General features: G+C 36.5%; 2 protein-coding genes across 7 annotated transcripts in view; both read left to right on the forward strand.

Moving 5' to 3' along the window:
- Nucleotides 1-11,752: 11,752 nt before the first annotated feature.
- MROH9 (maestro heat like repeat family member 9) lies at nt 11,753-113,264 on the forward strand. 5 transcript variants are annotated; one of them, XM_007480760.3, is made up of 21 exons: nt 11,753-12,422; nt 16,662-16,708; nt 20,040-20,119; nt 33,819-33,954; nt 35,256-35,342; nt 39,456-39,560; nt 41,423-41,558; nt 43,237-43,349; nt 51,976-52,125; nt 53,657-53,811; nt 59,274-59,439; nt 60,862-61,007; nt 63,769-63,906; nt 65,862-65,982; nt 67,013-67,150; nt 70,361-70,537; nt 78,128-78,280; nt 78,992-79,108; nt 80,547-80,649; nt 83,371-83,433; nt 96,870-97,589. In XM_007480760.3, the coding sequence occupies exons 1-21, from the start codon at nt 12,413-12,415 to the stop codon at nt 97,154-97,156; spliced, it is 2,628 nt and encodes an 875-aa protein (XP_007480822.1). In that variant the 5' UTR covers nt 11,753-12,412; the 3' UTR covers nt 97,157-97,589. The 5 variants fall into 5 exon arrangements, with proteins under 5 accessions (XP_007480822.1, XP_007480824.1, XP_007480825.1 ...); XM_007480762.3 differs by lacking the exon at nt 96,870-97,589 and adding an exon at nt 109,156-113,264 and having other exon boundaries at nt 11,755-12,422; XM_007480761.3 differs by lacking the exon at nt 11,753-12,422 and adding an exon at nt 28,484-28,633 and having other exon boundaries at nt 96,870-97,590.
- Nucleotides 113,265-126,721: 13,457 nt separating this feature from the next.
- Nucleotides 126,722-144,179, forward strand: part of LOC100020065 (flavin-containing monooxygenase 5-like) — an 18,178-nt gene continuing 720 nt past the window's right edge. The window contains exons 1-8 of one of the 2 annotated variants that reach the window (XM_056815519.1): nt 126,722-126,853; nt 130,573-130,761; nt 131,934-132,096; nt 135,578-135,720; nt 136,125-136,324; nt 140,067-140,422; nt 140,664-140,736; nt 142,848-142,871. In XM_056815519.1, the coding sequence (XP_056671497.1) occupies nt 126,722-126,853; nt 130,573-130,761; nt 131,934-132,096; nt 135,578-135,720; nt 136,125-136,324; nt 140,067-140,422; nt 140,664-140,736; nt 142,848-142,871 (1,280 nt within the window). Of the gene's footprint in view, nt 126,854-130,572; nt 130,762-131,933; nt 132,097-135,577; nt 135,721-136,124; nt 136,325-140,066; nt 140,423-140,663; nt 140,737-142,847; nt 142,872-144,170 lie in introns of both variants that reach the window. The other variant, XM_001372667.3, reaches the window with a different exon arrangement.

The raw sequence follows: 144,179 nt of genomic DNA on the forward strand, positions 1-144,179 counted from the left end.
CTTACCTCTCATTTCGTATTCAACCTCTTAGCAGAGGTAGAATACTTTCCCCCATATTTGACTTTCCATTTTCCATTGCCATGACTGTGCCAAGTCATTCTCCAGTATCTACAATGCACTCCCTCCTCACCTCTACTTTTCAGAGATAGTTTCCATCAAAACACAGCCCATTTCAGAGCCCTTGCCCCTCTCTCCCAGTTGTTAGGTCTTTTTCCATTTTGTAATTACTTTGTATTATCTTATATTTACTTTGTAATTATCACTTAACTCCATCACTTTGTCTCTATTTCCACATGACAACATTCTAGTACAGTTTTCTGTTGCCACTTTCCTGATCTATACAGTATCTATATAAAAAGTCTACATAAGGTGCAGATAGGTAACACAGTGGATAAAACCCCAACCCTTGGTTCAAATCTGGCCTCAGACACTTCCCAGGCGAGTCACTTAACCTCAAATGCCCAACCTTTACTGCTCTTCTGAGAGCTAATTCCATGTATCAATTCTAAGACTGAAGTTGTTTAAGGCTATGTAGTAGCCTTTCCCATTTCTACTCTCTTCCCTCTCCAATTCATCCTTCAAATACTTCACTAAGAGCATATTCTTTTTTTATCCAAAAATTATATCATGCCACTCCTGTACTCAAGAATCTTCTGGGACTCTGTTATTTCCCTAATAAAGTACAAACTCATCCGCCTGGTATTTATGACCTTCTATGATCTGATGCCACCATCTATTTCCCGTCTTATCTCATATTTCTATATCATAGCCCCAGTGAATAGCTGATTCCAGAATACATGCTACACTTTTATACTTTCTTGCCTTTGCTCACCATTATGCCTAAAACAGTCTTCCTTCCCATCTTCAAGTACTCTTTAGAATCATCTTGAATATCATCTCCTCCAGGAAGCCTTCCTCTATATTCAGGACTGGTAATGACTTTCTTCTTTTGATCTTACATAGAACACATATAATATTATTTATTTCTTATCCCTCACCTCTGTCCATTAGAGTGTTATGATTATTTTTACCTACCTTTGAATCTCTGGAAAGACCTATACATTCATTGGATTCATTAATTAATTTCATCATTGTAGAGAGCTCCTAATAAGAAAATCCCCCCCAACAATACAAGTTGTTTTTTTTGTCAGCAACTTATAGCTTTAGTTATTGGGGGCCTTGAAAGTCTCTGCCTGCCTGTCCATAGTCACACAGGCAGGATGTGTCCAAGGCAGGATATGAATCCAGATGTTACTTAAAAGTGAAACATCTGTCTCCCTGCCTCAAGTTGTTCTCCCTCACCAATATATTTTACACCCTAGTACCAAAGGAATTTTTTAAAAGTTCACGTTGGGTCATGTCACTCCTCTGGTCAGTGAGCACAAAGGGCTGATTTCTCTACAGTCAAATACAACCTACTTTGGTTTTAAAATCTAGACTTACTCCTTTTATACTCTCCATTGTTAAGACGGTCTTTCTACTCATATTTGCCTGTATTTGGAGACATGAAGAAAATAATTCATGCACATACTTATGACCTTAATACTGCATGATGCCAGCTTTACATAGATTGCTACTGTTCAGTTGTTTTCAATCATGTCCAACCCTTTGTAGTTTGACACTTCTTTCTCTGGCTCATTTTATAGACAAGGAAACTGATGAAAAAAGGGGTAAGACACTTATGTGGAGTTGCACAGCTAGTTAGTGTCTGAGGTCAGATTTGAACTCAGGAAGAAGAGTGGGTACAATGTATAGGTTCAGTACAATACTCATAAAATCTTAGAGTTGGGAGGAATCTATTTTTTATTATTTTTCTGTTATTCATGTTTATTTTTCCTACTTGCATGTAACATTTTTTGACATTTTTGACATTCATTTTGTAACATTTTGAGTTCTCCATTCTCTCTCTGATTCGTCTTCCCTGTGCCCCATGCACCCCCCAAATTCTCTGTCTGTCTGTCTGTCTATCTGTCTATCTCTTTCTCTCTCTCTCTCTCTCTCTCTCTCTCTCTCTCTCTCTCTCTCTCTCTCTCTCTCTCTTGCCCCTCTATGAGACAGTAAGCAACTTGCTATTCATTATACTTGTGCTGTCACATGAAACATATTTTCATATTCATCCTGTTGTGGAAGAAGACACATAAAAACAAAACATGAAGAAAATAAAGAAAAAAATGGTCTGCTTCTGTCTGCATTCAAAAGTTATCAGTTCTTTCTCTGGAAGTGGATAGCATTTTTTATCATAAACCCTTTGGGATTGTCTTAGATCATTGTATTGCTGAGAATAGGTATGTCCTTCACAGAAGTTTATCATGCATTATTGTTGTTGCTGTGTATAGTTTTCTCCTGGTTCTTTTTTACTTCACTCTACATCTTTTCCTGTAGGTCTTTGTAGGTTTCTCCGAAATCTTCCTACTCATTATTTTTATAGCACAATAGTATTCCATTACAATCACATACTACAGTTTGTTCAACCATTCTCCCAGTTGATGGCCTACCCCTACATTTCCAATTCTCTGCTACCACAAAAAGAATTGCCATAAGTATTTTTGTACAAATATATCCTTTTCCATATTTTTATCTCTGTGGGATATAGTAGTAGCACTGCTGGTTCAAAGAATATGCAAAGTTTTAAATCCTTTTGGGCATAATTCCAAATTGCTCTCCAGAATGGTTGTATCCGTTCACAACACCAACAGCACATTGGTGACTCCATTTCCCCACAATCCCTGAGTTGGAAGGAATTCAAGCCAACTCATTTCCCTTTTCTTGTATCCATCTTTTCAACATCTGGTGTCAGTATGATAGGGAAGAAAATGACCACAAAGACTTAGAGGCAGGAGAGAGTATAGCAGACATTACACAATGGTCCTCATTAAAGACTATTCTGGGAGGTCAATAATTACTGTCCTAATCTGTAGTGGTACCTGACAAAGGCTCGGGCAAGGCTAGCTGAATGCATCATTGGCCCTTCAACCTACAACCTACAACCCAACCTACAGGTTACTATATCCAGGGCATTTAAAGGAAGCAGCCAGAATGAACTAGGTTGGGCTATCTTGAACAAATAAAGAAGGAGGCTATAACAATTCTGAGATACTTACAGAGGCTGTTCATGAGGATGGAGTGTAAGAAGAGTCGAGTTAATCTTATAAGCATGGCAGGGAAGCTGTGGTTATATTCACTGTGGGTATCCCTGAGGTCTCATGAATCTCTACTTGGCCACTAGGTAGGAGAAGGTAATGTGCTTTCTCAAGGGCATTTATGTATTTGCAAAGATCATGGGAGTCTGATACACTGATAAGGAGTCTTGATTCTGCCTGAATTCTTCAAGGATTAAGGAATTCATCCATCCAGAAAGCTAGTTATAATTGAACAATTCTTATTGTGAGAAAATTCCCCCTTATATTTATTTTTAAACACTTTGTGCCTTAATAACAACTCTAAGACAGAATGGTAAGAGCTAAGAAAGTGGGGTTAATTGACTTGCCCAGGGTCACACAGTTAGTAATATATGAGGCCAGATTTGAACCCAGCTCTTCCCAACTCCAGGCCCAGCACTATTCACTGTTCCACTTAGCTGCTTGAGACTTTCCCTTTTGTTTAGCCAAAATTTACTACTCCCAAAAAATGACCACCAACTGGCTTTTTCTTGAAGACTTCTAGGGAGGGGCAGCCCAGTAGTTTCCAAAGGAATTGATTCCATTTGGGGGTAGCTTATTTGGAAGTTTTGTCTTACATTGATCAGAAAAATAATTTCTTTGCAAGTGCTACATGTTAGCCCTAAGTTTTTGTTCAGGGTTGAGTAGAACAAGTCACATCCTGTGATCCAGTGACACTGATATCTTTTGTTCCTCACATAAGATGCTTTACCTCCCAACACTATTTTCACTGGTTGTCCTCCATGCCTGAAATTATTTCCCTTCTCATCTCCACCTCCTGGATTCCATGGCTTCCTTCAAGTTCCTAGAATTCAACTTAAAACTTCCTTATTCTCCTTACTTTCAGTGGCTTCCCTTTCAGGTTATCTGGAATCTATCCCCTATCTTGTTTATACTTAGTTCATTATATGTTGTCTTCTTAATTAGATTGTGAGCTCCTTGAGAATAAGGAATATCTTTTGTCTTTCTATTTCAATAACTTTGCACTATCCCTGACAAATAGTAGGTGCTGGATACATTTTTATGATGGACTAACAAAAAATATTATGCCACACAAATATCTATGGGTGTATCATTCTCTTGATCCCTTAAACAAGCAGTCTTGATGTTTATTCCATTCTATCCTCTCCTATCCTATCCTCTCCTCTCCCATCCTATCATTTCTCATTATATCCCTTCCCACTCCATCCCATCCTTTTCTGTCTCATTCTCTCTAAAACCTTTTCTCCCTCCTTCCCTCATATATTGACCACTTGGGAAGTTTTGGTAGGTGTTTTATTCAGATGACTGAAAGAAAAGCTAGACCATATCATACAAGGGATCATAATAAAGTCCTCTGCTTGATTGCTAGGCTCCAGAGGGCAGAATACAATATGAGATGACAAAATTCTATTAAACCTGTCATCACAGAGGGTTTATCACTGGGAAGAAGATTGCATATGGGGACCTCATATCACAACTGTTAGAGGCAGTCCAGTTACCAAAGGAAGTAGTAGTCATCCATTGTAAGGGTCACTCCTTTGGTAAAGCCAAATATTCCAGGGGACAATAGAGCAGATGTAACTGCAAAATTTGATGCAAGGTGTGGCTATATATATATATATATATATATATATATATATATATATACTAAACTTCTCTCTAGTTGAAGAGCATGATATTAAACAAGCTTACAATGAAAGAGAGGTTCAGCTGTGGAAACAACAACTGGGGGCCAGACTTGTGCATGGAATTTGGATATCTGAAGCAGAAAAACCCATCTTGCGCAAAACAATAACAACCATCTTTGTAATGTCATATACTCAAAAGGGCATTATGGCACTCTTGCTCTGTTAGATTCCATCTTGTGACAAGGAAACCACTTTAAAAGACTGATATATATTAATTTAAGGTCGCCAAGGAATTCAGCTATGTAATTCCTAAATGAAAACTCAAGTCAGCAGTCAACCTTTTATGGAGTTTAATTACAGACAGGAGGAAGAAAGGTATTAGAGATAGAGAGAGGGAGGGAGAGAGAAAGGGGAGAGAAGGGAATAGGGCTTAAATACCCCTTCTGTTTAGGCTGGGCCAAAAGGCCCAAGCCCTTAGATAGCTGGGGCAAAGAAAGGAGATCAGTCCCTATTACTCAAGTGACCAAAATGGAGAAACAGTCTCAGGGGCCTCCACCTCCAGCTTCCTTCAGAGCCGACTCTCAAAGCACCACCTCTCCAACCCCTTTATCTTTAAGGAAACCATCCAAGTTCCCTCCCCTCAGTTCTCACATCTACCAATCACTGTCCATGTCTTCCCTGTGCCAATCGTGGCTCTAGCTTAACCCAGGACCACCCAGAGGTCTACCCCTTTGCATATGTCTGTTGAAGGTCATATTCTCAATAATTAAATCTTGATTCTTTGCTGCAGCCCTTCCTAAATCCTGTTAGGACTGAGTGGGGTGGAAATTGTATTTTCCAAGACCTGGTTCTGTCATTCCAAGTATCTCTATTGTATCAATTCTAAAATCAATCATGACTCAAAGAAATTCCTGTTCTATGCTTAAGCATAGGTCAAAGCCCTTTCCATTGTTCAGCAAAAGGTTTCTGTCCTAAAGTAATCTTAAGAAGGGAGGAGGAGGAACCTCCCATGCCAATGGGGTTCACATTCCAATAGAGTTCCCACTATCAATAGGAAATTTTTCAAGTATGAAATTTCCCAATGGTGAAATTTCCAACATTTATAAGTCTAAGAAATTTTAAGGTTTACAATCTGGAGATTTTGGACCACACTGGGGATATCAACATATACAATTAGAGTATGCCAAGCATGCACTCTTTGCAAGAAGTTCAACCAAGGGAATTTCAGAAGCAAGCCCTTAGGGTGTAGACCTTTAGCTTTCACACCCTTTGAATGCTTGCAAATCAATTTTATTAACATGCCCAGTGATAAAGGATACAAATGTGCCCTAGTAATAGTAGACAGGCTGACCAGATGGCCTGAAGTCTTTCCAGCCAAGAAAAATAACACAGCCTTTATAGTAAAGTCCCTTTTAAAAGAAATAATCCCCAGATTTGGTATACCAGACAACATAGATTTGGGCTGCAGAAGCCATTTTTCTTCTAAAATTCTACAAGAAATATATCAAAATTTGGGAATAAAAGGGAGTTTACACAATGTCTATCACCCCTGAAGTGCTGGCCAAGTGGAACGGCTAAATATAGAGGTTAAAACTGCAGTGGGGAAACTGTGTGCACAAAATCATCTCAAGTGGACAGAAGTTCTCCCATTTGTATTATTCCATCTAAGAACAATATCTCAGGGAGATTTGCATATATCTCCTTATGAAATGTTCTATGGCCAGTCTCTTTGGCAAGGAAGAACAACCAAATCAGCTTATGAATTGATGCTAGGGGGTGAATGTCAACTACACACCTAATTTGCAAACCCTCCAAAACAGACTAAAGGAATTACATGAACTTGGCTTAGTTCTACAAAGGGTACTGCTGGACTTTTTGCTTCATAGCAAAAGCCCCGGGGATATGGTATGTAAAGAACTTTAGCAGAAAAGTAATAACAGATCAAAAATGGAATGGACCACATCAAGTAATATGTACAACCCCATCAGCAATAAAAATCTCAGGGAAAGATTCCTGGTATCATGTGTTAAATGTAAAATCTCACTCTCCCATGACCAATTTACAAATAACAAGCTCAGAAACAAATCAAGACTCAAAACATGATGAAATAGATTAAGGTGATGCTGATAATTAACTTACAAATAAAGGTTAACTTGGAAATCAATAAAGAGGACTGAAAAAAGAAAAACTAATACTTTCTCTCTAAAATGCAAACTATCACACACACTCAAAATATGAAAAGCAGAAAAATGCCACACTCCCACACACTCTCATTCACTCGATTGAACACAAAAAATCTTATACTCACACACAAGTTCTGGTGCAGGACAGGAGATAAGAAAATGATCAGATGCATCTTCAGACAAGATGTAAGATGACAGTAAGTTTGCATGAACAGAGGAAAAAAATCAACAAGAAGATTCAGGAAATGAAGAGAAGAAACCTTTAAACATCAAAGAGAACTGAATGAACTAAAATGGACAGCCAAAAGGAAAACTTTATGTATAAACAATCAGGAAGAAATATGCATCATGGGACCAGTCACATAAGATGGTGGCGCCATGAACACATTAACTTCACAATAGGAACATACATCCAACATGTACACAACTTCAAGAAAGAAAATTGATCACTTCAGTCAACATGTAGACACGGATGTCTTGCAACATTGAGTAAGTATGTACATGCACTCACTACATACCTAGAACATGAACACAACACAAACTGACTTGGGAATCCTGTCGTAAATAAGCAGGATTCGTGAAATAAAAATGAAAAAAACTATAAATAAAGTTCTTGCAAGGGCTCAAACAGATAGAAAGGACCAAAAGACCTTTCTGTCTGTCTGACACCAAAAGCAGAACTCTTGTATATATGTAATATATGTGCATGTAATATGTAATTTTTGTACAGTAAAAATTACATGTACATAATATAAATTACATGTACCATAGTCTATTAACATCAAATAGATTTAGTAATAAAGATAGTACTAACAAGATAAGAAAACGCAAGGATTAGGGACAGAAAGTCAAGGAAATAGGGAAGTTCACAGACATTCAGTGAGTGAGATGGAGGAAAAGAACAAGGAATAAGGATAAGACATAGAAAGTAAAATAATAAATCTTGAATTACCTAAAATAGAAGATATGCTAAAAGACAAAAATAGTATAAGGTCTTGTAAAGTGATCATTGTTCAAAAGTAACAGTAGAAAATTGTTGCCAAGTGGCATAAGTTAATTGTTACAAATTGTTCTGAGACAATGTTTGGCCAAAATTTTGCTCAAATGTTCGAATTCCATGTAAACCCCTGAATTCATCTTCCCTAAACCCAACTTTCCAAGAAAACCTGTCTTAGACTAGGGTTAGTTAAGTTAGAGTAGGAAGTGGGTTTAAAAATATAAGATTTTTTTCTTTGGGGGGGAGGGATAAATACAATAGATAGTAAAAATTAGAATTAAGAAGTTTAATATTGAGTTACTTGTTTAATCTCAGTGCATTCTTTGTCTAAGAATGCATGAAGACAAGAAGTAGGATTTGTAAGAATTGAAGAGAGATCCTGAAATAGAATCTTGCAGTCTGATGGAGAAACTGGCCTGGGAGCAGGGAAGAGGAGCTGAGGATTCTGGGAGAACTGGAGCTGAGAGAATTCGGAACCAACTGACTGGGACTTCCAGCCTTGGAAGAAACCTGAGAGAAGCATTTCCTGAGTCAGAGAGGGAAATATCTGAGCCAGGAGAACAAAGAACCTGATTTTCATTTTGTTGAGTTCCTGTTTCCAACTAGAAATCACCCACAATCTCCTTTCAATGGTCTCCTGCTATTTCAAGAATGAGAGGGGTTTCATTTGGACTCTGGACAAAGCCAACCTACCCTTTCCATTGGGTCTCCCTCCTTGTTTCCCTTGGATAAATTCATAGAAATATTTACTTTGTTAGTATAGTATAAGAATATGAGAAACAAAGGTATTGGGCAAGGCTGGAAGCACAGAAGCCTATGGCTCAGGACCTGTGAATACCAACTACCTCAAACATAGTTATTAGGGCCTACCCTATCCCATTTTCCTACTGCCTTGTCCCTTCAACCCTTTTTGTTCCCCAAGTCCTAAAATAAATTTTCAGTTTATGTCTGTCAGAGGTTGGTTAGAGATTTCTTGATAAGATAGAGGATGGGGTGTAAGGAACAAGATCAAAGGTGAAATTTTATTTCATCTGTGACAAGCAAAGGTCCAGCTTGTCACTGGGGTTATGGAGAAGGGTCCAACAACAAAGACCCTTACCCTTGAAAGGACTGTCTGGGATTCAACATCTCTCCCAGCAGTTGAGCCCACATTTCACGGTTCAAGGATACAGTTTGTGGTATATCCTTGGGCAGAGGGGTAGAATCTGTCTCTCCCTGAATAAGCCATAGCTCTAAGGTCAGCTAACCTTGAGGAAAGGAGAGACATAATCATTTATCTCAGATCTTCAGTCTCTTCCATATCCCTTTTCTTTCACATCTCCCTTCAGCCTCTCTCTGGAGAAACACATCTATCCAGTGGGGTAAAACCTTTCACCCCTCTCCATTAGTAAGAGAGGAGATCTCTCTCTTCCATTTGCTGTTCCAGCATCCCAGGAGATTCTTAAATCTATTTGAAATACTTCCTGACATGTAATGTCATGGAATATGTCTATTTGTGGGCTGTTAGCCCCGGCCTCTTGTTTTCCATTTTCCTTAAAGAGAATTTGACTACATAGCCAAAATATTTCCCTGAAAGCTCTTGTGTCTGAGCTAAGAGACATTCCCAATTTCTCCTCTCACAACTCTCATCAACCCCAAAGAAGAGAACATAAAACAAATATCTACAGTTTTGGTCCCTTTATCCTATTGTAAATATTTACTTAGCAAAAACCAGGCAAATTTTTCTTTGGTTTTAAAAAAGGGCTTGTCTTATTAATAAAAATATTAAGAATAAACAAAAATAAAACATAATGAAAACACTATATATGCTGGTGGCATTTTCTGAGACAGAGCTAACACCCATCTTCTTTCTCATGGTCTATAGGACAGGCAAAGACAGGGTCTTGGTTTCACTGATATATCATCTCTAGGATTTGAAAGGCAACGCTACATGGTGGATAGGTCACAGGATTTGGAGTAAGGAATATTTGAGTTCAAACTCTATCTTGCACACTTACTAGAATTATGACTCTGAACAAGTCATTTATCCTCTCTGCCTATGTTTCCTCATCCATAAAATGAGGGGGTTTGATCTTATGGCTTCAAAGATCCCTTCTATCTTGAATTCTATTATCCTACAATAATAGGTGGAATTGTAAGGACAACAGAATTTTTCTACTTTAACCTAATCTTTAGTTACCCTCAAACTTTCTGCTTTAGAGCCCAGAAAAAGAAAGAGAATATTAAAGGAGAAAATAACAAGTCTTTTGGGAGAGTCAATATCCACTGATGATATTTGAGGTGAATCACTTTTATTTCCCTCAGATGTAACCTTAAATTCTAATCACTGGTTCTAATAGGTGAGCTTTTACTTCATCTTTCCAGGAACCAAGCTTTCATGGCCCTTCCCAGACAGGTGCCTCTCCATTCTGTCCCTACTTTATTAGCTCTCCTTTATGCACAGTCTTCTCTCATTAGAATGTAAGCTCCTTGAGGTCAAGAACCATTTCGCTTGCTTATATTTGTGTCCCCAGAACTTAACATCATTTCCTGGCATATAGTAAGTGCTCAATAAATGCCTTTTTCTCTAGTTATATCTTGGATAGAGCACCTGGCAGCGAGTCAGGAAGACCTGAGTTCAAAAGAACTGAAGAAGAAAATGGCAAAACATTCCAGTATCTTTGCCAGGGAAATTCCAAATGAGGTCATGAAGAGTCAAACACAAATGACACAACTGAACAACAGCTTACTATCCTTCGATAAACAGATTACAAATGTCCAAATTACAAATGCAGACCTCAAAGTATGCTAGAGAATTAAATGAGTGAATTGTATTGGAATGGGAGCATTATCAAAAATAAAACTGTTGTCCTTAATCAGATGGGTTTAATGATGCCATAAAATATTTAACAAAACATTCTAATGGCTGTCATCATGCTGAATAGTCAATGCCTTTAAAATATATGAAATGAAACCTCTCACACTATGGAGAAAAAGCAGAAGAAACCAAAGCCCTTCTGGCAACTGGATGTAGGGTGTATCATCCCCAACATCCCATCTGCTTCTGGAATTGTCCTAAAGATGCTTGATATCCTTCAGTTGACAAATGAGAATCATGTCCTGACACTTTTATTCAATCAAAAAAAGCAATAATTTTATCTACCTGTGCAATACTATAGTGAACATTTAAGTCAAAAGAATAATAATCAAAAATATTTTTAAAGTGGAAGCTCAGGCTATTTAGCTTGCCCAAGGTCATGGAAATGAAAGGTAAAATTTCCACTTAATTTAATTCCAGAGCTAGGGCTCTTTCCTCGCCATCTTGCTACAATAGCAGCATAATGACTTGCCCCAGGACTGTTTTATCTGAACTCTATCAAATATAAAATGGAAAGATGAGAATAGACATTACAACTGACATTTATAGTGTTTTATTAAAAATAGCTGAATATTTATTCTCTCTTGGTTGAGACAGGCTTGAAGAGGGATTTCTTTGAGTACTTTTTATTTGGAACTCATACATAAACTCTATGCTTGAATCATATTTCTAGGTTTTAAGTGCACTAGTGTTGATTTCAACAATCTATTTAAAAAGTTTATTTTTAGTGACATCTAGTGACTCTGTGTAGCAATGCAATGAAAGTTGGGATCTGGTTTTAAGTAAGCTTCCCTAGCTCAAAATGTTGTATGTACCTTGAAAATTCACATTTTTTTCCAAAATAAAATTACTTTAAGAAATTCAAATGATTTCACACAATTAACTTTGTTGGCAAATTAGGGATAATATTTGTTTTCCTTTTTGTTTTGCTAATATGTTGTGAGGCACTTTGGGAGAGAAGTGCATTATTTCCTTTCTGCTTAACATTACCCAAATATAACTGTGTGTTGTTTGGGAGTGGGGAATAGGGAAGATTTTGATATCCCCTTCTGAAGAGGCAGAGAGAATCAGGGCAGTGTAAGGAAGATAATGATACATATTTTGTGTTTAAACCTTGCTGTGTTAGATTTGAGGAGATGATTTAATTTGCTAATTGTTCAAAAGGTAAAAAAAAAACCTAGAATCTGGGATTCTGGGTTAGAATCACCCCTAAAAGCTAGCTTGCTATAATGAACCATAGATATGCAAAGCTATCCATAAACTTGTGTGTTTTGGCTTTTCCTATGTCCAAAGATTCCCAGAAACTCTGAATAACTTCCAGTGTTGAAGATTCCCTGAAAAGCTCAAGAACCAGGCAGTCCTCCTTCAAGTGTCAATGACAGCTGAGCCTCAAGTATATCACTTAGGTCATGCATGCACTGTATTATGTATTATGTACTGTATTATGGGAGGTCGGTTACAGGTCTTTCAGAATGGAATTCTTGGCTAGGTGGTTGCCATGACAACTGACAACAGTCTTGGGGGTGTTGTTTTGATTGATTCAAGGTTCAGAGAAGTTGGTTGCAAGGAAGACATTGACTTGCTCCTCACTCTTTTGCCTATTAGTCATGGATAATAGTAAGTGATATCTTTCCCCACTATACAAAACATCAGTCATACCCTTTCCCAGATAGTAATATCCTCATTCTTCTTCTGAGACCTTATTGACTTCTTCATCCTCATTCATTTGTCCCCAAGAAAGGAAAGTCTTGGAAAAAGAGCTATACTGTATGGTCAATACTTGTAGGACTAGGAAGACTGTAAATTATCTAGCTAATTTATCTGAACCAAAAAACTATTGAGCATTTAGTATGTGCAAGGTCCTATAACAAGAGTTGGAGATACATCAACAATAATGAGAAACAGTATATGCTTTTCATTTATAGATGAGGAAAATGAAATCTAAAGAAAGTGACCAACTCAAGGTTGCCCAAGATTAACGGAAAGTGTTAATGAACTCTGATGCTAAATCCATTGTACCAAAGGGAATAAAAGTACAGTGATCTACCTCATAGTGGATCCAGGACAATTGCTGGGCTTGACAACCAGCAGGACCTTCATCTAAATTGTAGACTAACTAAGAGGGAGAGAGCAAAAGAAAAAGAAAAAAAAGAGGGAAAGGGGAAAAGGGAAGGGGTGGGGGAGAGACGAAAAAGGAAAGGTATCCCCTGAAGCAAATGTGTTGGTGTTTGATATAGGACAAAAATAATAAGCCAATGGACCTTAAAGAAACTCACTGAATTCTGTGGAAAGATGGGCAGGTGGAAAGAATACTGTGTCACTGACAAAGACCACATTCCTCTATACAACATTTTATGATGGAGAAAGGGAAGCAATTCTAGGCACACAGCAGGAATAAGTTATCAGCAAGTCTACAAGAACCAGAAGCTCTTCCATTGGTTACTCTTACCTTATTGGTTTGGCAAGTTATTTTTGAAAGATGAGAGTAGGTTCTATAACAGGAAATCTAGGGTGATTTATCTAGTTATATATATATATATATATATATATATATATATATATATATTATATTTCTGGCCACATTGAAAGGTGTCCTTAGAGTCTACCTATTGGGGTTGGGGTTAGAGTTTGAGAAGTAGCCTCTAATTTCTGTACTTCCCAGAAGACCAAGATTCTCTGAGAGAAGACTCGCTTATTTTAGCTCAGTATTAGGTAAGGCATTTGTGGGTGAGGAACCAGGCATTTGGTCTCATTAAGATGAGAAGGAACAGTTCCTTCTACTGAGAATTGATAGCTCTTGTCTGAGAGTGTAGTTCTGAGGACTTCTCTCTTTCTATTCCACCAGGATATCTGGGAAAAATAAGTGCCCTTATTAAAAAAGGAAAAGTGGGAAAATGTACTCCTACTTCACCTTAACAAAATACGATTGCCATTTGTAACATTACACTGACTATGTGGCAATCAAAAGCATCTAGTGCCGTCAGTGCCACTTAGTGTCATCTTTTCCAAATAATAAAAACAATTACTACCTTTTGAAAACTGAAGAAAAACTATTAATACCTAACATTTATGTAGCCCTTTAAGGTTTACAAAGCATATCACAATTATTTAATTTGATCCTCATTAACAACTCAAGGTAGCTGCTATTATTATATCTACATGTTACAGATGAAGAATGAGGCTGAGCAGATTTATGTGATTTGTACAAGCTGGATTTGAATTCATATCTTTCTGACTATATCAAGGATGCTATCTACTGTGGCACCTGACTTTCTCTAGATACTACCAAGGACAAAAGTGTACATTAATTTAAGACTTTGAGCATTTGACAAAGTGCTTTTCTCACAGTAACCCTCAGAGATAGGTATATATGAAGTATTTATTTATATGTTTCTATGTGTGTGTGTTTAAATAGTCCAGAATATGGAGCCCTTCCTTCAACATATATTGTTATAACTATACATTTTGAGAAGCATTATAGCATAATATGGAGAGAACCTGCCTTAGGGTTAGGAAGGCTTGGGTGTAGTCCCTCCTTGCTTCTGACCCATACTTGCTAGATGAGCTTGAATACTGAACCTCTTATTTGTGAGTAAAGATAACCTTTACTCTGTAAAAACTATAAATTATGTCATTTCATCTGTGCTGGTCAAGGAAGATCCTCCCCCCAAAAAATGTAGGTCTACTCAAATGAGAAAAGAGACTTTTAAGTTGACAGTATAAAAGGTGAAACTCAAAATCCTCAAATTTGGAATTGTGAGAGACTACTACCACCAAGAGGAGGGCAGCTGGTAGCACAGTGGGTAGATAGATGCCCCTGGGTTCAGGAAGACATCTTCCTGAGTTTGAATCTGGCCTCAGACCCTTAATAGCTTTGTGTGTGACCCTGGGCAAATCACTCAATCATTTTTGCCTTGGTTTCATCATCTATAAAATGAGCTGAGAATCTTTGCTAAGAAAACCCCAAATGGAATCCTGAGAATTCAACTGAAATGAATGAATAAGAACCACCAAGAGGGAGGCATCCCTAAGTTATGATCAAAGGACTAGGTTCTTCTATAATCATAATTCAATGGAGATGGAAATATGTGTCCCCCTTCACCCACAAAAATGGATACTTCAAACAAACTATTAACAGAAGTTTGTTGTTTTATAAATATGTCTAAACTTAAGCAGTATTGCCAAACAAAAAATTATAAATTAACAGCCAACCATTAAAGGCAAAAAATCTGGTATAATCCCATGTCTTTATGATAGCACCCTAACCAGCATTTCAGTCTAGTTGAATTTAGAGAACTTTATAGAATATCCCTTTCTGGTTCTATTTTTGATGTGAACTGGTGATTTAGCAGATCTTGCAATGCCTGGGAATTAGGAAGAACTGAGTTCATATCCAGCCTCAGACACTTATTGGTTGTTTGCCTCAGTTTCTTCAACTGCAAAATGAGCTGGAGAAGAAAATGACAAATCATTCATACTTATTTCCTGCCTTCTTTTACTTAACTTTAGGTTGGAAGTTCTTACTAGGGCACAGATTTATAGTTCTGGAGCTTTGGATCTTAAATAATTTTAAGATGAAATAATACCCTTCCAGATGGATTCTGTCATCTGATAGTGGATTAGACATTGCACTAAATGCAAGGGACAGAAAAGATAGCCATGAAACAATATATCTCCAAAGGGCTTACTTTCTTTCCAAGGAATCAATATAAATGTACATAGGTATATATATATATATTTTATATGAAGGAGGTAGAGGGTTCAGAAAGGGCCTCATAAAGGTAGCTCCAGAACTGAAAATCAAAGATTGTTATATGTTCAGGAAGTGGAGGTGTCATAAGAGATCTTATGCCAGGCATGGGGATCAGCCAGTGCAAAATCATGAAGGTAGGAAATAAAATTACCATCCTGTATGAGAAAGAATAAGAAGGCCAGCTAGGCTGATCAATAAAGAGTGGGAAGAAAAGGAATATTGTATAATTGACCTCAAAAAGGTAGATTGAGGCCAGTTTGGGAAATCAGCTTATATTTAATTCTAGAAGTAGTAGGTGGCAAACTAGAATGGATTGAGAAAGGAGGGGCAAACCACGTTTTAGGAAAATGACATGGCAGTTTTATGGGTGATGGAGTCGCACTGGAGTGGTGCTGTGAGAGACTTAGAGCAAGGAGAACAATTTAAGAACCAGTTTCAGTAATTGAAGTAAGAAGTGATAATAGCATTAACTGGGGTGTGGTGGATATGAGGGTTATTACAAGATCTAACAAATATGGGATGCTGGTAAATGAGCAGTAGAGGATAACAATGTCTGCTTCTGGCTTTTCATAGCTAATCAAACAAAAGATTTCACCTTTCTATCTTCACTAGTTTTCTCTTGATGCTTTTCCCAAATTTGTCAGAAGCCAAAAGAGAAATAAAATTGTGTTGAAGCATTTTGGTCTTAAAAGAGGAAAAAACTGAATTGTTTTCCCCTTCCCCACCACAATCAGAAAGGATGGGTTTTCTCTCCTCAAAGAAGAGAAAAACCTATCCCCTTCCTAAATAGCATTCTAGATGTTAATCATATTAGATGGCACTTGTATTATAATACAATCCTCTAAGGATTGAAATCATTTATCCAAATCCCCCAAGAAAAGCCTCTATGTTAAAAAAAAACTGACTCAAATGCAAACTCCTTTTTACTAAAAGTTCTTTATCTCTTTCCAACATTATTTTTAGAGAAGTCATTAGTAATAAAGAGAACTTAACAGAACTTTTAAAATGCGATTTACTATAACTTTGTACTAAGCTTTTGTTACTCTCAGTGATCCAGACTCTTCCAACTTTAACTAAATTTCCTCTCTTTCTCTTCTCTTTAGTTAGTCATCTCCAATCCTTACAGGCCAGTGTGAAATGGCGTCACCTGGTAAGTAAAATTTTGTGGAACAATGTATTGTTTGAAGTGCAAGGAATGGGGTTTGGGGTGTTGGTAGTGTCCTCTGCTCTTACCTCTTCCCAGCCACCCAAAGCAAGTACTTCCTCCCTCTCCTATCTCTGGTAATTGGGGTGGGGTGGGGGGAAGAATGCATGGGGGCTCATAGACAGCTTGAATTTCAATTTGGGCACTTGAACTTGAGAACCTTTGCCATGACTGGTCCAGTCCCAGCCTTTGTGTCCTAGAGTTGTTACTAAGACAAAAGATAAAGTTTAAAAAAGGGGGGGAGTAGAATGGAACTTGCTCTTCTCTTAGAATTTGGCTCCTATAATCAGTACTTAATATCTTAATCATTTATAAAGATATAGATATAAATGTAGACATAGACACAGATCGAGATGATAGAGAGATAGAGATAAGAAAAATAAATGTATTTTGGTTCTATAGTCTGCCTCTTCCCTCTCTTCAAGGAAACTACTAAACCTCTTCTTACATCTTTGACAATGACCTTGACCAACACTTGCTTACATTAACTCCCCCGTATGCAAAGAATGAGGAGAACTGGAAGATAAGAAATACTGAACCAAGACTTAAGTCTGAAAGTGTTGGCTGGCATTGCACCTCATTCTTTTCTCTTATGGCCCTTGATTCCTTGGCTATTAACAGAAGATGTAGGAAGTAATTTCTGCCAGTATATTTTTAAGCTCCACCAGATAATTTTTTTGTTCACCTTAGGAGTCATTGAGTGATATGAAAAGTGCCCAATTGGGAATCAAATGGCCAAAGTTCAAATTCTGGTACTCTAGTACAAACCACCAAAACTCTTCCTTCCAGAATTAGCAATGATTTCTTTTTTTTTATCTGGAAATTTTTATTTAATTAATTTAGAATATTTTCTATGGTTATAAGATTCATGTTCTTTCCCTCCCTTGCCCCACTTCCCTCCCATAGCTGAGGTGCAATTCCACTGGATTTTACGCCATTGATCAAGACCTATTTCCATATTATTGCTATTTAGCAATGGTTTCTTAACTGCAAAAGCTGATGATCTTTTCTAATTCCTAATTCTTCTTAAATTCTCTGAAGTATTTGAAACTATTGACTCTCTTCTCTTCCTGGATGATTTCTCCTCTCTGAATTTTTGTGATGCTACTTTCCAGTGTCTTCTATTTATCTGATTTCTCTTTCTCTTGTCTCCTTTGTTAGATTATTAGCTTTATCGTTTTCCCAATTGCAGATGTGCCCAGACCGTCTGTGTTCTTCCTTTTGGTAATCGTAACAATTCTCATAGGGTTGCTTATTATCTCTAAAGATGACCCTTAGGTCTATATGACCAATGTTAATGTCTTTTCCTTATCTCTAAACCCTCATCCCAAGTTGCCTTTGGGAAATCTCCCACTGCACGTACCATTGAGAACTCAAATTCAGTATGTGTAAAACTGGATAGTGTATTTCCCACCTACATACTTATCCACCCCTCTTCTGAACTTTCCTGTTTTTGTTGAGGATACCACCATCCTGTTAGTCATCTATATTGCAAACTCAGTGCTCCCTCTTCCTCACCCAACACATTAGATCATTTAACAAGTCTCCTCACTTCTGTTTCTCAGTATCTCCTCTCTGTTCCCTTCTTTTGACTCACAGGACCATCACCCTAGTTCATGTCCTTATCCTCTCTCAGCTGGACAATTGAAATTAACCTCCTAGTTGTCCCATTGCCTCAGATCTCTCCCCTCTCCAATTCATCCTCCACAAAGCTGTCAAAGAGATATTCCTATTCTGACCATGTCACTCTTCTACTCAATAGGCTTTAGTGGTTCTACATTGCCCCTAGGAACAAATGAATTTTTCCACTTGTCATTCAAAGTCCTTTACAACCCAGCACCAGCCTAACTTTCTAGTCTCATTACATATTATTCCCTTTTATATCCTATATAATCCATGCAAACTGGCCTTCTTGAGGATGCTCAAATAAGACTTTCTCCCACCTCTGAGCTTTTTTTTTATCTCTCACAACCTGTTGCCAAATATCCTTCCTCTTTACTTCTGTCTCTTGGAATCTCTACAAATCTCAATTCAAGTGCCATTTCCAATGTGAAACATTTTTCTATCACCCTATCCCTAAAAATACATTTTATCTTATTTATACTTAAATGTCTATAGGTTCTTCTTCCCCACTACTCACCATAAAATTGAAGCCTTCTTGAAGACTGAGGCTTTCTAATTTTTGTTTTTGTATCTCCAGTGTCTGACAAAGCAGGTGTTTGATAAACATTTGTGCACGGATTGAACAAAGCAGGTCCGTAATGAATATCTACTGCATTTGAGTGAATTCAAAGTAACAGATTTGTTGCCTAGAAAATACTGCATCCTTTTGTCTCTCTTGTGTCAATCCAAATTTAGCACTTTATTATTTACTGAATTTTATTATTCTCTATTTCACATGTGCACATCTTGCTACCTCAACAAGATTTTAAATTCCTTGAGGGAGAGATGGTATTTTTTTTGGTGTCCTCTAGCACCAGAATCCCAGTAGCTTTAACTGATACCTATTAACTACACCATCTTATAATTTTTTAGCTGGAAAGTTTTTGCCAATGAGGCTGGAATTTTACTTGCTTTACATTCAAGTTTTCTTTCATATTAGATAGAGTTTTCCTCCAGGCGTCAGGAAAATGTGGATTCGAAGTCCAGCTAGCTGTAGACCCTTCCTTGTCATATCTTTGGGTTTCCCATCTATAAAATAAGGGAAATAATTGTAACTGAAATGTCCATTGTACTTTAAAATTTGAATCTCATTTCAATCTCTCAATAATGCTATAATAATGAATTGTATTTTTGATTATACCAACTTCATTGAGACTGACAGAGATAAAGGGACTTATCTAGACTCACACAGGCATTAATCATGAGAGGTAGGGTTTGAAGTCAGTTCTTCATGATTCACAAGTTCAATACCATCCAATTTATACTATACTGGATTGTATATAGGACATTCGATTACTTATTTCCCAAGGATTTCTGAGGGAAATGCCTTGGAAACATTAAATTGTATATGGGTATCAGTTATTTTAACAACAATACATCTACAAAGTTGTTTATACCTATTAACACACAATAACCCTAAGACATATATGCTATAGGTACTATTAGGATTTCTGTTTTACAGATCAGCAAACTGTCTCATAGAGGTAAAATGACCTGTCTCTAGTCACCCTGTATGTAAGGATGCTCTCTCAGCAGCCTCGAAGCAAGAAGAAATAGTGCATCTTTGTGTGATAACTGATGTTGTTATTTAATTTGACTTTTCTTCAACTTGCAGGAAAATGTGAATGCTGATTTGTGGGACACTTTCTGTAAGCTGCTGAGTAATCAGGCTATAATCATGGCCATCAATTCCAGGTATGTGATGACTTTTCATTTCATACTAGGCATAAAAACAAATTTTCTCCTCTGGACCCTCACATATGGTGATTATTCATTGGCTACATCCGTTGTTCTAGCACTTGAAGGAGAAAAGAGAGAAGAATACAGATCAGAGGCATGGTGATAAATGTTTAACAATCTATTCCTCAAAAATTTTTATACAACACATAATTTGAAATTTGATCTGTGGCTCTAATATCACCCTCACTTTCTTAATTCTAGGCAATCAACAAAAACAATAGCCCTAATTTCTGGTTTGCCCATTTCCAAGTTATAAATGTCCACACTGGATATTTAACAATTGCTTGGTTTGAGTTGGTTGTAGTTTACTCTTGATACCACATCTCCAAACATTTTTTTAAATGTCTGACTGTGCAACTCTTTATGTATGATGCGGTGATCATATTTATTTATGTAAGGAAAGAATTGTGATGGGATCTGTTAAAAAAAAAGCCCTAGAGTTCTTTGTTAGCTGAAAACCAGAGTATCAGAGTATGATTTAACCATCTGATGTGGCAACCAGAATGAATGAAGTGACATTATTATGAATTATTGAAAGAAAAAGGATATGACAAAAATTATACTCTCATGATCATACCACATTTGGGATTATATTCAATTCTTGATATTGTACTTGAGATTGAAAAATTGGAGGAAATACAGAGAAAGGGAACCATCATGTTAAGAAGATTCAGAACTATCTAGAGAAGTAACTTAAGGACCTAGAAATATTTAGTCTGGAATAAAGAAGATTTAAAAGGGATGTGATGAGGGAAATGGGCAAAGACAAGAAATGAAATACAGAGAAGGAAAAGCTCAAGAACACATGGAACCTTGATCCATCAGGGAGGGAGGGAGGGAAGGAGGGAGAGAGAGAGAGAGAGAGAGAGAGAGAGAGAGAGAGAGAGAGAGAGAGAGAGAGAGAGAGAGAGAGAGAGAGAGAGAGAGAGAGAGAGAGAGAGAGAGAATTCAGAGAGAGAAAGAATTCAGAGAGAGAAAGAATTCCATGGAAGCTTGAGAGAGAAGACAGTTGGATCCCAGCTGGCTGGACTTCTTTCCTCTGCTTAGGGTTGGTTTGAGGACAGACCACTTCATCTTCTCTTCTTTAGAGAGGAACCAACTTGCCATCTGTGAAGCAAACTTCATCAAGTTGCTTAGTGAAGAGAACAGGAAGTGAAAGAGGTGCTCTGAAACAGCTCCCTTCCTTCAAACTGCTTCCCAGTGTAACATCTTTTGATTTCCCTTAATATCTCTCATTAAATTCCCTCTCTAGTACAATTTGGCACCCCAGGAAAAGCCTGTACCCACCCTGGGCTACTGGATTGAAAAATTAGATCAGGAAAAGATGAGAAGAAGTAACAAGAAAATGATGCTACAGATAATATTCTGGGCATCAGTGTTGGCAATAATAGTTTGCTATTGGATATATAATATAATATATAATACATTGACAGGAGTTATGCTGGAAACTATGGGTTTTATAGCCAACTTCACTGCATTCATTACAACAATGCCTTTCTCTAATAACATGGTTGCGTGGCAAATAGTCACACAAATTCATGTATTCACAATGACAGCTATTCAAACATTTGCTTACATCAGGAATGTCTTCAAATTACTAACACCTAAGCAATCAGCTCAAATCTTAGTATTGGATGATAAGTTTGAGCAATTAGTCCAAAAGAAGTGCTCTGAATACCTAGAAAAACAGGAAAAAGGACAGGTCAAAGAAGAGAAAGGGAAAAAGACAAAAATAGTTGCAGATGCAGGGAATAATGACAAAGATAAGAAAGCAAAAGACCAAGTCAAGAATGAGGCAGAGAGAAAGGATAAGAATGACATAAAAATGCAGAAGATTCTTCCATTAAGAGATATTGCAAAAATTACAGATAACTCTGGTGTCCATTCAAAAATGAATAAATTGTTTTCAACCCAGGACTTGGACTCCATCAAATGGAGGTTTCCAAAATTTCTTTCAAAGCCCTAAAGAGTTTTAAAGGAACTGAAAAGAGCATTTTAGATTTTTGAGTGCAATTTTGAAGACACAGACTTTCTTATGTCCGAAGTTTTTAGCCTTCATGAACACAGGCAGTTTGTAGATAAGACTAGACAAGATTCATCCCTGGCAAGTTGGCCTACTATAGAAGAAAGGGAGGATTTTGACTTTGCAAACCCATCAAGCTTAGCATATCTTAGGAAATGCAGAGATCTCCTTCAGGCTATCAAGTTGTTCTATACTAAGCCCAATGCTTGAAGCAAATTTGACAAGATGAATCAGGAAAAAGACAAACATCCAGCCACATTTATTGACAGATTAGCTGAAACCATTGACTCCATAATGGGTCTGAACCAAGATTCCCAAGTATCAGTGGCTCATGTGAGGAGACAATTTCTGAGGCACTGCAACTCACATTTGAAAAACTTTTTCAGAAATTTTTTTTCCTAAGTATGATAGCATTACAATTACTGAACTCAGAACTCAGAGACACTGGAACATATTTACATGACAACCTAAGGAGCAAGAATGGGAAAAGCAGGAGTTAAAGTAAAAATTACACAACACTGAGGAATCTCTGAAGCAAAAAGAGATTGAAGAATTTAAAAATCTGCAATTGAATCATAATCTAGACCCTTATACCAGCAACAGAGAGGTCAAAAAGAGAATAAGAAGTGCTTTTTATGCCAAAAAGTAGGCCACATAGTGAAAGACTGTTATTTAAAGAGGAAATATGAACAAAATAACAAAAATAACAAGAATTAGGGAAGAACTAACTATAGCTCTAACACAAACAGGTGCTATGATCATTGCACATTAAGGAGCTCAGAAACTCTGGATCCTAAGAGTATGAAATCAGCTATTGAATCAGTAGCTAAACCTAGGTACTCTGATGTTGTGGCAAAGGTAAGGTATTCATCATGAAGCCAGGATGTTAAATAATTGAAATAAGAATGGGCATGGGAGAAAGGAATGGCAGAGTGTGAAACTTAATAAGGGACTTACAGGATTGAAACCTAAAGATAAAATGGAGAAGAAATTACATGGATGGTACCTAAGAATGAATTTATGTGGTCTGTGAGAATTTCTGATGCAGGATCAAATCAAAACATTAATGAAAAGCAGAGGCAAGTTAAGGATATAAGACAAGAGATCAAAAATATGATAGCAGAGTTGACAAAAGATATTGGAGATGCATACAGAAGGAGCATAGTAACCAGTCAAGAGAATAGATTGGGTTCAGGAATTGAAAAAGAGAGAAAGAAAATTTATAAAAACCCATATCAACAAAATCATAGGTTGATGGCAGAAACAAAGATACAAAATTTCAATTCCCTGCACCAAGACAATCATATGAATGCACAGACTAAGGTTACTATTGCACATATATCTTTTAAAACTACATACAATGTTAATAATCTCACAGACATGGATAAATCCCCACTTGGACCAATTAGAAATTCAAAAAGCTGTTTGGTGAAGACTTCCTTAGGAAAAAGATCTAACTTGAATACAGAAGCTGAAATTTTTCACCCTATACAAAACAATATGGAAAATTAAAATCTAAAGGGTTATAGAGCTAAAACTACAGTTGATATTGATAACCACATTCAAAATATTGAAAAGGTAACAACAGTTAGATTTGAAAACAGAAATGGAATGCAGGGCACAACAACTGTCATGATGGCCAAGGGTTCAAGAAACTTCTATGAAGCTAACATTCTGAATGGAGGGGGGAGGCCTGACCAAGTTACAGAATATGTACAAAAAGATGACTATAGTTTAGATTCATATTCCAAGGAAGAGAAAGACACTACAGACTCAAGTGGTAATAAATATCAGGCAGGAAATTAATTAAACTAAGGAATTTTAATTGATTCAACCATACAGTCAGCTAATGATAAAGGTGCAGTGCACAGTGACAGTTTGACAATCAGTTCTTTAACAACAGATAAACCTGAACCATATATGTGGATTAAGGTGGGGGAAAAGCAATACAAAGCTCCCATGGATACTGGTGCTTCAAAGTCAGTCCTAAAGTCATTCCCAGGAGATACCACCATAGGGGGTATGGTTTCAGTGGCAGGAGCTACTGGGAAATACAGCAAGTCCCAGAGCTCAAAAGCACAATGGTTAAGCTAAGTCCTCTCACCACTGAACATACATTTCTCCTAATTCCTGAATGTCCAGATAACCTTTTAGGATGGGATATTTTATGTAAAATCAGTGCAACCCTGCAATGTGAACAATCTGGGAATATATACCTTACCCAAACATTTCTTAAAGAATTATCCATTGCTATATCTGGAGAAATTGGAGGAAAAACCTGAACAGATACAAACTTTAACATTGCTGTATGACATACCTGATCACATACCTGATGACATACCACAAGGGTTTTTTGCTAAACATCAAAATCATGTGGGTAGAATAAAATCTGCTACACCAGTAAAGATAGAAGTCGGGGATGGTGTACCTCCTAAGATACCTCAATACAAACTTAGCAAAAGAAGCTATTGAAGGCATAATATCAATTATTAACAGCTTGCTAGAGCGAGGCATTTTAAGACTTACAGTGTCTGAATTTAATAGTCCAATTCTAGCTAATAAGAAAAACAAGTTAAATGCAGATGGGATGTACTCCTGGAGATTTGTAGAGGATCTTAGGGCAGTAAATAACGTTATAAAAAAGACTTATACAGTGACACCTTCTCCAAATGATATCATCACACAGATTCCATCAAATTCTTGGTGGTACACGGTGATAGATCTGAGCAATGTATACTTCACCATACCATTGCACAGTGACTCCCAAAACATTTTTGCTTACCAATGGGGACAAAATCAGCTCTGCTGGACAAGGCTTGTCCAGGGCTATTGTGAATCAGCTTCTATATTCTGTGAACTACTTCAGAGTGTAAGGGTAAAATTAGGGTTGTGACTGAATATATTATATTAGTGATTGCCAGGGATTTAAATTCAATCCCAATAAAATACTCAAGTCAGTTTGGGATTTTATGGTGGTTTAATTATAATAGAAGGAAGAAATTAAGAAGGAGAAGAGAGAAAGGGTATAAGATTTTCTCTGGCCTAGCCTAAACCAAGGGAAGTTCAGAGGCCTCAGCCAAGGGGTCTTCTCAGAAGATTAAATGTAGCTTGGCTTCCAGCCATGAGGCCTCTTCTGAGATGAGGGTCCTCCTCAGAGGATAGTGCTTTCAGAAGGTCAAGAAAAAGAGGAATAAGCCTTGTTTTACTCACCAAGGTTACTCAGGGAAGCCACTTCACCTAAATCATGCTACAAAGCTTCTCCCAATAACCTCACCACCAAGCCACAAAATGCCAAACACCACCAAGAGCTCCCAATGCTGCTGAGAGAGCAATCACAGGAAGTGACACAAAATATATAGGCAGTTCTTTACAACACTTCCTGGGTCTCACATGTACTAATGGTGGCTTAAGCTTGGCTTAGGACAGCCCAGAGGGTGAGTCAGTTGTTTCTGATTTGTCACTCGCTAACACATATTGGTCATAGGCCATCCTCCTCTATAGTTAATCCTTAAGTGGGGGTGTATACATTCCTTGGTTGCTAAAATTCTAAAGACTAAGCAGGGTGGAGTAAATCTAAAATTCACAAAAGAGATCTAACAACTATCAGTTTCAAGCACAGCAAGTTGATGCACTTAGTGGACGATTTACTTTTGGCATCACCAGATCCAACAATGTGCTTAGAAGACTCAAAAAAAGTAGTGATAGAGCTTTATAAGAGAGGACACAAGGTCTCTAAGAAGAAGATTCAGTGGGTACTCCCAAAAGTAGAATATCTTGGATTTATCCTAGAAGAGGGCACCAGCAAAATTTTAAGCAAAAGGATAGCTGATATACAGAAGTTGGGCATACCTAGAACTAAGAAACAACTCAGAGCATTCCTAGGTGTTGCTGGTTTCTCAAGAAAGTATATCATAGGGTATTCCCATATTTTAAAGTGCTTAACTGACTTGACAAAGAATGGGATTAAATAACCATTACAACTAACTAAGGAACATCTTCATGCTTTGTCAAAGTTGAAACAAGACATTTTAACAGCTCCAGCTTTAGGGATACAAAACTACAAGAAGGAGTTCCACTTGAATGTACATGAAGCTAAGTGCATCGCGTCAGGGGTATTAGCACAATATTTTAGGTTGAATTTAAGACCCGTAGCATTTTACAGGTCTATCCTTTACATGGTTGCACAGGGAATGGGACATTACCTGAGAAGCATTGTTGCAACTGCTCTCATGGTAAAGAAAGTAAATGATATTGTACTGGGGTGCAAGCTACAAGTGTATTCTGCACACCAAATTGAAAAACTCTTATGGTCACAGAATACGCATGCTTTCACAAATGCCAGGCTGTCGCAGTATGGGATCATTTTGCTGGGAAATGAAAACAACTATTCATACATGTGCACTGTTAAATCCAGCTACTCTGATTCCAGATTTGCCATTGGGTAGAGAAGTACTGCATGATTGTAACTAAGTGGTAGAAACGATGTATAAGCCTAGAGAAGATCTCAAAGACACACCTCTTAGTGATCCTGACATGGCGTTATACACTGATGAATCCTCATATATCTATAGAGGACACAGGGTCACAGGGGCAGTAAATAATGATAAAATATGTATAGTAGTAAATAATGATAAAAACACTTGGCATGCATCATTACCAAATCATGTCAGCACCCAGGGCACTGAGTTAAAAGCTTTGTTCCGAGCCCTGGAGTTGGCAAAAGACAAAAGAGCAAATATTTTCACTGATCCTCTTACATTTTTTCTGAGATTCATTCAATGACTTTTATTTGGAAGAACAGAGGTTTTATAACAACTGGAAAACCAATTGCATATAGTGAACTTATCCATCATCTGATAGAGACTTTCAACTTGCCAAAAGAGTTAGCCATAATACAGTGAAAAATCACATACTTATGGCAAGGACAGGATATCCCTAGGAAACCAAAGAGCAGATATAACAGCTAAATATTCAGTAAGATTTGGTCCCTACAATGTTCTGAATCTTTCCCTGGTGGAAAACCATGATCTTACCAAAGCTTACCATGGGGATGAGGTTCAGTCATGGAAAAAGCATCTAGGGGATAGAATAGTTAAAGGCATCTAGGTAGCTCAAAGTGGGAAACCAATTCTCCCCAGAAAATTATACCAATATCTGTGTAATGTGATTCATTCCAAAGGTCATTATGGAGTGCAATCCATTCTAGATGTGGTACAAAGATTCTGGACAGCTCCAGGGATATCAACAAATGCTATTAGAGTCAGGCATGTGACATATGTAGGAAATTTAATCAAGATCATTTTAAGAACATAGCATTGGGAGGCAGACCTCTAAGATATATGCCTTTCCAGTGTTGTGAATCTTAAAAATTCTCAGACCCTACTTCAGAGCACTTGGTTAAGACCTTTCCCCATTTTAAACAATGAAGGGACTTAGTCAGGAATGTGAAAACTCTACTCCACCCATACTTAAGCATACTTTAGGGGAAGATAAAGTTGTAAACTCTTTACTGAACAATGAAAAAGTACTTAACTCATACTTATAGTGAAGCAAAAACCTTAAGCTAAGTCTATTTTTAGAAAGGTGCTAAGTACCTATGAAGGACAGGCAACTTGCAATCTTACAAGGGACAAGCTTAACAAATGAGGTGTGAGGTTTTAGTCTACTCAGGTGTGAATTACTCAAAAGTTTAGTCTACTCAGGTGTGAATTAAGAATGGTCAGTCCTGTGAAAACGTCTACTGTGATTGGTAGATGTGAGAACTTAGGGGAGGTGACATAGGAGAAAATTCTCTTTAAAAGGAGGTCATAAGCTGAGAGCAAGGGGGACTCTTTTGGAGAACTCTCTCTGAGAAACTCTCTCTGTGAGGAAGAGCAGCTTGCCAAAGCTGATGGAAGGGTTCAATGGCTGAACTTAGTTGAGTTGAGGAGCTGAACTGGTGAGTCTCTCTGAACACTAGAATTTTGCTTGGAAAGATCTTGTGTTGAGTGATTAAAGACTGACTGATCCCTCTCTTAAGATTCAGGCCTAGGCCATGTTGCCTAAGGCCCTTCATACTTATTCCTCTCTTATTCTCTCTCACTTTCATTAATTCCTTAATTTGTATTAATTAAAATCTCTATAAAACCCAGCTGACTTGGGTATATTTCATATTTAGGAAATTTTCCCTAGCAACCACTTTATTTTTGATTTAACTCAAGACGCTGTCTTGAAACCATATTTTTGTGGACACAGTTTAAGGTAACCACTCTTTTATATGTAACAGTTTATGCTAAACACTATTTTAATTGTTACAGTGTCTGCAAATTGACTACATAAACATGCCTAATGATAAAGGATTCAAACATGCACTGGCTATTGTGGATAGATTGACGAGATGGGTTGAGGCATATCCAGCTCGAATGAACAGTACAGCCACAGTAGTGGCTGAAAGAAATAATTCCCAGGTATGGCATTCCTGATACCATAGACTTGGATTGAGGGACTCATATCACATCTCAGATCCTGCAAGAATAAGAACTTGGGTACAAAAAGCAGTCTACACAATGTATATAGACCCCAGAGTTCAGGCCAAGTTGAACAAATGAACAAAGAATTGAAAACATCCATAGGAAAACTCTGTTCCAAAATACACTTGAAATGGACAGACGTTATTCCTTTAGCTTTGTTTCAGCTGAGAACAAGACCCAGAGGTGACTTGCACATATCCCCATTCAAGATGTTATATGGTCAACCTTTATGACATGGTAGAACAGCAAGATCATCATATGTATCCATGCTAAAAGGAGAATGCCAACTCCATTCCTATTTAGTAGAAATACAAAATAGATTGGAGGAATTAAGAAGGCTAGGATTATTTGTACAAAGGGTACCATTGGATTTTTCACTACATGATATAAAACCAGGAGATAAAGTATATGTGAAGAATTTTAATAGAGAGACATCAATGGAACCGAGATGAGTAAGCCCTCTAGACGTGATTATGATTACTCCTACATCCATCAAAATGTCTGGGAAAGATCCATGGTATCATGGCTCACATGTAAAACAACACTATTCCCATAATTTTACCAGCAAAGAGCAAGAAGTAACATCCTAAAGAAAATGCAAAAGAAAAAAATCTCAAGTATTGCCAATAGTCCTAACAATATGTTAAAAATTGTCCCTATAAATATGGAAATCAATACATGAGAGTAAAAGAAGAATAACAAAATGAAAGCACTGCACACACACAACAACGACAACAGTACAAATGAGAGACATGAGAGTAAAAGATAAAACAGAATGTAATGGGAAAAAAATGAAATAGTCCCAAATATGAAGGAAAATAGCTCCAAAAAGAACAGATCTCTGCTAATAACAATAATAATAATAATAATACTGAAATAAGATTAATTAACAAAGAAAACATATCTGCAAAACACACTACATCGTGTATGATTCTATCTATATAAACAAGAAAATAGAAACCAAAGTAAAGAAAATTCTATCTCCAAGAATAATTCAAAAGTCAAAATAATCTCCCAATATAAACATCTCAAAGAAATTAAATCTCCATGAAATAAAACCCCATGATAATTAAACATCAAATGATAAAAGACAATAGCACATTTTAAAGTATAAGACATATTTTAATATCTAATTAGAACATATTACATACACCCACACATGAAGATTATCACATGGAAAAACATACATCCACTCATGAAGAATAAAACAATAGAAGATTGACAGGCACACATGAAGAATTCAAACTTACTTCCATGCATATGCAAACAAGAAAAAAATCAGTCTTACACACAGGCAAAAACTATCTTACACACATGTATGTTCCTGTACGTTAAAGAACATGGGACTTCAATCAAGGTGAGATGGCAGACAACATGTATAACCTGAACAGATGAAAAACCCAAAACATGTATGTTTCCTACAATCAACACCAAGGACACAGAAAGACTTTGAAATCTAGGACTGATGGTGAAAGGGCCACATAAGAATTCATCATACCTGTTAACTTCACACATAGGTACATGCATATACAATCATATATAAACACAACATGAAGAAATCTCATGGATGGGGTAAATATGTAACATCTCATAATTAGAACACACAAAAAAATTCATGCTGATATAATTTTGAGTTTCTGTAAAAACTCAAAGAAAAAAATTTCTTATCTGAATGACTTTTGAACAGAACTCACATGCAAATGTATCATAATGTACATATGTAAAATTTGTATAGACAGAACCATGTACATTTGTAAAATACTAATGGATTAACATACTAACAATATGATTTTAAGCTACTAACATTTTCTAACAGCTAACACACAGGGCAAGATTAGGGAATCTGAGATTCAAGATAGATCAGGGACTGATTAATATTGTATTTATGATGAGTTAAGCTACATATTTATTTTAGGAATTGATATTGTTTATGAAAGGTTTACTTAGAACAGGTTATGGTTCATGGAGATAGGAAAGTTTACTTTGTTGCTAAACATTGTTTAAATTGTTGCATTGGTTATTGTTGTTCAAAACCATATTTCTGTATTGCATTTGTATTTCATTACCTATCCCATTTTCCTACAATTCCAAATCTTAGGATAGGGTTAAATTAGAATAGTAAATATAGATTGAGATTTCTTATTTTGGGGGTTGTGGCATAATTAGAATAGGCTAGTATATTTTCATAGGATAGATAGTTAGAATGGATTAAGATATAATTTAGGTAAGTATGATAAATAGGGTACAAAATTTGTGGTTGAAATTTGTGCCACAAAACAGAAATGGTAAGTTGTGATGAGGGAAATGGGCAAAGACAAGAAATGAAATGCAAAGCAGGAAAAGCTCAAGAACACATGGAACCTTGACCCATTAGGGGAAGGGGGGGGGGAGAGAAAGAGAGCTGGAGAGAGACAGAGAGACAGAGAGAGACAGAGAGACAGACAGAGAGAGAGAGAGACAGACAGACAGAGACAGAGACAGAGAGAGACAGAGACAGAGACAGAGAGCCAGAGACAGAGCCAGAGAGCCAGAGACAGAGACAGAGAGAGAGACAGAGAGACAGAGAGAGACAGAGAGACAGAGAGACAGAGAGACAGAGAGACAGAGAGAGAGAATTCCATGAAAGCTTAAGAGAGAAGACAGTTGGACTCCAGCTGCCTGGACTTCTTTCTTCTGCTTGGGGTTGGTTTGAAGACAGACCACTTCATCTTCTCTCTAGCCATTACCTTTCTACCTCTCATTTGAACTGAAGGAAAAGAATAGTCTTGCCCAGAAAAGACAACAGCAGTTTACTGCTATTTTCCATCAGAGGAAGAAATTTTTTCTTTTGAAGAGACTTACACTCAAATTCTTCAACAAGTAATAAATTAGAATTAGGGAAACCCTTTCCCTCTCTCCCAGTTTATCCCCCTTATCTCCTTCCCCAAAGAGAAATAAATAGATATTTTAAACTAAAGAAAACTTTAAGAAAAGAAAAGAAGGTTGTTGTATTTAGAGAGGAACTGATTTACCATCTGTGAAGCAAACTTCATCAAGTTGATTAGTGAAGAGAACAGGAAGTGAAGGAGGTGCTCTGAAACAGCTTCCTTCCTTCAAACTGCTTCCCGGTGTAACATCTTTTGATTTCCCTTAATATCTATCACTAAATTCCCTCTCTAGTACAGGGGATATAGTCTATCTTCAAATATTTAAAGGGTGGTTATATAAAAGAGGGAGTATTTTTAGTTTGGTTCCAGAGATAATAATTAGAACCAATGAGTGGAAGCCATAGGAGACAGATTCTTATTTAATGTAAGAAAGAAACCCACCAAAGATTAGAGCTATATTAAAATTAAATGGACTACCTCAGCAGGTAAAGAGTTCCCTAACCCCTAACCCTAAAAAGAGGAAAAATCCCTATGACATTTGCAAGCAAATGTCATAGATCTCCTACTCAGAAATGTCAGAGAAGAGATTCAAAATTGAGTTGAGGAAGTTTGAACTACATGATCTTTAAAGATCCTTCTAACTTTTTGGATTCCAAGTCTATGATCAAAATAATTGCAGTTTGGAGGCAGCTGGGTAGTTCAGAGGTTTGAGAACCAGGTCTAGAGATGGGAGGTCCTAGGTTCAAATCTGGCCTCAGACACTTCTCAGCTGTGTGACCCTGGACAAGTCAATTAATCCCCATTGCCTAGCCCTTACCACTCTTCTGTCTTGGAATCAATACTGTGTACAATACACAGTATTGATTCCAAGATGGAAGCTAAGGGTTTAAAAATAAAAATAATAATCACAATTTTAAAAGAAATTACATTCATTTTAATTTTTTTTAAAAATCACATCCACATTATTCCAATCTAAATTCTTTTGGGTCCAAACTAGTTTTCTGAGTCCTGAGTTTATGGACTCATACTGATTTATTTGAAGCTCATAGTGCATGAATGGTCAAACAGCAACTTAGACACAAATTAGATTTTTCTGAGTGTATAAAGATTCTGAAATGAGTACAAAGGGGGAAATGCCATCACAAATTATATTAAAGTAATGATTTAAAAAGAGGAAAAATCCTATTTTTATAATACAGTACAACTTCAGAGGTAAATGAATAGCACAAACTGTCAATTCTATTCAATAAAATCAATGGGGTAGACAAGTTTCAAAAATAAAACAAAAAACATTGATCATATTTGCTTGTTAAAGATGGATGAATTCTGTCTTTTCTTGGTCTGGTTTGTTCCATCTGTGCTATGGTATTTTGGTTAGAAAAAAAAAATGTGCTACACTGAACTGTAAATACCTTCCAAAGTACCATGTGTAGATAGGCAGGTTATCTTCAGCTCAGAGACAAACTCCCTAATCCCACTCCTAATACTAAAGGTTTTCTGAGGCTACTTCAGCAGATAGAACCAACTGGGGAAAAAACACAGAAAGGTTTGGAAAAGTTTTCAGAGAGAGAAAACGTGTAGGTCAAAATGGGAGAAGCAAAGAAATTGTGCAAAACCAAAGGTGTTTAAAGCATCTTTGCTGCAGGGAACTGACCTCAAAAGTTGGCAATCCAAGCATGAGGTGGCTTCCTGCCCAAAGCTTTCTTCCTTCATGTCCATCTTTCCCCCCTGCTTCCCACTGTCTCTGAAAGAATACTCAAGCACTTGCTTAAAAATAAATACCTCGAGGAAGGTGAGGTAATCTCAATCATTCACATATTTATGTGACATTTTTCCATCAGTCTTCTCTACTTTTATTACCTCGCAGAGACTAGTTACATTAATTAACTAAATTAAAAGCAATTTTGTTTTTGTTGTGTATTGTAGAGGATTTGTTTTTGTTTTTGCTTTTTTGAGACTAGGTCTTCTCTTGCTTAGGCTAGAAGAGAAGCAGTCATTCATAGGTCTGATCAAAATATTGGGTGCTTTAATCTGCTCTGTTTTTCTGACTTGGGCTGGTTTGCCTCTCTGTAGACTACCGGATGGCCCTCTGCTCCTTGAAATGATTTTAGTGAACAGGTTATCCCTTTTCTTCTTATTCAAAGAAGTCTCCCAATTCAAGCCAAGACCCTACCTCATAAATGAGTTTGTCCTGATCTCTAGCCGGCCATACTAAAAAGGTTTAAAATGACCAGATGATGCATTTCTCTTCCCAGCTACATGGATCCCTTAGAGCAATTTGAAATCCAACTGCAGACAATAGAGGAATGCTTTCGAAATGTGTTCTCCATGCCTAATTTAAGCAAACTACTAGAAAGGCAAAAGAATTCAGATGACCAAGAGGACATAGAGGTAGCATTTTATATTATTCATTCATTGTAGGTATTGTGTAAAGAAAAGTAGACGGGGGGTCAGAGAAACAGGTTATGCTACCATTTCTGCCACAATTTCAGTGACTTTGGGCAAGTCATCTAATCCTCTGAGCCTTGTAGTCCTCATTTGTATAAGGATGGGAGGGAGGGAGGGATGGAAGAGAGGGATGCTGAATGGAGATGATTATTCAGGTCCTTTCTAACTCCAAAGTCCCAGAAACCACAAAGACCACATTCAATCCTTTCATCAGATGCAGTTCTACTCCCCTCACTAGAAATCATTATCTTGGTGGTCACCTTCTTCTTGGGGCTGAGAAGACATATAGCTTCTATTCTCATATATGGCTTAGACAAGGATTGATGGTCACCAAGTGTGCCACTCTGAGGCCTCAGTTAGAGAGGGGGACAGGTCCATTAGTCAGTTCTACATGACAAGGTTACAAGGTGCTGAAATTTATGGAGCTTCTGGGTTAAAATTATATATCAAATAAGAATCACATTAATATAAATTGTAATCCATTAATATCAATAATTGATCAATTTATATCAATATCAATCAATTACTATTAATAGTATGTAACATTATTAATATATAATAATAAATTATATAATCATATATCAAGGCAGCTAGGTGGTATACTGAATAGTGCTGTAAGTCTGGAATCAGAAAGATTTGGTCTCAGTTTTCACATCTATAAAATGAGGTGGTTGGATTATATGACTTTTAAAATTCCTTCCACTTCTAAAAATATTATTCAATGTGTCCACAATCCCCACTGAGAGATTGGGAAAGAGGGGAACATTGGAAAGGAGTGTGGGTGGCTAGGAGAGAGTTTAGTGGTGATGTGGGTGACAGGGGCAACAGGCTAATTAATTTAAAAAGACTTTTTAAGAAGTACAGAGATGGGAGGTCATGGGTTCAAATCTGGCCTCAGACTGTGAGAGTGGTAAGTCATTTAACCCCAATAGCCTAGCCCTTACCACTCTTCTGCCTTGGAGTCAATACACAGTATTGACTCCAAGATGGAAGGTAAGGGTTTATTTTTTAAGAAAAGAAGTACAGAGCAAGAGCAGGAAAGGGTGAGAGAAGAGAGTTCTGTGGTTCTTTTATTTATTCATTATCAATATTCAGTCTTGAAGCATCATATTGGTGTCTGCATCTCATAGACATTTTCATCCCTGAATCCCAACTGCTACCCAAATTATGATTAATACAAACTCATTCATAGTGTGATTTTGCCCAAGACCAGCTCATAATTCTGCTTTCCTTTTTTCTTTTAGCACCTATACAAAAGTATTTTATGCATCTTTGAGGACACACTTCGGATCTTGGTAGCTAAAGACCTTTACAAGCTACAGATCTTACGGGTAAAGTAGGCAACCCTAAAGAGGGTGATTTCTTTATAGTTCTTAAAAAGAACAGAAATTTGACGTTTATAATTCTGTCACATGTCTAGGAATACAGACATGATTCTGTTGTTGCCCTTGTCTCCCTATTCCTTTTAACTCTCTGGTGGTAACCCTCATCAGCTCTTGAATTAGACAGCAAATCATTAAATAAATGAGGTTTCACCTCTTCTATAGGAATGAAAGGGAAGCCATGGTTTTCTGTTCCAACTCTGGCAAATTCTGATCTAGATGATGTTGAATTAATCATCAAACTTCTGAGGGCTCTTGGTAACTTTCTAAAACTTTAATATAAAAAGGGGGAGTAGCCTGCATTGGGAAAGGGTTTCCTCACCTTGGAGTTCCCTACCCAGACCCAAGATAATCATAGATTCAGTCCCTAATCCTATCTCTATAGAAAGATAAAAAGAAACAGCAAAACAAAAATGATAATAATGTCACTGATCCTTCAAGTAGAATAACAATCCCATTACTGATTATTGATACTGGAGCTAACAGACTTTTACTGTGTATATATAAACTTGTTTTGAGGAGCAGGGAGAAGGAAAATGTCATAATTTAATTTACAGTATCTTCAAATTCTTATAGTAAAGAATTCCTTTATAATAGGACTCATTATTGTTCAGTTGTAAGTCCCTCGAGGGTGGGAATTGCTCTTTTTTATCTTGTGCCTAGCAAAGTATCTTACTCACAATTATGTGTGTAAGTAATAAATATTAGTTGAATTGAATAGGGTTGAATAATAAATCATTTCTTATCAATTATTTTGTGCTTTACAAAGGAGGAACTTTCATCATTTAAGGATAGACCTGTGAGGGAGGTAGGCTAAGTATTGTTAGCCCCATTTAACAGATAAAGAAATTGAAGTCTGTAAAGAGGCAAAGGGACTTGCCCAAGGTCATACAGCTCATAAGTATCTGAGCTAGGACTGGAATCTAGGTGTTTAGATTTCATGTGACAAGTTCTTTTTCGTTTTTGTTTTTAAACCCTTTTTATGTATCAGTTCTAAGGCAGTAAGGCAATTGGGTTAAGCAATATTTCCATAGTCACATAGCTTAGAAATGTCTGAGATCAGATTTGAACCTCTGTCCTCCTGACACCAAGCCTGGCATTCTGTCCACTGAGATAATTAGTTGCCCCCATACTTACCATTTAAAAACCTTATTCTTTCATTCCAAACTTGTGACCTGGAACTCAAGAAGACCCCAGTTCTAATCCATCTTCAAACACTTACTTGCTGTGTGACTTTGGGCAAGTCACTTAACTTCTGCCTCAGTTTCCTCATTTTAAAAATATGGATAATAATAAAGAGCTGGTTTTGCTGTGAGGATAAAATGAAATGTATATTCAAAGTGCTTCACCAACCTTAAAATGTCATGTATACACATACATATACTAGCTGTAATCATTATTGAAATGAGAGCTCTCATACGTTTAATCATCACAATAAATGGGATAAATTCAAATAAACTTTTGGGGGGATCTCAAGGTTACTTTCTTGTCATAAGGATCATCTTTAGGAGTATTTCTTAAGCTACCACTGGGAGGCAAGGAGTAGAAATTGATGTGAGTTCAACTGAATGAAAGGTTAAGGAGAACCATTTATCTTGAAAAAAGAGGAGAAGCCACTTTGAAGTGAATTGTCTACTTTTCCCTCCAATGACAGAAATGTGATAATCAGCATTTTTGTCTTTGTATTCTACAATCTAGCAGACTGCCTAGCATATTGTAACTGATCATTAAATGTAAGTTGTTAGATTACGTAATCATTGAAGAGTACTGAAGTCAAGGTTGGTTAGTGGTATAATATTAGGTCATGAAGGACTGGTTGGGGTATATAAAGTCCTCAGAAACAGCAATTTTTGTTTCATTTTGTCTGTGAGTCAATAAAGTTACCTGTACCTGACCCACTAACATGGTGTCTTAAAAGTGGTAAGCACTCCAGTCAAGTCGAGTCGATCACATTAAGCGAGTACTGTGTCCCAGGTACTGGGCTAACCTCTGAGAATACAAAGAGGAGGAAAGTCAGCACCTACCTTCAAGGAGTACACAATATAATCAGGGAACCGATGTTTAAATAACTACGTAAGAAAGGATAACTTGGAGAAATCTCAGGCACTAATATCATGAGGAACTAGGAAATTATTCATGTGAGAATTGGGTTTTTAATTCAGACTAGAAGGAAACTAAAGAGTCCTGAAGATGGAGATGAGGAAAAAGAGAATATCATGCATGGGGAACAGCCAGTGAAAAGGCACAGAGTCTAGAGATGCGGTGTCCTACTAGAAGAACTGCAAAGAAGTCAGTGTCATTAGATTGTAGAATAGGTAGTAGGGAGTAAAATATAATGGGTACTAGTTGGACAGATAGAAAGATGCCAGGATGAACAGGGTTTTAAAAGCTAAAGACAGATAAAAACAGCTCTAAATAATTGGAAAGATTTTTTTTTTTTACTCATGGGTAGGTCATGCCAATATAATATAAATGACAAATGACCTGAATCAATTAAGTTATTCAGTGACATACCAATCACACCTCCAAAGAATTACTTTATAGAGCTAGAAAAAATAATAACAAAATTCATCTGGGGGCAGGGTGGATAGAGCAGCAGACCTGCAATCAGGAGGACTGGATATAAATCTGGCCTCAGACACCTTCTGCTGTGTGATTCTAGACAAGTCTCTTAACCTTGTTTACCTATTTAGCCCTTGCCCTTTTGTCTTAGAGTTGTTAGTATGGCAGAAAGTTAGGGTTTAAAAAATTCATCTGGAGGAAAAAAAGGTCAAGACTTTCAAGGAAATCATTTTAAAAAATATGAAGGAAAAGGCCCTAGCAGTACCAGATCTTAAACTATATTACAAAGCAATAATCATCAAAACAATTTTAACCATATAAGAAATACTGATCATTGGAATAGATTAGATGAATATCATACAGAAGCAAATAAACACAGTAGCCCAGCAGTTGATGATAAGCCCAAAGATAGCAATTATTATAGTAAAAACTTAGTATTTGACAAAAATACATAGGACAGCTGGAAATTAGCCTGGAAGAAACAAGGCATAGACAGTGTCTACCAAGATGAGTCCAAAGTGAATACATGAGTCTGACATAAATGGTGATATCATAAGCAAATTATTGCAGGTAATAAGGAGCCACAGGCATTTACTAATGTGGGTGGTCATGAGTGATCTGATTGACAGCATAAAGGTAATTGAATTCATGGAATCTAACAAGTTAAAGCAGACAAAATTTGAGTTCAACTGGCAGCATAGCAGAAATCACAGGAATCTGATGGAAATTGCTATGAAATTGATGAAATGTGAAAATTAGAGATCTAAAGGAGAACACTTCTGAAAATTAGAATTGATCATAGATCTTGGAACAGTAAAACTACATGGATGGATCTAGATATTAACACAATGGAAAAAGCATTGGCTTTCAAGTCAGAGGTCACAGTCTTCCTTTATTCTTTACTCCCAATGAGAGAAACCACTTAATCTAGGGGCAACTAAATAATGGTGTACTGAGTGTGGTACTTAGAGCCAGGAAGACTTCTATTTGATTCTTTCCTTCAGACATTCCTAGCTGTATAATGCTGGGTAAGTCACAACTTCTTTCTGAATCAGTGTCCTTATCTGTAAAGATAATAATAGCACCTACCTTCCAGGGTTGTAGTCATGATCAAATGAGAGAATATATGTAAAATTTTAAACCTTAAAGCACTATATAAATGCTATTATTGTTATATATATATATAAATAAAATATTATTCATAATATTGATATTAGTTATTAGTATGACAACTTCTCAGGACTTTAGTTTCTTCATCTGTAAAATCACAAGGGATGGTGGAGGGGTGTTGAACTAGATAGCCTCTGAAGTCATGTATTTTGAACCATAATCAATCACTATGGCCTTAAATTAAACTTTCTCATTTAATGATGAAGAAATGAGGATCACAGAGATTAAGTGATTTGCTTAGGGTTACCCCATGTGTAGAGCTGGGAGTTCATCCTATGTCCAATTCTTGGTCCAGTGTTCATTCCTTTACCTCCTTTATGCTCCCAACAGGAAATGATAATATGGATGAATGCAAATAACCGTTACTTGCAAGAACGAGTCATGACCATCATAAGCAAGGTCATAAAGTTTTCAAGAAGAAAAATTCAGGGATATGTAAGTCAAAAGAGATAACTTTAATACCTAAAAGTCCATATTTATGTAGTGCTTGCCTTCTCCCCTACCCCAATCCTTTTGCTCATTTTCTTAATAGAGAGAAGTATGTTTGAAAACATTTTTGCTGGTGATATGAACCATTAGGAAAGGAATCTTTAAGCCTCAAATTGTTTTTTAGCACTTAGTGTTCCCAAAGGAGTAGTTTGGATACATCCATGCATAATAGTAAATGCCTCAATGATGGGTGTGTCTCAATAAACTAGTTCTTCTACAAAACTCAGATTTCTTTTGTATATGGATGACTGTTCTTAGAATGGATACTTGGTCCTCTTCTGTCTGTGGTTAATTTGTAAAAAGGATGTTTGGAACTTAGAACTTTGACAACAGCATGATACATAAGTGGTTCCCATTTGGGGTTCCCAGGTCTCCAATTTGCAATGACAATCCACAAATTTGCACTAAAAATTACTTAATGGTGCCTTAACCAGCAAATAATTGCAGAATATTGTGAGCAGGACTTTAAATTACCATGGGGCGTTACAATACATTTTTGTTATTATTAAAAGAGGTTTCTGGAAGAACCAATGCTGAAAATTATTGTTATACATGCGGGGTTAGGTTCCCACCAAAAGCATTTGCCTAGTTAAATAGGACTCTCCTCCTACACTGTAACTTAAGTCTGATTTTGAGGGACTCATTGGCCTGAGATGATAACCATCGTGTATATATCATTGCTTCTATGAGGAAAATTTTGTGATGAAGTGAGAAGCCTTATGAGAACCTGGAACATTTCACTTCAGGCCCTCACCTCTACATTGGCCCTACACCAGAGAATGGAACATGGTGCCTTAAGGAACCCATTCCTTCTTGGCGACTTAGGAAAAGGCCACATATAGGCAATTTATAGGCTGACCATTTCTATACATAGAATCAGCATGTCAACTGATTATAAGTTGGGACAATGTGTATACATCCCTCTCACCATCTTTTTTAAGGAGGACCACATTTGTAGCATGTGATATGAGCTCTGCCTATAATTGAATGAGCCATTGGGACCTTTCTTTTTTTTCCCCATTGGAAGGAACCTCAGAAGCTGTTTTGGCCAAACCCTAGCTAAAAAATTCCTTCTGAAAAATTCCAATTGTCTGTTCTAATCAAACTGGTCCAAAGCTGGAACGGAGTGAATGAAGGGGAGTGATATCAGGAATTTTCTAGAAGAAATTCTCAGTCATGTACAGGAGTCAGATTATTCCAAGAGATTATAGAGAGGTTTATCTAAGGACTTCTGTGGTAACCTGAACTATGCTTTTTATGAATATAGGAGCATTAAGATTGTGTCCATAAACTCTGTATGGAACTCAGGGTAACTGGGGCTCAGTGCCATGGCAGAAAATTTATATGTCAGCAGTACTTTTCCTGGAATACTTCCTTCTGTGCCCTTCTCCCACCCAAGAGTGGCAGAAGCATATCCGGAGTATGTTCCCTCCTCTTCCTGGCCTCGATGCTTTGGCTAAAGCTGCCTCATTCTGGGGTGCTCCCTCCTTTGGCAGTCTGAAATTTGAAACATGTAAGATTTGAAATCTCATTATGTCTCAGGATACTTCCTTCTTCTCACCAGGCATACTCCAGGTAAGCCTGGTGACCTGCTGCTGCCTTCATCTGCCCCCAATACAGAAATAGCTTGCCATATCTCTGAAGATGTTTTAAGGATTCACTAACCTGCTTTGTAGATATCATCTGGTGTTTGTGTCTGTGATGGTGGCAGGGTGTAAGAAAAGCCCTCTTTGGAATGCCTCATTCTATAGGGAGCACATTAAAGTAGATAAGCTCTCTCTCAGCCTCTCTCTGTCTCTCTTTCTCAGAAAACAGTTGATATTCCATGTATGGGTCACCTGGCAGCAGAACTGGCTGTTTTATGCAGCCATAAAAATCTCCAAATTGTTATCCAGGCTTCCATCGCAATGTATCACCTTCTCTGCATTATAAAATTCCAGAATGGTAAGGTGACTCAGACCTCATGGTTGGTCCCGACTAGGCAAAGATTTCTAGTCTGGGCTCTTCTGCTCACATCTGCTGGGATAAGTTCTACGTCTGGATTTCTCGATTGGCCTAGCTTGACCTAAGACCTACTTTTTTTTTTTTTTAAGACATTCACAAGGCTAAGACACCTGCCTTTATTTTTTCTTTTAAGACTCCCAGAAGAACCACTTGTCCATTTGGGCTTTGAAGATGGTCTTATTCCTATTGCATTTCTTGTCAACAAAATCTTGTGTTTTGAAGCTTTAGGGGAGTTGTGGGGCTAATAACGAGAGCAATATTATCTTTTCCCATCAGGGTCCTATTGGGCATCTTCCAACTCCTTTTCTTCCAGGGCCTCAGAATTCTTGCCATGTCCCTATAGGACAGTTGTGAATGTGTTTGCTTTTCCTCAGGCCCTTTCACATTTTTATGCCTTATACCTATGAAAAGTAATAAAGGGGGGGAGAGATGGGATAGAATTAGAATCAAAGATGAGGTTTAAAGCAAAAGATTCGATAGGTGGATAGGCATGTACACATGTATAATATATATCTGTACATATGTATATATATATATATTTACACACACATATATACATATTAATGAAAAGATATGAAGAGGGATGCCTTTTCCATTATTGCCACCCTTTCTCTATATTTAATTCTTTAATTCTCCATTGTAATCCCTTGAATTTGCCCTTCCCTAACATACTAAAGTCTAAAGGTAGCTTACTATAAGTTGAAAGGATGCAGGACCCACAGAGAATGACCTTATTTCCCCCACTTTTCCAAAATTTGATACTAGGGAATGAACATTCTATTGTTTCATCGGAGAAGGATATTTTAACATTTATTATTCAATCATTTTAAGTAATTTATGAATCTTCATGACCCCATTTGGGATTTTTTTACAAAGATACTGGGGTGGTTTGTCATTTCCTTCTCCGGATCATTTTACAGATGAGGAAACTGAGGCAAACAGTCACATGACTTGCTGAGGTAACTGTCTGAAGCTGAATTTGAAGCCACCAAGATGAGTCTTTCTGATTTTAAGACTGGCTCTGTAACCACTACAGCACTTTGTTGCCCTTTTTCAACATTAACTGCTTTCATAGCCCCCTAGTTCAATGAAATTAACAGCAGTATTGTGGAAAGAGCATTGGATTTTGAATCAAAAGAAATGGATTAAAATCTCAACTCTGGAACAAACCACTGAACATCTTTGGACCTCAGTTTCCTCATTGTAAAATTAAGTCATTATCAGATGACATCTAAAAGTCTCCTACAGTAGTCTTAATCTATGACACTAAAACGTATTTAATGACTCAATCCATTGCCACCTTTTATTGACTGCTACCTTACTTTTAAACATTTCCCAAACTGTTTGTCTACCATTAAATTCCCCTCCTCCAAATTTTTACATCCCCTCATGCTTATCAAGAGTCATAGAAACAGCATGTCTAAGGGCCTCTGGCTTGTGTGATCTGGTTCTATGAATATTTGCCAGATTATACACATCTAGCAGGGGAGTCAGCATCATTCAGAAAATCGATACAAGTTGCTGGATTCCTAGATCATCAAGAGAGAGTATAAAACATTATAGTACTTAACCCTAGCTAGCAAGTAAGTGTACTGACATGAGCCCTTTTTATTTATAGTGGATGTGCCATCAGATACATCAGCAGAGGTTGAAAACTGTCTGTATTTTGTTCCTTTTGACAAAGAATTCACTCCTAAACTGCTTCAGAAAAATAATGAAGCTATTGCTAAGGTAACTCAACCCTTGATTATTTATATCCTCTACACTATGTATTGGGTATTGCTTAGTGGGACAATATTGTTCAAGTTGCTCTTATCTGAATGTTTCTAACACACTTACTTAAAGAGGATTGGAGGGAAAGATGTGTAGTTTCATTGACATAAGGAGCTCCTTGTGTGGTAATTGCCTTTACCAAGGTCAATAGGCAGTTTATCTCTAACTTAGTCTTAAAAAATATCTTGGAGACACTGAGAGATTATACAATTTGTCCATGGTTACACACCTAAAATAGCTAGAGGCAGAGTTTGAGCCCAGATCTGCCCAACTAGGATAGCTTCTCTCTCCATCATCTCTGCTGCCTATCTAACATGCCATATTATCTCTTAAAAAGGGGAGGGTGGAGGAGTTTAGAAACTGAGGAAAAGAGAAAATAAGTAGAACTCCCAGCTTTCTGATGTTCAAGCTTGTATAGTAAAGAAAGTGCCATACTTGGTGTAACAAAACTGAATAGTTTCTCAGCTCCATCACTTAGCAACTTTGGGACTTGGGATTTGGGATCAAATCACTTCTCAGGGCAGTTTCCTGAGCAATAATACAATTCTGAAAATAATATTTCCTCTGTTTATATCACAAGGTTCTTATGGGTAACACACTCTATAAACTTCTAAGCCCACGTATGTGAGTTATAACTAGGTTACCTTCCTAGTCTAGAACGTATCTTCTGGTTTCTTGTAACTGAATCATGTCAGAAGAGAAGTATCCTCTCTAGTATCCTCTCTTCATTCTCCCTTTCTTTGCCTGTTTATTTATCTGCCTACTTTTTTCTGCCTCTGTCTCCTTCTCAGGCCCTGTCTGTCTGTCTCTTTATCTCTCTAGGTGTCTGTCTGTCTCTATTTTTTCTCCCTCACACCCATGTTTCTGTTTTTCTGTCTGTCTGTCTCACATGGAAGTAGAGAAGAGAAGAGGAAATGCTTAGCCTTAGACCCCATTCCTTCACCCCACCACTAGTTTTGAAATCATTTTGGTCAATAGATAGTAAAGATAGAATTACTTTATGAAGAACAGAGAACCCTAGGGTTTTTTGGTTGCTGTTTGCTTCTAATATTTCCTGTCTATGTGTCTTTCCACATCTTACTCAAACTCTGATCAGAAGAAGAAACTAAATAGATGATCAGAAATGGAGATAGATATTGATATACAGACATAAATAACATATATAGATATATAGAAAACATATAACTGATATGTAAATATTTACATACGCATATATGTCTCCTATATGGAATTGTGAGACACATGTATGCATTACCTACTTATTCTGCATATCAAGCTATAACCATTGAAAGTCTGGAGAGGCAGTATTTCTTAATTTTAAAATAATCTGTTGAGGGCAGCTAGGTGTCTCAGGGTATTGAGAGTGATGCCTAGAAATGCAAAGTCTTAGCTTCAAATGTGGCCTCAAACTTCTAACTGTGTGACCCTGGGCAAGTCACTTAATCCCATGGCTTAGCCCTTACTGCTCTTTTACCTTGGAACCAATACACAGTATTGATTCTTAAATGAAAGGTAAGGGTTTAAAAATTATTATTATTATTAAGTGACCAGGCAAGACATCCTAATTATGGCCAAATAATTCTTTAAAATTCTTCAAAGACTCAGGAAACTCATTTGAAAATCACAATATATCTCTATTTGGCTATTTGGCAAATAGCTAATTAGAAGGTGGTTCATCAAACCCTCCGCCCTTCCCTAGACCAACAGGTAGAGGGAGAGGTGATGGTTTGTATTATACACTGGAAAAGAATCATTGTAAACCTTTCCTATTATCCAGAATCTGTGAAAGGAACACATGCCTAAGGGCAAAGAGAATGCAAAAATCTTTAGACTGGATGGTGCCTCAGGTTCACAGAAAATATTCTCTAATATACAGGAACTAATTTTGACCTTTCTACTGTAGGTCTTTGATATGAGAATGAATGAACAATTGATTCTCACAATACTCTTGAGTGAAACAATACATTACAATTTACACCTTCCTGTATACCATATGCTGGCATATCTAGGCAATGGCTTGCAAGGACACCAAAAATTTTTACAATTCTTTCTCTAAAATATGAAAATTTATTTCAAAATGCACTGCCCCCGAACACTCTCAAAATAGCATTTAAGCATTTATAGTCATACTCCTCAACTATTTCCTCCTTCTGTGGAAGTGGTTTCTAGTATAATCTCATGACAATATTGCTCTTATTTTTTTCCCTGTTGATCCTCACCCAAATGTTCTTTCTCATATTCTTCTCCGTATTTGATATTTCCTCACATGCGTATATATGTGTGTGTGTGTGTGTGTGTGTGTGTGTGTGTATTCTTGATATATTCCATCCTGTTCCTTTTGAATAAATCATTTCCATTAAGAGGCATATACTCCATCCATGAATCTCATGCCACCAAATTTTGGCAATATCTATAGAGCATACAACATGACCATGGTTCATTCACATCTGCGACCATGAATTTTATTACCATCTTTCTTCTTAAATATTGTCTCCTATAAATTCCTGTTTTCTCCAGTACTCTTTCTTCTTCCTATGTTTTATAAGGTATAATCTGCATATGCACAATTTGTTCTCAACTACCATTTCTTCAAGTAAAAAGTAGTTTGATCAGATTTTCATGCATGTTTTATGCATGAAGCCTTTGAAAAGCTGATCTCTTAGGATGACAAAATACATATAATATACATTATATATACACATATACCATTATATATGTTACATATAGTGGGGCAGAATGAAATGAGGAGAGATATAGTAAAGAGTGAAAAGTATCAAAATCACTGAAAAAATTATTAATGAACCAGCTCAGATTGAAGAGGGAATCAAAAGTTCCTTCATGGATGACACCCATATGAATTAAACTACATTTTTAAAATATCATTGAACAAATGATTGTCCTGGGTTTTTTATGAAAGTGGAATGGTTATTATTTCAAGACCGAGTCTTCACCAGTAAAAGCTAAAGAATGCTTGTCCAAAATGATCCTGGATTTAGGGGCAAATGCAGCTGATGGCAGAAAATATATCAATCATGCAACACCGCCATAGGTTCAGATATTAAGTGCCCACCACTTAATATATAGCCAGAATGACACCCAGACTTTTACAGCAGAAAGTATTTTGTAAACTGGCAGCCATAAAATCTCCATACTATAGGACATAACTCAAAATATCTTGGAGAATTCAAACATTAAGCTGCAGTAGAACTAGACCATTCAATCAATAGACTGAACTGTTGCCCACAATTATGCAGACTTCTCATGCACAAAAATTTAAGAACAATGCCTTTCTAGATATGTTTATGTCAGATTATGCATATAATCCCCCAGATGTTTGGGGATAAAAAACTTTAACAACATAAAGATATAGAATAAGAAATTAAAATTATATACAATAATGAGACATGTCATCCCTGCCATACTATTTTCTGCTGGAGTTTAATAAAAGAATGCTTTCAGTGAGCCTAAATAAAATTAACTTACTCCCAAATCCTTTTATTCAACCATAAAAGGAAGTTATTTTTTTTACTTGTACAATAATATACATTATATTGAATATAAAAAAGTAACTTTAAGACAGAAACTTGTTCCAGGACCACTAGGAGGAAGAGAAGGAGGAGGAGAAGGAGGGGGAACAGGAGGAGAATTGGGGGTGGGAGGGAAGAAAATAATAAAAGCAACTGGAGAAACAGTGCCATCTAGAAGGTACAGAGCTACACTATGAGTCATGAATACCTGGATTCAAGCCCCACCTCAGATACACAATGGGTTTTTGAAATTGGACAGTTCACTTAGCCACTCAGTGTCCCGGCCAACTCTAGGATTATAAATTCCAGAGTAGTTACCAGTCTTCATTGACAATGGTAATTTCCTAAAGTACTGGTCCTGAGTTACTAGAATTAGGGAGTCATTACAACCCCAAATAGATTCATTAATGAAGAGAGGTTTTTCAGGATTATCTTGACCTGGAATTTGGAACCTCACTGGTTTTCTGAAGGTGCATTTCTCCTTCAGGGTTTTTCCTCCAGCTGTGTTGCTGTGTTTCTGCTCCCTAATGAAGAGAACAGAATTCAGGGATCTGCTCTGTATGCTTCTGGAATGTGATGGTGTGGGAAATGAAAGGGAAGAGGGGAATTTGCCTATAAAATGTTGAGTTGCCTCAAAGTTTCTCGTTTCTCTTATTATTATTAATAATGACCTACCATTTATATGGCCTTTTAGGATTACGAAGCATGTAATAATTATCATTCCATTACATCCTCACAACTCTAGAAGTTAGTTTCCATTATTATGCCTATCTTATAGATGAGGAAACTGAGTCAGAGGTTAAGGGACTTACTTAGGGTCTAGCAGCTAAGTTTTGGGAAAAGATTTGAACTCCTTGGGTCTTCCTGACTCTAAGTCCTGAGCTTGATTTACTGGGACACATTTTTTTTCCACTTATAAACAGAAAGTGTGAAATATGAATGTGAAATGAGATGAAAATGTGAAAATGTAAAAAAGACCTCAGAATTCTGCTGAACAGAAAACTCAAGCTTAGTTTAGTGTTCTGTGGTGATCAAAAGAGCTAATACCATTGTAGGCTATACTAATGAAAGAATAGTGTTCCAAGCAAGGGACACAATTGTTCATTTCAGATATTCCTGATCCTTTGTGGCCCTTTTGAGGTTTTTCTTGGCTAAGATACTGGAATATCTGTTATTTCCTTCTCTATCTTATTTTTTGATGAAGAAACTAAGGAAATAGGGCTTAAGTGATTTGCACAGGGTCACCCAACTAGTAAGTGTCTGAAGCCTGATTTGAACTAAGAAAGATGAGTCAACCTGACTCCATGCCTGGTGTTCTCTCCACTGTGCCACCTAACTGCCCAAGGGAGGTAATAGTCCTTATATATTCTGCTCTGAACAGACCAGATTTGGAGTATTAGATCCATGATGGGACAGAGCTTGTGAAGGAATGATTTCAAGATGATAAGGAGATTTGAGACCATGCTATATGAAGAACAACTGAAGAAATAAACAGAGTCTTAGCCTGGCTAAAAAAAGGTTTTGAGGAAATGTGATACCTAATTCCAGATAATTTAAGAGCTTGGGTTGAACTTGCAAAGAGTCAAATTTATATTTGATTTCAGAAAAAATGAACAACTTTCTAATAATTAGAGCTCTCAAAGTGGAATGAGGGGGTTAATGAGTTGGGGTTCCCCTTACATGGAAGTGTTTAAGCAAAGCCTGTATGATTCTTGTGGGATATTGACCAATGGGGATTCTTTTTTCTAGTATAAGTTGACTGGCTGCTGATTTCTCTTCCAAATTAGAAATTCTGTGATTCTCAGAAGAAAAACAACTTCTTGATCATACAGGTTGATGGGAATATGAATGAGAATGTAGACTCCAAATGATCACATTAGTGCAATTATCAATAATATGGAAATAGGTCTTGATCTATGACACAAGTAAAACACAATGGAATTGTGTGTTGGCTATGGAGGGGGGAGTAGGGGAAGAAAAGAACATGAATCATGTAACCATGGAAAAATATTCTAAATGAATTAATTAAATAAAAATTTTCAATTAAAAAACTAAAATAAATAAGGACACCACCAAAAAGAAGAAGAAGAAGAAGAAGAAGAAGAAGAAGAAGAAGAAGAAGAAGAAGAAGAAGAAGAAGAAGAAGAAGAAGAAGAAGAAGAAGAAGAAGAAGAAGAAGAAGAAGAAGAAGAAGAAGAAGAAGAAGAAGAAGAAGAAGAAGAAGAAGAAGAAGAAGAAGAAGAAGAAGAAGAAGAAGAAGAAGAAGAAGGAAGAAGAAGAAGAAGAAGAAGAAGAAGAAGAAGAAGAAGAAGAAGAAGAAGAAGAAGAAGAAGAAGAAGAAGAAGAAGAAGAAGAAGAAGAAGAAGAAGAAGAAGAAGAAGAAGAAGAAGAAGAAGAAGAAGAAGAAGAAGAAGAAGAAGAAGAAGAAGAAGAAGAAGAAGAAGAAGAAGAAGAAGAAGAAGAAGAAGAAGAAGAAGAAGGAAGAAGAAGAAGAAGAAGAAGAAGAAGAAGAAGAAGAAGAAGAAGAAGAAGAAGAAGAAGAAGAAGAAGAAGGAAGAAGAAGAAGAAGAAGAAGAAGAAGAAGAAGAAGAAGAAGAAGAAGAAGAAGAAGAAGAAGAAGAAGAAGAAGAAGAAGAAGAAGGAAGAAGAAGAAGAAGAAGAAGAAGGAAGAAGAAGAAGAAGAAGAAGAAGAAGAAGAAGAAGAAGAAGAAGAAGAAGAAGAAGAAGAAGAAGAAGAAGAAGAAGAAGAAGAAGAAGAAGAAGAAGAAGAAGAAGAAGGAGAAGGAGAAGAGAAGAAGAAGAAGAAGAAGAAGAAGGAGAAGAAGAAGAAGAAGAAGAAGAAGAAGAAGAAGAAGAAGAAGAAGAAGAAGAAGAAGAAGAAGAAGAAGAAGAAGAAGAAGAAGAAGAAGAAGAAGAAGAAGAAGAAGAAGAAGAAGAAGAAGAAGAAGAAGAAGAAGAAGAAATTCTGTGATTCTCTTTTGCATTCTTCTCTGGTAGAGCTCTCAATCAAGCACTTGAAAAAAGTTAATATGTTCTAAGTCTTCTTTTGCCCAGATTGAATAAGCCAGGTCCCATTACCCATTACTTATACCACATAATCTTGAGACATTCCACTATTGTTAATTGGGTCATAATTATTAATGGGTAATATGAGTCATTTGCTACTTTTGTCATGATGGGCAAAAAGTGGAGGCAAATGAGTGTCATTGTCAGCTAAGTAGCAGTTTTCCCCTTTAGTGAGGCTACTGAAAGAGATTGCTAGGTGAGAGAAGATTAAAAAATGATTTTCTTTTAAAAGAGTGCACTATTGCTATGTTGCATTTATTTAGAGAGATGAAGGGACTTTAGAAACCACTGAGTCCAATCCTGTTTTCTTATAGATGAGGAAACCGAAACCCAGAGTTTAAGTTTCTTGCTCAGTCAGACAACTATTAAGCATCTAAAGCAGAATTTGAACCCAGGTTTTCTTTCTTTTTTTTCCCCCCTATTTCCTTTAATTTTATTTAAGCATTTTTCCATGGTTACATAATTCATGTTCATTCCCGCCCCTCTTCCCTCCCCCCTCCTGGAGCTGACAAGCAATTGCACTGGGTTATACATGTATCATTGTTCAAAACCCATTTCCCTACTATTCATTTTTGTGATAGAGTGATCTTTTAAAAACCCCAACCCCCACATCCCATGCCATATAAGCAAGTGATAAATGAAATGTTTTCCTTCTGCATTTCTACCCCACCAGTTCTTTCTCTCCAGGTGGATAGCATTCTTTCTCATCATGAACCCAAGTTTTCTTGATTCCAAGTCAAGTCCTCTGTTTACCACATACTCTGTTGCCTCTATAAAAAAAGGAAACTTCTTGGGCTCATGAAGTTATGATAAGGACAGGTCCCCCAAATATATAGTTGTTATTGTTGTTGTTTAATAATCCATCTTCCATCTTGGAATTAATATGGTATATTGGTTACCAGGCAGAAAAGTAGTAACAGGTAGGCAATAGGAGTTGTGACTAGCCCAGGGTCACATAGCTAGGAAGTATCTGAGATGGCTGAAGGAGAGATTTATGGTAAAAATCCAAGGTTCATGACAGGTTATCCTTTGCAAGAATGTAAGACTCCAAACATTAGCTTAAAAATAAAAAAGAACAATTTATTAAATTGGAATTCATGTTGAAAGCCTGGGGAGCTGGTGTGCAGGTGGAGCGCTGCCTCCTCCAGGAAATATGTTCTGGGCTTTATATACCCTTTTGACAACGAGGTCTATATGCCTAGAGAAAGGATAATGATGGCATGTTACTGGGTCTTTGGAATATGAAATGGGTCATGTGGTTATATCCTACGACTCAGAGTCAAGAGGAGGTGAGCTGTTCAGTTTAGAGGATAATCAGATATCTGGAATATAAAGTAGATGTTTATCCAGAGGCAAGCTGAGAGGTGCCTATCTGTGATCATCAAGAATAAAAGGAGAGGCTAGAGGGGCTCAAAATTACTTTCCCTAACACAATATGAATGATACACAATCTGGGGTGTTAGAATGTCTAGGGAAAGTCTAGAAGACTAGATTTGAATCTAGGACTTCCCATTGTAGGCCTGGTTCTCAATCCACTGAGCCAACAAGTTGCCCCCATAACCTTCCTTTGTTGTATAGCTTACTTCTTAGGAATTTCATCTTCCATGTTTTAGACACTGACATATCTTCATAGTGTCCTCTGCCATTGCCATTGTGACAGGATGGAGCAGAGTTCTTCCATCCCTACCTCCAAATCCCTTTCAATCCATTTCTCTTTCTACTCTCCCTCTTAAATCTCCAGACTCCTGCCAGTTCTAATTTCTACCCACCAGAACTATGTCCTGTCCAGGTTGGCACAACTGTGGTATGAAGAGTGAATATTATTTGTTCCTCTCTTACCTTTGTGATATTCTAGCTCTCTTTGCCTCATTCTTTCCCAAGCAGATATATTCTCTCTGTCTTTATTGTGTTGCTCTAAAGAAAAAATACATTTTATGCTAAGAAATTAGACTTCTCTCTGTACCAACTGGCTATTTGCTGTTTGTTTTCAGTATGTAGGTGACTACTTAAAATCATCCCTGTTGGATGATTTTGTATTTAGTCTTCTGAAGAAACTACCCAAATATCCAAGTCATACTTCAACTGAAGCATCAGCCTTATTGAAACTAATTCTGGAGATGAAAGGCGATCAAGTGATCCGGGTAAGAGGCTTGGGTAATGATAACAAAGGATAAATTCACTTTTTTATTGGGGGGGGGTGTCCTACCATAATGCACATCCTCCTCTCTTCTCTAAAATGTTTAGTCATTTCAGCCATGTCCAATTCTTTGTAGCCCTTTGAGGGGGGGGCAGGGTTTTGGCAAAGATACTGGAGTGGTTTGTCATTTCTTTATCCAGTTCATTTTTACAGGTGAAAGAATGGAGGCAAATAGAGTTAAATGACTTGCCCAGGATAACATAGCTATTAAGCTTCTGAGGTTAGATTTGAACTCATGGAAATGAGTTTTCCTGATTCCACACCTAGTGTTCCATTTAATTTTCCACCTAGCTGCCTTCCTCCATCCTGACCTCTTGTTATAACTCATAGGATGATAGATTTAGAGATATAAGGGTCATCAAATGCCCTTCCTATTATATCTGAAGAAATTGCAAACCAAGGAGGTCATGAAACTTACCCTAGGTCACACAACTAATAGTCATTTGGGATAGAAGTCATTCTTGGATTTCTTGACTATGAGTGTGATGTTGCTGCCTTTCATTGATACATTCAGAAAAATAAATGATCAAATATCAGTGATAAAAGGGTAATAAAAAAAATTGCAGAGCAGTCAAGAAGAATGAAAATTGACAAAGTCATTAAATGTAGCCAGTAAGAGAACACTGATAGCTTTGGAAAGAGAAGTTTTCACTGAATGATGAAACAAAGTAGAGATAGTCAAAAAGAGAACTAGAGGGAAGGGATAAAACATTACTCATCTGACTAGCATTTTTGTGAAGATTAAATAAGAAAACTTATAAGTGCAAATAATATCAACATTGGTAGCATCAAAATAATGTTCCAGAAAATATATGAATGGAGTTGGTCAATGAGAAGTTATTTTAATTGGTTTCATAGAGCTGACAAATCCATTGGTCATTATAGACCTGACAATAAAATCATTAAGCATTTACTTAAGTGCTTACTATGTGCCAGGCACTGTTTTGAGTTCTATGTATGGAAATGCAAAATGAAAAACAGCTCCTCTCAAAAGAGTTGATTCTAATTGGATAAGCAATTTGAGTCATTGAGTCAAGTTGACAAGCATTTATTAAGTGCCTACTATGTTCCAGGCACTATGATCAGCCCTAGAGAAAGCATTAGAAATCAGGTTGACAGGAATGCCCTCCTGGAGGAGGTGGCAGTTGAACTGACTTCCAAGACACATTTTCAAGGAATTTTACAATGAATACATCTGATTCTGTCATTTAAGGACTTGCAAGATTTATTTCTACCCCCAAAATATTTTTAGCATAAAATGCTTTGTTTTATCCTTTCCTCCAGTTTATTATTATTGTTGTTGTTGAATTAAGAGGATTGAATTCTTAATTCTAGTTCTTGATTTACATCATTTGATAGGTGAATTCTACAAAGTTTTGCCAGAACCTTAAGAAGTAAATGCCATACCATTCATATTTGAAACAATAGGAAGATCATAAGAGGAGATAGTTCCTAATACACGGTTTCTATTCCAGGTGGCTAGGATTGTGGATTTCATTCATACTCAATTGAATGCTAATTTACCTATAGATTTGAAGCAAACATTGCTGCAAATAATTGCCTTGTTGACTCGTTCAGTCCCCCAGAAAGTTGTCTTTCAACTTCTAGACTATATGCTTCCGGTAGACAGGTAAGAAAGTGTCTTTTATTGAGGAGTTGTTCATCCAGAGATTGTGTGTATTGTTTTCTTGATACCCATATTATAGGACTTCCCTTTCAAATGGGCACTTTCTTATTCTTCTTGAAGGAAGATTTAGATCATCTATGGAATAGTACAAAATGTCCACCTGGCCAAAATGAAAGTTTTCAGTTATCTATGCCCTTAATGCCCACAATGGCCTGAGAGTTTTGAGAAAAGAAAAGGTGGGGCACAGGAATGTGCAAAAGAAAACTTAACAAGTGAGCCTTTTATAAGAGGAGTCAAAGGAAAGGATAGAAAGTTTTTATTTGTAAAGAACAATACTCAAGATTTCTGATCCCCCCTTAAGGCAATTGTCTACTACCTCTTGATAATCTCAAATTCCATCTGTATATAGTTTGTTTATATATTGTTGTTAATATGTTGTCTTCTCCATTAGACTGTGAACTCCTTGAAAGCAGAAATTGGATTTTGCCTTTGATGTATCCTTGGAATTTAGCACAGTGCCTGGCACACAGGAGATGTGTAATAAATTCTAGCTCACTGACTTATTGAAAATAGAATGCAAACCTAGCATATCAGTGTGAAGATAATAGAAAGGGATGGCATAACTAGAATCAGGTCAATTTAGAGAATTTTCAGGCAAAATGTATAAATCTCAAGACTAAGACTTAGACAACAATAAAATGAGGCTAATCCTAGGATTTTCTTTTGGGAGGAAGGCCAAGTGGTATAAAAGGAGTCAGGATTTATGCCTCTGCTCATATATGTCACTCTTCTAGGGGCCTGAGTATCTTCACATGAAAACCAGAGGATTAGACTAAATGATCTTTCCCTACTCTAAGTTTCCTTTGCTTCTGATTCTAGGTCAGAGGGGGTCTAAAAATTGAGCATCTAAAAAAGGACAGTTTAATAGATGATTAGATATTACCAGCCTGTCGAGGTGGAGAAACAATTCAAAGTAAGAAATATCAGCCTTGATGGAGGGGAGGAGGGGAAAGAGAGTGGGATTCCAAAGTAAGTAATGGACTTCCAAGTAAAAGTTAAGGTCAAAGTCTATATGTATAGTCAGAATGAAAGGAGGTAGACCTGAGAGTAACGGTAGTCTGAGATGGCATAGGTAGTCAGAATTTAGGATATTAAACAGAAAGAATTAGTTTAGGCAACATAATAGCAAAGAGAACCAAGGTACTAATAAGATATTATGAAGGAAGTTGATCCATGGAGGAACTAGGTATTGGATCAAAAACTCTGGCATAGAAGAATTAGATAATAGTCGTTAAGATTCTAGGGAGAGAACAATAGAAATCTGGACCAGCAGCAAAAATGACCTTAATGTTTAGCCATGATCTTCTCTGATAAATACTCCTGTTTAGTGTTTAATGCCACAATTATACCAAGCTATTGGATTAATAGAAAATGGTATTAGTAGATCTAAACCCATAGGTGAAGTCAGCAAAATATAACTGCCTAGAGGAGTGGAATACATGGATGATTAATCAGAGATCTCTGATTAGGGGATGGGCAATGTTTAGAAGTAGGGAGAAAAAATGGATTTGTAAGATTCACTTTCCTTTGAAAGCTTAACAAACCTTTCCAAAAAGTTCTAAGAAGAGAATACTGGGGGTGGAGTCAAGTTAGCAGAATAAACCAGAGCACTCCAGAGTCACCATGAGAATCCTCACCAACCAATATTTAAATATTGCCACAAAAAGAATACAGGAGTGAAAGAACCAATAAGGAGACAGAGTGAAACAACTTCCAAGAAAAGAAAAACCCAAAAGGCAGGCAGACAACATCTGGGACACTGGGGTGAGAAAAGAGAACTATCAACAAGATTATAGCAAGCAGTGAAGAGCAAGCCAAGAGCCAACCACACACTCCCACACCCACCCTACATCTGCTGTCCCAGGTTAGGAACCTACTCTTAAGCCAACATTCAGATCCTGAGATCCTAGCTGCGCAAATAGTTGTCCGTTAAATAGGAAAAATATGCAAACAACAAAAAAGCACCCAACTCTAAAAAAAATGTATGAAGACAAAGAGCAAGGTACAGACACAGAAGGGGACAGTGAAAGCAAAGGAAGCACATGCAAAGTTCAAAATAAAAATGTGGATTGGACACATATTCTGGAAAAGTTCAAAATAGACTTCAAAAACCAATGAACAGAGTCAGAAGAAAAGTGGGGAAGAGAAATGAAAGTGATGCAAGAAGAAAGGAAAGTGATGCTAGGAGAAATGAAAGTGATACAAGAAGAAATGGGACAACTGAAAAAAGAGAACCAAACTGACAGAGGAAAATCATATCTTAAAAATTAGAACTGACCATCTAGAAACCAAGAAACAACAAAGCAGAATCAAAGGAATGAAAAAAACAGAGGAAAACATGAAATATCTTATTGAAAAAACAACTGACCTAGAAAACAGATATGGAAGAGATAATTTGAGAATTATTGAAATACCTGAAAGCCATGATCAAGAAAAAAACTTTGGATATCATATTACATGAAATTATCAAATAAAACTGCCAGAGATCTGTGAATTTTAAAACTACTCCACCCTACTCAGACCTTACTTTAGAAGATCTGATTCAGCTATTTCCTGATTAGTAACAATTGAGATACTTGGTTTAACAGAATCAAATCTTGGGAACTCTACATTTCTCCACCCTACTTAGTTTAACAAGGTCTGGAATGTCTGCACCATACTCAAAGATTAAGTATCTGAGAAAATGGCCTTCAACAGACATGTGCAGAAACAGTGGACAGACCCCTGGGCTGTCCTAGGTCAAGCTAAGCTATTATTGGTACAGATGAGACGCAGGAAAGTGATGTAAAACCCTCTATATAAGGCATGTCACTTCCTCTCTTCGCTATCTTTTCCTGGAGAGGTGTCTCTGGCTGGCAGCATGCTAAGCATTCCGACATCTTGGCGTGGTGGCAGCTATTTGTCTGGGTTTTGGCAGTGAGTTTGCCCTTGAGCTAATTCAGGTTCAGGCATCTTGGCTGAGCCCTCTTGGAGTTCAGGCTGATTCCTTCCTCTTTTTCTCTCCAAAACCTTACCTTCTAGAGCCTCTAATCTTCCCACCCAGCACAAACCAGGTGGGAGAAACCCTACACCCTTTTCCTTCTCCCTTCTTCTTAAATTTCTTTCCACTATATTAATTAAATCACCATAAATTTCCAGACTGACTTAGGTAAAATTTTTTTTGTTATTTGGGATATCCGGTGGCCAATAATTAATATAGTTTAGGTCACAATGCTAAAATTATTCTTACAGATCCTTGAACAAGAAAATGAAATTGAAATGGAAAGAAATTAAATTGAAAGAAATCCTCAAATTACAACTTCTAGAAATGTAATAGCTAAACTCAAGAGCCACTAAGTTAAGGAGAAAATCCTTCAAACAGCCAGAAAGTAACAAGTCAAATACTATGGAGGTACAATCAGGATTACATAGGACCTAATGGCTTCTAAACTTAAAGGATCAAAAAGCAAGGAATATGACATTATGAAGGGAAAAGATTTGGGTTTACAACCCAGAGCCACCTATCCAGCAAAAGTGAGTCTATTCTTTCAGGGCAGGGGAAATGGACATTCAATAAGGTGGAAGATTTCCAAGCATTCCTGAGGAATAAGTCATACCTAAGCAAAAAATTTGAAGTCCAAACATGAGACACAAGAGAAGTCCAGAAAGGTAAATAAGAAAGAGAAAATTAAAGGGACTCATTAAGGTCAAAATGTTTATAATTCTACATGGAAAGAGGATATCTGTAATTCACAAAAATTGCTCTCAGTAGTAGAGAAGATAGAAGGAATTTACCCAGAAAGAGAGTGGGGAAGTAAGCTGATTATGATGACGTGATGTATATGAAATGATGTGTATGTAAATGTATGTAAATGTGATGATATGTAATTATATATGCATTATATGCATGCATATGAATGATATGTAAAAAACTCAAGGAGTGAGAGTGTTTTACTGAGAGAAAAAGGAAGAGAGAGAATGGAGTAAATTATATAACATAAAGAGTCATGAAAAATCATTATACAGCGGGGAGGATAGGAGTGGTGATGGGCAATACTTAAAGTTTATGCTCATTGTAACTGGCTCAGAGAGGGAAAAACAAGTATACTCAATGGGATATATAATTCTATGTTATTCTACAAAGGAGTAGAAGGGAAAGAAGACAAAGGAAGGGGGGTAATTGAAAGGAGGGGGAAGTGGGGAGTGGCCAAAAGCTAATCCTGATGAGGAGGAACAGAGTGAAAGGGAATATAGCATGATTTAAAAAGCATAATATGATGGAGGGCAATACACAGTTAGTAATCATAACTCTGAATATGAATGGGATGAATTCACCCATAAAATGGAAACAGATAGCAGAGTGAATTAAAAACCAGAATCCTACTATATTTTGTTAAAACACACACACACATCTGGCAGGGTGACACAAACAGATTCAAGGGAAAAAAGCTGGAGCAGAATTTATTATGCATCATCTAAAGTAAAAAAAAACTGGAGTAGCAATCATGATACTACAGAAAACTAAAGTATAAATTGATCTGTTTAAAAGAGATAAGGAAGAAAAAATACATTGTTCTAAAAGGTACTATAAACAATGAAGTAATATCATTTAAAACATTTATCCACCACATAGTATAGCATCTAGATTTCTATAGGAAAAATTAAAGGAGCTTAAGGAGGAAATAGATATTAAACCATACCAGTGGGGGATCTCTTTTCAGAACTAGATAAACCAAGAAATAAATAAGAAAGAAGTAATGGAAGTGAATGGAATGTTAGAAAAATTAGAGTTAATATATATCTGAATAAAATTGAAAAGGTATAAAAAGAAATATACGTTCTCAGCAGTACATGATATATGTACAAAGACTGATCATGCTTAGAAATATTGCATACAAATACAGAAAAGCAGAAATAATAAATGCAATTTTTTATCAGAATATGATAAAAATTATAACTAACAGAGGTCTATGGAAAGGCAAATTTAAAATTAATTGGGATCTAAATAATTTAATTCTTAAAAACTGGTGGTTCAAAAAACAAATCAAGGAAACAATTATGGCTTTTCAAGGTGAAACATGGTCTAACTAAGGAAATCCACTAGCTAGAGAAGGGTAATTGATATAGTTTGCACTCAGTCCATCTCTAATCAACTAATCTGGGTTCAAGGATGGGAGTTCCAATAGTGAGAGTATCAGCTTACTAAGGTCTTGGGGCCATGGATCCTGGAGGTCCAAAGTACAGTTCTTCAGGTCTCATACAGAGGTTGTAGGCTCCAAATGGGAAGAACAAAGCAGTTGCTGCTAGTGAGATGACCTCAGTTGGTGGCCTGGCTATATTCCCATGCTGTGTGCCAAATGAAAAAAAAATGAATATCCACAATGAATTTTTTACCTATTTTCTTTTGTGGGGGAACTCCTCTTTAGATCAGTGCTGAAGATGTGGAAAGCAGTCAGTACAGAATCAAAATCCTCATGTCTTGTGCTAAAGACAATCCTGATTGTGTTGAAGGGGAAGCCTGGAGAAGTGGAAGAAAGCAGTAAGATTCGAAAGCGTTTTTCCCTAGATACTGCCAACATGATGCCTGTGGTAGTAAGTCTAATGTTCACTATTTCTAAGGTTCTGAGTATTACCTGCAGCAATGCCAAGCTCTTCATGGAGGCCCTTGCCTATTTTGTCATTGCAAAGTTATAATTGTTAAAAATAAATTTTTTTTACGTGAAAAAGAAAAGACTGGGGAAAACGAGCTTCTGAAAATAATTGATTGAATTACTAGTAAAGGCTTGCAATAAACAATAAATCAAGTGGTCATCTGACCTCCCAGCTTGATCAGAGATCCCTAACTATTTTGCAGAGTTTCTTTTATGATAAAGAGTAACTTAGGGAGAGGGCAAAATTGACAAGAAAGGGAATTATAACAGGCTTCATATTAAAGGGGTATGATATATGCAACACAAATAACAGAGAAGTTGGGGATTTACAAATTTGTTTCTTATGCAAAAATTTCTGCATAATAACAATAATTTACACTATGCCACAGCTGGACTTGAATGGGCTTAGCTCCCAATCTGTGAACTTTTGTAAATCTTAACAGACATAGTGCAATAAGAGATTTACAGTCTTTTGTAAGAAATACCCAGAATCTCATGGTTCTGTGGTTGCAGGGGCTAAGAGGAGAGTTTCCATTAAACAAAGTGATTTTATACTTGTGATTTCTAAATTAATAAATATTTCTTTTCTTATAAAACATTTAAAATTTCATATTTTCCTATGTCTAAATTAATAGCTTCTTTAAATTACATTAAATTTGTTTGTTTGTTACATTAATAAATGATTAGCTTCTCATCACTTCTATGAGAAAATACATCTCGTAGTAAATAATCATTTGGGTTTGACTCAGTTATTAGACCTGGGACTAGTTCTCACTAAAGTAAATCATTGAAATAAATCAGTATCCTAAACTTTTTCTATTTCAAATTCACACTAGCTTCACCAGGAGCAAAACCAGTTCAGTAAGGCATATAAAGGCAGCTGGAGATGGGAGAACAGAAAACAGTGTGACTGATTCTAGCCACTGTTGGTATTGGGGAGAAGGTGGGAACAAAGAAGTCCACTTGCTGCTAGTTCTTAGATCTGCTGCTCCCTGACACCTAAATCCTATTACTCAGGTCCTTGTACACAGGTTCATGACTCTTACCATTCAGTATGGCATCCCGGTGAGTGATAGACATTGAAAGACTGGGAACATGAGGCATGATGCCCCAAACATGACCATCACCAAGGTATCCATGCCCTGGGCCAAAGCAGTATTTCCTGATGCCAAGTCTAGCTCACCTTTATACTCACATAGAATCATCGACCTCAAAAATGATCAAAGCCAACTGCTGTCTTAATCCAAATCCATAATTCACTAAGACTGGTTGATGTGAGAGAAAAGTAAAATTAGAAGAAAAAAAAAAAACCAGAATCACAATTGGGTCTCATTTTTTTTCTTTCTTTCTCTCTTTTTTCTAGGCTGCTCAGGCTCTGTGCATCTTACTCCCAGTCCCTGAGTACAAGAAAGCAATAGCCCAATTTTTCCCCCAGCTTTTAATAGACCTAATACTACAACTCCATTATAACTGTGAGCAGAACTACAAAAAAAATGATAACACCCAGCGGTAAGATATCACTTCTACGAAGGATTAGTGAAGTTTTAAAGCACCATCCAGCATCCAATGCTTCCCTCTTTGGCTTATGTAGAAATTCCTATAGCATAGTGTAGTTAACGTATTCTTCTCTCTCCCAAAAGGGAAAGAATAATGAGTTCTTTCATGTGATGGTGACCAAAATAGTCCTCTTTGTCAAGGATTTTTAACCTGGGGTCTATGAATTTTTAGGTTATTTTCATAAAAATATTTTCTTAACTATAATTCAGGATGATTGGTTTTCTCTATATATCTTTGTATTTTATTTTATTTTGTTTTTTAATTTTTTAAAAAAACTCTAAGAAGAGGTCAATATGGCTCAGAGGTCCATTAGATTGCCAGAGGAGCACACGGCACAAAAAATGTTAAGAACCCCTGTGCTGTGCAAATGTTATTTTTGTCTATGAAAGAGAGAATGCCCTGGGCAGTTTATACTTTATAGGTATGTTTGTATGTATGTAACAGAGGAAAGGCACTGTAATTAAGAGGGATTGGGAAAGTCTTCCTATAGAGGGTGGGACTCAAAGGAAGGCAGGGAAATCAGTAGTCAGAGTGGAGGAGGGAGAGCATTCCGGGAATGGGATCTGCCTGAGGGAATGCCCAGAACCAAGAAATGGAGTGTAATTGCTCCTGAAATAGCCTAGAGGCCAGTGTCACCGGATCAAAGAACATATGTCAGAAAGTAGACCAGCTCATTCTGTTTTCATCGGGTCAAGGTTCTAGCTTCTGAAATATCCTAGTATGAGTAGGAACACATATAGTGGATCAGTGTTGTCATAAAAAGTAAATTATATCAAAATTACTATTTGACCAGAGTAATCCATACACCATTGTGAGTTGAGAACAGAGGTGAAAACAATATGTTTTGTTGGGTCCAAAGGTACACATGTCTTTACCTACTAGGTAGATCAGAGGAGGATGGACAGATAAAGTTGCATTGAGTTGAGCTTTAAAGGAAGAGCAGGACATCTTAGTTATTGGGAATGATGTGGAAGCAAGGCAATTAATACAAGATGTATCCAAGGAGGAAGTAGTGTAGTTTGGATAGAACATGCAGTGAATAAAGGGGAGGATATGTAATAAAGCTAAAAATATTGAGTAGTCTGGAATTTTAGAGGACTTTCTTTGAATACTAGAGAACAGAATAAGCATTTATTAAGTATCTACTATGTGCTAGATGCTTTCTAAATAGTATCTCATTTATCCTCACTATACATACCCTGCAAGGTTGAGTATTATTATTTCCATTCCACTTGAGGAAACGGAGGAAAAAACAAAAGTGAAGTGATTTGCCCAGGGTCACACAGCTAGTCAATATATGAATCTGGATTTGAACTTAGGTCTTCCTAACTCCAGACCCAGTGATCTTCCCACTGCACTACCTAGCTGCCGAATTTAGGATACTTACACTCTAGCTTTACCAGATTATTAATAGGGAGCCACTGAGTTTGAGCAGAAGATGACATAATTAGATCTTTGCAAAATTCAGTTCAATTCAACAAACACCTATTTTTTCTACCTGCTAGGTAGAAGGTATTGAATTGGGAACCTCATAAGCAAAGGATAATCTCAAATATTCCTTATCCCCAAGGAGTTTACATTCAGTGAGGAGTATATAAAATTTATAAAAACATAAATATGAGAACATTTAAGGAGAGAGTATTAACAACTAGGAATGGGGAGTTGGGAAAATAAGGAAAACATTCACTTAAGAAGCAGCAATGAGGGACAGTGGGTAAAGCTCTGATCCCTGAAATCAGGAAGATCTAGGTTCAAATATAAGCCTCAGACTGTTATTAGCCATGTGATCCTGGGCAAATCACTAAGCTTTCAGTTTTCTCACTTGTAAAAAGGGGATAATACTGCCTACGTACAGAGCTTTGTGAAGACCAAATGAGATAATATTTGTGAAGTGCTTAGCATTGTGCCTGGCATAGAGCAAACATTATATTAAATCTGATGTATTAAGGCTGATGGGATCTTGCAAGCTGGTAAGGTTTTCCCAATAAGATTTCTGAGTCCTGGTGGAAAAGCCTCATTGTAATACAAAAAAGTTAAAAATTATTATTATCATATTCTTAAAATAACCTTTCATATAGGTAGACTTAGTATTATGACCCTACTTCATGGATGAGGATGTTTAGGCTCAGAGAAATTATGACCCACATCATCATAGAACTAGTAAGCAGTAGGATCAAGATGCCTTAATCATAATACCTTAGATTTTGAAAACTACTTGATTTAAACCCAGGTCTCCTGATTCCAAATCTGGGGCTATACTACTCTGACTTTCCTTAGATGAGAACTTATTCTTTTTATTTTTTTAACCATAGAAGGGATACTAAATATCAGTTGCAAGGCAAAAAAGCAGTAAGGGCTAAAAGGCAGTTGGTGTTAAGTGACTTGCCCAGGATCTCTCCCCATCCTCTTTTTAAGACATCCAGAGAAGAGAATTTCACAACTTACTTCATTCTATTTTTATTATTGATTTGTTAATTATGAACTCTCACTATTAGAAAGCTCTTCCTTATAATTTTTTATTTAAATTACTTGCGGGTCAAAGAATTTTACATTTATTTCTTCAGAGTCCATCCTCCATAGAACTAAAAAACATCTAATTACCTTTCTCTCAAGTACCTCTTGCATATCAAAATTAGTGTTAGACTTGAGATTGATCAGTAGGGTGTATATGTCTTATCCAAGTAATGACTCTGTTCTTGCTTTAATTATTTAGCTTCCCCCAGAATGCTTTGAGGATCCTCCTGAGATCTTCAGGATTAGAAAATGTGGATAGTGCCCTAAACAAAAGGGATTGCTGGAACCAATTCTCCAGTCTCACATTCCACCACTATGGAGTTTACCTCATTGCCAGGTAAGAGAAAATATGTTGAGTTGTTTTGATCATAACTGACTCTTGGTGATCCCGTTTTGAGATTTTCTTGGTACATATACTGGAACGGTTTGTCATTTCCTTCTCCAGCGCATTTTACAGATGAGGAAACTAAGGCAAACAGGTTAAATGACTTGCTCAAGTCATACAACTAGTAAATATCTGAAACCACATTTGAACTTATGAAGATGAATCTGCCTCATTCCAAGAACAGTGCTCTATCCCCAAGAAAAAACTAGGTATATTGATATTAGCTGCTCTCCTGCCTTCCCTATTTCCATTATATCATGAAATAAAAAGATACTATTATGTAAGCCTCCTTACCCATGTGAAATCATGGTTCACATTTGACACAATATTTGCATACTTAAAAAGCCCTACCTTTTGTCTTAGAATCAATATGAAGCATTTGTTCCAAGGCAGAAGAGAGGTAAGGGCAATTGGAATTAAGTGATTTGCCAAGGACCATACATCTAGGAAGTATCTAATGTCAGATTTGCACCCAGGACCTCCCATCTCCAGATCTGACTTTTGATCCACTGAGCTACCTGATTGAGCCCTTGCAGAAAATTTAAATGGACTTAATTTTGTCTTGGTATCTAGAATCATGGGAGGTTATCTTGAACATTATCACATTTAAGTTACTTAAGTTATAGCTGAGAATGCTGAGGATGGAAGAGAGGTGGGGCAATCTTACCCCTTTGGTTTGGTGATTAGGAAGAGAAGACAGTGATGAGGAAGAGGATTGTTTTATGTCATTTTTATGGCTAGCTAATCAACTAGCTCTCTGGGACAGGTGCATAGGCATTTTTTGACTGGCTTCATGAGAACACTAGAATTTGAATAAAGATATTTAAGTTCTAGTCTAAGCTCCAGTACTTAACTAGCTGTGTGACCGTGGACAAATACCTATTCCAAGGAATAGTTGTTTCATGTGAAAAGTGTGGAAATGTACTTGTGTTAGCTACTTCAAATTGTCATTATCTGTATAATGTTTTGAAACTCTAAAACACCATGCAGAAGTCAGTATAACAGCTAGGATTTTGAAAGCCCTTAGCTGAATTTCATTCAGAAGCCCCTTGATGATTTTCATCAGCTCATTTTGATTATTTGGGGCAGTCTGTTTAAAAAATTATGGCCCAAGCGGTTAACCTCTGTAACCTTTTATTTTCAAACCCTACGAAACCCTCAAAAGAAATAGAAAAAAAAAAGTGGTGGTAAAAAAAAATCAAGCTAATCAAATAGAAATGTTCTCTGTCCATTATATACAAGACAGATACTATCATCCTTTCATCTGGAGGGCTAGAATGGAGAAGAAACTTATCAAGCCAGGGAAAAACACAAAAGCATGGGGAAACTACCTTTCAGTATCTGGGGCTATTGATAATAACGTTAATAATAACTAACATTTATGTAATGCTTGGTGATGTAGTGGTGTCATTAATCTGGAGGCTTATTTTCATATTTATAAGCATTATAAGTAGAGTGAGAGAAAGTGCTCTTCTATTACACTTCCTTGCACCATAATAGGGGCTTAATACTTGTGGAATTGAATGAAATAACTCATTCATGTAATCCTTTATACTTGTAGAGTTTTTTATTTAAATTATTTCTTTATGAAACTGTGACTTTTTGGCGCAGACATTCCCTCTACCACTGGTGATTGAAAGTCATCTTTCCCTGTGGGAAGATAAGAATTGATATGATAACAGATGTGATAAGAGATCCAGGCTTCATGTCATTCCCAGGAAATCTAGTACAGAGAATTTACTAGGACTTGGGTCAAAGCTCATAGCCTTTCCTGAACTTATAGTGATTTCCCTGGCATCTAGGTGAGTTAGGATGGGGGGAAGTATCATTCCATTGTCCCTGATCCGTATGTAGAACTTATTAAATTCTCCGCCTTCTTAAAAGAAAACCCACATTCTCCTTCACAGAACTCTCAGTGAGTTTAACTTCCCACAGTTGCCTGAGACCTTGCATTACCTCTACAAGCTCTCTGTGGAAGGCCCCAGGAGGAAAGAAGACAGTGTCACCACAGTTATCTTCCTCATTGAGGTAGGCTTTCCTTAAAGGTTGTGCACATCTGCTTTTTCAGACTTTATTGTCCACTTCCAAATCGTAACTCCAGAGCTAGAAAAGTCCTCAGAAGCACCTAGTCCAATTGCCTTCATTTTACAAATGAAGAAACTGAGTCCCAAGAAGTTAAGTAACTCACACAAGGTCACAGAGCTGGTTAATGTCAGAGGTAAACTCTAAACCTAGGCCTTCTGACTCCAGAGCTGATGTTCCACTATTCCATGCTGCCTACTAAGGGACTATGGTACTGGACTGGGAGTTAAAGCATATCCTCCTTCAGATACCAATAAACTCTGATGCTATGTACAAATCATGTAATCTCTTTCAGCCTCAGTTTCTTCATCTGTATATGGGAGTTATGGTTGATATAGGTGAATTTAAGGTCTCTTCTAGCTAAATCTATGATCTTATGATTCTGTATAGATTATTATCTATGCTAATTCAGGTAGCTATTGCTATGGAGGGTTCAGATGGTTGGTTAATACTTAAGTCTTTCTCTTCCCTCCTTTCTTCTGAACAAAAGCAGAGCTACAACCTTCCCAAGCCTTTCCTGTCTCCTCTCTGGTATAGTTTAGGGGGCAATCTTTTCTCCAGTAGTCATTACTCTCTCCTCCATAAAGATATTATAGAGGTTGAGAGTTACCCACTACATTTGCGCAAATTTGATCAATCATGGAACCTAGGCAGAAGCTTACATCATCAAGTAGAGGTAAATGGTGGCAATGAATGCCATGAAGTGCTTTACACTAAGAAATAGATCTTTAGAATATGTAATATATACATATATATATCATAAAAATGATATATATATGTATATAATATGTAATTATACTTCCCATAAGTAAAAAAAAAAATACCTTCTTAGCCTAAATTTCAACAAAAGAATGAGGACTTTCAAAAGAGATTTTCTTTTTCAGACCATGCTTCTCATTTGGGATTTGGAAAATAATAGTACCCACAAATATAACATTTTATTTCATTATAAATATATTTTTTTCTTTCATATTAGCTTCTGAATAACTTCTTTAAGGATCCATTCCCAGAGGAATTTTTGGCACTTTTCAAAATCTGGGTAAATGACCCAAACTCTACAGTCTCTAAGTTGAGTCTCCAGAAGATTTCCACTATGGCACCAGTTATTAATCAGGTTAGTCTGTCTATATTTATTTGTACATGTTATTATTATTTGTCAACATCAATTCCAAATCCATTTCATTATAGTTGGTCAACAAGGAAACACTTAATAAGCGCCCCTTAGGTGCTACTGCACTGAGCACTGGGTATTAGAGAGAAAGGCAAAAAGTTAAATCAATAAGGATTTATTAATAGCTCTATTTTGTCAAAGTCCTTTCTAAAATGTAGTGCCTACAACTGAAAATAGTATTTCAGGAATGATTTAGCCAGGTAGTCTATTGTTACCTCATAAAAACCATCCAAGAAAAACAAGAATATTTTATTTTTGGAAACCTTGTCAACTTTTATTTTGCAAAATCCAAATCTATCTCATTCAAGCTTTTTTTTTTATCATTCTCATTAACACAGCATTTATTCTGTTTCATTTGTGAACACTGGAAAGGGAATCAGACTAGATTATACCTATTTCTCAATCGATCTACACACAACTATCATCTAACATCTGTCTACACATATCCTTCATCTGTCTATCATCTCTTTACCTATCTATATGCACCTATTCACTATCACCTCTCTATACATATCTATTCTATCTATAGATCATCTATCCATCTACACACATCTATCACCTGTCTATCTACATGTATCTTTCATCTATTATCTCCATATCTATCTATACATATCTATGATCTCCAATCTATCTACATCTATCTATTCTAACTCTCTATCACCTCTCCACCTGTACGTATCTATCAAGTTATAATTTGAGATTGGGACTCACTATCAAGCCCAGACTGGAAGCACAACCATCTGTCAGGACCCCATTCCTAATGCTCTCAGGGGCTTTGGCCAGTTCTGTTTCTGATTTGGGCCAGCTCTATCCTCTTTAGACATTAGTATTTAAAAATGAAACAGAGAAATGTCCTTTGATCTCCTTCCTTCTCTTAAGATAATGGTGTATGGCAAGAGGAAAACCATTAGATTTGTTGCCAGAAGATCTGGTTTGAGTCCCTTCTCAACCATTTACTACTAGTGTGACCTTGAGCAAATCCCTTAACCTCATTAGGTTTCAGTTTTTTCACCTGAAAAACAAACGTGGATCTCTAAAGTTCTTTCTAGTCACCCTTCTCTATCCTTTCTTTCCTTTTATTCTTTTTCTTATTTTTCAACATTGTTTCTTTCTATTTTTACATATAGAGAGATAACATGTAGGCAGGAATGTTGTGAATTTAGATTCAAATGAGATCATGGATGTGTCACTTAGCAAGCCCTAAAGGGCTATATAAATGCAAGTTTTCATTATTGTTCTTAGCCTCTATTCACCAGTTCCACAGTCTAATTTATTAGTCGAACCTTCTACTTCACTTCTGCTGTGCTCAAGCAAAATTGATCGACCTGTAACCTCAAAAATGTGGGTTTCAGGGGGCAGCTGGTAGCTCAGTGGATTGAGAGCCAGGCCTAGAGATGGGAGGTCCTAGGTTCAAATCTGGCCTCAGACACTTCCCAGCTGTGTGACCCTGGGCAAGTCACTTGACCCCCATTGCCTAGCCCTTACCACTCTTCTGGAGCCAATACGCAGTATTGACTCCAAGACAGAAGGTAAGGGTTTAAAAAAAAATGTGGGTTTCAAGACTATGAATTGCCAAACTGTAAAGATAATTTTTAGTGTCTTGATTTAAATCAAAGATAAGTGGTTGCCATGGGGAAAATTCCCAAATATGAAAATACCTAAGTCAGCTGGGTTTTATGGAGATTTTAATTAATACACATGAAGGAATTAAGGGAAAAAAGAGAGTAGAGAGATGAGTTTATAGTAGGAAGGGCTTGGCCTAGGTCTGAGCCTTAAGAGAGACTAGCAAGTCCTTTATCACTCACCAAGATTTGTCCCAAGGAAAACTCCAGTCCTTCACTGAAATCCTCAACTCTTGAACTGAGTTCAGAGACCCAGCTCCTCCAACTAACTCCACACTCCAACCTCCATGGCAAACTCTCAAACTGAACTTCAAACTCCAACTAGTCCCAACTCCAACTAAGTTCAGAGAGCCAGCTCCTCCAAACTAACTCCAGATAGACCAGCTCCTTTTAAAGAGAAATTTCTCTTATGTCACCTCCCCTAAATTTTCACATCTACCAATCACAGTAGATGTTTTCCCCAGGACAGTCCATTCTTAGTTCACATCTTCTTTTGTTCTCACCTTCTCTGAGTAGACTAAAACTTCACACCTCTTTTGTTAAGCTTGCCTTTTGTAAGTTGCTTGACCTTTTAGTGATTAATTTAACCTTTATAGGTACTTGGCACCCTTTTGTATTAGATCTAAAAATAGACCTAGCTTAAGGTTCTAGCTTTACTATAAGTATGAGTTGGGGACTTTTTATTGTTCCATCAGGAATTTGCAACTTTATCTTGACCTAAGGCACTGTCTGAGCAGGGTGGAGTAATTTTAAAAGTTCTCACATTGTTACAATAGGGGAATTTGCTTAACCAAATCTTCTAAGGTACAGTTTGAGCAGTTTTAAGATTCACAGCTGGTGAATCTTGGTGGCCTGGTAGATTAAGTCCTGGGACTGGAACCAGGAAGACGAGTTTGTAGGATTAGAGAAGTCGCTTAAACTCTCTCTTTCTCAGTTTCCTCAAATGTAAAATGGATATAATAGTACCTACCACTTACTGTTGTTGTGACAGTCAAATGAAATTTTTGAAAACCTTTTAGCACAGTCCCTGGCACATAGTGGGTGCTTAATATTATTCCCTTCACAATATGGCCTATTTGGGGTGTGGTGGTGGTGGAGAAGTATGTATACACATTTAAATTTAATCTGCATTATTAACATTTTCTTATACCTAAACAATTAACAAAAATGGTAGGTGTTATATAAAATACATATTCTAGGAGCAGCCAGGTGACTCATTGGTTAAAGATCTGGTCTTGGAAACTGGAGGTTCTGGATTCAAATTTGACCTTAGACACTTCCTAGCTTTGTGCCCCTGGGGAACTTAACTCCAATTGCCTAGCCCTTTCCACTCTTCTGCCTTGGACCAATTTACTATCAATTCTAAGAAAGTAAGGGTTAAATAAAAAAAATACATGTTTCATTTTATTCCCTTGTCTATTGCCATTATTATCATTTTCCCATAGTTACTGGTACTTGCCAATAACAAGCAGTTTTTGCTCTGTTGCCTTTGTGATAAAAGAATGTCTTGTTTGCTGGTTCTTTTATGCAGATAAAAAACATCAAGGAATTATTATTATGTATTGTGGATGCCTTACCCTCCAAAGACAAAACTGTTATAATACAGGCCATGACTACTCTCCGAAAGCTTCTTTCTGTATTGGATAAAGTAACATATTCTATCATCTGTATGCGTATTGCTTCCAGCTACTATTCACTCATGGACCATGTGAGTGAGGCACCTAGAAACGTGGGATGAATTAGTTGGTAGTTGGGGAAGGAGGGCTATAATGCAAGGATTATTCATACAATCTTATAGCATTACATTCCAAAATTCTTCTAGAGGAAGTTTCAACTCAAGGATTTCAGAGTATTATTCAGCAAAGTATATATGTTTGAATTAAGCAACCCAACAAAATGAACAACCTAAGTATTCCACTTTTTTTATTTTAGGGTAAGAGTAATGCAGACTTCTGGAATTATAGAGATGGAAGAGACCTTAAACATCATCTGGTCTTATCCACTCATTTTATAGATAGGGAAACTGAGACTCATAAAGTTTAGTGAGTCACCTAAAATCACAGAGCTAAATATAGGGTCAGAACCCAGGTCTGTGGAACAAGCATTCTTTTCATTATGCAGAGCTGTCCCCCTTTGAAGGACTTTTCATCTCTGCATCTTTTTTTTTAAACCCTTACCTTCTGTCTTGGAATCAATACCGTATATTCCAAGGCAGAAGTAAGCAGTAAGGGCTAGGCAATGTGGGTCAAGTGACTTGCCCAGGGTCACACAGCTGAGAAGTGTCTGAGACCAGATTTGAACCTAGGACCTCCCATCTCTAGCCCTGGCTCTCAATCCACTAAGCCAAATAACTGCCCCCTTCATCTCTGCATCTTAACTGCCTCATTTCATGCAATTGTCTCTTGGTTGAAGGGTTGGCATGTTATTGAATTTTTTAAGCCCTTTTTGTCTTAGAATCAATACTGTGTACTGGTTCCAAGGCAGAAGAGCAGTAAGGGCTAGGTAATAGGAATTAAGTAACTTGCCCAGGGTCACACAGCTAGGAAGTGTCTGAGGCCAGATTTGAACCCAACACTCCCCATCTCTAGCCCTGGCTCTCAATCCACTAAGCCACATAACTGCCCCCTTGGCATAGAATTTTTAATGAATGATAACTTCACCTCAAAGCCCTCTAGGTACTTACTACTTAAAAGAATTATCTAGAGGACTCTTCAGTAAAGCAGGTAATTCTTTTCTATGAAAGAGTTACTTTCGAATGTAACTATTTTATAAGTATAAATTTTCATGCCAGCTTTTCTTAAAGTGGGATACACCAACATAACCTGGGTGACAAAAACAATGTTCAGAAATGGAAAGTGAGATAAGGACCTTGCAGGATGCAGAGTGATGTAAAGAGCTCAGGTGAGCTCATCAGTGTTTGGAAAACAGTAATAAATACTCTATGAATATAGTCACTCCCCTTGGAGACATTGCCCCATCTCTGTGGAGCAGAAAATAGGACATTAGGCCTGAGGCCAGAAAGAACTGAGTCCAAATCCAGACTCATACACTTACTGGGAACATGACCCTGGGCGATTCACTTAACTTTTGATTGCCTCAGTTTCTCTCAACTGTAAAATTTGAATAATAATACCTTGCAAGTTTGTTGTGATACCACTCTTTCTTGATTTTCATCCTACCTAGATACCCATTTCTCTTCTCTTTTGTTGAATCTTCCTCAGAATCACAATCTCTAATCAGAGGTATCCCTCAGGGGTATATCCTAGCTTCTCTTCTCTTTCCATACTACTTCACTTGGAGATCTCATAAGCTACATGGATTTAATTACTAACTTTAGGTGAATGATTTTCAAATCAACCTATCCTGCCTCATTCTCTTTGCTGATCTCCAATTTTACATCTCTACCTGCCTTTCAGACCTCTCAAATTGGAGGTCCAATCAACATCTTTAACTCTGTATATCCAAAGCAGAATTCATCATCTTTCTCTCTAACCCCTCCTTCCACTATTACCCTTCTTATTATTGTAGAGGGCAAAACCCTCCTCCCAGTCCATCAGGCTTTCACCTGGGAGTCATCCTTAACTCCACACTCTCACCCCCCATATTCAACCAGTTGCCAAGATCTGAAGATTTCACCTTTATAACATCTCTTGAACATATCCTCTTCTCTCCTTGAACATTCCACCATTCTAGTAAAGGCTCTCATTATCTACACCTCAATTACTACAATATCCCATTGGTGGATCTGCCTATCTCCAATCTACTAACTATTGAAATTATTTTCCTAAAACACAGGCTTGATCATGTCACCCAATAAACTCTAATGGTTTCCTATTGCCTCTAAGAGCAAATAAAAAACTCTGGCATTCAAAAGCATTCATAAACTAGTCTCCTCCTGTCTTTCCTTATACCTTCCTCTCCAACACATACTCTTCAGTCCAGTAATACTGTCCTCCTGGATGTTCCATGAACAAAATACATCTCTTGGCTCTTGACAGTCTCTCTGGTTGCCTCCCATGACTAGAATGTTCTTTCTCCTCTGCTCTGACTACTACTTATCTTCCTTTAAGATCCAACTAAAATCCGACCTTCTACAGGAAGTCTTTCCCAACCCCTCTTACTTCCAATTCTTTCCCTCTGTTAATTATTTCCCATTTTTCCTATATTTAACTTGCTTTAGATATATCTGTTTGCATGTCACATTAGACTTTGATATTCTTGAGGGAAAAGCTGTCTTCTGCCTCTTTTATATCTCAAACACTTAGCATAGTGCCTGGAGCTTAATAAGTGTCTAATTATTGATTGATTATGAGGATGCATTCCTACATCCTAGGATTCTCAGGAAGATAAAATGAAATCATATAGGTCAAGCACTCTGTAAACCTTAAGACATTGTAGCACCTATATATCAGTGTGTAAGTACACAACATTTTACCTAGAGTTCTCTGTTTCCAAAGCTTTTGACCTTAGAAGTAATTTTCTTATTTCAAAATACTGGTGATGAGATGTGGTAGTCACAGAAAAATGGAGAAAGGAAGAATTCTATCAACTCCACTGTTTCTTAAGAGATGGTGTGTGTGTGTGCGTGTGCATGTGCGTGTGTGTGTGTGTGTGTGTGTGTGTGTGTGTCTGTGTCTATGCATAGAGGGGGGGCGGCAGAATGAGAGTTCATATGTAAGAGAGAAAGTGAGGAAAGCAATTTTGCATTGTTGTAAAGCCTGCATAGAGAAGAAGGGTGATGGGAAACATGATCAGATGAACCAAAACATTGAGGTTGATGAAACTACCAGAACCTAGTTAATAGTACCTCTTGTCTCATATACTTTCCTGAAATATTGCCTAAGTAAAATCAGAGTCCCCCTTTTCCATCCAATTATTTTACTTTCCATTTCTTCATCCACCAGTGGTGGAGGGGGAAGTGGTAAAGCCACTTTAACCTACCCTCAACCCTAGACAACATGGTTTGGAGGTAGAATCCTTTTCGCTTCAATGTTTATTTTTATTTGAAGTTGCTTTTTAAGTGTTTGGCAATATATAATAACTTGTGTCCAAGCTTGTTTAAGTAAGTGGTTAGTAGTTGGGAGAAGGAAGGTCAGCCCAACAGGGAGAAGAGATTTTCCTCAACTCAGGCTGAGGGAAAGAGTAGGCTACGTAGAGACAGAATTCCTTCAGTGTTAGAAATCTTAGTTATCTATACCCATTAGAAACTTCATGAACTCAGAGAGATACTAAATGAAGCAATGAACAAATAAGTAGCAGTGAACAGTAGAAATGGGTGGGTTTATTTAACTAACTACCTTATACATGGATCACAACCAAGCACCACATTTTGTTATATGTGGGTACTTGATGTCCAGGATTTTTAAATTTTTCCTGTTTTTTTTAAATAAAACTAAAGTCATTAAAGCATCAAATAGTAGTGTGAAAGATTCAGAGAATTATAAAGTTAAGAAGAGTTAAACAATGTGAAACTACTTGGGAGTTGTTTCATAAATTGTTAGATCCATTTGATTATTCTAGGCTTTCTGATCTAATGAAAGCAGGAAGTGGTGACAGGAAACTAATTTGTAGAACTCCCACTGAAGAATCGATTTTTTTATTGAAGAAATGATGGGCAGAGCCTGCAGGCTTCTTTATGGAAAGATTAGAAGTAATGCTTAAGTCCAAAAGAGATGCTTCATTTTAAAAATAGTGTTGAGTCTAGGTCTCCTATGTCAAAGGATTATAAATGCCCAACTTGGGAATCTTCTATTAAATGTTCCATGACTCCAAAGGAAATCATCATGGTCAATTTGAGTCAACTATGTAACAGAAAAACTAAATCATTATGGATATCTGATTTACAAGGAAAGTCTTCAAAGATCAGCTTTTAGAATCACTGGGCAGGAAGAGATAGGAAGAGAAATTATGCTAAAAATCATTGCAGAAAATATAATATACTTGGGAGTCTATCTGCCAAGACAAATCCATGAACTATATGAACACAATCACAAAATGCTTTTCATAAAATAAAGGCCAATCTAAAAAACTGGGAAAATATTAATTGATCATGGGTAGGCCAAGCCAATATAATAAAAATGATAGCTCCACCAAGTAAATGTATATATTCATTGCCATACCAATCAAACTACCAAAAATTATTTTGTAGAGCTAGAAAAAAATAATACAATTTATCCAGAAGAACAAAAATTCAAGAATTTCAAAGGGATTTACAAAAAAAAATATGATGGAAGGTAATCTAACTCTACTGAATCTCAAATTGTGTGTTTTTTTTTTTAAGTGCTGATCATCAAAACAATCTGGTATTGTCAAAACAGTAGAGTAGTGAGTGAATGAGTGGAATAGATTAGGTACGTAATACACAGTAGTAAATGACTGTAGTAAATCTAGTGTTTTATAAACACAAGATCAAAGCATTTAAGAGAACTCACTACTTAAGAAAAATTACTCAGAAAACTGGAAAATAGTTTGACAGAAACTAATTATCGACTGGCATCTCCTGCATTATACAAACATGAAGTCAAAATGGGTACATGATTTAGAAAAAGAGTTTATATAAATTAGGGGAACATGGAATAGCTTACTTTTATAATCTATAGTTAAGGAAAGAATTTATGGGCAAAGAAGAGACAAAGAGTATTAGAAAATATAAGATAGATAATTTTGATTTTATTAAATTAAGAAAGTTTTGAACAAACAAAACCAAGGCAGTGAAAATTAGAAGAAAAGCAAAAGGCTGGAGGAAAAAACCCTTTTATTGCAAATGTCTCTTATAAGGACCTAATTTCTCAACTATATAAAAAACTAAGTCAAATTTATGAGAATAAAATTCATCCCCCTATTAATAAATAATCAAAGGATATGAAAAGGCACATTTCAGATCAAGAAACCAAAGCTCTCTATAGTCATATAAAAATGCTCTAAATCACTATTTAATGGATAAATGCAAATTAAAACAACCCTGATGTGCCACTTCACAGATAGCATATTTGCTAATATGACAGAAAATTAAAATAATAAACTTTGGAGAGGAATTAGGAAAATTGGGACAATAATGCACTGCTGGTGGAGTTGTGAATTTGAAACCATACCCCAAGGATTATAAAACTGCATACTCTTGACCCAGCAATACAACTATTATGCCTGTATCCCAAAGAGGCTAAAATACAAAGGAAAGTGCTTACATGTGGAAAAATATAGCAGCTTTTTTTTTCATGGTGGTGGCAAAGAACTGGAAATTATGGGGATGTCCATCAATTGGGAAATGACTGAACAAGGTATATGATTGTGACAGAATACCACTGTGCTATATGATATGATTAGTAGGGTGCTTTCAGAAAAATCAGAAAGGTTTTATATAAATTGCTGCAAAGTGAAATGAGCAAAACCAGGAGAAATCTGTATATAGTAATAGTAAGATTGTACCCTCAACTGTGAATGTCAGCTTTTCTCAGCAATATAATGATTCAAGACAATCCCAAATAACAAATGATAAAAAAAAAATGCTATCCACCTCCAGAGAAAGAACTGACATAATATGAATATAGATTAAAGCATCCATTTTCACTTTCTTCATTTTTCTCATAATTAATATGGAAATATGTTTTGCATGATTTCACATGTATAACCTATATCAAATTGCTTGCCATCTCAGGGATGCAGGAAGGGAGGAAGGGAGAGAGAAACTTTATAATTCCAAATTTCACAAAATAAATGTTAAAAATGTTTACGTTATTATTAACAAATAAAATATTATTTAAAAATAAAGTAGAAAAGAAAACATGCCTTACAATAAGGAAAAATACAAATTTTAAAAATGAGTCCATTATAACAACAAAAAACATCAATAGAACTTTTTAAAAAATCAAATCATATTGAGAGGCAGCATATCATAATGGAAAGATTGCTGGTTATGGAATCACAATACCTGAGTTTAAACCCTTTTTCAGAGACTTATAACTGTGTGACACTGGATAAATTACTTAACCTCTCCCATTTTCCTTATCTATAATTTAAAGATAACAATATTTATACTTCCTATATCATAGGATTGTTATCAGAAAGTCCTCAGGGAACCTTAAAACATAACATAAGTTTGAATAACTGTTCTTTTAAATGCAAATGAGAAGTGACAAATATAAGTATGGTAGGGGTTCTATAACTTGGTGTCCTGTAAACTTAAAAAATTTTTCATAAGTTCCATATAACTAGCTTCCTTTGCAATCTTATGTATTTTATTTTATGAATTAAATAATTATTTCAAGTAGTAGTTCCATAGGCCTAAATAGACTAATTTCTAATGGAATCCAAACCACACAAAAAGGTTAAGAATCCCCATTCAAGGACTTGAATTTGTCCTAGGATGAGCTGACAAGATGGTAGTTTATACTCAAGGGAAAAAAAAGAATAAAGAAAAAAATGGTTAACTTGGGCATAAATTCTTCCCTTATCCACAGGTCAGACAGATAAATGATTTCATGTTCCCCTAATTTGTTTATGGTATCACCCTTTATTTCAAAATCATGTATCCATTTTGACTTTATCTTGGCATATGGTATGAGGTGTCGGTCTGTGCCTAGTCCCTGCCATACTGTTTTCTAGTTTTACCAGCAGTTTTTGTTGAATAGTGAATTTTTCTTCCAAAAGTTTGGATTTGGGGGTTTGTCAAACACTAGGTTACTATGGTTATTTAGCACTACTATATTCCACTGATCCAGTACTCTATTTCTAAGCCAGTAACCAGATTGTTTTGATGGTTGCCACTTGATAATACAGTTTGAGATATAAAGTAACATTCACTATATTAAATGTAAAAGGTTTTACACAAACAACACTAAGATTTTATTCTTAAATATAAATAATGTGTCTTCTTTCACCACATGATGAAAATAAAAATATGTATTATATGAAAACACATGTACAAACTGTATCCTAGTACCTGCTGTCTTGGGGAGAGAAGAGGGATTGGAGGGAGGGAGAGAACCAGATCACAAAATGTCAAAAAACAACTATTAAAATGTGTATTTTTAAAAAAGGAAAAAAAGGTTAATTTTATTGATTAATTAAGGGGATGTGAAGAAAAGCCTTTTAAAAAACAAGTAGTTAAGGGGACAGCTGGGTAGCTCAGTAGATTGAGAGCCAGGCCTAGAGATAGGAGGTCCTGGGTTCAAATCTGGCCTCAGACACTTCTCAGCTGGGTGACCCTGGGCAAGTCACTTAACCCCCATTGCCTAGCCTTGCTTAAGGCAGAGCCCGTAAAAGTATGTCTCGATTGAAATCTTGTGCTTGTTCTTCACAGGAAACAGCAAGCATTCGAGCTATGGCCTTTAGACATTTTGGTGATTTACTAAAGGATATGAAACAATATACGTGGATGCTGAAGCCTGCTGTTATCAAATGTTTGGTGCCTTTACTCCTGTTCTTGGAAGATTCAGAGCTCAGGGTAGTTAAAGTAAGTCCAACAATCCATAGTCTTTGTGGAAAGCACCTTGCTTGGGAAACCTTCTTCCTGGCTCCCTCTAGATGGAAGAATTGAAATATAGAGAAGCCTTAAAAAGCTAGTCTAAGCCTTCCCAGCAAGGCTTTCACTGCTAGGCATCTGACTAAGCTCATAAAAGCTAAGACACTGGTCCAGAAATGATTATAAGGATTCTTTTATTTGTTGATTTTGAGTCTAGATCTCCCAATCTCATCTAGGCTGCAAGTACAGTAGCCATCCACAGGCTTAATCCCACTATTAACCTGCTGAAGAGTTTTGACCTGCTCTGTTTTTCCAATATGAGCCTTCCATGAGCAGCTTGGTGCCCAAACCCCATGTCCCTCTTCCCTGCTCCTGAGGGCTTACTATTTCGATACGAAATTTAGTTGTGGACAACCAATTGACTTAGCAGGTTCCAGTTCAGCTTCCAAGCTCAAGAGATTCGCCAATCTTAGCCTCCCAATTAGCCACTGGGTACCACCATACCCAACCGGATTAATTCTAAAAAGGTTAGAGGCTCCTAATGAGTCGTTGGTTCTTTTACGAGAGTTCTTCCAAGAGTAAGAAATTGCTGATTTTATTCAATGAAAGGAAGAGCAGAATGGTGGAGGGGGGAATACATTTAGGGGGACTTTGAATACATAATGGAATATCTCACTGGCTTTTTCTCCCTCTGCCTCACAGGCATGTAAATATACATTGAACATCTGTGCTCCCTATTTTAAGTGGAAAGTTATCCCTTTGCTCCAAGACAATCTATACAATTATGAGATAGTTGTGCTCAACATCTGCAACTGCCTTGTAAGTTAAGTTCACCCTTTGGGTTTTAGCTGCCACAGGGGCTCGAGACTAAATTTGGAGGCTGGGAGATGAAATGTGTGAAAATGGAAAGGAAGGCAAGTCTTTGGGAAGCAAAGTACAGGAAAAATTGTTTGTGAGTGATCATTGCCAAGATTATAAAAGGAAACTCGAATAGATCTCTCCTCACCTTTTCTCCATTGGCATGCAGGCTGTGTATCCCATCTATTATCTTTCTGTTTGGTGTTTTAGCTAGAGAATAGAAGAGTGAGGAAACATTTTGCAACAGCTATAATATAGGCAAGTACAGCTATCGCCAATCCTTGAGGGTGGAGAATAAAGGAAAGGGGCATTGAGGGTATAGGGAAAATGTTTGGGGGTAAGAAAGCTAAATGATAGACTTAAAACTACAACACAGAAGTTGACCTGCAGCATCAAATGGGAAGGCAAAATAGAATGAGGTTCATGTTTAGAAAAGGGCCTTGTTTTAAATTTGGCCTCAGTCACTTCCTAGCTGTGTGACAGCTTGGACAAGTCACTTAACCCCCATTGCTTAGCCCCTACTGTTCTTCTGCCTTAAAACCAATACATAGTATTGATTCTAAGGCAGATGGTAAAGGTTTTATAAAAATAATAGAATAAGGTAAGAAAAGGCCCATGTCAGAGATGGGAGGATCTGACCTCAGACATTCATAGGTGTATGACCCTGGGCAAGTCACTTAATCCCCATTGACTAGCCCTTACCACTTTTCTGACTTAGAACCAATATATAGTATTGAGTCTAAAATGGAAGGTAAAGGTAAAAAAAAAAAGCCCTTTGTTTTTATACTGTTCTAGTTTGCATAATGGATATATTTTATACTTAGTTTAATGTATACAGTACTGATTTAGTCATTGAAGAATCTTAGATTCAAATTCAGCCTTGATACTTACTAACCCTGAAATCCTAAACAAGTCACTAAAACTCTCTCAACCTGTTTCCTTGAATGTAAAATGGAGATGATAATATTAACAACTATGTTACAAAATAGTGATGGGGATCAGTGGAGATAAGAACAAAAACAATGTTAGCTTTCATTATTATTATAATGTAATCATATTACAATGTTACATTATAATATTATAATATCATATCATAATAATATTATTTCAAAAAAGAGGGTTTTGTACCTTCAAAATATTTTTCATACATTATTTCATTTGCTCTTCACAATAGTTCTTTGAATTGGGTGAAATAAATGTTATTACGCCTTACAGATGAGGAAAGAGAGGTCCAGAGGGTTGTGAGGATAATACATAGTTCATAAGTGAGACTGGGACTTGAACATTAATTTCAAATCCAGGATTCTTATATTTGAAGATTTTATCTAGAAACCACTCAAAGGGAGGAAGGGGGGATATTTTTCACTAACTTGAAGTTGTTTTTCTTTTTTTTTTTCAGTACAACAATTTTGGAAGCTTCATTTCAGATATTATTTTTACAACCTTAGGATTTCTAAAGAGTGATAGGGGTTTTCTAAGGAAAGCAGCAATCATTTTTTTAGGTAAAAAACAACAATCCAAGGGGTCAATCATCACTTCCTGTCATCTTTATCTCTTTAAAACAGGTCCAAAAAAGCCCAAAAGACTATTAGGGGTGACATTTGTTGGGTTTTCTCATGTACCGCCCTCCCTATTGAGAAATTCATGGTTTCTGAAATACCACACTCCCTTGGTTTTTCTACCCTTGTAATTCCTCTTTTTTCTATTTGATGGCTTATCACTCTCTTCCTGAAGTCCTTAGGTAAGTATTCAGCAAGTTTCTGTCTTCTGTGCTATGGTAAGAGTACTGAATTTGGAGTCAGAGAGGATCTGGGTTGAAATCCCAGCTCTGCTGCTCCAAGTCCTACGTCACCTTGAAAAAGTAACAACTGGTTTCTTGTTGGTGAATCCCTTGAATTTGGGAGTTCTGAGCTATAGTGTGCTAAGCCAATTGGTTGTCCACAACTTAAAAATTGTGATTTGGTGATTATTTCTATATAAAAGACTCCCCATTTTAATATCTCCAACCAGTACCTCTCTTTTGAGCTCCCAACTTTTATCTTCAATTATCAATTGGAGAACATTACTGGAACATTGAAACTTTGATGTTCCACGGGCATCCTGAACCTAATCCAAACTAAGATTTCGCTAGAATTCTTTCCTTCATTCCATCCTTCCTTCTCTCCTTCCTTCCTTCTTAATTTCCTTTCTTCCTTCTTTCCTTTCTCTCTCCCTTCTCCTTAACTCATCCACATAACTTCAACTTGTCCTTCAGCGCTGTGAGATCTCTTTAGACCTTCCTAATTGGCATACCATCTTCCAACAGCACCTCCTCTAAACTTTTTCATTACTTCTCAACCTCCCTTCCAACTACCCTCTCAGCTGGGGATTGTGGCTTATATTTTGTTAAAAAAAATTAAGGCAAATACTTAAGGGCTCCTTCTCCTCTCATTATCTCCCACTACATAGATGTCTTCTATTGCTTTCTCCTCCTCTACTTCTGTCTCACTTGATGAGTTGACCCTTTTCCTTTCCAAGGTCAATTCTATTAAGTTCATAAGTGGTCCCATTCCACTCCATCTTTTCCAACAAATTTCCCTCTCTATAATAACTATCTTTCACATTCAATCTCTCCAAATCTACTGGCTACTTTCCTACTGCCTACAAACATTCCACCACCACCCATCCTGAGAAACCTTCAATTGATTCAGTCATCCCTACTATTATTCCATACATCTCTTGCCTTTTGCGACTATAAACTCTTCAGAAGGCTGTTCATAATAGTAACTCTCACTTCCTCCTCTTTCATTCTTTTCTCAACAGTCTGGCTTTCAATTTCATCATTCAACCAAAATTGCTCTCTCCAGAGTCACTAATGATCTCTTAATTTCCCAATTGGCCTCTTCTCAAATCTTACCCTTCTTGACCTCTCTGTAGCCTTTGACATTATTGATTACCCTCTTCTCCATGATAAACTCTTCTCTTGTTCATGGTTCTACCTCTCTGACTACTCCTTCTCTGATGGCTTTGCTGAATCTTTATGCAAATCATAATCACTGACCTTAGATATCCTACACAAATGATCTAGCCTGGGTCCTCCTCTCTTCTCCCTCTATCTTACTCGGTGATCTCATCAACTCCCAAGGATTTAATTAGCATCTCTATGCTGATGATTCCCAAAACTACTTTCCACACCTAATTTCTCAGCTGACCTCTAAATTCAAATCTCCAAATACTATAAGATATATAAAACTGGATATCCTACAGCTATCTTAAATTCAATGTATCCAAAAGTAAGTTCATAATCTTTTCTTAATTAGCCTTCCTCTTAAGTTCACATGCTAAGTGATGTGAATCTCAGGCTCTCTCACTCTTCATATCCAATCTTCTACCAAGACCTATTGATTTTATCTTTGTAACATCTCTCAAATATGTCCCCCTCTCTCCTCTGATGTCACTGATACCTTGGCATAGTCATCTTCTCATACCTGGTCTATTGCAATAGGGTCTGGTTGGTCTGCCTGCTCTAAGTCTCTTCCTACTCTGAGTCTCCAATCAGTCACCAGAATGCTTTTCTTAAAGGTCAAGTTCTCCTCTCTTACTTTTTAAATTCTATCACCTCTTCCTCATTACCTCCAGAATTAATACAAAATCCTCTGTTGGGTATTCAAAACCAGTAAAGGAGTCCATCTTCCCATTCACCTTTCCAGCCCAGTATTTCTACTCTTTACACCCCCTCGCCCATATGCTCTTTGCTCCAGTGACACTGACCCCCTAGTTAATTCTTTAAAAAGATAATCTCTCTCTCAAATCTGGGCGTTTTCATTGTCTATCTTTTATGCATCTTATGCTCTTCCACCCAACCTTCACCTCCTACCTTCCCTGGCTTCCCTTATTGCTAGTGAAATTGGAACTTGTATAGGAAGTCTAATTCAATCCCATTTAATTCTGGGGCCTTCTTTCTGTTAGTTATTTTCTATTTATCTCATACTATGTCTATCTTGTGTGTACATAGTTGCTTGCATATTGTCTTTCTTATGTCCTTTCTGAAGGACAGAAAACTGTCTTTTGCCTTTTTCTGTATATGCAATGTTTCAATTATTGCTTGATATATTATAGGCTCTTGATAAATGACTGGTTAAAGGTATTTGGTTTTGCTGAAAGCTAAAGCTTAGGTAATCAGTACTGCATGTTTTGACTTTCATGTTTTGACTGATAACTTTTCATTTTGAATTTTTTTTTAGGATACATGGCTAAAATGGGGAGTAATGTACTTGTTAAGAATGAAATTTGGAACATGATTGATGGTAAGATATGAATTTTGCAGATTGGTATACTTTTAAATTTAATTTTCTCATTAATCAATTAATTAATTGATTTTGAATATTTTTTCTATGGTTGCATGATTAATGTTCTTTCCCTCCTCTCTTACCTACCCCCTCCCGGAGCTGACAAGCAATTCCACTGGGTTATACATGTATCATTGCTCAAAACTTATTTTCATATTATTCATATTTGCAATAAAGTGATCACTTAAAGTCAAAATCCCCAATCATATATTCATCAAATCATGTGATCAGTCATATGCTTTTCTTCTGCATTTCTACTCCCACAGTTCTTTCTCCGGATGTAGATAGCGTTCTTTCTCATAAGTCCCTCAGAATTGTTCTGGATCATTGCATTGCTACTAGTAGAGAAGTTTCATTATGTTCGATTGTGCCACAGTGTATCCATCTCTGTATACAACATTCTCCTGATTCTGCTCCTTTCACTCTGCATCAATTCCTGGAGGTCTTTCCAGTTCACATGGAATTCCTCTAGTTCATTATTCCTTTTAGCACAATAATATTCCATCAGGCACTATAATTTGTTCAGCCATTCCCCAGTTGAGGGACACCCCCTCACTTTACAGTTTTTTGCCACCACAAGGAGTGCATCTATAAATATTTTTGTACAAGTCTTTTTCCTCATTATCTCTTTGTGGACAAACCCATCAATGGTATTGATGGATGAAAGGGCAGGCAATCTTTTAAAGCCCTTTGGTCATAGTTCCAAATTGCCTTCCAGAATGGTTGGATCAATTCACAACTCCACCAGAATGCATTAATGTCCCAATTTTGCCACATCCCCTCCAACATTTATTATTTTCTTTAATACTGGCCATCTGCTAGGCATGAGGTGGTACCTCAGAGGTGTTTTTAATTTGTGTTTCTCTAATTATAAGAGATTTAGAACATTTTTCATGCATTTATTGATAATTTTTATTTCTTTATCTGAAAACTGCCTATTCATGTCCCTTGACCTTTTATCAATTGCAAAATGGGTTGATTTTTTGTATGATAGACTTAGTTCCTTATAAATCTGAGAAATTAGACCTTTGTCAGAGGTTTTTGTTATAAAGATTTTTCCCCAGTTTGTTACTTCCCTTCCAATTTTGGTTGCATTGGTTTTGTTTGTAAAAAACCCTTTTTGATTTAATGTAATCAAAATTATTCATTTTACATTTTGTAATATTCTCTGTCTCTTGCTTGATCTTAAAATCTTTCCTTTCCCATAAATATGACAGGTAAACTATTCTAGGTTCACGTAATTTACATATAATTTCCCTCTTTATATTTAAGTCATTCACCCATTCTGAATTCATCTTGGTGTAGGGTGTGAGGTATTGATCTAAACCTAATCTTTCCCATATGGTTTTCCAAATTTTCCAAGCAGTTTTTGTCAAATAGTGGGTTTTTGTCCCCAAAGCTGGGATCTTTGGGTTTACTGTACATTATTTTGCTGAGGTCATTTACCCCAAGTCTATTCCATTGATACTCTCTTCTGTCTCTTAGCCAGTACGATATTGTTTTGAAGACCACTGCTTTATAGTATAGTTTAAGGTCTGGTATTTCTAGGTCCCCATCCTTCACATTTTTTTTTATTAGTTCCCTTGATATTCTTGATCTTTTATTCTTCCAAATGAACTTTGTTATAATTTTTCCTAATTCTATAAAAAAAGTTTTTTGGTAGTTTGATAGGCATGGCACTAGTCAATTAATTTGGCTAGGATTGTGATTTTTATTATATTAGCTTATTCTACCCATTAGCAATTAATGTTTTTCCAATCATTTAGTTCTATTTTTAATTGTGTGGAAAGTGTTTTGTAGTTATGGTCATATAATTCCTGTGTTTGTCTTGGCAAATAGATTCCTAAATATTTTATATTGTCTAGGGTAATTTTAAATGGAATTTCTCTTTCTGACTCTTCCTGCTGAGTTGTGTTGGAAATATATAGAAATGCTGATGATTTTTATGGGTTTATTTTGTATCCTGCAACTTTGCTAAAGTTGTTGATTATTTCCACTAGCTTTTTAGTTGATTCTCTAGGTTCATTTAAGTAGAACATCATATCATCTGCGAATAGTGGTAGTTTAGTCTCCTCCTTGCCTACTTTAATCCCTTCAATTTCTTTTTCTTCTCTACTTGCTATCACCAGCATTTTTAGGACAATATTAAATTATAGAGGTGATAATGTGCATCCTTGCTTCATTCCTGATCTAATTGGGAAGGTGTCTAACTTATCCCCATTGTAGATGATGCTTGCTGATGGTTTCAAATATATACTGTTTATTATTTTTGGGAAAGGCCCATCTATTCCTATACTTTCTAATGTTTTCAATGGGAATGAGTATTGTAGTTTGTCAAAGGCTTTTTCTGCATCTATGGAGATAATCAAGTGATTTCTGTTGGCTTGGTTATTGGTATGGTCAATTATGTGAATGGTTTTGCAGGAGGTGATCTGTAGAGTCTTCCAAACTCTACTTTACCCTCTTGTTCAAGAATATCAGGGCAGTTTTCTTGGATAATTTCTTGTAGAATGATGTTCAGGCTTTTTCTTTGGTAATGATTTTCTGGCTGTCCATTAATTCTAAAATTGTCTTTCCTGGATCTATTTTCTAGGTTTGTTGTTTCATCAATGAGGTGTTTCATATTTTCCTCAAATTTTTCATTCTTTTTATTTTGTTTTATATATTCTTGCTGCCTTGTGAAATCATTCTCTTCTAATTGTTTGATTCTAATTTTTAAAGACTGAATTTGACCCCTGACATTTTTAACCTCCTTTTACTTTTAATCTATTTTTCTTTGTAGGCCATTGTTTTTATCTTTTAACTTCTTTGCCTCATTTTCAAGCTGGTCAATTCTGACTTTTAAAACATTTTTTTGTTTTAGTTCATGTGCCTCTGTTTCCAGATGACTTATTTTTATTTTTAAGTTTATTTCCCCAATTTTCTTCAACCTTCCATAATTGTTTTTTGAATTGTTTTGAGTTCTTCCAGAGTCTGTGTCCAATTTGCTGGAGTTCCTGAGTTTTTACTTGGTTTTCTTTGGTCCTCCTCTGTTCCATGTGTTCTTTGTTCATTACCTGAATAGAAGCTGTCAATTGCAATTTCTTTTTTCTTTTTCTGTTGTTTACTCATATTTTTCCTCCTCCCTCCCCCCTTATTGTTATATTCTTTCTCTTTTGTTTATTTGCTGGATCTATGAGTTTTCTGCCCTTAAGGGGGCTTCTTCTCTGCTCAACTGATTAACTGGATTATGATGATGGAGCTAACCAGTTGTATTAATGTCCCCTGAGGCAAGATCTTCCCCAACTGCCAACAGAGGCTGAAGGAGAAAGTGAAGGTGCGGAGGCTGAAGGTGGTTATCCTCAGTCCTCCTTTCTACTCCTTTATGCCAGCCGCCTCCCTGCCAACTTCCTGGTCAGAGCCCTGAGCTTTCTGTGGTGGTACCAAGGTCCTCTGTAGTGGTTGCATCCTTGACCCTGGGATCCCAGTCAGCCAGATTCCTAACATGACTCTCAACACAATAGGTGAGGGAGGAGTATTAGATCTTTCCCTTATACCCAAGAATTTGACTTTATCTGTATACTCTTAAGGTTGGATCAATCAAGAGGGACCTATGGCTCTGTTCCAATGTTGAGCCTGGCTCTCTGTCCACTCTCCACCCTCATTCCTCTGGTTTTCTGCCCATTTTATCAGACTGAGTCCTTGTCCCTTCTGAAGGCTTCTTCTCTGCACTTTTGATAAACTGGATTAAGCCAGCTGAGCTGATCTGCAGAGCTAAATGTGCCCTGAGGCCAAAATTTCCAGAGGAAGAGGCCCAAGATGGAGGTATGGTGGCTGAAGGCTATGACCAGCCTGCCATTTTCTCTACTTCTCTCCTCCAGCTGCCTCCTTGCCAGCTATGGTCAGAGCCCTGGGTTTCACTTACCAGGTGTATGATCCTGGGAAAGTCATCTAGTTCTGTTTACCTCAGTTTCCTCATCTATAAAATGAGTTGGAAAAGGAAATGGCAAACCATTCCAGTATGTTTGCCAAGAAAATCCCAAACAGGTTCATAAAGAATAAAACATAACAGAAAAAAAAGACTGAACAATGATACTTTTCACTCCTTGATACTACACTTAAGATTCCGAATTTCTAAGGCAGAAACAGAAGAAGCAGAGAGCACTTTGAATAAAATGATTGCAAAATTGAACCATAACTTAGGGTAACAATAAATTTTGGCCATGAGACCAATTCTATTCTTAAAGCATGGAATTTAGTATAGCCAAACAACTAATCAAAATCAAGAGAATGAATAAATCCAATACATTTGTTGCAGCCATGATACCAGTGGAAGTTCACACTACAAAGTTAGAGAAATAATAGAAATCTATAGTTAGAATTGTATTTGAGAGATATAGTACATGTGACTCTTGCTTTTTCATTCCTGCTCATCCAAATTAATGTCAGAGTGGCTTTCAACTTAACTGTAAAAAGGCAAATTCATTTTACTGATTTATATTATTATCTTTACAACATTTTTGGGACAGTACCCTCTCTTGGTTTTCCTCCCACATATGTAACCATTCCTTCTCTTTCTCCTTTGTTAGATCCTTCTCCAGATTATACCCTCCTGTCTCTGTTATGGGATATTTTTTCTCCTTCTATACAAGTTCACTTAGTGATCTTATTGGCTACCACAGATTAATTTTCAACCCTATGGTGATTATTCTCAAATCTACCTTTCATACCCCCATTTCTCTGTTGGCCTCCTGTCTCCCTCTACAACTAGTCATCTCAAATTGAATGCTTAGTAAATATTAAAACTCAATATGTCCTAAATGGTCTTCATCTTTCCCTCTAAAAGTCCCCTTTCTCACTGTCCCCATTACTGTAAAGGACAACACTACCTTCTTGGTACCCCAATCTAGGAATCATCTCAGATTCTTTCCTATTTCTCCCACCCCCCATATTCAAGCTATGGCCAAGGCCCATCGATCTCATCATTGCTTATATGTCTTGAATATACTCTCATCTCTCCTCTGACACTGCCCCCAGTATAGGTGAGACCCTCATTATCTCAAATCTGGATTGTTGTAATAGCTTGCTGGTAGGTCTGCCTACTTCAAGTCTGTCCTCACTTCAATCCATTCTCTATTCAGTCACCAAAGTGATTTTTCTAAGTCTAAGAAGTCTAAGAAGCTTAAGTCCAATCATGTCACTCCTCTTCATCCCCTCACCCCCACCAATACTGAAAAAACTTCAAAGGTTCCTATTTTCTCCAGAGAATACAAAAAGCTTCCTTTGACATTCAAAGTTCTTCATAACCTAGAACTCTCCTACCTTCCAATCTTCTTATACCTTACTATCAGATAGGTACTCTTCAGTTCAGTGGCTTGATCTCTTGGCTGTTCCACAAGCAAGATACTTCATCTCTTAGCTCTGGGCATTCTTTCTGACTACCCCCCATGCCTAGGTTGTTCTCCCTCCACCACTCCAATTAATGAGATCCTAAGTTCCTATAAGTTTCATCTAATATCTCACTTTCTATTATAGAAAGTCTTCCGTAGCCCTTCTTAACTCCCATGTTTCTCCTCTTTAATTAATGCCTATTAGTCATGCTTACTAATTTCATATTTTTGGCAAATTTTCTCCTTCATTAGATTACAAGTTCCTTGTGGAAGGGACTATCTTTTGCCTCTTTTTGGATCCCCAACACTTCACATAGCACCCGGTACATTGCTGTTCAGTTATTTCTTCAGCCATGTATAACTCTTTGTGACCCCATTTGGGATTTTCTTTGCAAAGAGACTGGAGTGATTTGCCAATGCCTTCCCCAGCTTGTTTTACAATTAAGGAAATGAGGCAAGCAGGATTAGGTGACTTACTTAGGGGCACATAGCTAGAAATAATTTGAGCCAAATTTGAACTCAGGAAGATTTTTCCTGAATGTAGACTCAGCATTCTATATACTGCACCACATAGCTGCCCTGCACCACACTATAGGTTCCTTCTAATGGGGTAAGGGAAAATAGAAAGTGGGAATAACTATATCAACTGAAGTCTGTTTATGTTTTTCATGAAGGGAGGATAGGAGATGAGAAAAGACAGCGATAAATAGAAATACCAGCTCCTTACCTAGACCATCAATCCTAGTTTCTAATTAAAAAATATATGTATATCTATCTATATATATGTACACATATATACATATATATTTCTGAAGGATGATGGGGGAGGATCCTAAACTTACTTGGCTTCTGAGTGACACTTTGATTAATTAGAATCTTTCAAAATTGGCTTTCTTTCCAAATTTCAAAAGTTCATCATCTATCAACACATATTTATTTAAATGCCTCCTGAATAACCAGCTCAGTACCAGGTGCTATCATGCAAAAAAGAGAAGTGTAAATCAGAGTCCTTACCTACCAACAAGGTGTCAGTGTTCTAGAGGAGAGATAAGATTCCTGTGTTGGGAAAGGTGAAGACTGACTAGCTTGTGATTTCAATACTAGAAGAAACTCTAGTAGATAGAGTAGGGCAGAACAACCCTTCCTATGCAACTTAAGGTTTTTAAAAGTTGCCTAGAGGGGTGTCTAGGTGGCTCAGTAGAAAGAAAGCCAGTCCTAGAGATGGGAGAGTCCTGGTTTTGAATTTGACTACAGATGCATCCTAATGGGTATGACTCTGGGCAAGTCATTTAATCTGAGTTACCTAGCCCCTACTACTCCTCTGCCTTAGAACTGATTCTAGGGGCAGCTGGGTAGCTCAGTGGATTGAGAGCCAGGCCTAGAGACAGGAAGTCCTAGGTTCAAATCTGGCCTCGGCCACTTCCCAGCTGTGTGACCCTGGGCAAGTCACTTGACCCCCATTGCCTAGCCCTTACCACTCTTCTGCCTTGGAGCCAATACATAGTATTGACTCCAAGACGGAAGGTAAGGGTTTAAAAAAAAAAGAACTGATTCTAAGACAGAAAGGTAAGGGTATTTTTCTTAAATTACCAAACTGTGATAGAAAAGGGAAACGAGAGGGTACACCAATCTAATTTAAGGATTCCTGTGGTCTGCAGATTGACTTAGTTTTAAAATAGAATATTATTTCCCAATTACATTTAAATCTGGTTCTGTCCTCACTGGGCAAGGTTATGGGGTACTTAGACCCCGTGTTTGACACCTCTGATCTCAAGGTTGAATTTTCAGCCCTTGGTAATACAGTATATATGAGTGAAATAATATGGATTTGCATTTGCCTGGCTTCAAGGCCAACTCTCTACCTATTTCATCATGCTATCTCTGAATCAATATGCTGATAAGAACTAAATGGTGTGAGGCGAAACATTGTAATGATGATGATGTTAATAATATGTCTTTACATAGTACTTTAAAATTTACAAAGATCATCATGTTATCTCACTTGACCTTCATAAAAAAAAAAACAACCATTTCATTATTATCTCCATGTTTCAGAGAAGAAAAATGAGATATAAAAAAGGTTAAATGACTTGCTTAAGGTCACCATTCTGTTAGTCAGTACCAGATATTACACTGCATGGTATCTGAGGAAAGATTCAAACAACTTTTTCTTACTCTAAGTCAAGCATACTATCACTTTGCTTCCTATGAGTTTCATTTCCTACTCCACAAAAGGCAGAATATATATTTTTTAAATGTGGAACAGTGCTTTGCCATAAAAAACCAAACTCCCTGACTCCTTAGAATAGTCAACTTACATACATCAGTCCCAATATTGGACAACACAGAAGTTGTTTACATTTGAGATTCAACTGAAATACAATTAGAAATACAATTGAAAACACATTAAAAATTCAATCCTTTCTGCTACTCTTTCTCACTGACTTCTTTTCTCTTTCTTCACCTTGCAATGATGAAGAATTAAAGGCAGTTATATTTGCCTGTAATGACATAGAAAATCTCAGGAGTCAAATCAAATCAATGGGTATTTATTAAATGATTACATTATGCCAAACATTGTGTTAAGTGCTGACCTGAAGGAGTTCACATTCTAATGGTTTGTAACATAAAAACAAAACCCTAGATACACAGAGAGTAAACTGGGAAGTCACTAGTGGTGGGGTAAACAAGAAAGGCCTTTTGCAAAAGGTAGGAATTGAACTAAGAAAAGAAGAAAATTATTCCAGGCATGATGGACAGTCAATAAAAAGTTATGAATTTGGAAAAGGTTGTATCTTGTGTAAGAAGCAACAAAACATCTAGTACTTCTGGATCATAAAGTAAGAAACAGAAGTAAAGTGTAAAAATAATGGAGAGGTAGGAGGGGGTTAGGATGTAAAGATATTTAAAAGCCAAACAGGATTTTTTAGTTCTTAGAGGTAGATTAAATACTAGGAGTAAAAGAGACACAGTATAGTTGACTGAGTGAAGTGGCATAGTCAGATTTGCACTATAGGATGACCATTTCAGTGATTGGGTAAAGGATGAATTGTAGAGAAACACCTGAGGTAGGGAAATTGCTGAAGAGGCTATGGCTATAGTCTAGGTGTTAGGTGATGAGAACTTTCAGAATGATAGCTATGTCAGGAAGAAGGAAGCACATACAAGAGACATTTCACCTTAAAAAATTATAAAACTTTGAAACAGATTAGACATGGGGATGAAAGAGTTAGAAATCAAGGATAATATCTATGATGCAAGCCTGGGTGACTTGGAAGGTAGTGATGTCCTTCATTGTATCAAGGAAGTTGTGAGAAGAGGAGGTTTGGGAGAAAAAATGATAAGTTCCATTTTGGACATGTTGAATATAAGATACCTAAAAAACATCCAATTCATGATGTCCAATATGCATGGAGATGCTTAACTAAAGGTTAGGAGTCTAGATAACTTCTAGAGGCAGCTAGATGGCACAGTAAATAAAGAATTAGACTTGGAGTCAGGAAAATCTGAGTTCAAATCCACCCTCAAATGTACTGGCTATGGAACTTTGGGCAAGTACCTTCAGCTCTAATTGTTCCAGTTTCCTCTTCTATAAAATGAGGACCATAATAGCAAATACTTGCCAGGGTTTTGTTATGAGGATCAAATGACATGATATTTGACAAGTGCTTAGAATAATGCCTGGCATATAGTATATATATATATATGTATGTATGTAAGTTAATAATAATAAATCTAAGGGGCAGTGAAGTGGCTCAGTGGATGAAGAGCCAGATCTGGAAATGGAAAGTAAATTTTTCTTCAGAAGCTTCTTAGCTGTGTTACCCTTGGCAAATAACTTAACCCCAAATGTCTAGCCTTCACTACTCTTCTGCCTTGGAATCAATACTCAGTAGTGATTCTAAGATAGAAGGTAAGGGTTTTAAAAATAATAACAATTAATCAAAGAATCATCTCCATAGATAATAATTGAAAGTAGAGAGAAGAGGGGGTCTAAGATAAATCTTGGAGGATACTGGTGGTTAGTACAAGCCAATTCAACAGCCATAAAATACCAAGAAGGAACAGCCAGGGAGAAAGGAGCAGGACCAAGAGAGAACAGTGTCATGAAAACCTAGAAGAGAATATTAAAAGGAAGAATGTTATCAACAGTGTCAATGGTCATAGGGGGGGGTAAGAAGTATGAGGAAGAAAAAGGGCCATTAGATATGACAATTAGAAAATTAGAATGTGGAAGAAAGAGAGAAGATCCATAACAGTCAAACTACCAAATGATTACTTTATAAAATTAAAGGAAGGAATTCTACCAAAATTCATCTGGAGGAATAAAACATTAAAAATATAAAGGAAACTAATGAAAATTATAGAAGGAAAGAAGCATAATAGTACTAGATCTCATCATCAAAAACAAATTCTTACTATTTAAGAGAGGTGGTAATATAAAGAAGCAAATGAGTACAGATGAGTAGCCTACTGTTTAATAAACCCAATATTTGGACAAGTAATCACTATTTTATAAAAAGTGTTTGGAAAACATTTTACACTGTATACCAAGATAAGCTCCAGATAGATACATGATTTAAACATAAAGAGTGACATAATAGATAAATTAGAGGAACAACAAAGAAAATACCCATGAGCTCTTTGGATACGGAAAGCATTCAACACCAAGCAAGAGATATTTTCACAGGAAATAAAATTGACAATTTTTATTATATAAAACTAAAAAGTTTGTGTGCAAGCAAACTGAACTCAGCTAAGGTTATAAGAGAAACAGAAAACTAGTAGAAATCGTTTTTTTTTTAATTTGTATTGTCATGCAAAACATTTCCATATTGGTCATTGATGTAAGAGTACTCTCATATATAACCAAACCCAAAAATAAGACCAAAGATATACTGATGTGAAAGATGACTTCAATAGTTCTTTCTCTGGAGGTAGATATGATAGGCATTCCCTACCATAAGTCCTTCAGGATTATCCCAAATCAGTGCATTGTGGAGAGTATCCAAGTGTTCACAGATGATCATTGTCCAACATTGCAATTATTGTGTAAAATGTTCTCCCTGTTCTGCTTATTTCTCTCTGTATCAGATTCTGTGGATCTTTCCAGTTTCTTTTCATATCATCTCACTTATTTCTTTTAGCACAATGGTATTCCATTATCAACATGTACCACAATTTGTTCAGTCATTCCCCAGTTGATGAATATCCCCTCAATTTCCAATTCTTTGCCACCACCAAAAGAGCAGCTATAAATATTTTTGTATAAGTAGGTCCTTTCACCTTTTTTATTATCTCTTTGGGATGCAGACCCAGTAGTGGTATTACCAGATCAAAAGGTTGGCACAGTTTTATATAGCCCTTTGGGTATAGTTCCCTTTTGAAAATAGCAAATAAAATGTCTCATTTCTAATATATATTTAAATGTCTAAAAAAGAGAGCCATTCTTCAGTTGACAAAATCAAAGGATATGAATAGGAAGTTTTCAAAACAAGAAATCTAAGCCATTAAGAACCATATGAAAAAAATAAAAGAGAAAATGAAGATTAAAACTCTGAGATGCCACACTCATAAGACTGGCATAGTAGCAAAAGCAACAAGAGAAAAGGGGAAATGGCAAATTCTAGAAGGGATTATGGTGGAGGGGGAAAAGCTACATTAATGCACTGATGGTGGAACCATGATGAAGCATGCTACCCAGCTATGATAGATAGAGAGGTGATAAACTTAGAATGAAGACTGGTTGTGTATATGTGTTTGTTTCATTTATATACACACATTCAGTTCAATAATTTGTTTTGCTTGCTTATATATATATTTGTAACAAATATATGAAGGGTAGGAGGAGAATGTGGATCTGAAAGTAAAATAAAATAGAAATTTAAAATTTTTAAATGTAAAATAATATTACTGATAACTTTGGGGAAAATAGTTTTAATTGAAAGATGAAGTTGCAAACCAGATTGCAGAGAGTCAAGATAGTGTCAAGATAAAGTCAAGAACGGAAAGGATGTGGAGGGATTTTTGTAAATGACTTTCTCAATCTTAACCACAAAAGGGAGGTAAAATCTAGGTTAATAGCTAGCTGGATGTTCATATCAAGTGAGAAGTGTTGTTGCTTTTTGGATAATGGAGACATAAGCATGTTTTCAAACAGTAACAAGCATCCATTTGAAAGAGATAGAAAATTATTAAAAGAGTGGGTGAAGATTAGAGGAGGAAATCTGCCAGAGAAGACAGGATAGAACAATATCAAAGATCTATATGTATTTACATAGAGGACTCCCTTTTCATGTGAGATGGGCAAAAGAGGAGGTAGTGGAAATAGGCAACTGTGATATGAGATAAGAAGAGAAAGGAGGAAGCTTTCTGCAAAGAATCTAATTTTTTTTCGGTGATATATGAGACAAGTTTCTCATCTAAGAAGGTAGAAGGGAGGGGAGTAAATGAGAGGCCTGAGGAGGGATAAAAAAAAAGTTTAGAAAAGCTACTATGGTGAATAAAATTACTAATTAATCAAGGTTAAATAGATTACTTTGCTGTAATGAGGGCCCAGTTGAGATTATGTACCAAATCTGTAGTGATCCCAGGTCGCAACAATTTCATAATTCTCTCCAGATTTATTTAGCAATGAGTACACATATGTGAAGGAAGTAAACTGGTGGGAGTAGTCCAAGGTTGGGATTTAGCAAGGTATAATCAGTGATAGATCAGGAGGAAAAAAGATTTGAGTGTTGTGGAAGAAGTTGAATCAGTTCACCAAAAGCTAAAGATGGAAAAAGGAGAATGTATCCAATATAAGGGTGATATCCTGGGAAAAGAATTGAATGATGGAGGAAATCTAGTTCACAGTGAGAATAAAGTACAAAGTTTGGGATTTTAAGGCAGAAGGAAAAGAAAGAATGATAAAATGTTATGTTTGAACAGATTAAGATATTTTGAAGTATCGCAATATCGGGTGATGGCAAAATCAGTGGCATAATCATCTCTATATTTAGCTATTGTGCAATTGAGGAGTAGGTCATAGAAAATGAATAAAAAGAAGAGCTGGACATTTGAGAGAAGTTGTTTTGTAGATTAAAATCCCCTAGTATGAGGACAGGAGTTGGAATGGAGAGAAGACTTTGAGTCAAATACTAAAGTCATTGAGGACAGAAGAAAAATGTCCTCTGGTCAGGAGATCAGAGCTACCCTAATCCTGACTGGGTATAAATGTAAGTCAAATGATTCTCAATAGAGGACAGCTTTCTGAATCATAAAGGGGAGACTCTGGAAGGGATAATGGAAATTGATGAATATTTAATCTTCTTAGGAGGACCAATGAATAGAAATGAAAGTTCAACCTGTTTTAGAAATGGCAGCTGGGGATCCCTTGTCATAATATAAAGAAGGAGTCAGATTTCAATGATTTCCAAAAAAATAGAAAGAGAAAGGAAAAGGTTTAAGATGAAAGGAAGCTGGAGTAGGATTGTAATGTTGTAGGGTTGATGGGGACTGGAGTGAAAGAGCAGGTAATTGCAGATGGGAAATAAAGCTTGTATAAGGACAGAAAAGGTATTCGGCATTTCTGGGAAGGAGAACATATTATAGGAAGTACTATAATAATCATCAAGGGATGAGTTCAGGCAAATTAACAATGGCTGGAGAAGAGTATATTGAAGAAGGTCTATAATTAGATGATTCAGGAATCTCCTTGGATATCCAGTCTTGTGGCAGGAGTTGATAGTGAGTTCTGTGGGGGTCCAGAAAGCCCAGATCTAAGCAGGTAGGAACAAAGTTATCATCTGGGAAGGCCCAGACAAGGAGGCAGAAGCTGACAAGTCAAAGTGGATCTAATTAAAGAAACTTTTCTGAAGCACTAGAGAAGATTCTGGGTTAAAGACAGTAACCAAAGAGGTGAATGGGTTCTGAGTGAGGAAGCTTCAGGAGACAATGGTTGGGATTAATCAGTATAACTTAAGAGTGTGTTGTAGGAGGAGTCCAGCTTTATCATAAGATGGTGAACTATTTTTCTTCTTTCAGCGATAGAAAAAGTTCTCCATGATGAGGAACCTTCCATCAAACAGATGGCTGATGTTACCTACATGTTGTTTATGGAAGTATTAAATGAACTGAAATATTCTGGCCTGAAACAAAAAATCCAAAGGTTATGTAGTCCCTTCCAATTCAAAAATATATTGCTTCTTTATAATTATAAAGGCAGAGGAGCCTCAATCTCCTTTTTCAGTATTGAAGAATATGCAATAAATACAATAGAAAAAGATGAAGAAGAGAACTTGTCAACCTTAACCATTCCCAGCAAAAACTAGGGGCTTCCTGTACATAAGACAGTCTGGCTGAAAGCCTCACTGCCTAAATTGATGTTAGAAGGCCTTGCTAGTACAGCTTCCCTTTTCTTTATCCAAATGTGTAATTTGGGATAGTACATTGTGTATCAGTGGTTAGCACAATGACAAGAAGTTCTATTTTACTGTGTAATTAGAAAGTTGTGCCTTGGACTACATTTCCCATGATTCCATTTTCCCTTTCATGTATGTATGTCCTTAGGGTATTGGTATTTTAGTTTCAGTTTGGCCACCCTGCCTCTCTCTGGTCCACCTGGAAGGCTGGTGACCTCTCTCAATTTCTCTAGCCTTTTACTTTCCCTTTGCTTCAAGTTAAATAGTAATAAATATTATTAAATATAATACTTGGAGTATTAGATATTAATTTTTTAAATTCACATTTTGCAAGCAAATTGTAAATAATTTTTTAAGTCTTTGAGAAGAGAATAGAGAAGACAGGTGAATTTTGCAAGCACCTTCTTCGGCCACTTGTTGGCTCCAGTCCCAACTGCCACCAAAGCAGCCAGGCTGTGGCTCACTCACAAGCCACTACTAGCTTGACCAGCCTAAAAAACTCCAACCCCACCCCCAGCTTGGCTTCTGCTGTAGTGGGCTCTGCCCCAACAACCACCCTGTTTTCTGCCATTTATTTGACTACTGCAGTTCTTCCTCTTTTTACTGTCTACTTCACAGCTTCACTGTTTACTGATAAGCTTAAAAGACTTCCTCGCAGCTCCAACCCAGCAGAGAAGAGGAGTTCCTTTCCCTGCCAGGCAGCTGGTTGTGTCCTAACCGTTTCCAGACTCTTTGTCTGGGAAGGGGGGATCCTGGCCCTCTTTCACCCACCCCAGTCTAATTCCTAGCTCCCTCCCTGCTTTACCCCATCTGCCTTATACCCACCTCTCCTCTGGAGTCATTTTGCTTTTGGGACAAACACAAACACAAACCCTGCCAAGTTTTGTAGTCATAGCCTCCATTTTGGTTCCTGACAGACCCTAACCACACCCTTTACTGAAACCCCCACCCTAACAATGCCCCTAACCCCTCCTTGTTGTAGTGCAGCCACTAGAGGTCAATATTGAGCACTATTTTTTTTTTTTTTTTGCTTTTCCTGATTAGCTGCTGTGGCTGTTTTCTGCCACCAGAGGGCAGCAACAAACAAATCAATAAAGGTTGCAAAAAAATTTTTTTATGAATAAAAATCTAACAAAATCATAAAAATAAAATAGAATAAGTTAAATACCCCTCCCTTACCCGATTTCCACCCCTAATAATAATAATAATTTAAAAATAATCATAATAAAAATTTTAAATAGATATAAATAATAATAAAAATACATTAAAATTATATCCTTTCCCCCTTTTCCTTTTATCTAACTTTTGATTACAATGCTAACCAGTCTGAATGCTACTTTGTTTTTGCCTAATTAGGAACCTTTAAGGTTTTGGATGACCTCCTTCTCCTTATGTTCCTAGGAAAATGTATTTTCCTAATCCTCAATGTTAAGACAAAAGATGCTACCATATGAAAAATTAAAACTTAAATGTAGGCCAATGTGCAAATTCAATTGGACAATTTCAAATACTTCTTACATGATCTAATGATAAATGCTGATCCCATCTGAAACATGTCTGAATTTTGCAAGCCTGTTCCTGAACCATTACGAGAGGAAACTCCTATTCTCCCACAATAGAGACAAATATTTGGCTAACCTTACTTCCCCTGATCCTTCTTCCAATGACCCATACTCTCCTGTCCCTTCTCCCACCCCATGACCAATCCCAGCCCTGAGGAAATCTCATCCTCCTACCATACCTACCCATGCTGTCTGAGTAACCCCAAAGTCAACTTCTAAGGAACCACAACTATCGAACTATGACTATTAATACCTTTTCCCCTTAAGGGAAGTGCCTGAAATAGGACACAATGGGGATGTGGTAACCCTAAGATACCATATACCTTTTACTCCTCAAGATATAAAAGAATTGACATGTAATATTTTGAAGACAATTCTTCAAAATGAATCATTTTTTTAAAGTGGCCTCTGTGCTTTACCTCTATAATTGTGAAATGTACATATTTTTAAATATTTTTGTTTTCTTCCTACATGTGCCATACAGTTTTTTTTAATTTTTCTCTCTTTTTTTTATATTTGAAGCATATGTCACCAGTATTGAAGATAATTTTTTAAACTATTTTTACTTTTTTGCAATAGAATAAGCTAAGATGTTCACTTACCTAGCACATAAAAGCATACCCCAAAAGCTTTGGATTATGGCAACCTGCCACTAGTTATAAATACTATGTGACTTTTCCCCTATGAATACATCTAATTCAAGGAGAAATGGATCACAAAGGAACACAGAAGTTGACCTACATAGTGGCCGATCGGTACAAAAGGTAAAAGAAATCAAACAAATCCTGCAGGGATTGATGACTTTCTGCACAAAAAAAAAAAAGAACACAATGACTTGATCATGTGTGAGACTTGAGGTTGTGGTAGTTTAACATGTGTTAAATGCAGGACTTCCTTGTACCATACTCTATATTAAGTACATAATATCAATTGTTTTGGCTCCATTATCCCAAGAAGCTAAGAAAAGTGTCAAACCTGAGAATTTTACTTCCCATTTGTTTTGAGATCTAGTCTCTTTTTTTCTATTTGCTTTCATAATGTGACAACTTATTGTAGTCCAGGCTGCTAAATTGTCATTGCAGTTTTATGAGACATGGATCACTATAAAAACCTGTTGTGATTTGTGAATTTTTTATATTTTTTTCCTTCTTCCCAGAATTTTTCAAGTTTACAATTTATAATTGTCTTTTTTGTCAATGTACCTAACATTGGTTTTGTTCTTTTTCTCTTTATTTTCCTCTTATCCCCAAATTATTGTAATTTCCCTTTAGAACCTATAATATTTGTATATATCTCTAGTTAAAGTTATGTTAGTTATGTTTTCATGATCCAATGAGGAGACTGGTCTCCCAAAGGATCACAGGGGAAATATGTAATTAGAAAGTTGTGCCTTGGACTACATCTCCCATAATTCCCTTTTCCCTTTCATGTACTTGCGTCCTTACATTGTTATTTTAGTTTTGGTTTGGCCACCCTGCCTCTCTCTGGTCCACATGGAAGGTGGGTGACCTCTCTCAGTTTCTCTAGCCTTTTACTTTCCCTTTGCTAATATATATAATAAATATTATTAAATATAATACTTGGAGTATTGGATATTAATTTTTAAATTTCACATGACAAAATGTACCAATAAAAGAAAACAGAGGTTGGTCATATTTGTTCTGGATGAGACCCTAACTATAATACTATGCAGAGACTTATTTCCTAAATGAAATATTTCATTGCTCTAGTGTGCATACCTCCAATGAAATCTTAGTTAAATAACATAAATGATGCATTAAAATGTTCAATAGATTGGCTTCCATTTCCAAGGTCCCCTAATGCATTAGCTTTATTTTCATTTGAACCTCTGATTTATCTCTTATCCCAAGTCTACATACTCTATGAGACCCTAGTTGAGATCTTCACATCCTTCAGCTCACACTGACACTTATAATCACTGAGCTTCTGTTTCTCTATAGCTAATTCCACACACATAGTTTAGCATTTAAGTCATGAACAGTGGTTTCAAGTCTTTTTTTTCCCTTGAGTTTCTAAACTCTTTGAGAATAGGTTCTATTCCTTAAATGCCTTCTAGACAGGGTGTCCCCAAAGTCTTGCTGCAGTTTTTAACTTCAAACCCAAAATTCGTTGGCCTGTCGTCCTTTGATGACCTTTTTCTGGAGTGAAGGAGGTTGATCCTCAGATTGAAAGTGATATGCTCAAATCCAGTCCATATCAGGTCCTTAACTCAAATGTTTTGTTTTTAGCATTCACTCTGAATAGATGTCCCAACCTCCATCAGCACTAGTAGATTGGGTGCCCAGAGTTCAGGGAGCTAGCTGTCCTCTTAGAGTTCTTTGAGTAGCCCTGCAGAATAGAGTTTTGTTCTGTTTTTTCCTTAATAGTAATTTAAAAATCCCTAAAAGTATGTTCCTGTCATGCCTCAGTTGATATCAATCACTTTTTTAAAATAAGTATTTAATGGTGTTTTATTTGGCACAAAACATCATCCTCCTAACCCATATACCCCCAGAAATGTCTGTGACACTTTTCCACAAATACAAATCAGGAAAAGTGAAGATTAGAGATGATGTGGCCAAGGGATCACAAATTCTAGTTGCTAAAAGTTGTTTTCTTCTTATGGGAATGAGAGATAGAGGTAGGTTCTCATGAAGTTCACATTATGTTGTAGTATTTCTATTGGACTCCTTGAAGGATTTTTAATATACCTTTACTTATTATATCCAAACTATTCTAAGTTCCAAATGAAGACATTGCCATTAGCCACTGACATCATGGTGATGCTGCTAGGATATGGATTTAAAATCCAAATTATATGGTGGTACAAGATTCACAAGGTCTTTCTCGGGTCAAGGAAAGGGGTGAAAAAAACAAGATGCAGGCCATGGCCAGTATCAAGGATTCTCATCCACCTAAGAAATGTCTTCTCAAAGGCTTCTATCACTCAACTAAGAGATTCTCATTTTTTAAATTCTAAATTACTTTCCTTGTTTTATATATGTCCCACAGAATGTGACCGAGTCCTTAAACCAATGAAGATAAAGTGTGTGCCCAAACCTAGTTGAAATGCCTAGATATCCAACTCTGTTTTCCCACCTAGGCCACTCACCTAATTGATTGATTCAATTGAGATACATTCTGACCTCTGAGGCAGGTAGATGGATGGCTAAGTGGATTGAGTGCTGGACCTGAATTCAAATAGCCTTTAGATACTTTCTAGTTTTGAAATTCTGGACAAGTCATTTCAATTCTGTGTCTCAGTTTCTTCAACCATAAAATGGAGGTAATAGCACCTATCTCCTAAGTGGTTGTAAGGATCAAATGAAAGAGCATTTGTAAAAAGCACTTAGCATAGTACTTGGCATATACTAGATGCTATATAAACATATTCAAATGTTTCACCCATTATTTTACTCCTTCAGATCTGATAGAAGCAACCAGGCTAGAGTTTTTTTGTCACTTTAATTTGGGGTAGGGTGATTTGATTGATTGGCTCAGTTAGCCCCAACATTTATAACCAGTTGGGAGAACCTGCCACAACTAGTATTCTTCTTATATCCATTTAGGGTCCTCCACACCACAGTGAGACAGGGAAGGAAGATTTTAGAGAATGTTAGGGCTAAATTATGAAGGGTTTTGCAAGCCAAATAAGAGTATGAAGGGTAGGGGAAAGTAAACCAAGTTACAGGAACTTCCTTCCAATTCCTTCCTTAATAGGAGAGGGTAAAGGAATAAAGAATAGTTATGATCCTACTTCTCTCTCTACAGAGTGGAGGGAATGAGTATTGTAATTTAAGAGAAATTTCCACCCATCTTACTCTACCTAAAATATCTCCACTAAACTACCTGAAAATCTACCCAACTAATTCATTGGGGACAATAAATAAACACCCTAAAGTCGATTAGTGAGCAAGGATGGAACAGCCTTCAGACATTTGTAGTTTTAAATGGATTAATTTTATCAGATTGCTTCCCTCTTACATCTTACTGAAGTACTGAACATAAGACAATGGGAATTTTTACAGAAATGAAAATATAAGAAACTATAGGATAGGAGAACTTGTAAGAGGACAGGTCTGAGTCTGTATTATAATTGAAAAATTGGAGACCCAGAAAACAGTCTGGGGATACCGGGCTTTTGAAAAACAGATGCTATTATTACTCAGCTACCAAAATGATTTCCCTAAAATGCCTCTCCTATTCAATAAACTCCATTAATTCTGTAATATGTCCAGGCTCAAAAATGAAATCCTATTTGACTTTTGAAGACCTTTTCAATTTAGAACCTTGGTAATATATCCATATCAAATGACATAACACATATCTAGCTGCTATTGATCATCATTATTAATCTTCTCACACTTTACTCCTTTCCATGGGTCAGCCAATAGCTTAATTATCTTACCACAGACTAAACTTATCTACCAAGACCCAGCTACTATAATATCTATCAGCAAGGTCTAACGTAGCTTCTCGAAAGCTAAGTGATACAATGCATAAAGTGCTGGACCTGGAGTCAAAAAGACTCAACTTCCCAAGTTCAGATCTGGCCTCAGACACTTACTAGCTCTGTGCCTCTGGACAAGGCACTTCATCCTTGATGGCTCAATTTCCTCATCTGTAAAACGAACTGGAGAAGGAAATGGCAAACCACTCTTGTATCTCTACCAAGAAAACCCAAAACAGGGTTAAAAAATTTTGAACATGATTGAAAAATGACTCAACAACAACAGTGTGGCTTCTGGGGACCCACTGGCTTATTCAGAAGTTGCAAATTTATAATCATCCTATTAGACACAAAGAGTAGAAAGAGATACATTAGTCAGTGCCAACTCTGTGCCAGAAACTATAAAGAGCACAGAGATACAAAGAAAGGAAAATGGCACTCCTGGCCCTCAAGGGGATCATAATCTAACTACTCAGGTGTCTGTCAGGAAGCAGGAAGGGGAGACCACTGAATTTAATTTCAACCTAAATTGAATTATTGCTTTTGCCATTTGCTGACTCTATTCCCTAAGTTAGTTAATATACTTGCATCTGTTTCCTCATCTACAAAATAAATGCATTGATCTAGCTGGCCTTTGAGTACCCTTCTGCCTCTCGATCTGTAATCTTGTCATACCAATGTTTAATGGACTGGATTTGTTTTTTGTTTCAAAAAAGAGAGCAATGCCCTAAGGCACCTACACTCCAAAAGAGAAATTATTTAGGTTCTTGGTTTTAAAAACAGGTACAAATTGTGTACCAAGTGCTTGGGAAAATAAGGTGTGTTAAATTGATTATATACATCCTTTAAAAAAAATAAAACCACCCAAAGCCAGGCAGGTCAAAAACAGAGAAATAAAACTATAGAACAATCTCCCTAATGAATATAGATGCAAAAAATCTTAAATAGGATACTAGCAAAAAGACTCCAGCAAGTCATCACAAGGGTTATTCACTATGACCAGATAGGATTCATACCAGGAATGCAAGGATGGTCCAACATTAGGAAAACTATCTGCATAATTGACCATATTAACAAGCAAACTGACAAAAATCACATGATTATCTCAATCGATGCAGAAAAAGCCTTTGACAAAATACAACACCCATTCCTATTGAAAACAGTAGAAAGTAAAGGAATAGAAAGGCCTTTCCTAAAAATAATAAACAGTATATATCTGAAACCATCAGGAAACATCAACTGCAATGGGGATAAACTAGAAGCCTTCCCAGTAAGATCAGGAGTGAAACAAAGATCTCCATTATCACCCCTATTATTTAACATTGTACTGGAAACACTAGAAGTATCAATTAGAGAAGAAAAAGAAATCAAAGTTATTAAAATTGGCAATGAGGAGACCAGACTACCACTCTTTGCGGATGATATGATGGTATACTTAAAGAATCCTAGAGAATCAACCAAAAAGCTAATTGAAATAATCAACAACTTTAGCAAAGTTTCAGGATACAAAATGAACCCACATAAGTCATTAGCATTTCTATATATCTCTAACACATCTCAGCAGCAAGAATTAGAAAGAGAAATTCCATTTAAAATCACCCTAGACAATATAAAATGCTTAGGAATCTATCTGCCGAGACACACACAGAAACTATATGAACACAACTACAAAACACTCTCCACACAATTAAAACTAGATCTAAACAATTGGAAAAACATTGATTGCTCATGGATGGGAAGAGCTAACATAATAAAAATGACCATCCTACCCAAACTTATCTATCTATTTAGTGACATACCCATTGAACTACCAAAAAAATCTTCTTTATGGAATTAGAAAAAAACATAACAAAGTTCATTTGGAAGAACAAAAGATCAAGGATATCCAGGGAAATCATGAAAAAAAAATGCAAAGGAAGGAGCACTTGCAGTCCCAGATCTCAAACTATACTATAAATCAGTGGTTATCAGAACAATTTGGTACTGGCTAAGAGACAGAAAGGATCAGTGGAATAGACTTGGGGTAAATGACTTCAGCAGGACAGTCTATGATAAACCCAAAGATCCCAGTTTTGGGGACCAAAACCTACTTTTTGATAAAAAAAAAAAACTGCTGGGAAATATGGAAGACAGTATGGGAGAGATTAGGTTTGGATCAACATCTCACGCCCTACACCAAGATAAACTCAGAATGGTTGAATGACCTGAATATAAAGAAGGAAACTATAAGCAAATTAGGCAAACACAGAATCGTATACTTGTCAGATCTTTGGGAAAGGAAAGACTTTAAAACCAAGCAAGAGCTAGGAAAAAAACCACAAAATGTAAAATCAATAATTTTGATTACATCAAAGTAAAAAGGTCTTGTACAAACAAAACTAATGCATCCAAAATTAGAAGGGAAGCAACAAATTAGGAAACAATCTTCATTACAAAAGCCTCTGACAAAGGTCTAATTACTCAAATTTATAAAGAGCTAACCCAGTTGTACAAAAAATCAAGCCATTCTCCAATTGAAAAATGGACAAGGGACATGAATAGGCAATTTTCAGTTAAATAAATCAAAACTATTAATAAGCACATGAAAAAAGTACTCTAAATCTCTTATAATCAGAGAAATGCAAATCAAAACAACTCTGAGGGAAGGTGAGGGTCAGAATCGTTTAGGTACCAGGGAAGTTAAATTCATAGCTAGACAGAGTTAGGGGCCGTGCAGGGACAAAAATAGAATGCAGAATAAGTAAGGCACCAAAAATTGTATTGGATAAGATTAAGGATAACAATAAGATAGAACTGTATTATTTTTTACAACAGTTAACATTGTTCAAACAATCTCAAAGTAGGGAATTGTTACAGTATTCACATAAGTTGATTCCTACAGATATTGTTATGGGACAATGTTGTCCGACCCTGTTTTTCAAATTTGTAATACCATGTAACCCAACTGGACTTTCCTACCCAAACCCATTTCCACAAGCCCTTCTTAGAATTAGAGTTAGGTAGCTTAGTCTAAGAATGGGTTAGAAAGATAAATTTGTTATTTTGGGGAGTAGGAACATTAGATAGCTAGAATTAGATTTTGGAATATAGTGAATCCCAGTGCAACTTTGGGCAAGTAGTGGAATTTGTAAGGATGGGGGCAGGAAAAGATTTGGAAATCTGAAAGGAGAACTGAGACAGAACCAGTGGCAGTTGGAGAGCAAAGGCTGTTGGGAAGAATAAATGGTTCTGAAAGGGCTCTGAGGAGCTACTGGAGTTCTGAGCCAAGACTTGGACCCGTCAGAATTGGTTTTGGGAGGCTGAGGAATCACCTAAGCCACCTGAGAGGATCCTGCTTTTTCCTTGAAGCTTATAGCTGATCTCCCTTCAAACATACATCTTTTATCTCTCTCAACCTGAAGAAAAGACATCTCAGACCCCTAAGGGAGTGTGGGAGTGGGGGCTGTGGACTCTCAGAAAGAGAGCATAGCTCCCTTATCTTTTCCTGCCTTCCTGAAATTATTCTTTCATAATTCTCTTGGGCCAAATAAATAAGTTAAAAGAGGGATTATTTTAGCTGGGAAGGGATGGAGATGTCTGATTGAGCAATATTACATGCCTTTCAGATTAAGGACTGTGTAGGACTGTAACAGGGCCACCTCTTCCCTCTTCCCTTATCTATTTTACCTGAAATCCAATATTAAACCTTCAATTAGTAGTCAGATATTTATCAAGCTTCTCAATGCAAGTTAAAGGGAATATTTTAAGAATTAGGGTCAGATCTCAATAAGTGTACCTGAGGCTGTTCCCTCTGAGGCAAGGCCCCTTGCTAGGGTCTACCTCCAGATCTGAGGGAGAGGCACTGAAATCATCCATTAGTGTAGCTGACAGGGGAGCTTGTTATCAATCCCTGTCAACCTGGGGATTCAGTGTGGTAGCTGCTATTCCTACTCAAGCTTGGGCTCTTTCCCCCTCACACTATTCCTATAGGCCTTACCATACTTTCACTGACATTTCACCATTGTCAGTGAAGGAGAATCTTTATTTAAACAACAAGAAATATCCATTTTTATACTACTAAGTATATAAGGTGAAATTTGAACACAGGGCTTTCTGACTCCAAGTCCATGGCTCTAGCCACTGCATAACCAACTGCCTGAGCTTGAACCCTGGCTCTGCTGCTTAATTCTTTTGTGACCTTTAGCAAGGTTCATCTTTCTGAACCTCAATTTCCTCAACTGTAAAATCAGGAAAAATATGTAGTAGCTAACTTAGAGAGTTGTAAGGATCAAAAAAGGTCCTTTTAAAAATATCTATAGTGCTTTCTAAGCTTAAAGTACACTGGGTATATACCACAATTATTATTTAGGACCATAAGAGAAAGCCTTCCAACTGTTGCAAAACTTGGTGTGATGGAGATTTGCATCTTTTGTGAAAGAGGATAAACCAATGGAGCAAAGTATTTAGCAATTGAAGGCAAATTATCTCTACCAAGATTTGTTGAAATGAGCAAGTATTTAATCATAATAAAATAAAGTACAACAGGTACTCGACGGGGAATTTGGGAGTCATGGAATGACTTTCCAGGAGAGCCAGAGAAAGTAAATCAGTAGGTTGGTTTGATTTATACACAACTGCTGCTATCCACCTAGAATGTGAGGTATTTCAGTTACTCCTTGATTATAAGTAAACCAATAAAAATCCATCAACTAGTGTTTATTAGAAACTCATGAAAGCTTACCTAATTAATCTAAGTAACTTATTATCAACAGTAAGTTTACATAACCTGGAGAATATAACTAGAATATTCCAGATTGTGGTTCATTCTCTCTAAATTATGTTCACAAAAGGATAAATGTTTGTTCCAACCAACCATAATCTTACATCATTTTATTCAAATTCAAACTCAATGATTATTTCTTAGCAGCCCTTGTGTGTAGAGCATTATGTCAGGCATTAGGAGAAATGAGATGGTCCCTGCTTTCAGGCCCATATATGGCCAAATGAAAGATGAGGTGGGTTGAAATAAGACATCACTTATTCTGACACAGTCGTGTCTAACTCTTTGTGACACCATTTGGGATGTTCATAGAACAGATAGATGAAGAACTGAGGCAAACAGGATATAGTGACTTGCTCAGGTTCAGATGCAAAGTAAATGTCTAAAACTGAATTTGAATTCAGGAAGAAATAAGACAATAAATAAGATTTAAGTCAAATATAAAATGTAATATTGTAAAGGTACAAGAAAAGACTTTGGAGAGATCACAAGAGAATAGATTATTGCCAGCAAGGATTTGGGAAGACTTCATAGCAAAAGTGATATTTGAGCTGGACTAGTAGGAATTGAATAGGCACAGAAGGAGAAAGAGGTTGTTCTTGACAAAGGGAATAAAATCTCAGGAGCAAGAAGGCATGATACTCATTTAGAGATAGAATGGTACAATATTGCTACAGTATGAATTGAAATTAACATGAGAAAAGGAATTAATATGAAAGCTCTTATCCTTTTTTTGTGTTATGAACTCCTCTAAGAGACCCTTTTTCAAAATAATATTTTTAAATATATAAGAACAAGTTCCTAGAATTATAATGTAAACCAAGTATTTTGAAATACTGGTATCAAAATATTTTTAAATGGATTTACATAAAGCAAGGCGGGGGTGATACCAGATTGTGAAGAGTCTTGAATGCCAGGCAAAGAAGTTTGAATTTAAGTCCATAATTAATAAGAAAGTTTACTTCAATACACTGGAGAATCCATGACTCCTCAGGGTATTCATTGGTGTATGTAGTAACCCTTTCATGCCAACTTATTTGGGTCATGTTTGCCTGAATCTTTCCATAGATCATAATATCATTAGTTAGAGCTGGAAAGGTGCTTAGAAGTAATTAAAACCAATTTCCTTATTTTACAGATGGGGAAACTGAGTCCCAGAGGGATTTAAGGTTACATAGATATTAAGAATCTTGAAGGCATCTGAATCAACAGCAAAGTCTTCCAGTGCTCTCACCCCCAAATGGTAAGAGGGGAACGGGTCAGTCAGACAACTGCTCAGAAGGTAATTACAGGAGTCCCTTTGCTTGCTCTGCATGCAGGACTCTTGTCATATTACCCATATGAAGATCCAGGTCACAGTCCTGCAACTCACTCTCAGAGAAAGGAGGAACACTAACACACCAGTACTTGTGACCATAGGAGAGATAGACTAGTCACAGTTCCAAGGTGGAAAGGAGTGCTTATGATTATTCACAGACCAAACCAGCAGAGTATTAAACACAGCTCTCCTTACATCATAGCACTTTGGAAGAACTAAAAACATATAGATCCCCAAAGCTAGCTCTGAAGACAGCTGCACGAAGAACCTTAAAATAGTGCTCCTTTCATTGCCATTATAGTCCCTACACCAACAGTTTTTTTTAACTAAAAGAAAAGCAAAAGGCTGGAAAATGAGCAAGCAATAATAACAAAAAGAAAATATAGAAAGTTATTTTGGTGACAGGGAAGACCAAAATACAAACTCAGAAGAAAACAACAAAGTCAATATTACTGCATCCAAAGCCTCCAAAAAAATATAAATTGCTCTCAAGCCCAAAGAGAATTAATGGATGAGCTAAAAAAGAATTATAAAAATAAAATAAAAGCAATGGGAAAGAAATTTAAAAAAGAAATGAGATTGATACAGAAAAATCATGATAAAAGAGTCAATAGATTGTTAAAGTAGGCACAAAAATACTAAAGAAAATAATACCTTAAAAAACAGAATAGGTTAATTGGTAAAAGAGACACAAAAAATCCATTGAAAATAAGAACTTTTTAAAAAGTAGAATTGACCGAATGGAAAAAGATATATAAAAATTCACTGAAGAGAACTCCTTCAAAGGAAGAGTTGGCCATATGGAAATAAGATGTACAAAAAGTTAGAGGAAAAGAACTTATTACAAAGTAGAATTAGTTAAATGGAAAAGGAGTTACAAAAGCTCACTCAAGAAAATCGTGTCTTAAAAATTAGAATTGGGCAAGTGGAAGCTAAGGATTCCCTGAGACTTCAAGAAACAATCAATTCCAAGATGGAAGATAAGGGTTTAAAAAAAAAAGAAACAAATCAAAAGAATGAAAAAATAGATGAAAATGTAAAATGTCTCATTTGAAAAACAACTTACATGGAAAACAATTCCAATATAGAAAATCTAAGAATTATTGAACTACCTGGCTATGATCAGAAAATAGTTTAGACAACATCTTTCAAGAAACTGTCAAGGAAAACTGCCTTGATGTTCTAGAACCAGAGAGTAAAATAGAAATCAAAAAGTCCGCTGATCACCAAAAGGATAACTCCAAGGAATATTATAGCCACATTCCAAAACTTCCAGGTCAAGGAGAAAATATTGCTATAGCCAAAATATACAATTCAAATATCATGGAGCCACAGTTTGAGTAACTAGACAAGATTTAGCAGCTTTTACTTTAAAGGATTGGCAATGATATTCCAGAGGACAAAGGAGCTAGGACTTCAACCAAGAATCATTAACCCAGCAAAACTGAGCATAATATGTTGTGGGGTGGGGTGGGATAGTTATTTAGTGAAATAGAGGACTTTCAGTCATTCCTGTTGAAAAGTCAAGAATTGGAAAATTCTAAGACTCAAGAGAAGCATATAAAGGTAAAAGGGAAAGAGACTTCAAAACATTCAGTATAGTTAAACTGTTAATGTACCTACACGGAAAGATGATTCTTGTAACTACTAAGAACTTTATCATTAGTTAGAAGTTAGAAGAAGAAGCAGTTAGAAGTAATATACATAGACATAGTGCAAGGGGGTGAGTTAAATATGATGGAATGATATCTAAAAACAATAAAATTATCATGGGAAAGAGGAGAAGTAGGAAGGGAAAATAGAATGAGGTAAATTCACAAAAAAAAAGAGACAGGAAAGAGTTTTTACACTAGAGGGGAAGATGGAGGAGTTAGGGAGGGGAACACATGAATCTTACTCTCACCAGAATTAGTTCAATGAAAGAAATACATACACAGTCAATTGGGAATAAAAATCTATCTTACTAAGCCTGGTTATACTTAAGAAAACCTGGTCAATTTCCCTACCTGCGCTGGGGTGACCCCGCTACCTTCCTTACCTTTCTTTTCCCTCCAATTTCCCATCTACATTTATTTGGAGAGCCAGCCAGAAGGACTGATCCTACAATCTTCTGAACCTGCTTGCTGCTCTGCCTCAGTCTTCAGGTAAATTTTAAAGACTTCCTGCCCCCAAACCCAGCCCAGCGTGGGGTCCCTTTCCCCTTCTGGCAGTTTAAACCTATTCTGGGCTCCTCTGCCTCAACAAGGGTTTCTGGTATTCTTTGCCCCTACAGGCAGCCTAGGAGCCTTACCCTAATCCTCCTCACCCCTGCCAGGCTAAGAACCAGTGTGAATTTTGAATATTTGGTATTTTCTTTATTATTATTACTTCACAGAAAACCTGTATTAGTGACTTGTATTAATGACTTGTATTGACTTGATTTGCATTTTGTTCCTTTTTGTGGAAATTTTTATATTTTCTTCAATATATTATTGGTATTTAATGTATCATTGGTTTTATACCTCATTTGCACTCACACATGCCTAAGTTAAGAGGAAATGCAGGGGCAGCTGGGTAGCTCAGAGAACTGAGAGTTGGGTCTAGAGACAGGAGGTCTAAGGTTCAAATCTGGCCTCAGACACTTTCCAAGTGTGTGACCCTGGGCAAGTCAGTTAACCTCCACTGCCTAGCCCTTACCACTCTTATGCTTTGGAATCAATACACAGTATTGACTCCAAAATGGAAGGTAAGGGTTTTTAATATATTAACAAAAGAGGAAATGCATCTGAATTCTTGGGTAAGAACCTTTATTAGAATAATAAACTCCTTAAGTGACACTGATTGTAAGATTTTTTGATTGTCATTGATCATAGGAGATATATTTTTTTGAATTTTAGCACATTTTTATAATTGCATGTACAATTTAATTTTCCTAAGCACATGTCATTTACCTAAATTGAAAGATTTTAGATTATAACACTAGTGTAGGTTTACTATGTCCATTAGTTCTAACTGTAAATGCCTGCCCAAAAAGCCTTAGACTATTAAAACTACCATTAGTATTTAAATATTATGAGACTTAGTACATATGTCTGATATGAAGAAATGGGAATTAAAAAGAGCACAGACCTGATCTACACAGTGACAAAGAAGCATGGATTTAACCTGAATGGTTCCAAAAGAGCACACAGGTCAAAAAGAGAAATCAATCCTGGTAGGATTGCTGAGACTTGTTGAGACTTCTATGCCAATAAAAAAAAGGACTTGAACCTAGTGTGAGACTCAAGGTTGCAGTGCTTAGCATATGTTAAGATGCAGGACTTCTTGTACCACACTCCTTGTGAAATTTATATAAAGTACCTAACAATTGGCTATTCTGGTTCTAAATTCTATCTCTGAGAAGAAATGACAAAAGAAGAAATATATCAGACCAAGGAATATAAATCTAGTCCCTCTTTCCTAACTTCCTTGCTGTGGTGGTTGATTATGGTCCTGGCTGCTGAGTGGGTAAGTACATGATGTTGGACATGAATTACTTTAATTGGGCATTATTCAAAGTCTTGTTGTAATTTTGTGGTTTTTTTTTTTAATTTAGAATTTTTCCACATAAAATTTAGGATTGGATATTTAGAAATTTCATCCAATAGTTATTTGGCTTTTTATGTGTGCTATTTTTTCTGGTGTTTTTTGGTATTTTAATTGGCAGTGATTCATATGCCTCATGCTTCAGACATGTTTCCTTGTGCGATTTCTATGTTTCTTTATGTCCTTCTCAGGGGGGAATGTGCTTTTTATTTATATGAAAAAAAGTTTAAGTTATTTTAGGGAAAGAAATTTTCTGCCTACCAGAATCCAGATGGAGATGCCCATGGAAACCAAATACTACTCCAGGAGATACTGAGAGAAAATTCAGATGCACAAAATTGAACTTTGGGGGATTAAAAATTCACTTGTTTGCTTAAAAACTTCATTTGTTTTGTAAAAAATTTATTTGTTTTATTTAAATTATTTGTTTTTATATATATCTATATCTATATCTATCTGTCTATATATATATATATACATATATATATATATATGTATATATGTATTGTTGTGAAGAAGGGGACTGCCCCCTGATTTCTTTGTAAAAAAAGCACCAAGTATTCAGTTTTCTTTTGTTGTAAAAATTGTTGCCATTTCCCCCTTGCATTGATGTATAAGCCCTTTATTTTTATTGTGATTATAAATTTATTTATGTTTGTTTTGATACATTGGGGAGCCTGGTCTCCCAAAGGATCACAGGGGGAATTGTGCATTTTAAAATGACTCTGAACCCTGGGAGACTACATCCCCAGAACTTTCTAAACCAGCTTCATTAGACACATCCCACTTCCTTTGTGGGAGGTGTCTGAGAAGATATAATAGAAGAGAGAAGCATGGGTTTTAGGACCTTTTCCAGAGAAGCATCCTTTTTCCCCAGAGTGCCTTTTCCTGGGAAAGGGCCTTTGCTCCCTGCCTAGCTGCCAGATATCAAATTTTCTCTAGCTTTCCCAAACCCTTCTTTTCTTACCCAAATAAACCTATCTAAATATCCCTGAAGTCTGGTTTGATTTAATTTAATTGCCAAGTCTGGTTATAGTGAAGACAACTAGTCAATTTCCCTATCAGGGCTGGAGTGACTCAGCTACCTTCCTTCCCTTCCTTTTCCCTAGCTTTTCCCTCCAATTTCCCATTCACAAGCCCATGGTATATTCACAAAGATTGACCATGTACTTGGGCATAAAAACATGTTAGACAAATGCAAAAAAGCAGAAATAATAAATGCAACCTTGTCAGATCATAATAATCTATAAGGGTACATGAAGAGGCAAATCAAAAATTAATTGGAAATTAAATATGATTCTCCAAAATCAAGAGGTTAAAGAACAAATCATAGAAACAATTAAATTTATTGAAGAGAATGACAATGATGAGACATCATATCAAAATCTATGAGATGCAGCCAAAGCAGTTCTGGGGGAAATGTATATCTCTGAGTGCATATATTAACAAATCAGGGAGGGAAAAAGTCAATGAATTGGTCATGCAAATAAAAAAAATAGAAAGAGAACAAACTAAAAATTGTCTGGGAAAAAATGGGGTGGGGGGGGAGAGAAACAACCAGCAGGAGCAGGGCAGCAGCTTTGAAAAGAGTTCAGAGTTCTCTTAAAGTTTTTGGGGGGAGGGGGTCATATGAAAAGCTGAGGCAGGAAAAACATGGCTTTGAAAAATTTATCTAGGATATCTTTAAAAATATTGAGAATTCTTTCTCCAGCTTCAGTGGTTGCCATCATTGTAAAAAATAAAATTTAATATATAATAATTTCAAATATTATATTTTATAAGATTTATTCATAATCACTAGAAGTAACAAAATAAAACCACGTGCTCATGGCTAATTTACATGCTCAAACACTCTGCTCCACCAATGTCCCAAGCCAGGAAGGAAGGAAGGAAAGAGAACTAGCCACGGAAGAACATTCTATTTATCTCCTGTCTACATCAGCATGTAATGACAAGAAGTCAGTATACTTCTGGGAAATGTAGTTCAAAGGCACAAGATTTCCAATTATACAGAATAACAAGTATTAACCAGACAAGGTTCCAAGACAACTCCAAGGGCCTCAGTATGAAAAGAGTAGCCACAAAATGACAGATGGAGCCTGAATGCAGATTGAAACATACTAGTCTTCATTTTATTTCTTCCATGAATTTTTCTCTAGTGTAAGCAATATATGTCTCATTTCACAACATGAGGAACAGGGAAATGTGTATTCTATAAGAATATATGTACAACCTATATCATATTACCTACCTTTTCGGGGAAAAGGGAAGAGTGGAAAGGAGGGGGAAAAAATGAGATGGATTTTTGGACATAACTAAAGTGAGAATTTGTTTCTCTTGGATAAGTTCATTTATTACATATTTTTAACAAATATTATATTATTATTATATATTATATTATAAAAAAGAGAAGATGATATTATTATTTCCTTGGGATGGTCTGACTATGGAGTAGAAATCATGAAAAGTTCCAAATATTCCATATATTAGTAAAAAAAACTTTAATATGAGGACTCTCTGCTTATGTTATATGATGTCCTGAATATTTCAATCCTCAGTTGAGCAACTGAGCAACAAACAATTATAAAGGGGCTTTGAAAAGTTTTAAAATTCTCAACTTAAATCAGAGAAAACAGACCCATGTGATCCATTCTCAGTTTGACTTGGCTGCCATGCCCATGTCTGGTTTGAAGGGGTTGGTTTTACTGTGGACAAGATTGGAGGATCGTATGGGCATCTTCATTGTTACCAAGAACACTTTCACCTATGAGGTGACAAAACCATTAGAAAAATAACCCATTTCAAGAGACCAGTGTGGTCTTTCTGGTGCTGATGTTGCCACTAATTACATTTGTGACCTTAGACTGGATACTCATCCTCATTTCTCTCTTTTGTAAAACCTAGTAACTGACCAAAGTTACCTCTAATCACTTCCATTGTTGGCATTCTACAGTTTGTCTAAACATATTTTTCTTATTATTGTTTAAATTAACAAGCATTTGTTTTCTATTTCTCTTATCTTGTCCCCTATTGAAGAAGAAAAAACAAAACCTTAAAACATATATGATTAGGCAAGGGGGGCAGGAAATTACCATACTGTCCATATCTCCTATCATATTTAGTCTCTATTAGGGGATATCTATCTCTCAGGGAGGCAAGGAACATTTCTCATTATTGGTCCTCTTGAACCATAGTTGACCATTGTATTAGACAGACTTCTTAAAACTTTCAGTTATTCAATTTTATAATTTTGCTATTATAGAGCAAATTGTTCCAGCCTGTTCCATATCCACTTTATCTGTATTATTTTTATATCAAAATCCATCATGCCTTTTGGCCTTGGAATTTGCAATTTCCTCATGGAAACAACAATAGAGCAAAAATACTGATTGTAAGATTCCAAAGTAAGTAGTATATTGACTGGGATGAAAACAAGTTGGTAAAAGTGTATATGGACAGGTACTAGAGAATGTGCTTATAGAAGTTTCATAAACGGTCTACAGTTTCGTTTCTGTTATATAGTTTTGGGTAAAACTTGATAAATGGTTCAGGCAACCAAAAAATACACTTATGTTACATCATGTAAAGACAATAATATCAGCAACAAATCTGTATTATTCATATGTTAAAAGGTCAAAAGAAATTTTAAGTAATAAGGATAATGGCATACTACTATGTCAAAATCAATATGTAAGTATTTTGGAGATTAGCAATTGAAAAATAATGGAAATTTATAATATATTGTTTAATGTTTAACCATTTATATGTACATATAACCCTTTAAATATGTATGATACATTTAATGTGCAATCATTTAAAAACATTTGTTGATTTGCTCGTTAAGTGAGATTTTTTTTTTGCATCATTTCTACTTAATATCACCTAGTTTATAAGGGGAGTTAAGACCCTGACAAGTACCAAGTATTGTGCTAGGTGACAGACATTGACAAAAAGCCTCTGGATCATCGAGCTTTGACGAGTATCATGAGGAAGTCTTTGCAGGCTTATTATCCCCTCAATTGCTTTTTTTGAAATGTAACACCGCAAGCTCTTGTATAATATTTTGCAAATGAACTTCTAGTCCAAGTTAGAGTTGGAAGATGATCAAGAAAGTAGTTTCTGTGATCTTTCACACTCCTGGTAATAATAATTCTTTTCCATCTGTTAAATAAATAACTATAATGCCAAATAGAATGTTGTAGGAGTATTAAGAATAAGTTGAGTAAAAACAGCTAGTACTTTATGAGGTGCAATGCAGAACATTTAAAGGCTTTTATAGAAAAATAAAGATGAATGAATTTATACTACTCAGAGATACACCCAGTGTCAGAACAGTTGGAGAGATTCATACCTTGGGAGGAGGTATTTTTTTCCCAGAAGTTATCAGGTATAGCCTTATGATAAAGAAAAAAAATGCTTAAGACAGAAATAATTCTCAAAAATTGAATGGAGAACATTGAGACCAACCAAAAGAAATATCATTAGGGTCTCAGTCCCAATAGATAGCATAAACACCACTGAGCAAACAATGCAGAAATAACAGGCTACAAACCTTGTAGCAGGACCAACAGCCTCACTTTGTCTGCTGAACACCAGAGCTTGTATCTGGATGGAGGATACCAGTGAGGTTAGAATCATCATATAAAGGACCCTGGGAGCAACACGCTGGCTGTCCCCTTGTGCCAGAGATCTCTGCTCAGCGACAGTTGGGAGCTGATGGAGAAAACACTGCTCAGTTGACAGCCATCAAGCCCAGAGGGCAAGATCTACAGTCTTGCCTGTCTATTGGACCTGATCATTTATGTTCCAGGGACACATGCTGGTGAAATCAATAGACAATAAACCCTAGGAGTGCATGGATGGGCTGTGTTTGACTACTGACTAGGGAAAAACTTCAGAGTCCCAAGAGAGTAGACCAGACGCTTATCTATCCTAGGCTGGGCACCAATTAAAAAAAGATTTAGGAAGGAGCACATACTTGGGTGTGTGGTTGCTGACAGACTCATGTCTATCAGCTATGGTCACCCCCCATGAGAGTGGAGTCCCTGGCTTCTGCCATCGGAGGGAGATCACCTAATTGCTTATAGTAGTAGCACTGCCAGGGGGCTCTGGTTGGAGCAGCTGAGTTAAATCAAAGACTGGGGCTTGACTTGGGGACCAAGGATTTCATCTGACCCTGGATTATAGAAACTGGAAGAAGTAAATAGGGCCCAGGAAATGAATAGGTAGAGAGTCAGTAGTACTAGAAGCTTACTCTCATCAGATCTAGATTAAAGAGAAGACAGAATATATAACTAAAAGGGTAGAAGTCTTCTTAAAATACAGAGAAACAAGGCAGGGAAGGGAATAGGATAAGAAAAGGATAGATTTTGGGTCAAGTTGTTTCCATTTAAAAATTACTGATTTTAAAAACTAACTTAAAACTGCCATGAAACAAGTGGTCTACAAAAACATTCCTTTCCTTCTGAAGTTTTTATGATGTATCATAATCATTAACCAGTCTTTTACTATTAAACTGAAATGACTAATTGAGACAAACAGTTCTGAGACTGTTCTTAAGAGAAAAGAGGGCAAGGAGATAAGAAAAAGGAGGAGTACCTAGAAGGGACTATGTATCAAGAAATAGGAGGATAACATGAGGGGAAAAGGGTGGGGACTGAGAAGATAAGGTAAGGAAGAGATTTTCAAACTCATCAAGAAAGAGAAGGGCATGATGGGGGTTGGGGGGAATAAGACAAATTTGAACTTGGGTCTTTCTGACTTCCAAGTATTTTATACACTGGGCCATCTAGTTGTGGGAGTACCTTTGGAAAAGAACCAATAATACATAAAGCAATAGGTTTTTAATATAGTGCATTCTATATACATGGCAGAGTTTATATTAATGAATTACCTATGGGCAGGTTATGTCCAGAGAAGAGGTGTTTAAGGCAAAAAAAAAAATACAACCATATTTAACTCCCAAATAGGTTTATTGCTGTAACCTCAAGTTCACTAGATTTTAATCTGCAATAGAAAGAAGTAGGGATGAGGTAGAGGTCACCCAGTGGCTACTGGGCAAAACCCTAAAAGTGCTTAGACAAAGTACTCTGGGGGCAGCTAGGAAGCACAGTGGATAGAGTACTAGACCTGGAGTCAGGAGGCCTACCCCTAGAATATGCCAGTCTAAGGCCATTTACAATAATTCCCAGGTGTATGTTGAATCTTATCTTAGATCAGTATGTCTCAAGGCCATTTACACTTCAAAAAATTATAGATTACCCCCAAAGAGCTTACAACCTGATAGATTACATCCATTGACATTTACTATTTTAGACATCAAAATTGATATATTTTGAGGCATTTATCAAAATTGATATATATTTATGCATTCAAAACAATAATGATAAGCCTATATTACATTAGCAGAAATAATCTTTTATGGAAAATAGCTAAATTTTCCAAAAAAAATGAGTGAAAAGAGTGACATTGTTTCACATTTGTGGTAGTTGTCTTTAATGTCCCCCTGGCTTAACAGAGTTATTCAATTCAATACCTGAAAGATCTCAGAGATCTCCCAGGGAACCTTGGATCATATTCTGAGAACTGTAGTCCCCCAAAATAGGAACTAATCTGTCTAGTAGTCAGAGTAAGTTCAATATAGAACCATAGTCCACCACAGGTTCAGAATCATATATCCTGCTACTATGATTCTCTGACTTCATACCCTAAGCATTTGAAAACTTCTTCCAGTAGAATGGGTGAAGAATCCATTCTAATGGCTAGGAAGGTGACTAAAGTAGGCACTGAGGAGAGCTTAGAACTTGGTCAGACATTGAAGACACAAAAATCTTTCACTCTATGACAAGCCACCACCAGTCATTTTGACTTTTATCTTATCCTTAGATTTCAACAACTCTGGAAGAGAGAATGAGACTAATGACTTTGAGCAAACCTCTCTTACATAAATTCAGTTTATTTGCAAGTGAAGACTCACTATTGGTGAAGACATATCATTGATACTATTCAAAATGAAGGATGAACAATACCTCAGTTTAAATAATTTAGCATATTTAATAGGATCATAGATTTAGAATTAAAGGACCCTTGAAGGCTACAAAGTCCAATTCTCACTTTAGAGATGAGGAAAATAAAGTTTAAAGAACAGTGATTTGCTAATAGTTAATAGATGTTACTTACTATTTGAGATAGCATTCAAAATCCTCATAATATCAAGTGTAGGGCTTTATACATTAAACCACTTAGCTGTCTCTGTGACTCAGTCTTTATCTAGTTCCCTCTGTGCCTGCACTCTTGCCTTGGTCTTCTCTCTTCCTCTGGAAATAGAGTCCTTCCTTATCTAGTCCTCCATCCTACCAGGACCATCTGAACTATTCTTGAGTCCCAATTTCAATGACTAGTGTTCCATTTGTTCTCAGACTTCTTTGATGCCAACCAACCTTGCCTACCTGCCTGGATCTCTACCTGTAGTCTACTGAAAAAAAAAATAATATTTCAATTCACCTATTAAGCTCCTCTGACATACAAAACACTATTCTATTGGAGAGATATAGCACACACACACACACACACACACACACACACACACACACACACACACATAAAAGCTTGCTCTCAAGACTTGACTGGGGTGAGGTATGATATGTACCCCGATAACTAAATATACAAGACATAAAAATATTTTTAAATGATTTAAGGAAGAAAATGTTAAGAACTTGGGAGATCAGGAAAGACCTAGCATAGGAGGTATCTCCTAATGTCTTGAATTAAGTCAAGTATTCCAAGAGGGATCCAAGAAGTGAAGATGGAATGTATTCCAGACACAGAGGATTACTTGTGTCTTCTATCTGAGATTACCTCTTATTTTCATACATAGTTATTTGCATGTCACTTCCTCCATTAGGATGGGAATTCCTCGAAAAAATCTTCATAGAATCCTCTGACAAAGGTTTAATTACTCATATTTATAAAGAGCTAAATCAATTGTACAAAAAATCAAGCCATTCTCCAATTGATAAATGGGCAAGGGACATGGATAGGCAGTTCTCAGATAAAGAAATCAAAACTATTAACAAGCACATGAAGAAGTGTTCTAAATCTCTTATAATCAGAGAGATGCAAATAAAAACAACTCTGAGGTATCACCTCACACCTAGCAGATTGGCTAACATAACAGCAAAGGAAAGTAATGAATGCTGGAGGGGATGTGGCAAAGTAGGGACATTAATTCATTGCTGGTGGAGTTGTGAACTGATCCAACCATTCTGGAGGGCAATTTGGAACTATGCCCAAAGGGCGACAAAAGAATATCTACCCTTTGATCCAGCCATAGCACTGCTGGGTCTGTACCCCAAAGAGATAATGGACAAAAAGACTTGTACAAAAATATTCATAGCTGCACTCTTTGTGGTGGCCAAAAACTGGAAAACGAGGGGATGCCCATCAATTGGGGAATGGCTGAACAAACTGTGGTATATGTTGGTGATGGAATACTATTGTGCTAAAAGGAATAATAAAGTGGAGGAGTTCCATGGAGACTGGAACAACCTCCAGGAAGTGATGCAGAGCAAGAGGAGCAGAACCAGGAGAACATTGTACACAGAGACTAATACACTGTGGTATAATCGAACGTAATGGACTTCTCCATTAGTGGTGGTGTAATGTCCCTGAACAATTTGCAGGGATCTAGGAGAAAAAAACACTATTCATAAGCAAAGGATAAACTATGGGAGTGGAAGCACCGAGGAAAAGCAACTGCCTGAATACAGCAGTTGAGGGGACATGACAGAGGAGAGACTCTAAATGAACACTCTAATGCAAATATTATCAACAAAGCAATGGGTTCAAATCAAGAAAACATCTAATGCTCAGTGGATTTACGCGTCGGCTATGAGGGTGGGGGGGAGGAAAAGAAAATGATCTAGGTCTTTAACGAATAATGCTTAGAAATGATCAAATAAAATATATTAAAAGGCAAAAAAAAACAAAAAAGAATGGGAATTCCTCAGGGGCCAAAACCATGAGGTGTTTTGCCTTTCTTTATATTCCTGGTCCTCAGATATTGCATGGCATATAGTAAGCTCTTAAATTTGTTGTTTGTTGGCTGACTAACATGTAAAAATGGAGATGGATGGTGGAATATCTTATACTGAGAAGCAACTAGTGGATCAATTTATCTTGAAAAGTGGGTTTTTTTCTAGAACCTCCTTTGAGCATTTGTTTGACCCCAGTGAATCTGCTAAATCTTCAGGTACTCAAAATCCCTTGGTGTGTCCATAATCTTTACTCCCTGAGCTCTACTTCTGATCTTTCTGAACTATTGGCCTCACTATTTACAAAGCTGTTCTTACATTTACTTTGGTGCAAGGAAAGATGAAGGGTGTTCTTTTTTTCTTCTTTATTGGGCAAGGAACTCTTTGACTTTTCAAATTTCAGTGATAATTTAAATGAAAAGGAACAGATCCTGGAATTCTTTAGGGGGGTAGTAAAAAATGAATTGATATTCATCACTCTTTAGAAAAGGAAGAGAATTTGGGGGAGCTGTTTTGGAAAAAATACAAGATTGGTGGTGGTGGGAGCTTTCAGACATCCTGGAAGAAAACAGAGCTACATTCATCAATCTGCCTGAAAAGCAAGGGGTGGGGTATGGAGTACCTCAATACTGACTCTTGAAACTTATAAGGAAGCCTGCTTATTGGACCCAAGGTCTTCAGAAGAAGACAGAAAAGACTCCCAGTCAGATCTGTCATCATACAACTCACAGACAGAATCTGAGTTGGAAGGACCTCGAGATCTCAGCTCCAACCTATTACAGTGATTGCAGTAACGTGCAATTTCTGAAGTCTACCCTGTGTGACTTTCTTGGTGAGTATTTCCTGCTTTCCCATCACTGTTCTTAAAAATAACCAGAGATTCCTGGCTCATGAAATGACAGTAAACCCAACAGAGGTGCAATGGAGAACTCCTTTAAATGGTATAGATTTTCCCCTTCTTTGTTCAATTGCTCTTATTTTTTTATTCCCTTACTTTTTGTCCTAGTGACAACTCTGGGAAAGAAGGGCAAAAGCTAGGCAAATGCAGTTAAATGACATGTCCAGAGTCATATATTTAAGATTTGTCTGAGGCTAAATTTGAACCAAGGTCCTTCTGACTCCACACCTGGCTCTCTTTCCACAATTGCATTTAAAAGAACAAAAAACTTCCTTTCCTCTTTGCACTTTACATCACTCTTTTATCCTCTTTCTTTTAGTTGACCAGGGTACACTTATATTTGTCTAATTGTCTATTGGAGTCCTTTCCTTTATTTACCATTGCTTTTGCTTTTTGAGTTACTTATTATTTTCAAGAAGCCAAAAGACATGGATAAAAATTCATCACACTCTGGACACAAGAGTCCAGAATCCTAAATTCAAATTCTAGTTCCTCACTCTAGAGATGATGATAATAAAACAGCTTCATGATGAGTTGAACAAAATAAGAACTGATAAATAGAAATAAGTAAGATGTGGTTTTACATATACAAAGAGCTTTTTGTCAAATGATACCTTCTCTAATGGAGGGAGAGAAAGGGGATTAACTGAGTATTTGAATGTAACAAGCAAGTTAGTTAATTAATTTTTTAAAAAGATTTAAAGCATTAAAGTAAACATAATCATACAGCTAGGTCATGCACGTACAGAGCCCTGAACTTGGAGGAGGAAGATCTATGTTTGAATCCTGCCTCAGACACTAGTTGTATGATGACTATGGACAAGTTACTGAAATTCAGTTTCCTTATCTATAAAATAAAAATAAAATGGGAAAAGCACTTTGTAAATCTTAAAGCAATATGTGTTACCTATTTTTATAACTATAAATGATTATCATAATTATCTTATTCATAGAGATGTTGTGAGATAAAATTCAAAGAATTCTTTATAACTGTAAAGTTCTATATAATCCTAAACCATTGTATGTTATGTACTACTTTGAGATTTATAAAGCATTGTATTAAGAAGTATCACCATGATTATCCCCATTCTACAGATTAAGATATTCAGAATTCAGAAGTAAAGTGATTTATTTGCCCACAGTTAAATGGCTAAAAAATGGAAGTTCTGCATTTCCCAATGTTACAAATAGTATTTATATAGTGCTTTAAAGTTGGCAAAGCACTTAGATAATATGGATATTGCCTTCTTTAAGTATCACAACAATAGTGTGAGATAGGTATGATTATATCCATTTTACAGATGAGAAAATTCAGTATCAAAGAAGTTAAATGAGCTGGATATTATCACACAGTTTAAAAGTTTCAGGGGCAAGATTTGAATTTTTCCTGATTCCATGTTTATAGCTCTATCCACCATGAGAGGTATGTGACTGAGGAATCTAGATGGCAGAATGGGTAAGTCAAGTCAATAAGCATTTGTTGAGTGCCTACCATGTGCCAAGAGTTAAGGGTACAAAGAGAGACAAAAAACTAAATCAAAACTGACCAGTCCCTGGTTTGTTCCCAAACATTCCTTTGGACTTGAATTCAAACTCTGCTTCACATACTTGCTAGCTGTGGAAGTCTGAACAGATCATTTCACTGCTCTGTGCATCAGTTTCCTCATCTGTAAAGTAAAAGGGCTGAATGGACTTTTTGAATGGTTTCAAAATAAGGAATAAGATGAATCTTCCTCAGTGGATTTTTTTTTATTTCCAAGTGCATAGAATGATCTTTTTATTAAAGTACCTCAATATTACCAGAAAAAGAACTCATTTAATGGAGAGTGGCATTAGTAACCCAACCTATTTCTTCATTGGTTGTGATTTTTATTGAAATCTAAAAGAACACTCACAAATTTAACCTTATTAAATGCTACAATTTGGGGTATAGAGCTAATTGGGATGTGGCTGTGTCCCACATGTTCAGCTATACTCTTCTGACCAATAGAGCAGGGCAATGTAGGATCTAAAAAATATACCACATGGGTATCACATCCATCAAGTGGACAGCCATTTACCCCATTGTTTACCCTGTGAACTTTCTAATTAGATCTTGTCAGTAAACAAAATTAAAAAATACAGTACCCCTGAAGGTTCTATAGCAGGTTTATAATCCGGTTTTCTGAGCATACACTATTTGAAAGTAGGAAGAGAAGGCTCCATTCTTTGTATGTGGATCCCTAGCATCCACCACAGTGTTGGACCCATGTTGTTGTTAATGATCACTTTCAGTTATGTCTGACTCTTCATGACATTGGAGAAGTTTGCCATTTCCTTCTCTAACTTCTCTAGAAAACTGAGGCAGAAAGGGTTAAATTACTTTCCCAGAGTCACACAGTTAGAGTCTGTCTACGGCCAGATTTGAACTCAGAAAGATGAGCCTTCCTGACTCCAAGCTCAGCATCCTATCCCCTGAGCCACCTAGTTACTCTTTTTAGTTCATATGTTTAATATGTTTAATAAACACATGATGATCATTAGGAATTATATTTTGATTGATAGAGATACTATAAATGCCTCATAAAGATTACCAATTTTCAAAGAAAAAATTACTTAACATGAACCTTTTAGCAGTTTAGAAAGCATGATTCCATATCTCCCAATGCCACAGAATTATCAGTTCTCATTCAAAGGAACATTTCCCATATCTACATTTCCAAGGATGATAAAGTAGAAATCTTCATCAATCAATGCCCTAACAAAGATGGAAACTGTAGGTACCACAGAGTGATAAAATGGTACAATTGCAGAGAAAATTGGAATCCTCTTGCTTTAAATATTTTTTAAATTATGAGGTTGTGATAGTGTTGATTCGTTGTTGCCAAAGTTACACAATTAGAGTAATGTGCTCTAGTAATCTTCTAGTTTCTATAGTCTACATACAGGAGCAGAAATTTGAACCCAAAAATCCTGTGTCCAAATCTACTACAGGAGAATGCACCAAAAAGGGAAAGATTCATACGGTGATATCAATTCCTTCTTGATTCAACATGCTATATAGTGGAAGGAAGAAGAATGCAATGCAAGAATGAGGCAGAATTTTTTTACCCCCCCCCTACTTCTTGCAATGTGGTCAAGTCAAATCAAACCAACCATCATTTATTAAATTATTTGTCAAACAACATTTATGAAATCCTTACATAGTCCTGGCAGTTAGAAATACAAGCAAAAAGGGGGGAGGAGAGGAGGAAGATGATAACTCTAGCATGGTAGTAAGGGAGAACTTGGGTGAGAAGACTCATCATAATAAAATTGGTGAGTCAACATATTTTCCAAGTAGAGAAGCATTTTCTTTGATGCCTTAAACAACTTGCAAGTGAGAATTAAAGTGTATGAATGCCAGCTTAACTCAATTTAATAAGGATTCTCAGTCCAGCTCACTGGGAACTTGAAGACAATTTTTAAATATTTCTCACTCTCAAGGGGCTTGTGTTCTATTGGGAATTTACATTCTAGTCATTTATTAAGAGCTTGCTGTGTATTGTATACAATTTCGTGTCTTGGGAAGATACAAAGTCCATATGAGAGATAAAGTATCTTCCTCCACAGAATTCATAGTTTCACAGGAAAATGAGACACCAATACCCAATAACACACCGGAACTACATTCGAATCTTCTGGGTGGAGAAGTTAACATTTCTTCTTGCCAGAAGCATGGCACAACACCTTGGTTACATTTTTGTAGTCATCCTTCCAATTCTACATATATTATACTTCCAAAAGTAGTATTTGAGTTGTTTTACTCCCTCTTATTGCCAGAAAATATAGAAAACAGGAACTAAAGAGCCTCTGTCACTAAAAGGGTAAGTATCAGAAGACTTGTCTGATTTTTCTTCTGACACAGGAAATCATGGTAAAGAAAGTTGCAATCATTGGTGCTGGGTCCTGTGGCCTGCCCGCCATTAAGTGTTGCCTGGATGAGGGACTTGAACCCACTTGCTTTGAGAAGAGTGATGACATTGGAGGACTCTGGAAGTTTCAAGTAAGAAATATTTCCTAACTAGGTCTGGCCTTTCTATATTGTTTGCTCAAGTCAAAAAGTAAAGTAACATAACTGGTGGAATTGGATTAAGATCTATTTTTTAATGAAATGTAGAGAAGGTGGGGCATCCTAGGATAATGAAAAAGACATTAGATTTGGGTTCTGAAGATCTGAAGATCTGAGTTCTAACCTACTTATTACCTATTTGACCTTGGGCAAATTATTTGACCTCTTTGGGCCTCAGTTTCCTCAATTATAAAATGGAAGAACTAATCTATAAAATCTCTAAAACACAGTTTCAAACTCTATGATCTCTAAGTTTTCTTTAATTTTTAAACAACCGACCTTCCATTTATAGAATGTAAAACTAGAAATGACTTTATAGGTCATCTATTGAAAGATTCTCATTTTATAGATGAGAAAACAGGTACTAAATAATAGAATCAGTATTAAGACCCAGGTATTTTGACTTCAAATCTTTGCACTTTGCCTCCCTCACTGCCTTCCATTTCATTCTTGAAGTAGAATTTAAAGCTGATTGGTTGGGGGAAATACTAAAGCCAGATTTTTATCCTTGCTACCTCAATAAACTAAACTACATAGCAGAACATTTTGTAGCAAGTCTTAAAATGGAATAAATGATACAAACCAAATCTCACTTCAAATATTTTCCACTATTAAAAAAAAAAAGAACTAAATTAGTATCTTTCCAGTTCGGGAATTGTGTGTGTGTGTTTTTTTTTAATTTGTGATCATGTTATAAAATCCCCTACCCTAAATCCAAGCCCCCAGGCACAAGCCTGCAAATTTGCTTCTGATTACTATCTTGGCCAGGCATGAATGCTGACTGAGAGAACAGAATATGATCTTGCCCATTCATTTTTGGAGTTTTTACCTTGCCCCAGGTATTCTATCTTCCTATCTCATGGAATCAGCTGTAATTATTTCAATTCTTGCCATATTTCCCTTCTTTTGAAATTGCAGGGTTGAAGAAGTCTGCACAAAACCACTATTCTGTTGGCCAAATCACCCCTTCCTCTATTTTCTAATGATAATCATAATCTCAGAACTGGAAGGAAAAATTGAAGTTACTTAGTATTATCTGTCCCTGAATAAACAAGCATCCCTTCAATCACATTCCCAGCAAGTGGCCACCAAGGTTTGCTGAAAACCTTTATTCAATAATACAGAGTACAAAATATGCCAAGACAGTCCATTGGACTTTTGGATAACTTTACTTGTTAGGAAGTTGTTGGTTTTTTTTTCTTTTATTCCAAACCTAAAGCTATTGCTTTGCATCTAATCATTGATGCCAGTTCTGTCTTCTCGAGACAACAGAACACATTCAGTCTTTATTACATATGACAACCCTTGAAATATTTAAAGTTAGCTTTTATGTTCCACCACCACTACTGTCAAGCCTTTGCTTCTCCAGGACAAATATTCCTGATTTACTTCATCATAAGCTCATATATCTCAATCTCCAGTCTCTAAACTAACTTCTTTGATGTGCTTCTAAATCACCTTTATATATACTTTTCCCATCATTTTTTCACTCTCCCAGTTTGCCTCAAAAAAGTGATCCAGTGTTCATGTCTGTGGCCACTGTTCATATTTGTTACAGAGATGGGAACCATGACAAAAATGTAATAAAAAGCCCCTCCCTTTTTCCACAAAGTCTCAGAAATTTACTTGGAATTTCCTAAGGCTAAGAGAACTACTTTTAAAGGGGCCTTCAATTTCTACAAGTGCCCTATTTTTATGATTTCATTTTGTCTTTACAACAACCCTGGGAGCTAGATAGGATTGGCATTATAAACCCATTTTATAAATGAAGAAACTGAGGTTGAAAGGTGTTACACACAGCTGCTTAATATCTAGATGCCTTGATTCTCAACACCAATTCTCTTCACTAAATAAACACAAATGTTATAATTTAATTTTGAGAATTGCTTGTTGCTTTCGGAGGGAGGAAAGGGAAGGTGAGGGAAGGAACGGGAATCATGTAACTATGGAAAAATATTCTAAACTAATTAATTAAATAAATAAATTTATTTTCAAATAAATAAATTTTGAATTATAAAGTAGATAAAAATAAGTAGTATGAGATTTTATTTTTAATAAACTGCATTAATTCTGTGGAAGTGAGAATTTGAGAATGATTTTGTAGCAGGAGTTTGGAGCAGCTGAGACTGATGACCTGTCATTCAAATGAGAGTATTCTATTTAGAATGCGACAGGGAGAAGCAGTTGGAGGAGACCAACTGATGGCTGGATCTTTTTTGGCTTGAAAGAAGGCTGTTTTCTCTTGACTTGGAGACTGAAGCCTGAAGGTTGTCTTTGGCTTTGAAGACAGAAGAAAGAAGGACAAAGTCCAGTTCTCTCTCTCTCTCTCTCTCTCTCTCTCTCTCTCTCTCTCTCTCTCTCTCTCTCTCTCTCTCTCTCTCTCTCTCTCTCTCTCTCTGTCTCATCTGCTCTGTTGTGATAGTGACTGAACTTCCAGAACTATCAGTCATTTCTCCCAATGGAACTATATTTCACCATCCTTCAAATAAGACTCATTGTAGTATTAGGGAAATCCCATACCCTCTCTCCTTCCAATTTGATCCTTCCCTGTCTTCCCCAAGATACCCCTTACATAAGAGGAAGAAGAGAAATAGTATTTCATTTGAAACATCACAAACTCACCCTGAGTTGATTTAGAGAAACCAGAAGAAGAATCAACAAGAAGAGGGAAAAAGAAGGAAGGGAGAAGAAGGGAGGCTGAAAGAAGGGTGGAAGGGAGGAAGAAAGAAGATAACAGTCTGATCTTTAGTTATCAATTACTATTCAAAATAGTCCCTTATTACAATTCTTATATCAGGACCCTGAAGTAGAAAGGACCTAATACCTGTGTATCAGAGAGAATTACTGAATCAAGGTCTTGAACCTCATGCACCATCCAATCTACGGATCTTTTATTTTCTTTTAGCATGTGTTCCTTTCACAAAATCTGGCTGACAGGAAGTTTTTATAAAGATTCTTTTCCTGCATACATAATAAACCATTACCTGTCAGTGTGGGGAAGGGGTGAGAGTTTGATGAACCATCTTCTAATTAGCTATTTACCAATTAGAGATATTTTTGGATGTTCAAGGGAGGAGCTGAATATTGAGCTCCAAAAATTATATTTAGGTATCCTGAAAGAAATACTCTCTCAAGAATTTAAATTCTTGCAGTTACTTATATATTAATTAACTTATAAATGAATAGCACATTGAAAAAATTAAAATCTGTTAAAAATAGTATATGTTAAATTTTTAATAGTTTCATTTGTCCTGATATTGGGTGGAAAGCAGTGGCATTTTTAATTAAGGGCTCTCAAGAAAAAACAAAATTCAAAAATATTCTTTTCCTATTGGTATTAACTTCAAACTAAATCAATGTCATTTGCCAAGGGGTGCTGACTTTCATGCACCTCTGGTCTTATAATAGTGTATCAGTAAGTTAGGAAAAAAAGATACAAATATTTCTGTACCATTGGACTGGTCATGGAGCAAATTTTGCAGACAGAAATGGTCCAAGAAGACTCTTTTCATAAGAATATTTGGTGCTTCTTTGAGATTGAGAGAAGGACTAGGGGTGAACTTTTGCCTATGAGAAACCAGGGATTTGTGAGATTTGTGGATTTGCTCATTGATTACAAAGCTAAATAATTTTGGCTTGCTTCTTTCTTGAAGGATGATGCTATCGAGGGGAAGGCCAGCATATACAAATCTCTGACAATTAATACATCTAAGGAAATGATGACCTTTAGTGATTTCCCCATCCCAGAAGATTATCCCAACTACATGCACAACAGTCAAGTCATGGATTACTTCCGTTCATATGCCAAGCACTTTGGACTGCTGCCATATATATGCTTTAAGGTAAGGCCTGGAAACATGTAGCCTATAAGAAAATGTATCATCTGTGCCTAGAGGAAAATGTTCTCATCTGTGCATTTAAAATCCATCATAATATGACTCATGTATAATCTCCAGGCTTTTTGCCTTCTTTTCCCATTGTCATGGTCTACATTCCTTAAAAGAGTCAGCTTTGTGGCTGTTCTCTGAACTTGGTTTCCTAAATCTAGACTCCTTGATTTTGCACAGGCTCCCCCTCATTCCTGGAATGTACTTCTTCCTCATTTCTGCCTCTTAGAATCCTAGATTCATTTATAGTTCAGTTTATGTGACAGCTCTTACAGGAAGGCTTTTCCAATCAAAACCATTGGTTGGTTGGTTGTTTTTAATCCCTTACCTTCTGTCTTGGGATCAATAGTAGGTATTTGTTCCAAGGATACTTATATTTTGAGAACTATTTAAGATTATTTTCATACATACAGCCCAGTGTCTGGGTCTTGATTAGGAATGGATATAGTCAGAGTAAGGATGCTAAGATTCAGAGACTACCCTGATGTAGTGGGAGATGAGAATTAGGGATACGAAGAGAGTAAGAGTTTGGGGAGGGGGGGTAAACCAGGAAGGTCCTGGTTGTGAACAATAGAAAGACATTTGTAAAGAAAATGTAAAATATCAGTGCCACGAATTTCTGGCAGCAAGCCATAAAGTAGAAGTTCAGATAGACATGTCAGAGATGTCCGATGGTGGGCAGCAAAATTGGGTGATACATGCCATAGATGACTCTGGTACTACATTATTAAATTTGGCAGTCCAAAAAGTCAGAATTTGGTAGACAGAAACTTGGTAGCAAGGACCCCACCAATAAGGCTGAGGCTTAGAGTTAAGACTTTAGCCTTCAGGAAGATCAAAGAGAGGAAAGAAGATCCCCATTCCTATAGTGCTCTACCAAACAGAAAACTCACCTGGCTACGTACTTCCTCCCAATGATACAAAAAAGTTCTATTATTTGAGGGTCAGTTTAGTAACATAAGCCTCAGGAGCCTGGCGTAGTCTTCCTTTTATAGGATGGCTACAGATAATCTTGGAAAGAGAGGAAGGCTAGTCTCCTTACCAGGGTTTTTGGCAACAGCCACAATCTTCCTAACCCAATATCAATTAATCTTCCTCCTTGCTTAGACTTTTCTGCTTTCTTTTAGACCACTGTCCTCAGTGTTACAAAACAACCAGATTTTTCTATCACTGGTCAATGGAATGTAGTCACTGAGACTTCTGGAATAAAGGAATCATTTGTCTTTGATGCTGTTTTGGTTTGCACTGGTCATCATGTTGAACCTTACTTACCACTCGCATCTTTTCCAGGCAAGTGATCTATGGGGAGTGTGATGTCTAACATGGATGCACATTATAAATTTTAAATTAAAAAAAATCATTAAAACCATAGCAAAAACTTTCAGATTTGTCTTGTGAGGAAAAAAAGTTTGAATTATTATTAAGCTTAATCATTGGAGTGACCAAGAAAGACAAGACTGATAGACAAAATTTTCATCCATTCAATTGATTATTTGTGTTTGGGAATGCAAAGTGAAAGGTCTAAAAGGGGTTATGGGGAAGAATGGTATGAATTTTTAATCTATTATTAAAGTATCTAATTTATTGGTGGAGCGGGCATTTTGAGCAGGTAGATTAACTTAGTCACATGGTTCTATTTTGTCAGATAACAAAATTTATAAAATAATATTTGAAGTATTGCATATTAATTTTAACTCTTATAATTATTGTATAGTAATGTCACCCTCACTCTGTTCCATTTGTATGATTGCCCAAAAAACCTTCTCTTTTCATTGATTTAATCATATAGATCCAAAATAGGCTTCTGATTTTAGTGATATAGAGAACTTCCAAGTAATGAAACACTTTTTGCCAAAGCACATTGGTACCTTCTCTGCAACTTACAGTCTTAGGGAGTTGCCCAGAGTGCCAAATGGTTAGTAACTTGTCAATGATCACATAGTAATGTATATCATATGTGGGGCTTGAACATATGTCTTCCTGGCTTCTAGGCTGGCTCTCTGCCAAACTGTATAGTGCTCCTTTTTTTTTTTTAATGCCCACGTTTCATCTTAGAATCAATAAAGTGTGTTAGTTCCAATGTAGAAGAGTGGTAAGGGTGAAGCAATGGGAGTTAAGTGACATACCCAGGATCATATAACTAAGAAGTGTCTGAGGGCAGATTTGAACCCTAGACTCTTGTCTCTAGGTCTGGATCTTAATCCATTGAGTCACTCACTACCCCCTATTACTCCTTTTCAAAATCCTTCAATGGCTCCCTAAATTAATTTCAAATTCTATAATTTTTAGCTACTTTTACATCTGACAGCACCTTACAAATCTATACCCATCTCATACTAATTCCTTCTATCTACTCTATATCCTACTTGTTAGATTTCTCATCACTTCATTCTCATACTCTGTGCTTCCTCAATATTGGATAATTCTCCAAACTGTTCCATAAGCTTATTCTTTGCCCTCCCACCATCGAGACCCATTCTTAAAAGCCAATTCAAGTGCCAGCTCCTCTATGAAGACTTTTATGATCCCTGTGACTAAATCAATCATGATCTCTCCCCCTGACACCTTATTTTCTCTAATTTTCCAGTAGATATCTGATCTCATCCATGTAGGTGCTAAGGTGAGTGGTTCAGAGTAAGAACCCTCTATACCTCCTCCTATGCAATTCTTATCAATATCTTCCCAGGAATTATCCCTAAGGATCTTCTTGGTGTGCTAAAGAATATTCTTTGGGTCTTTTTTTTTAATCCTTGTCTTTTTTTTCCCCCTAAGACAGAAGAGTGGCAAGGGCTAGCTAGGAACTGTTTCAAGTCAGATTGAACCAGGCCCCCCATACACCAGACCTGGAGCTCTACTGTGTTACTTAGCTGCCCTTATTTTTTTAGTCTTTTGATATTTTAAGAGCACCAGTACTAAATTCATCATGTCTACATAGTATCCTTTCTTCTCATTATATAAGCAGCCTAACACCTTTTCCTATCATAGTTTTCCTGGATGATTTCTCTTATGTTTTACCAAATTTTTGTCCAATTAGTTTCCCCCTTACTGGCTAGCACGGTGCTCTGTAGATAATAGGCACTTAATAAATATTTGTTAAGTTATTGTTTAAATCCACAAACACTGACTAAGCACCAGAAGTCTGTGGCTCCTCTGCCTTCTTGAAACTTGAATCTAATCAGTAAAAAAGTGAATAGCTTCAGGATATACAGGAGAATATAGGATAATAAGCTAGGATGCATGCTTGAAGAAAATGACAATGATGAGACATCCTTTCAAAATTTATGGGATGCAGCCAAAGCAGTACTCAGGGGGAAATTTATATCCTTGAGTTAATATATTAACAAATTAGGGAGGGTAGAGGTCAATGAATTGGCCATGCAAATTAAAAAACTAGAAAGTGAACAAATGTAAAATCCTCAGGCAAAATCTAGAGATCCTGTTCATCATTTTAAAGCACAACAGGCTTCCATCATTGTCATATGCCACAATTTGTTCAGTCATTCCCCAATGGATGAACATCCCTTCAATTTCCAAACCTTTGCCACCACAAAAATAGCAGCTATAAATATTTTTGTACATATGCATTCTTTACCCTTTTTTATCTCTTTGGGATACAGACCTAAAAGTGGTATTACTGGTACACAGGATTTGCATTGTTTTATAGCACTTTGGTTATGAATTCCCTTGGGAATAGGTAGATCAGTTGACAATGCCACCAGCAATGCACTAGTGTCCCAATTTTGTCACATCTCCCTCCAACATTTATCACTTTCCTTTACTGCTATATTGGTCAATCTTATAGGTGTGAGATGGTATCTCAGAGTTGTTTTAATTTGTATCTCTCTAATCAAGAGGGATTTAGAACCTTTTTGCATATTATTATGGATAGCCTTGATTTCTTCATTGGAAAGCTGCCTATTCATATCCAATTACCTTTTATCAATTGGGGAATGATTATATTCTTATAAACTTGACTTAGTTCTTTATATATTTGAGAAATGAGACCTTTATTAGAGAAATTTGCTATAAAATTTTTCCCAGTTTGTTGTTTCCCTCCTACTCCTGGTGAATTTGGTTTTGTTTATACAAAGCCTTTTGAAATTTAATATAATCAAAATTATTAGTTTTACATCTTGTATTGTTCTCTATCTCTTGTCTGGTTATAAATTCTTTCCCTCTCCATAGATCTGACAGATCAACTATCTCATCATCTCCTAATTTACTTATAAAATCACCCTTTATGTTTAAATCACATACCCATTGAACCTTTTGGTATAGGGTATGAGGTACTGATCTATACCTGATTTTTCCCATACTGTTTTCCAATTTTTCCAGCAATTTTTGTCAAATAGTGAATTCTTATCTGAAAAGCTGGTATCTTTGGGTCTATCAAATACTAGATTACTAAGGTCACTTATCCCTAACTTATTCCATTTATCTGCCATTCTATGTCTTAGACAGTACAGTATCAGAATGAACATTTTTAAAGAATGTACAAAAGGAGCATCTAGGTAGCACAATGGATAGGGCACCAGGATTAGAGTCAGGAAGACTTGGGTTCAAATCTAACCTGAGACACTTCCTAACTGTGTGACCCTGGCCAAATCACTTAATCGCAATTGTTAGCCTTTCTACTCTTCTGCATAAGAATAAATACTTAGTATTGATATTGTGATTTCTGGTTTGGGAAAGACCTATCCCCTAGAGAATGTTCACCCTGGAGTAAGATAAAATCTTTAAGGACTTTTATTGTTGGTTTTTACCCTTACAGGTCTAAAGAAATTTAAAGGGAAAATTTTGCATAGCTGGGAATATAAACATCCTGGAAATTTCAGAGACAAAAGAGTGGTTATGATTGGCCTGGGGAACTCTGGAGCAGATATCACTGTGGATCTCAGCCATGCTGTGAAAAAGGTTTAATTCATTACAGTCTCTCACTGGGGTCCTTCTTTTGAAAACCTATTGAGTACTCTCCAGTTGAAGAATTATTGGCAATTTCTATCCTGCCCTCTTTTATGACACATTTTACATTCCAGTTTTAGTCTTCCTCCCCTGTGTCTCCTTAATACAGTTAAGATACACGCAAATGTTACATACTATGAACCCCAAATCCCTAAATAATATACCACTTGAGGTCTACGTCTAATTTTATTTTTCCCTTTTTTCCCCATCTCTATCCCCTGCCCCATTCTGTTCTCCTCTGAAGGATAAGAAGGTAGCTTAATCCTAAGTGACAACTTCTTATCCTATGCTTCTATCACCATGTACAAGGATAACTGAGAACTACCTAATCTGAAGTTTTTTGCCTTTTGAAAAAGGTTTTCCTCAGCACCAGGTCAGGATCATGGATAATCAGCCGTGTTTCATGTAATGGTTATCCAATGGATGTTACATACTTTACTCGATTCAGAACTATCGTCCGCCATATTATCCCCATGTGCCTACTGAATATGTGGGAAGAAAATAAAGTGAATTCAAGATTTGACCACACAAACTATGGCCTGAAACCTTCCCACAGGTACTACCATTCTAAAATGCTATTTTCCAGAGAAGATATGTTACATAGAAATGTAGTAATAAAACTATAGCCCAAAATCTTGAGAGGTGGTAAATGATCCAAATCACTTTCTGGATTTTTCATTTCCCTGAGTTCTCTGAAAACCTTGCTATCATGGTCTGAATGTTCAATGCAGAACTTTCTACTTTGGAGGGATAGAGATAGGAATAATGTGGAGCAGCTGTGATTTTTTCCAGGTATTATCGTTAGTTAGGGAACTATTACCTTTCCATCACAACAGTGTAAAGACCACTATCTCAGGACCTTACCACCACCCCAATACTTCTCTGTCTAATTCTAGCTTGCACCTATAGAGAGTCTCTTGCTAGTGAGGGTGGGAGGAGATATGAATGGTAAATAGTGTGAAATTATAGGCAGTGAAGATTAAGAAAGAACCATAGTTCAAGGAACAACTGCATTACCAGTCCAACTGTCTTGCCTGTCTAAATTGCCGTCTATGTTGTCCCTATTGGTCTCCCTACCCACAACTCACTTGACAATAAATTCCAGAATTACTAATTATACCCTAGTCATTAATGCTAATCAGAATTCCTCATCATGTGTGAGACTGTACTTGAGGAAACATGGGCTTTCTTCCAATTCAAAATTTTAATTTAATTGGTGAGAATGAGTTGATATGTGGACCATATTTAAGAATTTAAAACTACCCTTTATTCCTCAAAATTATAAATTGTTTTTCAATTTAGAAACTTTTAAAATCACAATAAAATCACAAAATCAAGTTTTGTACAAGTGAAAAAATTCCAAATAATTAACATGAGAAAGGGAAAAAAATTGAAACTAATAGATTCCATAATCTTGAAAAAGGAAATACTTACCAGGTATGTCCAGAGAGAAAGAAATTGATCTCACCATGAATCAAGGTATATATATATGGTAATGATTTAGAGGCCAGTGGATAGAGCCTCAGCTATGAATTTTTTTAAACCCTTAACTTCTGTCTTAGATCAATACTGCTTATTGGTTCTAAGGCAGAAGAGTGGTAAGGGTTAGGCAATGGGGATTAAGTGACTTGCCCAGGGTCACACAACTGGCAAGTGTCTGAGGCCAGATCTCCCATCTCTGGGTCTGACCTTCAGTCCACTGGGCCACCCAGCTGCCCCTGAGAGCTATAAATTTTTGGACCACTACAACAAGAAAATGGTCTTCAACAAATAGTCTTAGAGAGTTGCCTAGTCACAAGAGCTCAAGTTACTTGTCCTGAGTTACACAACCAGCAAATAACTCATCAGAGATCTTCCTTCTCTCCAAAAACAATTCTCCATTCACCAGCCCAGGTTTCTTCTAATTTATTTATAAATAGCCATTAAAATAAGTCATATGGAAGAAAGGCATCATGTAGGTACAAAACAAGGTGGACTGGTCATTTAGTGAAAAGAAGGATAACTAATGCATAGCTTGTGTCCTCCCTTGGTAGTATGGAGGAAGCCTTCGAGCAGCAATTTGGAAGAACATAAACATATTACTACAGTCTTATTCCCTGCCTTTTAGGAGTTTAAAATCTGGGAGGTAAGAATTAGGTGCATGAACAGAGAAAAAACAATATAAAGTAATAAATGACTAATATTAGCAGTATATAGAGACATTCTTCCCACCAATCTTTAGCAGTTGTGGACATTTTGAGGGCTTCTAGCTGGATATGTCTGTGTTTATCTGGTGAAATGATGAGTTACATATAAAATATGGCTTTTATTCTTCCTATCTCCTTCTAGTGATAAAAAGTCAATGCAGGCAAGTTCTAAAAATTTTCTGAGTTGTTGTTCATTGTTTTTCAACAATGTCTGACTCTTTGTGATTCCATTTGGGGTTTTCTTGGCAAATATATTGGAGTTGTTTACCATTTCTTTCACTAACTCATTTTATAGATAAGAAAACTGAAGCAAACAAGATTAAGTGACTTGTCCATGGTCAAATAGCTATTAAGTGTCTAGGGCCATCTTTGAACCCAGAAAAATGAGTCTTCTTGAGTTCAATCCCAACTTTTATCCACTATGTCACCTAGCTGACATGATTTGCTATGGTCAGCCATTTTTAGTCATGCCAGATTCTTCATGACCCCATTTGGGTATTTTTAAAAATATGCTAGAATTGTTTGCCATTTCCTTCTTCAGCTCATTTTACAGATGATGAAACTCAGGGAAATATTATGGAGCTTGGCATGAGAAAATATGTCACATTCAAATAGAAACAGATCACTGCAGGTAGCATTTTGTCTTAGAAAGTCACAAATTAACACTACCTATGTTTTGTTATATTTTCAACTTATTTTTTAAGCATTTCTCTTATATTTTAGTCTGATTCAGGCTGCACTGAACCATTGGTGTAAAGGGAGACTCAGTAAAATTTAGCACTGAAAGGGACCTTAGAAATAAACTACTCTCAGACTGTTGTATTATAAATGAGGAGACTGAGGGCCAGAGAAGTTAAATAGTTTGCCTACCATCACACTAAAATCACACAGGTATTAGATAACCAAGAGTTTGGCCTCAGTCCACTGACTATAAAGTCAATGTTCTTTTCACTATCTGATCTATTAAGAAACTCTTGTGATAAGACCTATGGTCAATCTAAGAATCAAGACTAACAAATGGAAATGAAAATGAGAGACTAAAGGCAAGACACTGCAAAAGAAAAAATGACAGACTAAGAGGCCTGATTGTGTAAAAATAAATGAAGAAATCCAAAATAATTGAAATTCAGGACCTAGAGGAAAATTAGGTCCATTTTCAGAAATAGTTATCAAGAGTTGTCTTAATTTGGGAGAAGCCAGGATGAGTTCAGTTTTAGTCATTCTGTTTACTCCCAGGTTTACTCCTGGGGTACTAGGCTCTAATTATGAGAGTCCATCTTATTTTGCATAGTTTGAGAACTACTATTCCATTTCCTAGTCATTTCCATACCATCTTCCCCATTCATCCCCTCACCAATTCCCTTCCAACTATACCTCTGAGGATAATAAAGACATCATGATACCATGTTTCACAAGTACTTTTTAATATAATCCTGGTTACTACTCTTTCCAACTTTTCCCTCCAAAACACTCCTCCGTGACCACCACTCCCCTCATATATGATCTTAGTTTATTAGAAAGTGTACTCTTTGAAGACAGGAACAGCTTAGCTTGCTTATATCTGTATCCCCAGTGCTTAGTATTACCCAGTGCTTATTTGTATCCCCTAGTGCTTATTTGTATCCTTAATACCTGACGTATAGGAAGTATGTAATTCATTCTGAAAATGAAAGAAAGGGTGAATGAACTATTTGCCAGGAATGGCATCATTGATATAATAATGCAGGGAAGTATCACATTTTCTAAATTACTTTTGCTTAGTATCCTTCGATCCACTATTTAATTCCTTGCTACTCCCTGTTATGTTCTTTAGATTTCACTCCTAAACCCAGTTAAATGTTCTATATAATCAGAATGCCACTTATTAGAGGGACCAGGCAAGAGTATGTGGATGGCTCTGTGTAAATTCACTCCCACTACTTTTGGGGGGGAAAAAGACTTAAGATGCTATGTCCTCTTGCTGATGGGTCAATAGTATCATCATCCTCTGGAGAAGTACCCATTTTAACAGAGTGGGAAAGACATAGCCTATATCTGATTGAATGATCAAATCACCCGTAGTACCTTGATGGTTTAAACTTTGTTTCTGTTTTCTTGAATATCACCTAACAGATTTTTCAGTAAGTACCCTATTGTGGGTGATGACCTCCCCAATGGTATCATCTCTGGCCGGATTGCTGTGAAGCCAGACGTGAAGGAGTTCACTGAAACTGCTGTGATCTTTGAAGATGGCACCAAGGAAGAGAATATTGATGCTGTCATCTTTGCTACGGGTTACTCCTTCTCTTTCCCCTTTCTTGAGGAGTCTGTTATCAAAACAAAAAACAACCATGTCTCCCTTTACAAATATGTCTTCCCTCCTTTCCTGGAAAAGCCAACATTGGCCATGATTGGCCTTCTCCAGCCCCTGGGGGCCATCATGCCAATTGCAGAGCTGCAGGTCAGAGGGGCTACCCGAGTCTTTAAAGGTAAGAAGGAAAATGTGAGTGATCGAAAGAGAAATCCAGAAGTCATTCATTCCTTTCTGCTCCTGAACCTTCCAAATCATCTGTTGTCATTCTTGGGTTTTCTGGTCAGTGCTTCCAGCTCCATCCAATGATCTTTATCTTTGTTACTAACATAGTGAAAGATGAACCATCATGTCCATTTACAAAGATTATTACCATTTTCAGTTGGAAAGTAAAGATGGATCTTTTGATTCTTTTCCAGGTTTGATCAAACTCCCTCCTGAAGATGTTATGATGGCAGATATTATCAGGAAAAAAAAGGAAAATGAGAAAAGGTACAACCTAATAGTCCAAGGCTCCATCAATGCAATTGTACAATTGAATTTTTCACTGATTGTAAATTCTCTTTCAGGTACTATATTTGAATTCCTAAAAACTGGGTCCTGTGTAATTAGGGCAGCTAGGTGGTACAGTGGATAGACCATCTGGACTAGAATCAGGAAGACCCATCTTCCTGAGTTCAAATCTGGTCTCAGACACTAGTGTTATGACACTGGACAAGTCATTTCATCCTGTTTGCCTAAATATCCTTATCTGTAAAATGAGCTGGAGAAGGAAATGGGAAACCTCTCCAGTATCTTTACCAAGAAATACCTCAAATTGGGTCCTAAAAAATCAGATATAATTGACACAACAAAAATTGAGTAATTTGCTAACAGTCAGTTAATATATTTATTGACTCTTCCTAATATATGGGACATGGTGCTAATCACTAAAGCTTATAAAAAAAGGACAAAATGTCTCTTTCCTCCAGAAACTTATAATCTAGATAGAGATGTGGCACATATACACATACATACATATATACATACATATGTGATCAATGATAAGATGATAGGGAGACAGGGAAACAAATAGATAATGAATATAAAAGAATATAGACAACAAAGGCCAGAAAAGACAGCAGAAGAGCTCATTGTGGGTGGTGATAGATTTCTATGTCAAACTTGTTAGGAGACAAAGTTTCAAGTCTTTGTATTCCTTAATTGTACAATTTATAATATATCACTTAATTTCTCTGAGCCTCAATTTCCTCATTCCCAAAATTAGAGTAATGATGGCTTTTCAAATGAGAATCTTTTTCAGCTTAAGTATTCACTTTGAATGATGGAAAGAAGAATTCAACCTATTCTTAAAAAATCACTTGATTTTAAAAATAAAACTATGAAATACTAATTTTGGAGTTAAAATACAGGTCTTTAAGTGAGTCAATGAAAAAGATACATAGGAATAAATGATCATAAATTTAGAGCTAGAAGGGGCCTCAGGAAAATATTTAATTATTCTTTATCTGTATCACCAACTCCAACAAAAGTTGGAGTTTACTAGAACACAAGAGTTAATTAGAAATGATATCCTATATATAATAATATCTGAGATTTATAGAAAACTTACTATGTGCCAGACACTGTACTAAGCACTTTATAAATATTATCTCATTTGATGCTCACAATAAATAGGTAGGTGATATTATTCCCATTTTACGTATGAGAAAACCATGGTAAATGGAGTTTTAAGGAACTTGTGCAGGATTACACAGCTATTAAGTATTTGGGACTGAATTTTAACCTAGCTCTTCTTGACTCTAGGCCTGATGCTCTATCCACTATGCCACTATATATAAACATATATACACCTGTGTGGTATAATGCAAATAGAAAATATTTGAGATGCAAATGTGAGTCCTGGTTTTACCACTTCTTAGTTATATGGCATTCAGCTAGTCATAATCTCTATACTTCAGCTTTCTCATCTATAAAATGGGGATGATAACATTCATACTACCTAATTCACAAGGCTAAGGAAAACACTTAAAAATTTTTAAAGCACCTAATAAGTATGAGATATTTGTCATTTTCACCATTGCCTCTGGCAACAAACCAGCATACCTCAGTGGAAAAAAAAAATATGGAGGAGAGAGATATGTAGATAAAGCTAGTGCTTTCTGGCTATTTCATTTTGAGGTCAAGGAATCTCATAAATTATCTTTCCAACTATATGTTTCTAGATAAGGAAACTGAGGATGAGAGAACTTTAGTAAATTGACCAAGGTTAGACAGGTAGAAATTAGCATAGCTGGATTTGAAATTAGCTTCTCTGACTCTAAATCAAGTGTGTCCTAATTACTTCAGGAATCATGGAAAACACTTCAAAATAATAATTCTGAGTTGTGTCATGGCTATAAGACTATAAATATTAAAAATGCAAATATATTAGAACTTATTTGACTCTTTGTGCCACCCCTTCAGAAGCCTGATCTTATTTTTTCCAATGGTACTTCCATTGGCTCAAAACTTTTTTAAGGATTCTCTTCTTTTGGAATTACTTACAGCTCATATTCTGAATATTCTTAATGGTACCTAATGCCTTGGTCCTTTAAGAGCAGATTTGATTTGGTGGGGAAAGCCCAGTCATTCAGAACTCAGTTGTATAAATAAGGTAAGTGGTCAAACTAGGGAATAGCATTTCTGCCCCCCCCCTCAAAAGAAGTAGAGCCCTGTTACAAGTCTACATGAGTTATAATATGGCTCTGAAGGCAATTTCAAAGGAAATTATGAAATGTTTTGTTCAATGGCAACATTGTTGGGTTAAATATCCCATAAAGAGTACTTTGAAAGATGACATTCATTGGGAAAGGTCCTAGTTCTTGAAAAAAAAACAATTACACTGAAATGTCAATCATCACAATGATCACCATGACAGTATGCTACTTTTAACTTTTCATAGTATTTTGAAATCTGTTGTCTTATTTTTTCACTATATAACCTCTCAGAACCTTCCCCTCAAAAGGTGAAAATTGCAAGGGATGACTTATTTACAAAATTTGGCCTGGGGATCTACAATGAAAACTGTAGTACCCCATTCAATAAACATTTACTGAGTGTTACTGGGAGCCAACCTGGTGATATGGATTGTTGACAGAAAGACAAAAACAAAATAATTCTGCCCTTAAGGAGCTTACTATTTCATTATAAGACTACTGAGGAATACAACTTGAACTCAAGAATGAGATACATCATGAATTTGAAAAGGGATCCAAATGAAGAAATCAAATGTAACATTCACTAGCTTTCATAAGCCATACCTAGTGTGGGCTATTTTCTCTTTCTGTCTTGGCCATCATAAATTTTAATGCACCAAAATGTATAGTATAGTGGAAAGAACACTAATTTTTTTGTTTTTGTTGTTGCTTGGTTGTTTCCAAATCTTTGTGATCCCCTTTGGGGTTTTCTCAGCAAAGATATTAGAGTACTAGAATGATTTGCCATTTCCTTCTCCAGCTCATTTTAAGGAAGAGAAAACTGAGGCAAACAGGGTTAAGTCACTTGCCCAGGATACACAACTAGTAAATATCTGAGGCTAGATTTGAACTCAGGAAGATGAGTTTTCTTGGCTTCAGGAACAGCACACTATTCCCTGGACCATCTACCTGCCCTGGCTCTATATTAGAAATCAAGAAACTTGAGTTCTAATGTCAGCTCTGCCATTGTTGTGTTGTGCTGACTTTCGCTTTCCTTTTCCTTATTTCTATTCAAGCTCCTGTAAAATGAAGGGATTGAGAATAGACTGCCTATAGTTGCTGCCAGCTCTAAAATCCCGTGATTCCAAATGAAGAGTGTTCAAGTCATTTTTTTTAAAGAAAAACTTTGAAGTTAGGATCAAGTTCACTCACTGACAGTCTTCCTATTTCCTTCCCTTTTGTTTCCAGATATGTGCC

This window comes from Monodelphis domestica, chromosome 2, assembly GCF_027887165.1.
Source record: "Monodelphis domestica isolate mMonDom1 chromosome 2, mMonDom1.pri, whole genome shotgun sequence".
NCBI classification, from domain to species: Eukaryota; Metazoa; Chordata; class Mammalia; order Didelphimorphia; family Didelphidae; genus Monodelphis; species Monodelphis domestica.

Bases quoted from the DNA above. Each gene is read 5' to 3' on its own strand.
- MROH9 (XM_007480760.3), top strand. The intron at 35,343-39,455 runs GTAAAGTAGGCA...TGCTCCCAACAG, and splicing joins ACAAGCTACAGATCTTACGG to GAAATGATAATATGGATGAA. The intron at 59,440-60,861 runs GTAAGTCTAATG...TCTTTTTTCTAG, and splicing joins CCAACATGATGCCTGTGGTA to GCTGCTCAGGCTCTGTGCAT.